This window comes from Cynocephalus volans, chromosome 3, assembly GCF_027409185.1.
Source record: "Cynocephalus volans isolate mCynVol1 chromosome 3, mCynVol1.pri, whole genome shotgun sequence".
Taxonomy (NCBI): Eukaryota; Metazoa; Chordata; class Mammalia; order Dermoptera; family Cynocephalidae; genus Cynocephalus; species Cynocephalus volans.
The window spans coordinates 81,038,847-81,183,025 of NC_084462.1; the positions used below are offsets into that span (position 1 = coordinate 81,038,847).

General features: G+C 38.8%; 1 protein-coding gene across 2 annotated transcripts; it reads left to right on the forward strand.

Moving 5' to 3' along the window:
- Nucleotides 1-25,123: 25,123 nt before the first annotated feature.
- Nucleotides 25,124-116,333, forward strand: ALDH1A2 (aldehyde dehydrogenase 1 family member A2). 2 transcript variants are annotated; one of them, XM_063090491.1, is made up of 13 exons: nucleotides 25,124-25,240; nucleotides 64,643-64,747; nucleotides 64,927-65,067; nucleotides 67,391-67,520; nucleotides 79,828-79,889; nucleotides 81,918-82,046; nucleotides 82,171-82,284; nucleotides 104,780-104,882; nucleotides 105,370-105,554; nucleotides 106,958-107,122; nucleotides 108,148-108,305; nucleotides 108,645-108,719; nucleotides 116,247-116,333. In XM_063090491.1, exons 1-13 carry the CDS (start codon nucleotides 25,124-25,126, stop codon nucleotides 116,317-116,319), a joined length of 1,557 nt encoding a protein of 518 aa, XP_062946561.1. In that variant the 3' UTR covers nucleotides 116,320-116,333. The 2 variants fall into 2 exon arrangements, with proteins under 2 accessions (XP_062946561.1, XP_062946562.1); XM_063090492.1 differs by lacking the exon at nucleotides 82,171-82,284.
- Nucleotides 116,334-144,179: the final 27,846 nt, after the last annotated feature.

Below are 144,179 nucleotides of genomic sequence, written 5' to 3' on the forward strand. Positions count from 1 at the left end.
GAGCTGGTGGACAGGTGAAGAAGATCCTTCCTCAATGTTGGGCACCACCCAATTCACTAGGGCCCCAGATGGAATGAAAAGGCAGAAGGGTAAATTCTCTCTCTCTCTCTTTCAGAGCAAGATTCACTTCTTTTCCTGTCCTTGGACATGAGATCTCTGAGTTCTTTGGCCTTTGAACTCTGGGACTTGTACCAGTGTCCTCCCAGGGATCTCGGGCCTTCAGTCTCAAACTGAAAGTTATACCACAGGTTTCCTTGGTTCTCGGGCCTTCCAATTTGGACTGAGCCACACTACCAGCTTCTCTAGTTCTACAGCTTGCATATGGCCTCTTGTGGAACTTCTCTACCTCCAAAATCATGTGAGCCAATTTGCATAATGAATCCCCTCTCACTATCTATCTGTGTATATTCTATTGGTTTTCTCTCTCTGAAGAACTCTAATACAGTGGTATAGCAGCATTCAGATTTCTATTTCTTGAGTCAGTTTTGTTAAATTATATTTTTCTAGATATTTAGTCACTTTATTTAAATTATCAAATGTACTTCAATAAAGTCATCCATAACATCTTCTTACTCCTTAAAACCTGCAGCAACTAGAGGGATGTAATTTTTTTCACTCCTGATATTTGTTATTTGTGTCTTCTCTCCTCTTTCCTTTGATTAATCTCATCAGTGGTTTGCCAATTTTATTAGATTTTTCAAAAAACCAACTTTTGGATATGTTGACTCTATTGTATGTTTATTTTCTATTTCATTAATTTCTACTCTTATGGTTATTATTTCTTTCCTTCTACTTTATTTGGGTTTATTTTGTGGATGGTTTTAAAATTTCTTAAGAAAAATGCTCTCCATGTAGTCTCAGAGCCCCTACGCCTCCTAATAGCTTCTCTATTATAATAGTTTCTCTATCTCTTCACATGATCTTTCTAGCAGGAGAATTGGACTTCTCACACAGAGTCTCAGGGCTTCCAAAGCTGCAAAAACAGACATTGCCAGGCCTTGTTGAAACTTGGTTTTGGAATTGGTATATCATTACTTTCACTGCATTTTATTGAATATGCAATTGCAAAGCCAGGGCAGATACAAGGGGAAGAGAATAGCTCTACCTCTTCATGAGAAGAGTGACAAATAATTTGGCACTATCTTTAATTCATCACATTTCTTGTGCATGTATTTTGGTACACATGTGCATGCTTTCCTCTTTTGTATATACCTATATATACAAGATGTTCAACGATAAGGTATGTACAAACACTCATCTTACAATGGGGTTACATCCTGATAAAATCATCATAAGTTGAAAACATCATTAAGTTGAAAATGCATTTAAAACACCTAACCTGCTGAACATCATAGTTTAGTGTAGCCTACTTTAAATGTGCTCAGAAGACTTACATTAGTCTCCAGTTGGGCAAAATCATCTAACACAAAGCCTATTTTGTAATAAAGTGTTGAATATCTCATGTAATTTACTGAACATTATACGAAAGGTGAAAAACAGAATGGTTGTATGGATACTCAAAGTATGGTTTCTGCTGAATGCATTTTGCATTTGCATCATCATAGATTTGAAAATTCATTAAGCTGAACCACCGTTAAGTCGGGGACCATCTATATTTCTTTAACTCCATTAAATTAGGCTAAACGATTCTCCAAAGTGTTGTACTAATTTATACCACCATTAATAATGTATCGGAGTTCCCACTGATCTACATCTTTAACAACACTTGGTAGAGTCAGTCTTTTCTCATTTTATCAACTTTGATGAGTATGTAGTAGTGGCTGATTGTAATTTTAGTTTGCATTTCTCTGATTACTAAAGAGGTTGATCCTCTTCCCATATGTTTATTAGTTATTTGAGTTTCCTCTTTTGTAAAATGTAAAACAACTTTTGTTGGGTAGTCTGCCTTTGAAAATTTATTTGTGTAAGTTCTTTATCTATCTGTATATGAGCCTTTATCAGTTACATGTGTCATAAATATCTTCCCTCTGTTTTGTGGTGTGCCAATGCATTTTCTTTGTGGTGTCTCATGGTAAAAAGTTTTTGATGCTAATGAAGTTCCATATCAATCTTTATGAGTAGTGTTTTTTTGCCCTATTTAAATAGTCCTTTCCAACCCTAAAGCATGAAAATATAAATATATTCTTCAATATTATCTTCTGAAATCTTTACTGATTTACTTTGTACATTTAAATCAGTAAATCACCTGTAGTGGTTTAATGTGTAATATGAGTTTTTTTTTTTTTTTTTTTGTCTTATATGGGTATCCATTTGACCAGGGCCACTTATTGAAAAAAGTGTCCTTTCCTTCACTGCTTTGTCATAAACCAAATGTCCATACATACATTGATCTATTTATGGTTAGACCATTGTCTTCCATTGATCTATTTTTCTATCCCTTCACCAAGACCACAATGTCTTTATTACTGTAGTTTAACATAAGTCTTGATAACTAGTAGAATAGGCATTTAATGTCATAAATTTCTTTTTAGGTACAGTGTTAGCTTTGTCCAAAAAGTTTATACAAGGTGTTTTTTTGTTATAGGTTAGTTCGATTAGTTTCTGTTTTGTTTCGATTTTTTTTTTTTTTTTTGATCTATTACTTGTCTACAGGGGTGTTTTAAATGTTGAAATGTAAAGGATTTTTCTACTAATTTTTGTGCTAGTTACAAAAATTAATTACACCGTGGTCAAAAACTTGATCTTCATGATATCTCTCAATTATATTTGTTAAACTTCAATGTGTATTCTTCAAATAGTCTACTGAAATTTTTCTGCTTGATCTATTAATCTGAGAGATTGAGAGCTGTGGTAGAGTCATGTCAAAAATCTTTCTCCATGGTGGTAGATTTGTCTGTTTCTTTTTCTTTTTTTTTTGTCTTTTTCGTGACCGGCACTCAGCCAGTGAGTGCACCGGCCATTCCTATATAGGATCCGAACCCGCGGCGGGAGCGTCGCCCTCTCTCGAGTGCGCCACGGGCTCGGCCCGATTTGTCTGTTTCTTTTAATGGTTTTGTTAATTTTTACTTTACATGCATTAAGGATGTATTAGTGCCTATAATTTGGGAAATGTTATTTTCCTGGTAAAATGAACTGTTTATTGTTATGCTGTTTTACTCAGTAATAATCTTCTTTTTTTTTCTTTTGCCTTAATGTCCATTTTGTGCAATACTAATATCAGATAAATCCAGATTCCCTTTGATATTTGCCTGATCTTTTCTGACAATCTTTCTTTTTCTTTTTTACCATTGTTGATTGTCTTTCAACAATTCTAGGAAAATTCTCAGCCATTATCTCTTCAGATATTGCCTCTTCCAAATTCTTTCTATTATTCCTCTCTGAAATGCCAATTGAACATTTGCTGGTCCTTCATGCTCCAGCCTCCATGTCTCTTTACCTCTTTTACATTTTTTATCTTTTTGACTCTCTGAACTGCATTCTGGAAATATTTTAAAAACCCATCTTCAATTTCATTAATTCTCTTTTGAAGAGTGTCTAATCTATTCTTTAACCAGTGAAATGCCAAATTTTTACTTTCAATTATTGTGTTTTTCTTTTCCAGAATATTTATTTAATTCTTTTTTCAAGTCTGTGTGGTTGTTTTTATAGTTTCCTTTATTCTTCTAAAAATATGTTAAACATTTATTTTATAGTCCATGTTTGGTATTTCCAGTATCTAAAGTCTTTCTAGTTTTAATTCTTCCGTGCAGTTTTTTCCTGCTGGCTCTTCTTCAATGATAATTTGTGTTTTATGATTTCAACTGTGAAGTCATAAGTCAGAATTCTTTGAGACAGGCTAAAGTCGTGTTTCTTCAGAAAGGATTTATGTTTGTGTCTGCAGGTTGCTGGGAGGATTATCTTTCCAGGATCACTTTATTTTTATTTCACATCAATATTTTTATTTTTCGAAATAATCTCAAATTTACAGAAAAGTTGCAAGGAATATAGAAAGAACATTTTTCCTGAACCACTTGAAAGTAACATTCCAAAATGATGCTCTATATTCCCATTTACTTTAGTATTGCCTACACACAAAAACATTCTCATACATACACACTATAACAGTCAAAATCAGGAAATTAACACTGATATATTACTGCTATCTAATCTTCAGGCCCTATTCAAATTTCACCAATTATCTTTAAAAAATCTTTTACAACAAAAGAAGCCAGTCTAGAATCATGCACTACATCTAATTATCATGATTCTTTAGTCTCCTTCAAATTGGAACAGTTCCTCAGTCTTTTCTGGACTGTCTCAATCTTGACACTTTTAAACATTATAGGCCAATTATTTTCTTAAATGTCCATCAAATTTGTGTTTGTCTGCAGTTTCTTCATGATTCAATGCAGAGAGGACACAGTAATTGAGGAAGGATTCTGATGCTAAGGGTGGAAATTAAGCTTAAGCACTTAGGTGGAAAGACAAGCCCTAGTCCAAAAGAATGGTTTTCTTCAGAAATAAAGGCTATAAATAAGATTTTTAAAAAGGAAAATGTTGGGGTTGAATACAGGGAAGTGGAGGAGTTCATGTCCTATGGCCTTATCCTTCATGGACAAACTTCTTGAAAGACAACTGTGCTGCACTTCCTCCTCACCCACTCACCTCTCCCACCACTTTGGAGAAGAAACTCCCCTTTTAAAGGTCACCAGTGAACTTTCAGTCATAAAATTATATATCCCTTTTCTGGAATGCATCTTCATTGACCTTCCTGTAATAACTGCATCTTTTTTTTTCTTAAACAGCTATAGCAAGATAAAATTCATGTACCACATAATTCATCCAGGTAAAGTGTACAATTCAATGTTTTTTAGTATATTCACAGAGTTGTGCATTCATCACCACAATCAATTTTTGAACACCTTATTACCCCCAACAGAAACCCAGCTCTCCATAACTGTCATTCCCCCAATCCACACACCTCCCTCCAACCCTAGCCAGCCACTAATTTACTTTCTGTCTCTATGGATTTGCCTATTCCGGACATTTCATATAAATGTAATCATACAAGATGTGGCATCTTGCATCTGATTTCTTTCACCTATCATAATGTTTTCAAGGTTCATTCATGCTGTGGCATGTATCAATTCCTTATCCTTTTCACAGCTGAATAACATTCCATTGTATGGACATATCACATTTGTTTATCCATTCATCAGTTGACGGACATTTGAGTTATTTTCACTTTTTGGCTATTGTGAATCATGCTGCTTCCCTTCATATTAAAACTCTTCCTTCTTTTGGCTTCAATACCACTACATGTTATCTTACTTTAATAATTTTCTGTTACGTTATGAAAAAAGAAAGAAAGAGAAAGAGAAGGAAAGAAAAGAAGGAAAGAAAGCTGATCCCTCCTGATAGTCAGTAATCTTTATGATGTTACCTTACTTTTCAGTATCTTTTATCTCTGTTACATATCCCCTTAACTAGAAGCAAACAGTATCCAATGATTTCAAGCTTCTGAGTTGAAGCCTTGAAAGACAAGACAGGTGTCTTTGGCAGACCAAAAAATCCTACCAAATCTTCAAGTCTCGTTTCAAGTGCTACCAATAATTTTTCGATAATCCTCCCAAACTAAACTTTTCCTAAACTTTTATGCACTTTGTTTTTGACATTCTTGGGCCACATACTTTACTACCTTCCCTACCAAACTGTTAGTCCCTGAGGGCACTGGTTGTGTCTTCCCTTCCTAAGCCTGTGGCACCTTGCAAAGTGGACATATTCAAAACAGGGGCCCAATAAATATTTATTTCTTAAACTGCTGGAGGGGGGAATCATATAAATTGACTCATTATTTCAAAAGAATATCTAGATAATTAGAGGGAAGCTATTTGGGGATTTTGGATTATCTAGAATCTAAAACTTCAGTTATCTGTCATTTAAGACATGACCACAGAGAAGATGATTCTTGTCTTCTGAATAATTCCATTATATCCCATTTGGGGTAGTGACTCAATGTTTCAAACATACTATGACTCAGCACTAATTCTAAGTCAATATCTATGTATATGAAACAAATGATGAGTGACTTAAAAAAGTAGTTGATTCACTAGACTTAGGGGCATTATAGTTTTCAAAAATAGTACCTATATTAAAATCAAACAAACAAAACAACAAGCCGGTACAGCCACATATAATGGGCAATGTAATCTAAAGGAGTTCTGCAGTCATCTGAATGGAACTAACACCAAAGTCATGATATGCCTGGGCTTGCGGCAGAGAAAGATTTCTACAACTAATTTTAAAATAGTTAAAAATGCGTAATTACTTATTGTCAAAAGATTGAAATCTCTAGCACCACTTATGAAGTATTCTTGCCTATGAAATTTGAGCATGAATCTAATCAGTCCTCTAGACCCAAACACCAGTTTACAGAAAATGCAGAACAAGTTGAACAACACCGTGAGTATAAGTGAATCCAGAATGTAAACCATTGAATAATGCAAATAACGCTTGTTTTTTTAACAAATCAATGGCATAAAGAGACAAAAAATCCAAAGGACTAGGGACTATTTTAAAACAAAGAAACTTGAGAGCTATAACAACAAATGCAACACACAGACCTTGTTTAGATCTTTATTCCAACAAATTGACTATAAAATGACACTTGTAAGACAATCAAGAACATTCGCGTATGGAGTGGATTATATATGATATTAAGGAATCACTCTTAGTTCTGTCAGACATAATAATGTTATGGTGGTAAGCTAGAGATGCATACTGAAGTATTTACATGTTGTCAAAGTATAATGTCTAGGATAATAGTCCAGCCAAAAAATAAAAAAAGTGGAAAGATAGGTAAAATGAGTTTGGCAAAGTGCTGGCAAGTGTTAAAGTTGGGTAACAAGTACATCCGTGTTCATTATAATTCTCACTCTCCTTTGGGTATGTTTGAACTTTTCCATAATAAAAGTTTTCTTAAAAATAAATGATTACTAATAAAAAGACTTGAATTTAAGCAAAATATGCCAGGTACTTACTATAGGTAAGGTCCTGTGCTAGGTGTAACATATTAATAAAAGACACCTTAAATAATATTCAATATAATCCTGGGAAGGAGGTATTCCTTTCCCCATTTTATATACCAGGAAGCAGAGGCTCAGAGAGACAGAAGGATTTATTATTTTTTAAAAATTTATTACTTTATGTCCATAGATTTTTTTGTATATACAATTTTTAAGTTTATTTATTTATTTTTACATTTTATGAATTGTTATGGAGCAGTTGATGAGGGAAGAGGGGAAAGGAAGGAAATAGGGTGGGTGAAAGAGAAAAGAGGAGGGGCAGGGTTGAGGCCTGTGGCACCCCCCTCATTCCTGCAGGGGAGACCAGGGGGCTTCTAGCAGAGGCTTGGTCATTGCTGGGTTGGGTGCAGATGTCAGGGGGATGTGGCTGAAGCTATCACACCCCACTGCCCTAGCTTGGAAGCCTGGGGCACTTCCTGTGGTGGCTTGGTGGTCATCATTGGGCTGGTTGCAGGTGTCGGGGGGGCATGGCTGAGACCTTCACACCCCCACTGCCCTGGCTCAGGAGGGCCTGGGGTGCTTCCTGCAGTAGCTCAATGGTCATTGCTGAGCTGGTTGCAGGTGTCTGGGGGACATGACCGAGGCCCTCAGACCCCCACTGCCCCTGCTTGGGAGAGCCAGGAGTGCTTCCTGTGGTGGCTCAGTGGTCGTCACTAGGCTGGTTGCAGGTGTGGTGGTGTGTGGTGGAGGCTCTCGGCCTCCCACCTTTGGGACTGGTTGAGGATGTCAGGGGACATGGCTGAGGCCCCCAGCCCTACCCACTCCCTGGCTGGGTAGCCAGGAGACTCCCAGTCCTTCTAGGTTCTATAGGTGTTCTTTGGTGATGTGAGACCTTTACTGGTTAATATCAAACTTTGTCTCTGGTCAGTGGTTATTTGGTTTTTCTTCCAGTTCCAGTTATTCCAGGATTATTTGCTGTTCCTACCACTTAAACTCTTCACTGGAACTAATTTGTTGTCCTTTGCTTACTTCTAAAATAGGGGAACATCCTGTGGGGAACAGCACTTGAGCCCTGTGGTTGAGCTAAATTGTTGCTTTGCTGTTGATTCCCTGGGGAAGGCTTTTTGTGCAGCTCAGGTTTTAATGGTAGACTTTAAAGGTGCTTCCAGGACTCGTGAGATCTGGTACACCTGGGTTGTGTAGAAACTCTGGTCTGGGCCTGAGTCTTTTTAGCAAACTGCACCCCTGCAGTTCTATATTCCTGACCAGTCTCCTCTGACTGGTCTTGTGCTGATTGGGGGCAGATCAGCTGTCCTTGCTGTGCCCCAATGTTCTCCCAGTGGGTATATCTGCCCCACCACCCGTGATCCAAACACTTCCCATGGGGCAGGCCATGTGCCGGTCCCTTGCAATGACTCACTGGCCTCTGAGTTGCTCCTTTTCTTCAGTTGTTCTGGCTCCTTGCTCCTATGTGTGCCACGGGAACCCTATTAGTAGTCTTGCTAGCCTGGGGGCCACCATGACCCTCTTCTCCCCACCACCGCTGAGCAAATTCATCAGAAGGGCACAACTGTGGCTTTTGCTGGCTCCTGCTCCGTGCACTCAGCAGCTTTACCCTGGAAGCGCCAGGGCTTCAAACGGTCAGAGCAGTTTTTTCCTTCTCTCATTGTGGCTTCTCCCACCTTCATGCACTATGTAGGTCTCTCCTCCTCTTCCCCTGATATCTAGCAGCCCCAGCTTGGCTGTCGTTGCTTTTTAATAGTTGTAAATTGGTTGATTTGTGGGAGATGATGAATCTAGGAGCCATCTTGACCAGAAGCAAATTACCTTCTTGGTGTTTTTTTGTTTTGTTTTGTGTTTCTGTCAGTTGGCCAGTAGGGGGATCTGAACACATGACCTTGGTGTTAGAAGGGTGCGCTTTAACCAGCTGTGCTAACCGGCCAGCCCAAGACCAATGAATTTAAATTCCACTAATTCCAAGTCAATATCTACATATATGAAACATAGGTTAAAGAATTTATGTGGGCTCACAGAGTTGATGAGCAGTGGAATTAGAATGCAAATCCAGATTCTATGACTTCAAATCCAAATTTTTTTTGCAGCTACATCACAGTTATTTTATTACTTTGTCAATAATTTTAACAAGGTTTTAGCCAGATTAACTAAACTGTTAATTGTCATATCTTATGATGGGGAGACATCAGAAGAGAAGGATATGAGAAAATTAGAAGTTCACTTTTCCTATAAGTTAATAAAAATCTTAGAAAGAAATAAAAGGTAAGGAAGTGTTAGTGTTGAATATTATTGATCAAAAGGTACATCTACTTTAGGAGAGAGAAATGTTTAAGTTAAAATAATAGGACAAGAATCTGTGAAGTCAGTGAATTCTGGGGAAATACAGAGGAAATCAGACAAGGTAATTTTAAAGACTGCTGATACGGAACTGCACAGACTCCACTCCCTGTTGCCCTGGTTGCACAGCCCTCTCCTTACAGTCATGATATGTTAGTGAGAAAAGGCACTTGCAAACACGGTAAAACATTACTAGGAACCAAGCAACGTGTTATCTAGCTACCTCTACCTTGGGGAAGGTCTAGGGAAGGTTTCAGAAGATTTATGCATGGACGAAAGATGAGGTCAAAAGAAGACTGACTGACTTTGTAACTAAAACGAACAATACTACTCAAGCAAGCCAGAAAATGACTTGGGTTCTGCAGTTCTGTTATAATCACTATAAATAAGCTTAATGTTTGTGAATCTACCTTGCCCCTGGGCTAAAAATAGGCCAACAGCTGCATGGGAAAAAATCCAGCCCCGGAGCTCTTTCTCCTGGTGTTAGCACTCTCTGAATTAATTTAGGTTATCAACAACTGATAAAACTTCATTTGTGTTAGCTTAGGTCATTAATAGCTAATGACCAGTGGTGGCCTCCTGCCTTAATTGCTTATCCTGCTATTTGATGCTACCAAGGAGAGTTGAGCCCCCCAAAGGTGTTAGGACAGGCAGAAGGCTGAGTAATGGGATGATTAGAGCTAATTGATTAAGCATATTGCAGGAGCTTATACTGTCACATAATCTTCCTTGTACATCCCAAAGCTGATGGATATACAAGATGTGAACAAAGGCTTTCCTTGCTCTGCCATCGCCTTCTTAGCTGCTCCTTCCAGTCTCCCTCCTTTTCTTTCTGTTCAGATCTTCTAATGATTGCCTTGACAAAGCCAACTTATAGCTATTTTCATGTTAAATGATCATCAGAGCCCTTTGAAGTAAAACTAGAGAAAATATTCCTTGACATTTTCCAGCAGATCCATTTTCTGGGTCCCACCTGATTCTGTGTTTTATATTTTCATGACAGCACCTGGTAGGTCAATGACAGGTTGCACAGGTAGCCCTTAGGGGTGGCTTTACTTCTCACATACTTGCACCTAGAATTCAGCAATCCAGCTGAAAGCCCAAGAGGATTTTACAAGCCATCAACTAAGTGTCTGTGCAAGTCTCCTGCTGCCTGGGACAATATCCTTGGGCGAGTGTGGTGATGTACATAATAGTAGTGAGGGATCATAACTCCCACCCAGTGGACGCATCAGAGATCAAATAATCTAAATAGTCATGTATGAACTGAATTCCGCCCCCTCCCACCCCTGAATTATATATTGAAGTCCTACATACACACCTTCACCTCAGAACGTGTTTGGAGATAAGGCCTTTAAAGCGGTGATTAAGTTAAAATGAGTCCCTTGAGATAGGCCTAATCCAGTATGACTGATGTCCTTATAAGAAGAAATTTGGGCACACAAAGAAGCACCAGGAATGTGCGTGCACAGAGAAAAGACCACGTGAGGAGACAGCAGGAGGGTGGCTGTCTGCAAGCCAGGGAGAGAGGCCTCAAGAAATCAATCCTACCAGCACTTTAATCTCAGACTTCTAGCCTCTAGAATTGTGAGAAAACAAATTCCTGTTGTTTAAGCTGCCCAGATTGTGTAACAAGTGTCAAAGTTAGGATCTGAACCCAAATAATTGGCTCTAGAATCTGGGTTGTTAAGCCCCATGCCAGCCTGCCAAGTTCTCAGAATCTAATAAGGAATGATTGAGATACTTGTGCAGATTCTGACACAGGCCTGGTGAAAGCTTCCACATATTAAAAGGCTTAGCAGCTAAGATCTGAACATTCACCAAACCATTTGAATTGGATCTGTCAGCTTGTCACTCTGTGGGTAAAAACAAATTAAGTGATGATAACTGTGCAGTTTGCCTTCAGTTACTGCTGTTGTAAAGATATGGCTTAAGTCCACCATACTTTCTGGCACACAGTGAAAATAATTCTGAATTTGAAAGGCAAAATACCTAGCCTCAAGGCTCTGCTTTATCATTGCAAGCCTTTTAACCTTGAATATGTCACTTAACTTCGATTCAGAAAGGGTTTGCAAAATGAAGATTAAAAATACTACTTTGTGGACTTGATGTGAGGATTGAGTAAGATAATGAATAAGAGCAATCCTAGTAGAGAGAAACTGCTCAATCAATTCTGAAGAAGTTGAATCAAAAATTCCACTAAAGTGAATAAGAATGCGTGACAGTGCATACATGTAAGATCTTATTACCACCTATTCTTAGATAAATGTAGAGATGAATCTAATATTTTGCAGGAAGAATGAAGCATAAATGAGGTGGATGAAAATTTTTAATTTATTTTCTTTTTGGCTGACATCATTTTCCTAAAATATCCCTTAGGCTTTTGCATTCTATCACATGTACTAGACAACTGGTAGCAATTAAAGAGTCTTGCTCTAAGAGGTGAATACTGTTGTATAATTAACATGACTTTGCACAACTAAATCATTTGCAGAAGTCAACATATTGTTACTCCTTCAGTATTTATAATCACCTTTGTTGTCAAAATAGTATGCAATATCTAAATCATGTAAGTGTCATGATTATCACTATTACAGTCAACTATGTTAGGAAGACCAGATCTACCTCTCCAACAAGTGAGATCCTCTTTCCCCGACAAAACCCCAGGGCTAAGCTTTCATCTGAACCCAGATGCTGATGAGCTAGAGGCAACAGCAACTTTAGGTTATGAGACTGTGACACCATGACCTTTACACTTGGAGAGAAGAGAAGGAGAAAGACACCAGTGAGGAGGATCAGGTTGTTAGCCACTAAATATCAGTAGGAGGGAATGAGGATATCATGGAAACAGACTCGGAAAGTGAGGAAAAGGTTGGGGTGGGGGAAGGTGGGAGAGAAGCAGCTCAAGGATTTTGCTGTCCTTACTGACTCTCACCTTTTGGGTACATAAAAGTAAGAAAGTTCCCAAACAAAACTAAAATTAAGAAAGCTTTCCTTAAAAATCAATCACACCTTCCTGTCCTATCATCCCTCCTGGGTGTCCTGGATAACTGTAACAGCCTCCTGTTTCCCCAGCCTCCAAGCCACCCTTTCCCCACCATCTATTTCCATATTGCCACCAGGGCTACCTTTCATGCCACATCTCTGGTGAAAACATTTTCACTGGTTTCCCGGGGGTTTCAAGACAAAGTGAAAATCCTTGGCATGACTGTATCCATATGAAAAATTACCCCCAAACTTATGGCTTCAAACAACAATAGTCATTTACTCTGTCTCATGGTTACTGGGTCACTGTGGGTAGATGTTCGTGCAGACTTCAGCAGGGATGGTTCGTTACTGCTCTGTGACGTCTGGAGCCCTGCAAGAAGACCTCCCCTCTAGATGGAGGAGGGTAAGAAACTGTGGGATGTGATACATATTGGTGAGGCCATGTTTGGAAAATGCAATTTCCTACGTTATTCACCTGACTCTTTGCCTCTAGTGGACCTTTTCATCATTATTCTACTCCTTCTACACTCTTAGCACATTGATCTTCTGTTTTGTTTTATTTTATTTTTTTCCTTGAACATGACAAAATTTTTCATTTCTCTGTTCTCTTATATATGCGGATCCTTATGCTTGGAATGTCCTTCCTTTTCCCTGTTTATTCCCTAGTGAAAATCTTCTCATGCTTCCAGTCCAGATTCAATTGTAGCATCTCTGTGAAGCCTTGTCCTCCTGAATGCCAAATATTTAACCGGTGATAAACACAAAGCCCCCACTCATTAAATGTGTGTTGAACGGCTGAACAAAACTTTAAGGCAATCTTTAGGAAATTATAATTTCAAGGTCAAGGCGGCTTCTTTGGTCTACTATTACAAATAGTTTGTCCACTGCCACTATTACTGGAAAAACTTTACTTTTTAACCTTTACGTTTACACTATGATGGGGCAGAGGGGTGGGGAGAGGAAGCTGGATAGGACAAATATGCAAAACACTGTTTTCAGTCAAAGTGCTGAGAACAAGGACACGCTGTGTATAAAAAGGGATGAAGACACTAATGAGGGGGGAAAGAAAGCAAAAACGGAAGGTGGAGAACACCAGGGACAAATTCTTCTGGGATCAAATTTTGCCCTTAGACATATTGTAGTTTGGGCAATGAGGCACCATGACTGAGAAGGGTAGCATGATTGTATTTGAGATATTGAAAGGCTACCCTATCAGCAGGGTAAAGAAAGAACCTTAGTAGTTCGAGACCAAAAGCAGTAAGGACAACATTATTGCAACTATCCGGACTGACTCTTCTCCAATCAGTGCATCAGGGGGTTCCTGCTTCCACATCCCACAGGAACTGATCTGGTATCATTTAACTTTAACTGAAATTCATTCTTATGAGTGCATAACTTTGCAGAGCAACAAATACTATTCAAGAGATGCAGAGGACCAGGACCAAAGCAATAGCATTAGAGGTGATAAAAAGGACTGGACAGGGGAAATGATAGTGAAAGGAAAGATGCAGAACTTGGTGAGAAAGGGGTTAACGGAGAGACCAGTTCTGTACCTCGTGTTGTGCCAGTGGAGTGAGAGCAAGTACATTCCTAGCTCTTTCTTAGAGGCACCGTCAGGCTATCTCCAACCTTTCTTTTTATTTTTCTTCCTTCTATGGCTCTAGGAATTTCTCCCACACCTGAGGATCCTTTGATTCCATGCACGGACCTTTTGGACCTTTTTCTGCTTTTGCCTGGGTTTTTACAATGTTGAATGGTAATGACTTACACACCACACTTCTCTAGGACTTTATACCATCTGATCCACAAAATAATACAATGTAAAAAGGTTCTTGAGAGAGGGAGAGAGAAAGAGAGAGAGAGAGGGAGAGAGAGAACTCATTGATTTACTCTAGCTCCCTCTTCTGCTAAACCAGTTTCTTAGCTGATCATCTAGGCTGGCTTACATTCTAGGCTTTCCTCCACAGGTATGTTATACTGTAGCCAAACTTCTCTTTTCCAGAATTTGCCCAAGTCTTTCTGTATGTCTTAGTGTTCTGTTGATGTGCCAGCAATGTTTGGGTGAATAATAAAATAAAGATATACACGATTCATAAATTATATATTTATTCCATTAAATGAAGCTTTTGCCTTTATTTCATCAAAATCACTATATTGCTATAATTGAGATCTTCGTATAATGTAGTGATATTGACAGTGAGGAGTTAAAATTTCTTTAAAAAAATTATATTTGAACTATACAAATATGAATATATTTTTGTTAGAAATGTGAATTAAATAAAAATAGAAACATCAAATTATTTTATAATTTTTTAAAGTTATTTTTTCTAAAATATTTCAAATTTTTATTAAAATTAAAAGGCAAAATAGACATTAAAATTAATGAGTATCAAACTGTTAAGTAAAATTATTGAAATAAGCTATTTACTGTTTTTTAAATGTAATTACATCTTATAAAATATTTTATAAAAATAAAACTATTAGCAATTCTGGAATTTAATGACCATCTAGTTTCCAGTGTAAAGAATCAATATCATGGAAGAGAGACCTATGGTGTGTATGAAGGCGGGAGAAGCAACGATGATGAGAAAAAGAAAGAACTGCTCTAACCATTTCAAGTCCTGGTTACTTCAAGGCTGGCCCTGGTGAGCGCACGGAGCAGGAGCTGGCAAAAGCTGCAGCCATGCCCTTTGGATGAAGTTGCTTGGAAGTGGCAGGGAGAAGAGGGCCTTGGTGGCCCCCAGGCCAGTAAGACCACTAACAGCGTTCCCATGGACCCACACAGGAGCAAGGAGTCACGACAACTGAAAAAAAACGAGCCACTCAGAGGCTGGTGAGTCATCGCAAGAGACAAGTGCATGGCCCGCCCCATGGGAAGTGTTTGGAGCATGGGTGGTAGGGGAGACGGGCCCACTGGGAGGACACTGGGGCATATCAAGGACAGCAGATCTACCCCCAAATCAGTGCAGGAACACTTAGAGGAGACTGGTCAGGAATATAGAATTGCATGGGGTGTAGTTTGATGAAAAGACTCAGGCACAGACCAGAGTTTCTACACAGCCCAGGTGTACCAGATCTCATGAGTCCTGGGAGCACCTTTAAAGTCAACCATTAAACCCTGAGCTGCACTAAAAGCCTTCCCCAGGGAATCAGCAGCAAAACAACAATTTAGCTCAACCACGGGGCTCAAGTGCTGGTCCTCACAGGAAGTTCCCCCATTTTAGAAGTAAGCAAAGGATAACGAATTAGTTCCAGCACAGAATTTAAGCGGTAGGAACACCAAATAATCCAACTGGAACTGCAACTTGAAGAAAAAACAAAACACCCACAGACAGAGACAAAATTTGATATTGACTAGTAAAGGTCTCACATCACTAAAGAACACCTATAACACCTAGAAGGACCAGAAGTCCCCTGGGCTACCAAGCCAGGGAGTAGGTAGGGCTGGGGGCCTCGGCCCCCTGACACCTGCAACCAGTCTGGTGATGACCACCAAGCCACTGCAAGAAGCACCCCAGTCTCCTGAGCTGGGGCATTGGGGGACAAGGACTTCAGCCATATCCCCCTGACATCTGCACCCAGCCCAGCCATGACCAAGCCACCACTGGAAGCCCCCTGGTCTCCCCTGCAGGAATGAGGGGGGTGCCACAGGCCTCAACCCTGCCCCTCCTCCTTCATCCTTCTTCCAGCCTATTTCCTTCATCCTTCCCCTCTCCTCCAACTACTACACAACATCACAGAATGTAAAAAAAATAATATTAATCAATAAATAAACTTAAAAAGTAATTTAAAAAAGAATCAATATCACACATAATGCATGTTATGTCTAGAGCTACATATATACAAATGTAAGTGTATTATATTGTTTAATATTGCAAAATATTCTTCAGTCACCACATAGAACTGTTGGGAACATTGTGTTCATTTGTGACTACCTTAAGAACCATCAAGTGGAAAACAAAGGGAAACAAAAAAACGAACACTTAGCACTCCTGAAAAACAATATTTTTGAAGAATATATTGCATTCATGCTATCTGAGAGGAAGGATGCGATGTTTATTCATTTTTCTTTTCTCTCACCTCCATGCTCACACTGCTCAAATGATGACACTCTGCACTGTAATAATGACAACTGTTTAATGCACTAATCTTCCCAGCATTCACTGCAAAGGATATTGTCTTTCATTTTTCGGAACACAGGGCAAGAGACAAGGAAGAGCATTTCCTTGGCACCTGAATAGTGTTAGTCATGACTGTGGTTGTTTAGGGTTTCAGTTGATGCATACATCTGTAACATCCTGAGTGTCAGATCCCAAGTGAAAGAGGGGCCCTTGTAGTCCTTATCGTATTTGCTTTTGCTGTATTTATAACTGCAGGGCCCTCTATAGCATGAGTACCAGGGCGCACGCCTCTTCTGCAGGTATTATTTATTCTCATTCCAGTCCCCTGAGTACACCAGGTGCCATTTGTTCTCTTTCTCATTTCCTGTGCTCCTTACTTCTACTGAGGGCAGAATAGGAAAGATTTACTCACACTGGCACTGTTTTTTAGATACTGAAGAGGGTAAACCACTGTTGAAACACAATAAATATAATCTTGTGAGCATACGTGCATTTGTAAAGTCAATTATGAAGATTTTTCTTATGAACATCAAATTATTAATTTCTTGATCTATGAGCAGCCCTTATAGTTTTCTTTTTCATATCCCAGGGAATCTAGCCAGTGCTAGGCACATAAGAAGCCATCTATATTAAATACATGACTATTGCTGCAATTCATTTTTAGAATATTTAGTAAATGTACACTTGATACTCTAGAAAGGATATTGGGACCTTGCACCTAATTCAAGATAGAAAGTGTGGTTTTTTAATAATCCAAGTGTAACCTTGAATGTAAAGTGTGTAAAAGTGAAAAAAAAAAAGACTTTTAATGCTTTAGTAGAGTAGCACACACATGTCCTGAAATACTCTTAATTGTCACACTGCAGACATTTGTCCAAAGTTACTTGTTCAACTCTTGCTTAGATGTGGAAGATATCACATGCTTAGGCAGTGACTTCTGATTATTTTTCTCATAGCCTTTCCATGTCTAAAAATAGTTTTTCAAGTGAATTCTAGCTCTCACCCACTTTCCTGAAACTGGTGACTTTTTCATTATTATTAAAAATGACTATTTCTTCATAACCAGAGAAATTAAAAGCCAGAATTTTAACTAAAAATATTGTGGAAATTCATTTTTGATCTCTGAATTATTTAGAGTCCAAATATAACTTACTACAGGAGCATCCAGTTTCCAAAATAATGTCTGGATATATCTTTAAATCTGTAAAATCATACTAGTTTGGAATGATCCTAAAGTATATTATAGTAAGTTAAGATTTTGTTTAATTTTTGATACCAAGTTACTCATTGAGTTTATTTTCTTAAGCATTTCTTATGAAAAACTCAAGTTAAAAAAACTCAGTAATTTGGACTGACAATCTAGACTTGTACATTTTGTACTGAAAAGTATCTCCAGATGCATAGTTCTTTTGCAATCTGATTTCCGTATTCCTCTGAAAAGGCAGCCATCTCTGGACAAGTTATTGTCTTTCCTATGTTAACAGGTCCATAAAACTCCTTAAAAGCAGTATAGTACGCAGAAATGTTAAAACAAAAAGTTCAAGCTGTCTAAGTTATATAGTGGACTATTTCCTTTTTTCATAGCAGAAAAGTTTGAGTCCTTTCAGTTGCAGGCAGATGTTGCCCTAGTGCTGGCTTTATATTCATTAGCCCATAATGAATCTATTTATTGAATATGTAAGTTTGGCTAATTAGATGTAAGACATTTCTTCAGATTTAAAGGGTAATAATAAAAAATTTAAACTGCAACACCAGATCAAGCATTTAAGAGTTGATAAATGTGAACTGGAAAGTGCACAATTCCAATATAAATTACTTAATTGCCTCTGTTAATTTAGGTGAAATACATTAGCAGAAAGGTCAATCCATTGGAGGCTTGATTTTTTTTTCAAATACTAAATTAAAAATAGCAAATCAAAGAGCACTACAAAGTGGGAAGGCATGGAATCCACTTTTCCAATGCAGAGGTTGTGGAGTGGATTCAGGTAACCCTACAGAGTTAACCTTCTGTGGGTTAGCCAGTGGTTCTCAAACCAAGCTGAGCCTTATAGAACCAGGACACTTTGTTAAAAATATCAATGCCTTGAGGCTCATCTTAGACTAATTGAAATTTCTGGATGTGGAATCAGGCATCTGTATTTTTTAAAGATTTCTAAATGATTATGATTGGAACCAGGGTTGAAAACCATTGGACTCTTCCATGAATGTCTGACCTCCTGAGTCAACATGAGTAAGGCTGCAATATCTGTGTGTAGCAGGTATGTGAGCATTAGAAACATGACTTGGTGCCATATGTAATGCTCTCTTTTCTTCTTAAGTGGGGAAAAATGAGCTGCTCTTGGTTTCTCCTCTGTATTCTCTTCTAGCTAGGTCTGTACCAAAGGGTCTTATACTTGAGATCTTATAACTTGGATTTGGGAAGTGGGAGGCAATCTCAGTTCCAAGTGTTTGCTTTTGGAAATTCCAATTTTACAAATAGTTAACCTGCTGGATAACATCAGTTACCTTTACACTAAAAAATGTCAAAGGAGTTCTTCATTGGGCCATGTTTTGAAAAATGTTGTCTTTATCTTTCATGTCTTGTGTTCCTAGGAGCGTGTAAAGACCTCATGGAAGGCCCCTACAAAAATATTTGTGAATGGGTTGCCTCCTTTCTGACACCCTCTTTCACTCTCATTCTGCACTGGATATTCTGACTTCTTTTCTATCTCATATGGCCCTTGAATAGCTTCACATATTCAGTTACTGTTATTACAACCCCCCTGTGAATTTGAGGGAAGGGATGTGCCCACACTGCTTTCGTATTCTTCATAGATTCTGTGTCAATGCTTGGCACGTAGTTCAATGAATAGTTGTGCAATTGAACTCAGGTGATTGATAGAGGGAGGGGAAAAAATAGGTTTAGCAGCAGCAGTCAAGAAATTACAGATACTTTAAAAGGGGGAATACACATCCCTGAAGCAAGACCCCTCTTTGTCGTTTGGTGCTGGATATCCGAATTGGGTGCCTGTGTCTCCTCCTTGAACGCCTCCCATTTTTGCCCTCTGCCCTGCACACAGCAAATTGTGTGGTTGAAAACAAAGAGGCTGGAATTCCTTCTCTGTTTCTTATGATATCTAAAGGATTCCTCATTATCTTTTCAGTGGCCCATTCCAGTGTTCAGAGGGAAATTAACTGCTCATTTATCCTTGTTTTCTAGAGAATATGAATATGGATCCCTGTCCCAAATACTGCCAAAGTTCCTGTGAGAACTCCTATGCCCAAAGATCCTTTGAGTATAAGGGCAGAAGGAGATGGGGAGGAAGCTTACATTTAGGAATGGGAGAGGCCTATGGTAAGTAACAATAGTTAAGAGGGTAGGAGTGAGGGGTTTTAAATGTAAAAAGAAAAGTATAAACTATGGAACATGAAAGGAGAAGGAAAAAAGCAAACAGTTACATGTGAAGCACTTATCTGGGTGAGAAAGGAAATAAATTCTGGAATCTGCCTATGAATAACTCTTCCTCTCCCACTATGATAAAAAGAGCTGCTTCCAATCTGAGACACACCAATGTGACTTGCTCTGTGATACTGAGTGCTCCAAACACAACATGAGAGGGATTTTAGGTGTCTAAGTGTTGCACTTTCTATGGTAAATTTAGCTAATAAACACTGTTGTTCTTTTCCTAAAAATCAAAAATCGTTTCTTATAATGAAAGTCGTTCTCCCAAACTAACTGCAGTCTAAAATTTACTTGAATCTCTGAGACTTTTTTTCCTTCAAACTAATTCAAATCAAATGGTAACATCTCCTAAAGATTTCTCACCAGTATCAGATAAAATATGTTGAATCCAAGCTCCTGTCTTTAAATTGACAATATTCACTTGCACATACACACCATCAGCTGCAGAGGGAGCTAATGCCTTTTTCCTCAGGCCCTTCAGAAAGGCTGTGTAGTTGAACTTGTAATTTCTCCCTGTATCTGTTAAGTGTGATTACTGATAAAGTACTGAGCTTATTCCTGCACCCGGATTATAACCGCTACAACATACATGAAGTGGAAAACTGGGCTTTACAACAAAGGTAAATCTAGTTCCCACTTTTAAAATAGTCTCTTGAGGTCCCCAAAAAGTCGAGGATATAGTTTCAAAGGAAAGAATTGGGTTTCGTATCAAAACATAGTTTTTGGAGCCATAGCCAATTAAGGCTCTACTCTCTGTAACCACAAATACCCCTTGCCATAGAATGTAGTGACCAGAGGCCACATTGAGGCATGAGAGACTTAATATCTAGAGAATTTTTATGGTTAATAAATGCCACAATCTCAGGCTTTTTTCTTCTGGATGTTATAAGGAAAAGGATAATTAAATCAGCCTTTAGATCTCAAATAAAAAGTTAATATTCACATTAAATAAAAAATATAAGTGAATTTATTTTATAGAAGTTTTCATAATGAGTCCAAAATACTTCATTAAGCATTTCTGGATAAAAAAATATGTATGTAAAGCTCTTTATAAGCTTTTGTTAATAAATTAAATACCATTTCTCCATAAATATATCTTACATTAAGCTTTTCTGTTAGAGTTTTCAGGAAACATTTCAAATAAAGTGGCCAGGCATATCCCATTTGACATGAATGAGATCATTAGGAAACACTAATATCTGAAATAAGCACTGAGCTCATTCTGCATACAACCTAAGGACCCTAATTTTTTAAATATTTCAAACAACGTGCTTCTTTCAAATTATTAGACTTAGAGACATTTAAGGAACTGATTCAATTAACCCAGAAGAGGGAAATGTTATAATGTGTGATTTATTTTTGGAGATAAATTAAAATGCAAGTGTATCTGTTAGAAAAGGTGGGCTGTCATCATGGTTAGTAATGGGAACAGGAAGGCAATTAAATAGGGCCACCTGAGGCTGAAATAGCCCCTGAACATTGAAGCTTGACTTTCTAGCTGGACGTTCAGTTACTGTCAAAACCAAAAGTGTATCTTCCTTGAAGCAATCTTTGCAGTCCATTTGGTTTCCCTCAGTGATTTCTGAAGCATGGTTCTCAATTTGACAAATACTTTTCTCCCCTTAACTGCAAGCAAAAGGAAGCCTAACTATTACGGTTTCATATCTTAAAGTCAAACTTCATATAAAGCTGATGCCTTAAAATTACAACTTTGCATTCTGTTATTTAGGTGAGGAAATATGAGGCAAGAATTTATTTTTCTCCACTGCAACTCCAGGATATTGGCTCCACCAGGCCTAATAAATTGCTTTCACAAGGAAATAAATAGAGCATGCTGTAGTTTAGGTTCCCTTGTGTAGGGGATTTCAAACAAGGTGTATCCTAAACAATAAATAATTACAGATACGGTGGGTAGGAGGAGAAACATCATAAGGGTGGGGAAAAAATGTTTCTTTACTAAATCAGGGAAAAGACTGAAGTTCAAAATGTTAGAAAACTGAAGGTAGTGTGGAAAAGACTGTCTCCAAAACTGTTGTGAAATCTGTGGAGGAGAAGAGACTATAATAAAACAAGATAATAGAAGAAAGAGAAGAGGGAGAAAAAACTACAAATGTGAGAAGAGATGTTAAGGCAGCCTTAAAGGTAACAGCAGTGTAAGTCCTATGGTCACAAACCAAGAAGGTGTACACTGAAGACGTAGTTACAATTCACTGTTCTTTTCTGCTAAATCTTGTCCTCACCTTGAATTAAAAAGTTTGGGGAAAAAAGTAGCTACAATCATGAGCTGAATATAGGGGGAAATATTTTTTTTTCAGAGGATGATTATATGAAGAAAAAAGTCAGAAACGTTCATAGTAAAAGATGGGGGAAAGAAAACTTAAGATCAGGAAGATAAGATGGTCTTTAATCAAAGAGTGTAGGGAAGTTACAGCATAAGTGGAAATAGTCAATAGTGCTTCATCTTTTACTCAAATCAATCAACAAATATCCTTATTAAATAGTTACTATGTGTTCCACTCTGTTTTAGGAACTGAGGAAGGTGCAAGGGATATAAAAGACAAAGTCCCTGTGCTGATCACTTTACTGTCTAGTTGGAAAGTAAGTTACACACAAAAGGAGCCGTCAGGGAACAATTCAAACCAGACTGCCATCTGTCACTGTACTAGACCTTCTGGAGATGTTTATGAGAAGAAGCGAAGAGATATTCCCTTTCCTGCCTGGAATAGAAAAAAATTCTCCTTATTTGCTTTACCTTACTATGTAACAAATGATAATAATTCCATCATTTTTGGATACTGTTCCTTCCTCTGGGAGAGATTTTCGAGCCATGGTGATGGAGTTAGAGTAAGCAAGCAAGAGGTGGGTCAAGGATGAATGACCCCATCTTATGCTTTAAGAAGAATATAAGCCAATGGTTTCTATGTTGTGATGGTCTTTCCTGACAATATTCACTTATCAGGTCAATCTATGCAGGTTTCCTTATTCTCTTCCTCAGAATCTTGATGGTTTCTCAGTACCTCAAAGTATCAAGGTCCTGACAACCTGGACATAACTGCCTTGCCAGCCTCATTCGCTGTTCCTCCAACTACATTCGATGTCCCTTAAAAACTACTCTCACATCTCCAGGCCTTTGCTCTTGTAGACTCTTCTGTCTATAGAGTCTTTCCCTCTTATTGAAGCCTCACTTCTCCTTTAAGGCCCAGCTCAAAGGTCAGCTTCCCCAGAGAGTTGGCCTCTTCCTTGGTGGAGCACCCAGATCTCGTTGTTGATGCTCTTTTGTAACTTTTCCCCACGGCCTCTCAAAGCCAGTTATCTCTCTATCTGCCATGAAGGGTCTTGAGCTCACTGATGGCAAGGACTGTTGGTCTAGTTTGTAAGCCAGCCTCTAGCACTGTCCCTTGCATTGGAAGGTGCTTAAAACGTGTGTGCAGAATTATTTCATGAGTATCATTGCTCTCCCTTCCCAGGATCTTCTCTTTCTCCTCAACAAACTCCAAGACCTTACTTCTTTTATTCCTCAGTTGTATCTATATCCCTTTCAGGTTTTAATAAAAGGGCATCTCATGAACATATACTGTTATTAAGCCCTTAGTTTTGGCCATAGAAATCCCCTGTGAATCAAGATCACCTAATTGCCAAAGGTAAGGTCCATAGTTTCTCCATGAACACAATTCACTCACGTCACTTTGTGTAGATACTTTGGGTTCTGAGAGGCTGAAAAGTATTTCTATAAACATAATATTAAAATGAAATATTTTTATTTACTTCTATGATTGCTTAGCATCCTAGCACTGAGCATTAGGCAGTTTTAGTTACTGAAAGTATCTAAAGCAGATGTTTTCTGGCTGACGCTTACCCAAAGAAATGAGATTCTAGGGGCCCTGAAAATGGCATATAAAATGAGAAACAAGGAGTTCATTAGTTCAGCTCCTTCCAATGATACTCACTTTCTATGGAAAAATAGGGTAGAAAGAGTGTTTATCAGTAGGCCCCTGCCAGGCTTACACTGGAAGTGAGGAGGGGAAGGGACCTATAAAAGTCTTTTCCTGGGGGCCCCAGATTTAGCCCACTTGGAGCCCAAAGCCCATTCTGCGGCGGGGTCTCTGGGTTCTTGATTTACACCCACATGCTGAGTCAAACTAGAAGGCGGCTCCCTGGACGAAGGAAACACTTGAATTAGTTGGTATGGACATGGAAGCTGATCCCCAAAGGGGCAGTGAAGTGAAGAGCCCAGGGTCTGGCAGGATGATAGCTGCTGGCGTGAAGGAGATCAGGACAAGTGTGTCTGTGGGTGTGGAGCGAGGAGAGAAAGGACTGGAAGGAGTGATCCCAGAAGAAAGAAAGGAGCAGGGGATGAGAGCCAAGGTCCCTGTCCTCGGGCCACAGCCCAGGTCGCCCGGGGCGGTCCCGGCCGGCAGAGGGCAGCAGCTGGGCGGGAGAAGCCTGGTGAGGGCCGCGCTGCGTGGACCGGCTCGCGGGGCGCCTCACTCTGGGTGTGGGATGAGGGGCTCCACCACCACTCCCTCTCTGCGACCCTCTGGCCGCGGGCACCTCGGGCCACGACGAGGGGAGTAGGTGTGTGTGTCGGGGCTGGGGGCGGTGGATATCGGGGGTCACTGTGGAGAGCCCGGCGCCCCTGCCCGGGCAGGAGAACCGAAGGACGCCCCCGGGGCCCCAGGAGAGAAGGGGAGCTGGGGGTCGGCGGGCCCCGGGACGGGAGGGGATCTCGGCGCCCCGGGCTTCCCCGCCGACACCGCGCGCCGCTCTCCGCGCTGAGGCAGCGCCGGCCGCTCGGGTCCCCCGCCAGCCCCCGCCAGCTCCACTTCCGGGGGCCACGACCCCCGCCCGACTTCGGCCCAGGTGCGCCTCCCGCCGACGCTAGCCGGGCGGGAGGGAGACTGGGTCCGGCTGGCTGAGCCCCGCGGGCCGCCGCGCAGATTCGCGCTGGCGCCGTCGAGGGCAGTGGCCGCGGGGTGGGCGTGGGCCGGTCCGCGCGGACCGGGGGGGCGCCGGGTGGCCTTGACCGTGGGCGCCGAGCGTTCCGGCCGCGCGGCTCAAGCTTTATGTAAATCGGGACCGCGCCGTGGCGTCCTAGGTAGGACGGCCCAGCCCCCCGCGCCTCGGCCCTCACGTCCAATAAGAAGAGCCCCAGCTTGACACCTGCCTATATACAGGCGAGCGCGTCGCCGGCCCGCGGACCCGCGCACGGCCCGCACAGCCCACGCCGCGGGCGAGCGACACCTCGGCCCGCCACCATGACTTCCAGTAAGATCGAGATGCCCGGAGGGGTGAAGGCGGACCCCGCCGCCCTCATGGCGTCCCTGCACCTCCTGCCGTCGCCCACGCCCAACCTCGAAATCAAGTACACCAAGGTAAGTGGCCGGCGGGTGGGCGCCGTCCACGGTGACTTTCTAGAACCTTCCTCCTTCTCCACGATCTCTTTAAGGGGGTGAGGGCGGCGTGAGGGGGCCGGGGGCCGCGGTCGCCGGGGCCAGCCTGTCATCCCGCGCAGCGGAGGGACGCCCCGTTTCTTTTCGGGATCGGGGCTTTTGAAGTCCCGCCGCGGTCTGGGAACGCCTCGGCGACTTGTCCCAAGCTGAAGCGCGGCGCTGAGGGGTCGTCGTCAACGGTTCCTGCCCCGGACCGTGTCTGCGGCTGGTGTCTGGTCCGATTCCCCGGGTCCCGGCTGCCGCGGGGAAGGCGTCGAAACCTCTTCGTCTCCTCAAACGGAGACAAGGGGTTCCCCGCCGGGTTAGCCACGCAGTCTGGCCGTCGCTTCTCGGTCCTCCGCCTTGGGGGCGGGTCGCTGCTCGTCCTGGTCTGGTCCTCGGGAGCCCGGACGGTGCGAGGGTCTTTCCCGTAGGAAATTGTCGGGACACGCGCGCTCTGGCCGGTTTGACAAATCTCAGGGAAACCTGGCTGATAAGTACAGTAGCTCCAATGTCAGCATTTCATTTGAATTTTTTAGCCGGTGACAAGTCCCCTAGACAGTTTGAAAAGTCGTTAAATATGTGCAAATTAGCGGGTTCGCTTTTGAACTGAAAAATTTGTTTTTTTTTATAACGAACTCTGACATCTTGTGCTTGCCACGCAGGAATTATTTTTGTTGCACCACCTAAAAAAATATGCGTCCTCTACCTAATGTAAATTGAATTTACTTTCTACAAATTCGAAATAGGAAAAATTTATCAGTTACATACATGTTGAGGGGGGGAGTTGTAATGTTATAACATTTTTTTCGGTGAGGATATAGATGGAATTTAAAGCCACATATCTTGGATTTCATTTTACAGTTCTCTTGTTTGATTTTCTATTCCTTTCAGTAGATTTCTACCCCAGACGTCTCCCTATTAACTTTAAACACATAGGCTCACACACAGTATGGTTAAAGTTGTATTCCATCATGCTTATTACAAGATAAATTATGTTTTTTAGAAAAATAAATTGTTTGGTTCAGGCTTAATAGTTGAAAGAGAAATACAGAAAACATCAGAATATGGAAAATTTACTTGAATTGAGTTTTAGGATACAAATTAAGGTGATTGTGTTTTGAATGTTAATTTAGATGGATTTGATGTACCTGTTAGTTTTTTTTAGATGGTGTGACAAATTTTTCAAAGCCGTTTTAATGAGAGGTCGTTAACGGTTATAGCCTTTTTGGTATTGTTTGTGTAACAATAGTGCCAATGTGTGGCATATCACCGGGTTTAGGAACTAGCAGGAAAAGCATGCAGCATAAAAGTTTGGTTTTATGAGGGTTCCTAACCTCTTCAGGCTCTTTTTAAAGGTCTTAAGATGCCAGATCTACACATGAGAAAAGACCTGACCCTCAGATTTGGGAAGGTTTGATTTTAGTCTTATTTTTGATCGGATTTTCCTAACAGCCTCTGAAAGAAGTTTTAGGTATGCATTAGGTATCTTTTTCAGAACTTAATTTGGAAGCTCTTCCAGTTCTCTTTTTCCCTAACTACCCCCTCTGTCTTTTCTCTCTTGTTCTCCCCCAGTAGGAAAGACAACTGATTTATAGCTAATTGGAGCCTTTAATGTGGAGTCTTTTAGCTCCGGGAAGACTTTTATCCAGTATCTACTTTCCCACTTATTACAAAGAAAAACAATCAGAAATGAAATAATGGATTGTAACTTGATTCTTTAATTTGTGGGGAGGAGGCGCCTTATTTTTGTCTTGACAAACAACTCTCATAAACACTGAGTAACACTAATCTAAAGGCGAGCTCATTCCACAAAATCTTGTAAAATAGGTATCTGTGAACATTCCCAGAAGCTTCCCTCCTCAGGTCTTTAGTGAGACTTCTAAATTTTCTAAGACAAGCAGTCTTAAAGAAAAAAAAAAAAAAAGAAAGAAAAGAAAAAGAAGAGCAGAAGCTGCTCTTTTGGTAGCCCAAAATGGTAATGGGTAATGATTTCTTTTACTTAAAAGGAAAATAAGATTAATGGAGAATTTTTAAAAATTTCACTTATGATCAGAAGTGAGGGAAGTTATATTAGCAATTTCAACCAGAAGAATGAACAAGGTAGAATGAAAACAAGGTAGAATGGACAGTCCTTTAGAACAGTGATACCACATTCATGAGGAAATTTTAAAGGGATAAGGAGTTAAAAATTATTACGCTTTAGGGCCTGTTGAATAACACCTACGAAACAAACAGTATTTGCATCAGAAAATTGTATTATAAGACAAACATAAATGTATCATTAATTAATTGTTTTTGTCTTGTTAAACAAGTAGTAGAGGCCTTCAGAACATTCATGGCAAGATTTGTATTATCTTTGAATTCCATTTTCCTTGAACTTTTTGAAGTACTCTTACGTTACAATATAATTTTTCCATATGATTTTTTAATGTGATTTTGGGACCAACATAAAGTCATTACTTACAAATAAATGATCAAATTATGAGAATTTCGAGTAGCATCTACTTAGAATACTGTACTTTTCACTTGTGATCTTGTACTTTTCTGTATTTTTTCACCATCTTTCTTCTAAAATTATTTTACATTTTTAATAAAGAGAATGGGGGAGATCATCAGAATTAAAAATTACTGCCTTTACCTGTGAGAAGTCCAGTGGAAATGCTTCAAAATTTAAGTTCAATCCCCAAGGATACCAAAAGGATTAAACTACTGGTTTTGTATTGACTATAAGGCAATTACATTGCATTTAAAAAAATAAGCTTACCACTCTGAAGTTCCAATATGGATTTTAGACTAATGATCAATGGCAATACCGTATTTAGAATATATCTATTTCTCTTTCCCTAATGCAGCAAGCTGGACCCCATGTTTTAAAAATGATTCCTTATTAAGGGATTTTTTTTTATTTGTTTGTTTTAAAAAACTGTGTTAGTTGAAAAACAGTGATAACTGACATGAATTGTCAAGGGGACCAATTGAAAGCCAAGAGAATGTGCACTCTCTTGCTTGTATCTTAAGAAGACTGCTTAAAAGCTAGCATAGGATTCTGATTGCTTTTAGCTATGGGTTTATGAATTAAGGTTTTTCTGAGTTGTTTCTGTTTTATCAGTCTGATTTTTAGAATTTTGTATAGCTGAACATGTAGTGCTCAACATGTAGTGCTCAAGGCTCAATACTTTACTTTTTTGCCCCTGACTGCAAGGCAGGTCTCTTCCAGATTCCCAGGTCTTTGGAAACTTGCTCTCTTTAGCCTACTTCTACCTTCTCTATTGGCTCTATCTTCTCTTCTGGCTCTATTAGTCTCTCCCTTTTTCCCCCACCCCCATAAGCAATGTGCTATCTCTCTGTTGATCACTTCTTCAGTGAGACTTTATGCCCATAACTAACTGTAACATAGAGAGTTATGTTTTCTTCTAGCATCTAATACTGTAGAGAGCTAGAACAGAGGGAGGAGGGAGACATTTATTGAGTAATGGCCTGCTAAACTAGAAGAAGAGAAAAAATAAAAGGTAATCAACTGAAATATCAGAGCTAATGTGCATTGGGTATCTACTATTTATTCTTTTATTTATTCATTTAACAACTTTTTATTGAACTTCTGTTTTCTGGGGTCAATTTCAAGAGTTTTTGAGTGGCTGTGGTCCTAACAACAGGCTTTCCACTATGCTAGTTGAACTGTGGAATACCTGCTGTCTAGGAGATTAGGGGCTTATTAGAAAGGTTGAGTGCCAAATATTGGTTATCAGTCAGCATGGTGGTAGTTAGGTTGATCAATATAATAATAATAGTAATACTTATAATGCTACTTAACATTTTTTTATAGGGCCTACTGGTTTACCTACCATTTTCATATACATCTTATTTGATCCTTGCAAAACCTTTTGAAGGAGAGAGAGTAGAAAGAAATAGGAATAATTGGTAAGGAAGAACTTAGCCTTGACTTTTAAAAAATTGATAGAGCTTTTTTCACCATACACTTTTCTTAACATTCTATGACTCATACTTTTTTTCTGAGTGAAAGTTTAAATCTTTAAACTTTTTTTGTGTTGCTTCTGTTGCAAACAAGGAGAGAATAAGAACTGGTCTGTTCCTCAAAAAAAGGAGCTCCTTTTTTGGCTTTGATTCCCTGACTTTAAATTACTATATTTGATGTTTCTATGGGTTTTTTTTTTTTTTTTTTTTTTTTTTTTTTTTTTAGGTCTGAGTTAAAAATCTTACCTATCCCAGAAATAATTTCTTAAAAGATAGGTGTGGATATACTTCCTTCCAAACCTTTGTTCAAGATTGTTTTGATCATAAATTATCAATTAAGCTACATGTTTATAGAGGACTTCAGTTTTTTAACAAATACTTTTTCATAACTATACGACTTTTTGATGTTTGTATCATCTCCGTTTAACTCAGGGAAGCCAAACAACTTCATCATAGGACTCAAACTAGATAATTCTCCTGTATCCTTCCCCTATGCCCCTACTACACTGGCTTCTGTTACCATATGGAATCATCATTAGCTGAGGCACTCCTGATTCTTTATTTCTATAAAATGATGAATGATGGTTTTTCTATTTCAAGTAGGAGATTCTCTGAGGTGCCTGTTCTGTGAGGTCTGACTTCCTTGTAGCCAGGTTTACAAAATGCCAGACCTGCATGGTTAGTTCACTGTTGCATCAGTGAAGCACAAACCAATAAGCATTGGTCCCAGCACACACAGTTCTCAGTTCTGAGTCTTTCTTGGTTAGATAATAAAATACAACTACTGATGTGTATTTGTTGTCTTTTTAGTTATCTTTGTGATAGTTTGCAGGGTCAACAAACTACAGACTGTCTGCCTGGTTTTGTAAATAAAGTTTTATTATAATATAGTCACAGCCATTCAGTTACCCATTGTCTGTGGCAGCTTTTGGACTACAACGATGGAGTGAGCAGTTGCAACAGAGACTGTGTGGCCCACATTTTAGACAAGATTTATGAGCCCTTGACTTGGAAAAAGAAGGACTCTAAATTAAAATAGGCCTTTGATCAAATCCTGGTCAGGCATGTACTTATTAGCTATGTGGACAGTTAACACTTATTCAACATGTAGTGCTAGGTACATGCCAGGTCCTGAGGATGCAATAGTAAGAAAAATATGTATGGTGTCTTCTCTCAAGGAGTTGCTTTGGTGAATTTCAATTTCTACATGTGTCAAAATTGAGATAATAGTACCTACCTTATGGAGTTGTAATCAGAACTAAATAGAAAGTGTGTAAAAGTAAGTCGTATATAGTAGCAATGAGCCAATGCTAATTCTATTGCATTTTTGCAAAATGATTACATTTGGATTATTGTTGTATTTGTAGTTCTAAATTAATGGAGGTCAGTTTTAAGAAAGATCAGAACTGTATGATCAATAAAGTTTTATAAAACAGACCATTGTTTACTATTTTAATTACTCATAAGAGTTTCATATTCTGAATAGCTATGGAATCCTTTTATGTTTATACCGCGTTTTCACCAAATGGGACTCCTTGGAGGTTTCTCTACCAAGAAACTTGTCTTTACTAAAAAGTCACTAAATCAAACAGTTTCCCAGACAGTACATTAATAATCAAATTAGACATCTGACACCTGGGCCAAAATTTAGCATTAATATGCCTTACTATGCCCAATTGACTGAGTCTAAACACCAAGTGCAAATAGCCATTTCTGGTTATTTTAAGTAGTTTGGACAAAGATGTTGCCAAGTCATTGGTACATAAATCTGGGAAGTATGGCAGCATGTGAGGATAGTCTCACACCTTTTATTAGTGAGAAGATATCTTAGATTATATAATTTAAAACTCAAGAAACTTTTACTGGTCCTGACTGCCCAAGGTGACACATGGAATCTGGGGGGGACTTCCCAGAACAGTCACCTTCCAGAAAGCAAAAGTACCAGGCAGTAACTATTTTGAAAGTCCTCTCAGAATTTTCTTAATTTCTTTATTCGCTGTGACAGGTCATTTCAAAGCCATTCATTTCCCTTCCGACACCAAATCTAATGCATATAGAGGTGAATGCCATAATGTCACCTTGGTTAATTTTTAATTGCCTTTTCAGACGTATCTTTGAGCTCTATTCCATTTAAACTTTCAAATATATGAGATTATCCAAATTGGAAATTTCTGCTCTAATGTTTCTCTATTGCCTATCTGCTTGCCTGTATGATTAAGTTATGTTTAAATGGTTTCTCTTCAAAAATCTTAACTCTTACTTATTTTTTATTTATAGCAAGTCTCTGTTGTGTCACATGATTTGAAAACACTTCCAGGCTTTGAAAATTCCAGTTGGAATAATAATTGGGTGATCTCACCACCTAGACTTCTGCAGGGCTCTCAACAACATTTCCCTGGGGCTACACTTGGGGGTTAATTGACCTCTGTAGAATGTGGTTAAAAATTAGAATGTCTGTGACTGAACATTCTAATTTTTATTACAGAAGGAAACCTTTCTTTACTCCAGCTCTGTTACCTCCAGAAGTAGTTGATCTGCTCTGCTTCCTTTCTTCATCACTATCTAACATTTGTAAAGCCAAACAAGCAGTTTCTTTATCCCTAGATCTCTGGAAAGATAAACCTATTGTCTAGGCAAAACTAGAAACACCTGTCTCTTATCTACAAGAATTTAGGATAACATGAATATGAAAACCCTTTGCAATCTTGATTATGAAAGATAGGAAAAAAATTTCAGAATTAAAAGATTATATTTTTATATATTTTCCCATACATAATATTCATTCACCTAGCCTAAATCTTCTGATTTCAAGTCCAATGACTCAGGTTTTTTTGCCGCACATCATTTCTAGAAATTTCATACAGATTAAACTGAGTCAGAAAGAGGTATAGGTTGTGTGGTTAATCCCACAGGTAGAATGGAATATACCCTCCAGGTAAATTGATCTGGCAAAATATTGTGGGTTTAGCAAACCCATTATAGATAAAAATAACCTATTTCTCTCTTCCCCTAACCCTCACCACCAACACTCACATCCAATCAGCAGGCTGAGGCGTGTGGGAGTTTAGGTGGGAAGGAAGAGGGGAAATAGGCCTTGCCTGAGAAGCGAAATTATGAAATGACTACATGAATTTATGGAGGACGACTTCAAGTCTTATTTCCCTCGGTGTGAAAATTGGACTTCCTCATTGGATCCTTTTTTGGGGAGATCAGGAATGAGAATGAGGCTATTTGGTTAAATTCCCCAGCAAACCTGAAACTAGTGAATTCTACGTCATCTATATTTTAGTCTTGACAGTTAATTTACTAATATAATTTGATTTCCACAGGGAAAGTTATCTCACTATATTATATCAAAGTTGTTTTTATCTTTAGATGCAGCCAGAACTACTCTTTTGCTTCCCTGAATTTATTCATATGTTTATTCATTTAACATTTATTAAATCCTCTTGTGTACAAAGCACTGTTATTCAATGTCTGGCACAAAAATATACATAAATGTAGCCTCGTTCTGGAGAAGCTAAAGATGATTGCCACTTGGGTGTGGGGTGAGGATATGCACACAGTGACTATCGTGTGTGATAGATAGTGCTAAATGCTTGTGATGAATGCAGTTAACATGCCATGAGAATTCGGAAGATAAAGAGATGATTCAGGCTCAGCAGATCAATGGCATACTGTATTGTTAGACATATTTGACAGGAAATGAATTGTTTCAATCATACAGAAAAGTATAGAAAATAATATAACAAACATTTGTACCTTTACTCAGATTTGTTAGTTCTTGACATTTGGCAGTATTTGATTCTAATTTTTTAAAAGAAATATATTGAAGACCCCCCATGAGTCCCTCCCATTCACTTTTCTTCCTCCCCCTTCCTTCCTCAGAGGCATTTGTCTTTCCCACAGGTGTATGTATCCATACAGGTATATGCTATTGTTTTGCTTGCTAAATTTTTTATGTAAACGGTATCATGCTATACATATATCCGTCTGCAATTTGCTTTGTTTGCTTAGCATCATATTTTCAAGATTCATCCATGTTGTTGGATATACCTGCAATTCTTTGTTACTGTAGCAGAGTATTCCATTCTTTGAATATATCCCAATTTTTAAATCATTCTACTATTGACATTTAAGATAGTTCAGTATTTTATTGTTACAGTAATGCTGCATTGAACATTCCTGAACATGTCTCCTTGTACACCTGGGTGAGAGAGCTTCTAGGATATATTCTTAGAAATGATTTTGTTGGCTCATGGAGTATCTACAACTTAATTAGGGTTTGCCAAATTTCTGTCCAACATAGTTATACTACTTTTCACCCCCACCAGCAGTATATCAAAGTCCCCATTACTCTACATCCTTACCTATACTTGGAATTCTCATACCTATTAAATTTCGTCAACCCGATAAGTGTGCAATGGTATCTTATTGCTGTTTTAGTTTGCATTTCCTTGATTTCTTCTGAGATCGACCTTCTTTTCTTATGCTTGTTGGCCATTTGGCTTTCCTCCTTCATAAATTGGCTAGTTTATCATCCGCTTATTTTTCTGTGTGTGTGTTCTGCAGCAGTTTTTATATATTTGGGTTATTATCCTTTGTCAATTATATACTAGGCAAACATTTTCTTTTCCCTTGTGCATTTTCTCCCTCCTCTTTCTTTTTTTGGTATAAATGTCATACAGTTTCAAATGCAAATGAAGAAGAATTCCTTTAGTGTCTTGCTTAAGAAATCCATTTTATTCCAAGTTTTTCAAGATATTTTTATAGTCTTCTGAAAGCATATTGTTTTTATTAAAATATTTACTTTTTGCATTTGTTGTCTTAACACTTGGCATTGGTGTTCATTTATGTTAAATCTTAAAGACAAATGAAGTAATACACAGGAAAGTCAAATGATATTAATGTGTAAATAATTTTTAAAAGTTGAAATTTACACAATTTTGGAATAAGATTAGGAGGTCCAGAATGTGTGGTCTTCTCCAAGCCTGGTCTTCTCCATAATGGGAAAATATGAGAAACGAGTTCTACTTAGGTGGATGATTTTAAATACATGTTAGTTTCCCTAAACAGGTAGTGCATTCCATAAACCTACCTTTAAGAAACCATTGCACAAAACTCTGAGACAGCATGATGATTGTAACTTATTCATGTCAAGACTTAATTTTCCTACCGTTCTTATATTACCTAGAACAGAGTGTGTAAATGTTAGCTACTATTGCACTCTCCTGAGTGTGCATGCTGTCTCTCTTTTTCTCTTTCTCTTACACACACACCACCCATTTTTGAAGAGTCAAGGTAAATAGATTTTTCACTATGTGCTGCTTGTTTATAGGTGTGGAGAAAACATGGATAGGTGACAATTAATTTGAAAAATAATTTCTATAAAAAGACCATTTTCTTAAATAACTAATTCAATACTGTGCTTCATTCTGTTAGTGTAGAGAATTTAAATTATTCCTTAGCATCAGGCTTGAAAATAACATTACTTCTTATTTTGTTAACATTTTAACTTGTGTTTTAAACTCAAAGCTGGTGTTTGACAATTATTTTGTGTTTGGATTTCATAAATGATTTGATTCATGCATGTATGCCTCTAATTGTAAAGAAGCTATTGTAGAAGAGTGAAATTCTTCAATCTTAAAACTTCTGTGTGTATTCCTGCATACAATACCTAACAAAGTTGGCTACACAACTTATTTTTTGATAATGAATTTGTATTCTCTGAGCATCCATATGTCTTCTTTATACTTCTCCTAAATGGTACAACTTTGTCTTGTACTGTATTTTTTTGGTATAACTCTCCGGATTATAAACTCTTATTTATTTTGGTATTTCTGAAGCACCTAGTTCAGTGTCTTATAGTGTAGATGGTTCAGGAATGTTCATTGAATGAATCCTTTTTTTTATTATTATTAATGACAACTAATAGTGACAGCTTTTGTTACTACTACTACTACTAATAAGGCTCAATAGCAATAGTGAGTGGCAATTCCAGGACTCAGTCTTCTTCCTTCTCTACTCATAACAAGAACACACAACAAAGACAATAAAATTTGTACTATTAGCCTAAAATTCTGCTGAGTGTTTTACAGGATAATACCCAATCTAGCTCTCTGACTACAAATCCCAAATTTACTTCCAGTTAGTATTGTCTGTAGCTACCATTAGGGACAATTTTAACCAGACAAAGACATGAGTGTGCATTCAAACAACGACAACAAAAAGGTTGGCGGGAGATTGGTACAACTGACTCCTTAGGTATGATTCACCTGAATATCTTTGCTTCTTTAGGGTAAAGTAAAGAACTGTTTTGGGATTCTCACTGGTTGGGTAGTCACACACTACCCTTAATAACACCTGTTTGGTTTGATTTGTTTGCATTCAGAAAATGTTTTCTTTGTTATGAAGTGTTGAAAGTTAATCATATTTCACATTCTTTTTAATGCTTCCTCTCATTTTGTGTAACTGGACTATAACCTCAGTGAGAGAGACACTTGCCAGAAAGAACTGGGTGGATATATTTCATCTTACCTGTCATGAGCATTCATCTCTCACTAAGGTCTAACTACTTACTGTCAGATCCCTCTATTACATGTAACCTCAGTGAGGATGCAGAATAGAAAAATTCATGTAGTACTCAAACTTTAATAGAGTTTCAGTGATGCAGGGGCTGGTGGTTGGAGTGCATAATTAATGTTCCACTGTAAATGAGTGAAAAATCCTATCTAAGGAAACTGCTGGCAGGTCTTCTCCTTTAAGCCAGATCTTGTGGTCTCCAGATTTCTGTGAGTCTTCACTTTTAGAGAGTATTCTTACCCGCTTGAACTTTTCTTGTGCTTCCCTAAGTGTTTCTCTTAGGACAAGCCCTTGATGACTCTCATTCCCTGGTTTAACTCATTTACCTGTTTTCATAAAATGGTTAGTTGTGCCTGGGAACCTTTGTAGTCGGCTCTCCCAGCTGTTGGCCTAAGTGGTCCTTAGGGAGACCAGAAGCAATGAACCTGGAATAACCACATTTGACTTCTGTGAGCCCTCTTGAGAATTTAGTAATTACTTAATGGATTGAATTGGCAACATACGCTATTCCAGATAACAGCTTGGGTTGCATTAAATTAACCTTCACAAGTGGGTATTTATTGGTGTACTCTTAAAAGACTACATGTGTTGGCTGTAATTGCTCTTCCTTGTTTCTCCATGCTGATAGGTATTTGTACTGAGTGAAAAATTTCTCAGATTAAAGCCTGGGTGGTAGTTCTAGCCATTTAGTGATGTGTGTCATTGTGTTCAGCACATTGAGCATAAATCCTGTCTTGTAAACAGCAGGGAGACTAATGAGGTTTGCCCACATTCTGGTATCATTACCAGGAATTCCAACAGAGAAAAAGAGAAGGCTTAGAAAGGAAGTACACAAAAAAGTGATTTTTGGAACTCTTGATGATCTGAATTAAGGAGAGAGATTGTTAATCTACATTTAGTATAGATGCATATGAACAAATATTGGTATATAAACTACATTTAGCTAAAAAAAAATTTTTTTTTTGGTTTTAATGAACACTTGCAAAGTCACTAGCTTAGTTCTTTGGAGAGATGAGGGTCTTATTTATGAATGTCTCTAATTCTGAGTGGTGGCAAAGGGAATGACTATTGAAATAATGCAGCTGTTGAAATGATAGCATGTTTTTTGCTTTCTTGGAACTCCTCATCATTTCAGCCAACTAAAATTTCACACCATTTTTTAGTCTTGCAGTTTTTGGAGTGTTTCTGCTGTCATTTTTGTAGTGACAAACACACATGACTTTTGAACACACCAAATCTCTTGCAAGAAACCTTTCAAAAGTGATGTTTTAGGTTTATTTCAATCTTCATTTTTATTATTACTGTTAAATAACATGTGTGTGTTTGATAATGTCAGGCCAAGGGAATTTTCTAGACTAATTTTCTTCCTGGACTCAAATTTTGTGAGAGCTGGTATCATGGCTCCCTTGAAAGAGTGTGGTTCATACATCATTGTGTTTGAATGAATGAATAAATGAATACATAACTAGAAAATAAAGATGCTTTTCCCAATTGCAGAGTTATTAGTAGATAAAATGCCAGGACTAGAAAGTGAATTCCAGGGTAAAGCTTTTTGAAACAACTTTTTTCCTTTTATGTACTTCCTTTATAAGGAGTGTACATCCACACACATGCACGTGCAAACACACACTTTAGGGTGGAATACTCCTCTTCTCCACTCTCACCCACTTGCCCCTTCCTTAAAAACAGAAACCCCTCAGGGTGAATTGTGAGCAATGAACAAGGTAGTGGATTTGCCCTTAAAAGGCCTGTGTTCTGGTCCCAGCTTTGCCACTAACGTATGCTTATTTATCAGTTTCTTGTACATGTAGGCACCCAATAAACTTGTATTGAATTAATGAATGAACAAAATCACTTGGTCCCTTATTGTGTATCTCCTCTAAATTAGGCCATAGCGATATGAAAATGCCTTGTCATATTGTGTAAGTCACTTAAATTCCCTGGACATCAGTTTTATTACTTAATAAATGAGAGGGAGGAATGAGATGCTTATTTATTAACCCACATACTTATAAAAATGGCTGGATTAGAAGAGCTGTAATATTTCTTTATTCCACCGTGACTCTTAAGAACTCTTTACTCTCCTGGTCCCAGAACATAGGATTATGAGGATCAGAAGGAAAATACTGAACTTGCTTACATATCTAGTTGTAGTCTTTCTGGGACCCCAAATTTGCACTCAAAAAAACAATTTTTTTATTTTCCCAGGTATGTACTCAGAATTACCAAAGAGTAGTCCATAGAAATCTCTGTTAATTATTCTCCTTTATACAAATGAGTGATTAGTAGTGCCAAAAAGATCCACTGGAAATCAAAATGTTTCATGTTTCCTAAAGATTTATAGTACTAGAAATTACAGCAATGACTCCCAAGAGAAATGCTGCTTTAAGTCATAGGGAAAATTGATTTTAATACTTGGTCATAGTGGTAGAAAGAAAAGATTTGTTGTCATTTCTTCTCCAGACCATTTCAGCAGCTTTTCTGCCAAGCTAAGCTCATGAAAACCACAGAGGGGAGGGAAACTCTGTGGTGAGGGAACTTGTCAGAAGCTTACAGCTTTTCACTTGAGTCTAATAGAGACTTAGCACTTTGCAGGTCAGTGCCACTGCTATTTGTCTCTGACCTAAGAGATCTGGAGTTCTTCACATCAAAACCACATCTTGCTGAGCAGAGATCAAACGTAGGAAGGTAAGGATTCTGCCAGTGATTTATCATGCCAGGGAGAGTGATCAGGCCATATGGGGCCACTGCAAATGAAGTTGACATTCCGACAGTTTCTCATATAAGCCTCTCATGTAGTTATGGCTAGTTTTTCTTGTAGAGGAATTCCGGGTCAAGTGGCAGCTTTCAGTGGTATTTCTTAGCAGGATTCAACCTCCAACATGAGATTTATTTCAAAATCAAGTCCTAGCAAGAGTTTTCTAATATTTTATTTAAATGGCAATAAGGATTTCTTGATCAGATATTTGTTGATTATTTTGAACTTTTCATTTGATGATGTCTCTTTTCTTTCTTTTTCTTTTTCTGGGAAGGTGCCTATTTGAAAAAGAAAGAGAAAGAAAGATAGATAGATTAAGGTGCTTTGAAGTCTACAAAAAAAACCCTTTCTTTCTAAATATTAGATGTGACTTTAAGGTAATGACATTGACTCTATAAACTATACACAATTCGGCTTATTAGTCAGGGGGCTTCAGGAATGAATTCCTACAAATAATATTACAATCCATTTCCCGGGGTAAGAGGAGACATCACACAGACTTTTTTACATATTTGTAATAACCAAGAGCAAAGAGGAAGAGTTTAAGCATTTAAGTATTAAAATAGGTATAATTATGCTTGAAATTACTTACTAAGGTCTGAGTCAAGGGTAAAAATTTTTATTTTCATTGAAAGAAAATATTCAATAATCCCTCTCTTCCTTTAACTATGTCAACAGATAGATGAAAATAATTGTGCTACATAAAATGCAGCTTGCTTTTTGTTTACTGTCACAAGCAAATGTGTAGTCTTCTGTGGAGAAATCACTCATTCATTGCTTCAAAGACCTCTTCAACCTTAGGATATGTGATGGGGTGTTTCAGCCCCTCCTTGCACAGATGTTTGCTTTGCAAATGAAAGATGATATTCACGTTTAAACGTAGTAGTTCAAGACATTAACTTCTAACTCAGCTGAAGGTGCCTGTTGTCCCTTTTGGTTTTACTTTTTTTGTGATGAGAAAAATTTCCATATTGGTAATGGGCTTTAGTGGTTAAAACTAGGTCTTGTCCTGTGGTCAAAATTCATTTGATTTTCCTGAGGTATCACTTTACCTGTTTATAAACTGGATATTATTATTCTGACTGATGAAGTACTCCAACACGTCAGAGAGCAAGTTTAAGTGCAATAATGAAATGGAATTTGTCCTAGTTTTCACATGGTATTCTTAGAATGTGTACATCTGTGAAAACCTGGTAGGATTGCCAGATAAAATATAGTGTGTCTAGTTAAAGTTGAATTTTAGGTAAATAACAAATAATTTTTTAGTGTAGGTATACCCCGTGATTTCCCAGTGCTCTGAGACATACTTAGACTGAAATTTTATTTATTGTGTTTTCTGAAATTCACATTTAACTGGACATCCTGTATTTTTTATTTGCTAAAAATAGCAGCCATAAGCCATTATACAGTTTGTGATTTTTATCTGTGACCAGCAAGTAAAATCATTTTAATGTAAAATTAATTGGCATTAAAATCAAAGAGGCGCTGGTAGCACCGAGGCTGTGGGTTCGGATCCTATATGTGGATGGCCGGTAAGCTCACTGGCTGAGCGTGGTGCAGGCAACACCAGGCCAAGGGTTACGATCCCCTTACCGGTCCAAAAAAAAAAAAAAAAAATGTTGCATTCAATAAAGAGGGCAGTAGACTTTTTTTTAAAAAAAAAACACTAGCAGTGCTGTTGAATAAATAGGGCAACAAGGCCCATTGTAAAGACAGCTTAATCTGCTAAATGAATTGCTTCAACCTTCTAATTCAAAATCATACAAACAAAAACATTGAGATAAGCTGGGTGCTTTTTCAAATGGGGACCCCTGTGGCTTTGAAAATAAACACTTCAGCTCCCATCCCCCCAAAACCCACACCTACAACCACTAGCCTGTCTGATGTTTTCCATTTGCAAATGAACAGGCTGAATTCTGAGAAAGACAGAAGACTAATTAAAGCTAGGGAAGATAGGCAAAGGAACATTTGTTTCCGAGCAGAAGACACACACAAAAAATCATGTTACATTCTGCTTTCCCAAGACTGTCAAGAGCGCATTAAAGCCCTATGCCTGAGTTTTCTCCTCTCAAAGCATATTTCCCACACGACTGCTCAGACCCTCTCAGGGCCAGGCAGCCCTGGCATGTTTGAACCAGCCTGTATTAGCATGTCTTCTTCGACAGAATCAGAAGAGGGTAGCGATCAGGCATTCTGGGAGAGCAGTTAATGTGTTGGATAGCCTTCACTATCTGTACCTTCTTCCTCCATCCTTTTGCATCTCTGATGGTTTGGCAAAGGGGGTCTTAGTTAGTAGCAATAGAGAATCGATGAATATGAATGAATAAGCAAACAAATACAGAACAAGGAGTGACTAGCTTTGTTAAGAGAAGTAATAAATTGCCTTGAATTGATTGTTTACATTTAGAATCAAAATCATTAAAACATCTGAGTGCACACTATGCTAGGCTTTTCAGTAATTCAGTATTTTATTTAATCCTTACAACCACTTGGTAAGGTGGTTTTATTATCTTATTTTATAGATAAGAAAATTGAGCCACAGAAAGTTTAAATGACACACCTAAGTAACACCATCTAGTAATCTTTATACACGTAGGAATTTGACTAATTAAAAATTGTATGAGAGGAATAGAGGCCAAACTGGGTCTTAGGACACCTTCATCCATTTTTGTGGTTAAAGAAGACCAGAAAGACCTTCATGAGAGCGAACCTAGGAGTTAGTCAAACCCAGCATATTACTAAGGGAGGTTAGAAAAATTGCACAGTTTAGGTCTGTTGTAGGGATATCCTTCTGCAACACTTGGAATCCTCAATCAGAAGGTAACACTAGGTTACCCTAAATATGTATCTTGGAATTACTCCAGGGATCTTTAATCTGAATGATCTAAGATAATCTGAATATCTTAAGCAGCCTCATTCTGGGAAAGGGTCAGGACCCCCATACCACCCCTCCAGGTTCATTTGGATCCAGCCTTGTCCCCCTAAGGCTGGCCAGACTGAACTGTCCTCTGGGGAACATGACTAATGACCTTTTGTCTCCGTACTTTCATCAGTGTCCTTTCACTTTTAGAGACAGACCTGGAGGTTAGATGGATATGTGGGAAGCTGGGTGGATCTTTGCTTCTTATCTGCTTGTGTCCTAAATTATTTGTTTACAACATTAACACAATTTGTGTGATCATTGCATGTTACTATAATGTGTTGGGCATACAACATTTATTTTAAAATACCCAGCCCTTTACTCTGGCACAATCACTTTAAACTAATATTTTAAAGCTGTTTTAAAATGTTTCTAGTTTTTCATTTCTTTTGACTTTGTGCTATCTGAATACTTTGAGAGCCTAGTTTGCAGTCTTTTCTAGTGAAGGCTTTTCCTTTTTCTTGCCTTTCAACTTAGGACTTAGCATATGTGGGATTCAGAGCATACAATATTGGTTCCACTATTTAAAACTATTAATTGATTTAAAATTTGAATTGATGAATTAGTCCTTGTCAAAGCAAGCTTTGTAAAACCATGCTTTTTTCTGGTAAGAGATTACACCTATCGAACAAAGGCCATGTCTCTATAATATCAAAACATTGACTTTAAAGTGAAAAATGCAATCAATCATCTAGGTGTTTTTCCTATACAATGCCATTTGGGTGTTTTTTCACTTTTTAGCCAGATGTTTTGGCGTGAAACAAAATGAAGAATGGAAGTCGACAGAACCACTTTTGCTATGTGGATATTTCAAAAGGAAGTGTTATCCTCCTCCTCTGTAAATGATCTGAACACTTGCTTCATCATTGTACTTTATATAGATGGACTCTTAATTAGAAGTCAAATGAAGTAGGGATATTTTTACTCAAAGTTAAAAAATACCTTTTACCTTTGATTGTAATATCCAAAGACCACTAGCCTTACAGAGTGCCATACTGATTTGATCATCAATACAGTTTTTAAAATTTTATATAGTTAAATGATAGTGCTATTTCTTCTTTGTTGTCCATAAATCTCCTTAAAGTACATCGATAGAAACAATGGAGCAATCATGTAAAAGGAGATAACTACAATATGGCAAGTCCTCAAACTACTTCTTTGTACTGGTTAGTTAAAAATAATCGAACTTCTTCATATAAATTTATGACTCTGGCTATTGATTTGCTATCCAGTACTGTGATGAGCCAAAAGCAGTTTAGTGGCAAGCTGAATAAAACTTAACTCCCCAAGGCTTAATCTACTACAGGGTTTCATACAAATCATTTAAGCATTTCCTATTTAAAAAAAAGCAAAACATTTTATTGCTGAAATAAAACAGCTTTATGTCAAAGATTCATTGAGGATAGGAAATTATTTACACCTAACTCCTATTAATGCCTGCTGCTTTGAGAATTCCTGAGTTTAGACTCCTCAATTAGAACATTCATGGCAGCCTCTCTATATAGTCCCAGTCACTTTACTGTTGACTGAGACTGATTTGTCCCTGATTATCTTCCTGCTGCAAAAGCAGCAAAGAGATGCAGTTTGCATGGCTAAGCTTCCCTGTTTTGAATCTTTATCCAAGTAACTGCTGAGGTTTATAAAAACAACTTAAAGCAACTTTCAGGTGAATTTGATCCCTGATTGATAGCCAATCTGAATTCCTTATCCCGTCCTCACTTCTTTCCCTAGGAAGATGGTTTATTATGTCTTTCTAACACTTCTGCATGTTAAGTGCTATATTAGGATGTGGAGGAAACCAAATGAAGCCAGGAGACCTTTCTTCAAGACATTGAGAAGGGAGAATCTTCCATTTTAACCAGCTAAGCCTTAGGCACATTCACATTTTATCTCGTTAATCGTACAACAGCCCTGTAAGGTAGATAGGTCTTATTTCTGTTTTTACAATGAAAGAAACAGAGATCAGAGAGTTCAAATAGCTCACTCAGGATTTACACAAGTGGTAAAATGGAGATCCTTCAACTCTGGTACCTCCGTTCTTGGTTGTTCTATAAAGAAGATGAAGGAATACATGCAAGATTTATCAGCTCAGTACTTAATGAATTTCATTTTTTTACTTTGTTTTACATACATAGACACGACCCTTATAACGCTTAACAATCAAACTTGAATACATTAAGCAACTCTACACTTGTCTTGGGGGAACAGGCTTGTGTGTTACCTTGTTATCCTAATGGTCTCTTGAAAAATAAAGTTGTAGAAAACAGCTCAGTCACCTTTAATTAGTTTTCAGAAAGCCCACCTTTATGATCTTTACTGTTTTAACCCAGAATCTAGGATGACATGAAATATTTACAAAAGGAAATTGTACTTACAGATTTTTTCAAATGTTTGTGTGGAGTGTCTCTAATAAAGTGCCATTGTGAATTTTTATTTGAATTCCCTTAGCTGGGAGAAGAAACCATGAGCCAAACAGCTGTGACTATTTTATAAAGACTTTGGCATTTTATGCCCTTCTGTTACTCAGCCTTGGATACCTAGCTTCTACAGAGAAAGGGACATACAAAAAAGGACTGACTTTGATCCAATGAAATTGAAACCAGCTCCTAAATCAGTTGAGGTCAGCATTCCCTTTTTCCTCTGTTCATCCAAAAACAGCCATCCTGTGGAAAGTCATTAGGATAGGGATTGGTTTTGAAGTTCCTCTTCCTGTTCCCTCAAATATAGTCCTGTGGTTGTAAGAACACAAAACTATTCTTTAAGAAGCTTAGGGAAATAATTTCTTATTTGAGGCTCATGATAGTATGGCTGCTGCCCTGTGTCCACTAGCAGAAGTTCCTGCCTCTGCACCTGGGGAGACAAGAGAAAATGTCCCAGGACCTCATCTCCAAGGAGTGTCACATTAGGAATGTTAATCAACTCTTTCCCTAACACATTTTGCTTTTAAGAAAAGGAATGAAAAATTATTTTACTATCACCTGTGTTGATTGTGCTGACGGAAAAAAGGGATTCAAGCAAAATTCCTTTATTGACTAATTTCTAAGGCACATTGTAATTGGATACAGTGAGTATTGCTCATATTCCCAGTCAGCTATCAAGCCTGCTTTCCAAGTAAATACCAGCAAAAAATATATTTAAAAGAATCACTGGAGTGGGAATGGGAGTTCCAGTCGCTATTCTGCCACTGACTGGGGGTGTATTGCTGTGGACAAATAGATGGACTTCTTTTGACAAGTTTGTTTATATAACACTTTCTATTTGCATAGATTATACATCTAAGGCCCCTTCCAGCTCTGTGAATCTGGCCAAGAAGAAGATATTCATTCATTAGGGCATTTCAAAATAGTGCTTTAATAGGATTTGGCTGTTAAAGTATGATCTTGGTATACTGAATAGTTTTACAGCAGGGAATTAAAGTCAGTTTTGTTGGCCATGGGGTGTTGTTCCTAGCTGTTCTTGGTGATAACTTAGCATAGGTTTTAAAATGTTGTAGGACTCTTTTCCATCTAAATATCACTTTTTCAGATGATGCCTTTCTAGTACATTTGTTGTGTGGTAAAAAAACTAGACATAAATCAGTGGGCAAGGAGATAGTCACTTTTGAGTACAGAGAGTGGACTCTGCAGTGGTCATGAAGATATTCTTATTCGAATTGCTATGAAACTTTAAGGTAGACTTAGAGAAGGAGCAAGACAAACTTACGGTATCCCAAAACTTGTGATAAACTTTCTTATTGAGTGCCTACTGGTGGTCACATATGATGTATACCTAGTACCTCAGATGTACAAGGTATTAGAACACAGAAGTTAGGGATAGCAATAGATTTAATAATAAATGACATTTTCCATTCCATTGGAAGTGCCATGTTGAAAAGTATTTAGAAGTTCAGCTGGAAAAAGTGATCAATTATCAATGTCTGTCAAGGGGCTGGAAGAAGATTTGTAGCACAAGTGCCATAGATTAGCCTTCCTTTGGTAAGCAAGTCTGGTACTCTCATAGACAAAGAAACTGAGGGCTGGGGTAGATGAATGACTTGCCAGTCATTTAGCATGAAACCAGAACTTGAATACAAGCACTTCACCTCCATCTCCTCCTCCTTGTTCTGTAGAAGAAAATAAGACTTATAAAGTGGTATCCTGTTATTAATAAGCTCATAAGGCATAGTCAGCTTAAATAATGAACTATAAAATGGCCACACTGTATATCTGGTAGTGGTCAGATGAGGAGACCGCACTTAATTTGGCCTTTCAGGTTGCAAATCACTCAAGGGAGCTCCAGTTTTATGGTCCAGTGCCCCAGAGAAAAGCAGTTTCTTTTGAACCACCTTCATTCCCAAGGGCTTTAGCAAGATACCGGTGGTACTGCATTCTTTTTGGTAAATAACTCCATTGTCTTGGTGGTCGCAGTGTTTATTCAAAATCATGTTCTGGATGAAAACTGTGTTAACCTCAATTCAGACAAGAACAAAGTAGGAAGCACACAATCTTAGTGAGATTGTATTCAGTGTAGATTGAGGGACAGCTTCTTTGAGCCACGAGATGAAAATGGTTCTAGATTCCAAAAACTTTGACTCCTGGAATTCAAAATATACATTGTTTTGTTTTTTTGTTGGAAGAAAGTACTCGTTTCTTGTGTAATATCAATACACAGCAAACATTTATTGAGCAAGTACTATTTCATGGTTCCTTTTTTAGGTGCTAGAAATACAAAAATAAAGATAACATAGTGACATAGTATTGTCCTTAAGGAGCAATAGTGGGGGACATAGGTAAAGTATTACAGGACAATATGATAGCTAGGTAGATGTCAGAGGACCAGCAGGTAGCTCTGTCTAGAGGGATTTGGGAAGGCTTTACCATAAGGTTGTATTTGAACTGAGTTTTCTAAGATGAATAAGATTTTAATGTTTTGACAGATAAAGAAAGGCGGGAACAGCATATTCAAATATCCTGACTCATAAAAGTTCATGTCATATTTATAAATTGGTGTAGTTTTAGTATAGGATTTAGAGACTATGGTTTGAATGTTTGTGTCTCCCCAGAATTCATATGTTAAAATCCTAATACCAAGGTGATGGTATAGGAGGTGGAAACTTTGGGAGGTGATTAGGTCATAAGAGCTCTGCCTTCATGAATGGGAGTAGCACCCTCATAAAAGAGGCCTGAGAGGGCTGGTTCATCCCTTCCACCATGTGAGGACACAGCGAGAAGGCACCATTTATGCTCCAAAAAGTGAGGCCTCACCAGACACTGAATCTGCTGGTGCCTTGATCTAGGACAGCCCCCAGAATTGTGAGAAATAAATTTGATTTTTACAATCCACCCAGTTTATGGTATTTTGTCGAAACAGCACAAACACACTAAGACAAGGAGGAACTCAGATCCACAGATTTGAAGTTATCATGCTCCTTGATTTATGGCACACTGTATGACATTGGTCTGTGCAAGATCTCTTTGGTTTTCCCCATGGGAACCCACTCCAATCTATATTTAGATATGGACATATTCTTGATGGGAAATATGGTGTTATTTTGACTCTATGTGTTTTTATTTACATAAATGGTATTGTTCTGTAGATGTTATTCTGGTTTAGATACTTGATGAGGAGTGTCCAGAGATGAGACTGGAGAAATTGGTTGGGACCAGATTATGAAGGAACCTGCCCCTTGAGAAGAAACATGTTTAATTAATTTATTTTAGATCACTACAAATGGCTACTTGAAGGATATGTAGCATGAAGGAAATTGTACAAGGGCACTACCCTGTTACAAATGCCAGTATCTAGGACTGAGTTTAAGATGCCAGACTATTTTATGTTTTGAATTCCAACTCCACTATATTCCTAGACATGGGCAACTTTCTTTAAGTCTCTCAGCTCCATCTTTCTCTTTTATAAAACAGGAATCATGAGAATGCCTGCTTCATATGGTAGCTGTAGACATTAAATGAGTCAATACATGTAAAGTGTCTACAACAGTGCCTGGGTTAGTAAGCACGCACATGTTAATTTTTATTATTATTCTCTTGATTGATTTGGTTTTCAGTTCTCACTTTGCAGTAAATGTCCTAATTACATTCTTTCTACTGCCTTTGGCCCAACAGAACATAGATCTTTAATTTAAGGTTACATCTTAGCAAAGAAGAGGAGGAGAAACCTGTAATGTTGAGAGGAATGGAAAGAGCTCTGTAATTAGCACTGAGAGACTTAGGTTCAAGTTTTTGCCCTATGAATTATTTGCAGTGTGAGCTTGGATTTGTAACATAAATCTTAAGTTTATTTCTCTGGAAAGGAAAATAATAACACAGATTTCTTACATAGATTAAATGAAATAGTGAAAATTCTCAGTATATGGTGGACACCTAATAATGTTAGTTGTATCTGAATTATTTATTAAATGTTGTTACCCATGTACTTTGGGTTAAAACAAATTTCTTTCCCTGGATGATCTGTCTACAGGTTGTTTTACTATTCATGGTTCAGTTGGATCTGTGTAGATACACTTTATTAGCATGGATTTTGAAGAGGAATGTGCTCATCAATCTGTCTCTTCCACTGTGGGTTTAGAGAGCTGGTGCTTTCTTTGATGAAGCCTAAGTCCTCTGAAGAAAAGAGGGATGTTCTGTTGGCTTCAGTCTGGCAGGTGTGGTTGCTTTAATTGGATTTCTCTGGGGCACACAAATTGCCTCTCTGGTATTTTATAAAATTAGAACATAAAATACATTATCTTTGGAGCATACTCATAGTAGGTATTCAATAAATACTTTTAAATGTTGTTCCACATCATATTATTGGAACTGTTACTGTGTTAGTCTCCCCCAGCACAGTTCTGAACACTTATTTCAAGGGCAGGGGCTTATTCTTATTTATTTCTTTATCCCCCAGTGCCTAGCACAGTGCCTTATGTATAATAGATGCATAATAAATGATTGTGACTAAAGGAAGAATTAATGACTTCCAGGGACATAGAACAAAGGTGCCAATTGCTGCATCTTTTACATTTAACTCTCCTCCCTTTTTGTTGTCTTCTTTTGCCTCTCTTCAGCTCCTCATGTCCTCCTCCCAAAACCTGTTTTGAGTCACTTAACTAGACTTAACTCACCTTCTTTAAGAAGATAATGTTTCTTTCATTTCCTCTCTTCTCAAAAATGAGAGGTGACATATCTCTGTTATAAAGAAATGGCCTCAACAACTTCTGGAAAACTCTAGTGGTTAATCAGTTACTTTTTACTTAAATATATATGCTTAATGCTGAATTACATTGTAAAACTCCCAGGCTGATTTATGGTCTTGGTCTGCCTTAATTAACATCGATTCCAGGGGAATAGTAAATGGGAATGGCCTTCACAATTGAGGTTGAACAATGAACTCTCTGGGTGTTGTCCAATTTGTAACATGATTTACATGGAAGCAAGCCCTTCCTTTCCTGGGGTTATCCCTTTTTCATCTGGTGTTTAGGACGGGTTATATATAATCCATAGGTAGGAACATTTGCTGTCAAATACTTTTGCTGATTTAGAGCTAGGCCACAAAATGGTCACTATTAATAAAGAAAGAGAAAAAAACCTAATCTGAGACTTTGCAGGGATTCCAGGTTCTTGCTATGTGTCATCACTTATCCAGTCTGTGGTGGTTTTACGAAGTGGCCATAATGAAAATCAGATTAAATGCACAGGATATATACATTTAATCAACAGCTATTGGAGTTTGTGGTGCTGGAAGAGTTATAAGAGCCCCACGAATGCAAATTTATTGCAAAAGAATCCAAGGGGTAGGGAATGAATGTCTGCTGAATGGTACTACCTGATACAGGACACCAAAAAACTTTCCAGAGTGAGTGATTTAAGTGTAAGGTTTGGCTTGTAAAGCTGCCAGCTGCTTGGTTTCAAAACTTGAAACATTTCCAAAACATTGGATGAGGCACTTTATATGTGCACTAGAGTAAATACTCTGGTTTTACTGCCAATTTAAAAGTGCTCAGTTTACAGTAATGAGCTTGTATAGGCATTACCTTGTTTATAGAAAGTGGAACAGGAAGAAATGAACATTAACCATTACCAGTAGCAATTCCCATTGCCTTCCACCACAGTGTTGATGGCGAGTTTAGTTTCTTCCAATTTGGAAATATGTCACAACTGACATTGGTGTGTACTTGACTTTAATGCCATGTTGCTTCAACAGAGTAACAAATAGTGTAATTCAATGTGCCTCTGTCGAGGCTGCTTGGACCAGTTAGCTGTTTCTTACTATTTTTCCTAAAATAGATATTATTAGCACAGATATGGTGATTGTGCAACAGTGGATACCTAAGATACCCTGATTACACATAATTGGGTTTGTTTTAGCCAAGTCTGTTTTCTGCATGTAAGTCAGTCATGGGAGGCATTTATATTCTCTTAAAAATTATTTGGGTTTGTTTTGATGCTGCACATGGAAGCAGTGACCTTTGTTTCTTGGGAATGAGTGGCACAGGAACCTCTTCAGCCCTCTTTTGTTTCTGGGATCATATCTTGGGAATAGGTAGATCTATTTAGACTGAAAGACATAATTTGCTTGGCCTGGAGAAGAGAGAATATAAAAATCTAAGGAGACTCTAGTAAGCACAAGCCTAAAAGAGCGTAGACACTCAGTAAATACCGTTGAAGTAGATAAGAGAAGGAGGAAGGGAGGGAAGAAGGGTGTTAACAGGAAGAGACCATGAAAACCCGTATCTTAAGAGACATATCCTCATGATTTCAGCTATGTTTAGATTTCAAGAGGCAGGAAGACACAGAAAAAAGAGGGGAGAAGCCATATAGGGAAAAACTGAGGTTAATAGACATAAGTGAACAGAAAGAGATATCGATATCAAGGGAGATACAGAGATTAGTACACACAATGTAAGAAAGACAAAGTGTGTCTTTTTGAGTTCCATTGATCGCAGAGTCCTTTTTATACATTCTCTATGTAGGCCAAAGACTGCTGATTACCTTTACCTTTTTTTCTGCTTTTCTTTGCATGGCTACTGAAAACCTTTGGCTCTTGTACACATGCTTATAAATATCACGATGATGCTACCCAAGGGATACCACACTTCCCCTGCAGTATAATTCCTTCTTCATTGTGTGGGATACTAACAAAACACAGAAAGTGAACAAAACCAAGAGCATGACATGTGTCTGCAAATAGCGAGAGTGTGATGACACAAGTATGTGGCTATTAGATTCTTTTCATGCCACAGTCTATGTTTTCTGGCTCGTCTTGCTTTAATGCTTTTTCTAACAGTATTTCCATGGCGAAGAAAAGAAAAGAAAGCTAGTTGTGTTCAGTACTGAATAGATCAAAATATTGAATGCCTAAATTTTGAACTTTCCTGAAAGATGAGTTCCACTTCTTTCTCTTTTCCCTGTCACACTCTCTCCTTTTCCCTCTATGCCTCTCCCCCTCTCCCAACCTTCCTTCATCCTTGGTTCCCTTCTCAATTTATTGTTTCTCCATATGAAATATATAAGGCTTATTTTTTAAGTCTCTTCTATTTTAATGGAACTATAATTTTTTAAAAAATATTTATTTTCTAACTATTTTTCAACATTCATATTCCTTATCTTTTAAGTTTCCTCTTCTGTTTCCTTCACAGTATTTTTCACTCCAATTATCACTGCTCTTCCTAAGTTTGTGCTTAGTTTATAGCATACATTAACACTATTTTTTTTTTCTCTCTTTTTTCATGTCTTCTTTTTTCTATGACTCTGTTTGGGGCCTAGCTTGTCTGAATGGACCCTGCTCACTCTGAGGACAGTGCTGTGGTAGAGGCTGGTGCTGAGAATCCAGGGGCAGCTCAATCATTTGAGCTTTTGGTAGTGTCAGGGGACTTGTAAAAGAGAAGGAGAGAGGCTAAACTTCCATTTCTTTCTTCTCTGTCACACTTCTTAAACCAAGGTATCAGATAATCTTCAGAGAAGAGCTAAAGTCAAGGAAGAGAGGCTGATCAGTCCAGCTGGATACTTTTATTAGGGATAGAGTTTCTTTCTTCTACCTTCCCCGTTCTTTATTCCAGGTCATACTATCTCATTATTTCTTGTTTCCCTGAAGTGTTCTTCTAACATGTCAGCCACACCGATCTCTTTCTTCTCTGAAGCGAACTCCTGGATTGCTTATCTCTACCATTCATCTTGGCACTAAATCACAGGGTGTCTACATTATTTAACTTTCCTGAAAGTAATCTTGTCTTTGAAACATTATTATAAGTTCCAGTACAGCAGAGTACATGTCTTCTGTGGATTTTCAGTAGTACCTACAAACATTTCTGTTCTTAGAAGAGACAAATTTCTGCACCTTTTCCACTTAGATCCAACTCACACTATTTATGTTTTATCAAATTGTTTCACACAAGGGAGGATGTGGAAGGAAGTTTTGCAGGTCCCTTACTCTTATGAAGTGGTTGCATTGCAACTAAAAGCTGTAACTCTTCTTTAGACTATTATTTTAAAATCTATATGTTTTTAAATGTTAATAGTTGCTGCCCAGGATTTTCAGTTCTGGCAATAAGTAAGCTCTGTACTTTAAAGGGTCCTTCTGTTACAATGCAACTATATCTTGGATGAATATGTATATGAGCATGAGTGTGTGTGTGTGTGTGTGTGTGTGTATAAATATATAAGTATTTAAATTTTATTTTCCAATGATTTGTTGGAAGTATATTGATTTTATACTAATCTTGTATCCTTGGGCTTTGCTAAACTTATACTCCTAGTAATTTTTTTTTACCGTTTCTTAGAAATTTCTATACAGACAGTAATGTCATCTGAAAATAAAGACAATATTACTTCCTTTGTTTCCAGCCTCTTTGTCTTTTCTTTCTTTTTTACATGTTGTAATCAAATATTATTACAATATTAAATAGAAATAGTGAGACCAGCTATCCTTGCATACATTATCTTAATTTATGGATTAATTGAAAGAACAATGGTCTAAAAATGGATAGGGAGCTGAAGGAAGAAGCAAAAGATAGATTTTTGCTAGAGGCAAATGCCATTATCAGTTCTAGGAATAGTAAAGTAAATCTTCATCCAACATCAGCAGAATACACATTCTTCTCAAGCTCATATGAAGCATTTACCAAGATGGACCACATTCTGGGCTGTAAAACACATCTTCACAAATTTAAAGGAGTAGAAATCATGCAAAAATCATCCTCTCAGACCACAATGGAATTAAACTAGAACAGAAAGATAGCTGGAAAAACCTGATTTATTCGAAGATTAAACAACATACTACTAAATAACACATGAGTCAAGTGTAAGTCTCAAGAGAGATTAAAGGTTTTTTGAATTAAATGAAAATGCAACTTATCAAAATTTGTGGGATGCAGTTAGAGAGAAATTTACAGCATAGAATGCATATATTAGAAAAGAAGAAATAGTCTTAAACTTCTCCTTTAGGAAACTAGAAAAAGAAGAGCAATATAAACCTAAAGCAAAAAGAAGAAAAAATAATAAAAATTATAGCAGAAATTAATTAAATTGAAAACAGGAAAACAATAAAGAAAATCAGTAAGACCATAGGCTGGTTCTTTGAAAAAGATCAATAAAATTGCTAAGCATCTAGCCTGGCTAACCAAAAAAAAAAAAAAAAAAAAATACACCGATTACTAATATGAAAACTGAAAGCAAGACCATCCCTACTACTACCATGGATAGCAAAAGGATAATAAGGGAATGTTATGAACAACTCTCTGTGCCCACAAATTTGATAATTTAGGTGAAATGGGCCAATTCCTTGAAACATACGGTCTACCAAAACCTAAACAAGGAGAAAGATATAATCTAAATAGGCCTGTATCTATTCAAGAAATTGAATAAATAGTGAATAATGTTCCAAAAAAGAAAGCACCAGGTCCAGATGGCTTTACTGGTGACTTCTACCAAACTACCAATTATCTACAAACTCTTCTGGAAGATAGAAGTAGAGAGAACACTAACACATTTTATGAAGCCATCATTACCTTAATGCAAAAACTAGATAAGACATTACAAGAAGGGAAAACTACAGAACAGTATCACTTATTAACATAGATGCAACAATCCTCAACAAAATATCAACAAATTGAATCCAACAATGTATAAAAAGAATTATAATTATGAAAGTGGAATTTATTCCAGATATGCAAGGCTGATTTGACATTCAAAATTTAATAAACATAATATGTCTTATTTATGGGCAAACAAAAAAAATCATATGTCGTGTCTACATGTGCAGAAAAAGCATCTGAGAAAGTCCAATACCCACTCATGATTAAAAAAACCAAAACAAAACAAAGCAAAAAACCCTCTCAGCAAACTAGGAATAGAGTGGAATTTTCTGAACTTGATGAAGAACATCTACATAAAACCTATAGCTAACATCATACTTAATGGTGAGAAACTAGATGCTTTTCCACATGATCAGGAACAGGGCAAAATGTCTCCTCTTGCCACTCCTATTTAACATTGTACTGGAAGTCCTAGCTAGTGCAATAACATAAGAAAAAGAAATAAAAGATACAGACTGGGAAGGAAGAAATAAAATTATCATTGTAGATGACATGATTATCTGTGTAGAAAATCCTTAAGAACTGACTGTAAAAGCAAAACAAAGCAAAAACCTCCTAAAACTAGTGAGACTATAGCAAGATTGTGAGATACAAGTTTAATATACAAAGCCATTTGCTTTCCTATAAACCAGCAATGAACAATTGGAATCTAAAGTTAAAAACATAAAACCCTTTACATTACTACCTCCCCCAAAGACTTAGTATAAATCTAATGAAATATGTACAAGATCTTCATGAGGAAAACTATAAAACTCTGATGAAAGAAATCAAAGGAGATCTGAATAAATGGAGAGATATTTCATGGATAGGAAGACTCAACATTGTTAAGATGTCAGTTCTTCCCAACTTGATCTATAGATTCAGTGCAATCAAAATCAAAATCTTGGTTGGTGAGTTATTTTGTAGATATCAACAAACTGATTCTAAAGTTTATATGGAAAGGCAAAAGACCTAGAATAGCTGACATAATATTGAAGAAGAACAAAGTTGGAGGACTGATATTACCTAACTTCAAGACTACTCTAAGCTACAGTAATCAAGACAGAATGATATCAGCAAAAGTATAGACAGATCACTGGAATAGGGTGGAGAGCCCAGAAATAGACCACACAAATATAGTCAGCTGATCTTTGACAAAGGAGTAAAGGCAATAATGGAGAAAAGATAGTCTTTTCAACTAATGGTGTTAAAACAACTAGACACCCACATGCAAAAAAGAAAAGAAAAGAAAAATGAGTCTAGACAATGACCTTACATCTTTCACAAAACTTACCTGCAAATGAAGGCTTTATGACATTGGTCTGGGCAGTAATTTGGGGGGTATTACCTCAAGAGCACAGGCAACAAAAGCAAAAATAGACAAATGGTATTATCAAACTAAACCGCTTCTGCACAGCAAAAGAAACGCTCAACAGAGTAAAGAGACAACCTACAGATGGTAGAAAATATTTATAAGCTATATATCTGATAAGGGGTTAATATCCAAAGTATATAAGGAACTCAAACAACTCAATAGCAAGAAAGGAAATAACACAATTTAAATATGGGCAAAAGACCCAAATACACATTTCTCAAAAGAATACATGCAAATGGACAACAGGTATATAAAAAACTGCTCAACATCAAAAAGACAAAAGATAAGAAGTATCGGCAAGGATGTAGAGATAAAGGAACCCTTGCACACTTTTCGTAGGACTGTAAATTAGTACAGCTATTATGGAAAACAGTGTGGAGGTTCCTTAAAAAATTACAATTTGTAATAATGAACATGCTAATAATCTTGATTTGCTCACCACAGATATTGACAGTCAACTATGTACCCCATAAGTATGTATAATCAGTAAAAAAGAAAATAAAAATAAAAATTAAAAGTGGCATAAGTTAAAAAATAAAATTTAAATTTCAGCAATAAAAATAAAAATAGAGCTACTCTATGATCCGGCAGTCCCACTACTGGCCTGGGTATATATCTAAGGGAAATGAACTCAGAGCTATCTGTACTCCCATGTTCATTGTAGCATTATTCAGAATAGCCAAGATATGGAATCAAGCTAAGTGTGTATTAATGTATGAATGGATAAAGAAAATGTGGTATACATACACAATGGAATCCTATTCATTCATAAAAAAGAAGGAAATTTTGTCATCTATGACAACATGGATGAACCTGGAAGACATTATGTTAAGTGAAATAAGCCAAACACAGAAAGACAAATACTGCATGATCTCACTCATATGTGAAATCTAAAAAAGTTGATCTCGTAGAATTAGAGAGTAGAATGATGATTTACCAGGGCCTGGGGTGGTTAGCGGGGAAGGGGGATTGGGGAGGTGTTGGTGAAAGGAAGCATAATGACAGTAAGATAGGAGGAATAAATCTGAGAGATCTATGAGGGTACTTCAGAAAGTTTGTGGGAAAATAGAATTAAAAGATAATATGAATCTTTCTGTGAACTTTTTGAAGTACTCATATTGTACAGCATGGTGGCTATAGTTAATGATGGTATATTGTATTCTTGAAAAATGCAAAGAGAATGAATGCTGTGTTCTCACCACAAAAACTATAACCATGAGAAGTAATACATTTGCTAATTAGCTAGATTTAATCATGCCACAATGTATATATACTTGAAAACATCATATTGTATACAATAAATGCATACAAATTTTTCTGTCCGTAAAACACACACACACACACAAAGAGACACAAGGGAACTGTTGTCAGTAATAGATATGTTTATTACCTTGATTGTGGTGAAAGTAACATGAATGTAGGCATATGTACAAACTCACCAAATTGTATATAATAATTATATTTAGTTCTTTATACATCAATTATTTCTCAATAAAGCTGGAAAAGAAAAAAACTAACTCAAAATGGATCCTAGACCTAAATGTAAAATGCAAAACTATAAAACTTTTAGAAGATAACATAAGAGAAAATCTAGGTGATGTGTTTTTAGATGATGACACCATAAGCACGATCCATGAAATAAAAATGCTAAGTTGGACTTCCTAAAATTAAAAATTTTTGATCTGCAAAAGGCACTGTTTAGAGAATGAAAAGACAAGCCACAAACTGAGAAAATATTTGCAAAGCACATATCTGATAAAAGACTTTTATCCAAAATATACAGAGGTCTCCTAAAACTCAACAATCAGAAAACAACCCAATTAAACAATGGGCAAAAAATACAGACACCTTACAAAAGAAGATATCTAGACAGCAAATAAGCATACAGAAAGATGTTCAACATTATTTGTCATTAGGGAATTGCAAACTAAAACAATGAGATACCACTACACACCTATTAGAGTGGCTGAAATCCAAAAAGCTGACAATACCTAAAGCTGACAAGGATGTGAAGCAAAAGAAGCTCTGATTCATTGCTAGTGAGAATGTAAAATGGTACAGTCACTTTGAAAACCAATTTGGCAGTTTCTTACAGAGCTAGGAAGAGTCTTACGGTATGATCCAGCCATTATGGTCCTAGGCATTTACCAAAATGAGTTGAGAACTCTTATTCACACGGAAACCTCACATCAATGTTAATAACAGCTTTATTCATAATTGCCCAAAACTAGAAGCAACTAAGATCTCCTTCAAAAAGTGAATGGATAAACAAATTTTGGTACATCCATACAATGGAATATTGTTAAGTATAAAAAACATGAGCTATCAAGCCACACAAAAAAAAACATAGAGGGACCTTAAATGCGTATTACTAAGTGAAAGCAGCCAGTCTGAAGAGCCTGCCTACTGTATGATTACAATTAAATGACATTCTGGAAAAGGCAAAACTATGGAAACAGTAAAAAGATCAGTGTTTGTCAGTAGTTCAGGAGGAGGGTGGAGGGATGAGTAGGTGCAGCACAGGGGATTTTTAGGGCCGTTAAACTCTATTCTTTATTATACAGTAATGATGGATACATGACACTGCATTTTTCAAAACCCATTGAACTGTGCAACACAAAGAGTGAAGCCTAATGTAAACCATGGGCTTTTGTTAGTAGTAGTATATGAATGAAGGTTCATCAGGTATAACGAATTACCACACTAATGCAAGATATTAACAGTAGAGCAAACTGAGGGATGGGAAGATAAGGAGATGTGTGGGAACTCTATACTATCTGATCAGTTTTCTATAAGTCTAAATTGTTCTAAAAAATAAAGTGTATTAATTTTTAAAAAACGAAAACAAAACAAACAAACAAAAAATGACCAGGCAGATTTAGAAAGAAACCAAGTAGGACTTTTAGAAATAAAAATATAAACACTTGGACTGGCTGGTTAGCTCAGTTGTTTAGAGCATGATGCTGATAACACCAAGGTCCAGGGTTCCATCCCTGTACTAGCCAGCTGCCCCCACCCCCCAAAAAAAGAAAGAAAAGAAAAAACCCTCACATTTATTTATGTATAAATATGAATATATAAATACACACATACTGAAATTAGCACATTAGATGCAGGTAAAGTAAGAACTGGTGAAGCAGAAGAAACTGTTTAACTGCAGCATGAAATGAAGAAAAGAAGAGATGGAAAATATGAGTGGTTAAAGGGCATTGAGGATGGATTAAAAATGTGTAACATTTGGAGTTATAAAAGAGAATAGAGAGAATTATATTCAAAGAAATGATGATAAAGATTAAGAATATTCCAGAATTTAGACAAAAATATATAGACTGTAAGCATAATGCATAGCTATAAGACAAATAAAACAGAAATTGATACTTGGACATACTGTGATGAAATTTGAAAACACCAAAGAAAAAGACAAAATCTAAAAAGCAACCAGATAGAAAAGGCAAGTCACCAACAAAGAAATAATAAAATACTTTCAGTAGACTTCTTATAAGCATCACTGCAAGATAAAAAAATATTGGAATAATATCTATGAAGTATGAGAAAATAATTGTCTACCTAAAATTGTGTAACTTTCTAGGCTATCTTTTGAGAATTATGGTGCAATAAATACATGTTCAGAAAAACAAGAATTGAGATTACTCCAGATAAATCTTTACTAAATGAAATTCTAAGGAATAGTGAGAATAAAAATCATAAAACCTTCTTAAGAATAAGAAATTATTTTCTGTATAAAATAATAATTTTATGACAATCTTCTGGAGAAGAGTGATTATATTTAGTGTTCTAAGGCCACTGTATTGTTTGGGACGAGGGCTAAGATATTGATAAACTTTAGACTTCAAGTTGTTAAATGTGCCTAATAAAATATCATGGATAACCAGTTAAAAAATAGAAATATAGTGTACAACTTCCAAACCAGTAGAAGGGGACAATTGAATTATAAAACAAATAACAGTAACAACATACTTAATCAACTAAAAACAAAGAGGCAAGAAAGGAGAAAAGAAACTAAAATAAAGCAAAACAAATAGAAATCAAGTCCAAATCTAATACAATATACAATATATAATATAAATATATAATCATAATAAATACATAATAATTAAACCTGGTAGTTAAAATTAGACAGATTTTCATATTGAATAAAATAAAATCTAGACATATGTCATTTATAGAGACACATCAAAATAATAAAGACATTGTTGAGAGGAAAAGGATGGAAAAAAGGTATATGAGGCAAATACTAAAGAATGGCTTAGGTAGCTATACTAATACTGAACAAAATAGGCTTTAAGACACAAACCTTTATTAGTATTAAAGAACATCACTTCATATTGATAAATGGTTTACCAGAGAGATCTAATAGTTACAAACATATTCGCTGATAAAATAACCTCAAATTTATAAATATAAAAATGATGGAGCTAAGGGATATATTGACAAGTCCAACACCAAGGTGAGAAATTTCACCATGGCTTTCTCAATTATCATAGGACAAACAGAAAAAAATGTTAATTAAAGATCAAGATAATCTGAAAAATGCATTTCACAAGATCTACATGATAGACGTATGTAAAAACCTGTATCCAATAATTAGTACATTAGGACAAGAATAAGAAAGAAAATACATAAGAATAAATAAATCAGTTCAGGATAGTGGTTACCTGTAGTGACAGGGTGGGTCGAGCTGGAGAATGGGATCAGGGAGAAACACAGAAGTAGCTTCAGCAATACCGATAACATTCTGCTGCTTGAATGATGTGTTCATGGTGTATTTTAATATGATGGATCTTAACTCACATTTATGTTACATATATTCGTTTGTATATATTAAATACAACATAATTTTATATAAAAATTTATTGCCCAAGTGCACTCTTCAGTGTGTTTCAGATTTTATCTTGGTGTGGGAGGTATTGTATTTCTAATCTTATCAGGAAAGATGTTAGACAGTGATTCATGTCCTTTCCCAGCAGACATTCCATTCCAGTTAACATTAACTAAGTGCCTACACATCCATTATGTCTTTTAATACTAACAGCAACCCATAAAATGTCAATGGACACTTTTTCACAACCATGGAAAATAAAGTTAGGTTTATGAGCTAATCCATCCTGTCCTCTTAGAAACCTAGAGTAGACAGGTACCTTCTTTCATAGGCCATCTGTTTCTTTTGCCTTTAATTACAGCATCACAGAATTATATAATGTTGTAAGTCAGTATGTGTATATTTTACAAATGAAGAAACTGAGTATCAGTCAAGTCACTTAGAGTCAGATGTCTTTTCTACTTTCAAAGAGCTCGAGTAGAAAAGTTCACATCTTTCCTTATACCTATTCTGAAATTCAATAAACTGCAAAGCAGAATTTTCTGGTTTCTCATACTGACATTAACAAGCCTTTAAGTTGAAATAATTTGTAAACTTTCAAATGAATAATTTTTGACAGTATTGGGCCATATTTTAAGGCAGAGCTTGAATTCTTTATTTCATTTTTCACAAACTCATATTTAAAGGAAATTTTGTGTAGAAAATGATGTTGAATCCTCATTTCTTCATTTAACAAATTTGTTTGGGACATTTATAATATGAAAGGTAGGCACCAAAAGACAACACTAACTTTTAAACTTTTTAAAGTTTCCACTTTGAAATAATTTCATATTTACAGAAAAGTTCCAAAAAGTAGTGCAAGCTGGGGGCCGAGCCCGTGGCGCATTTGGTAGAGTGCTGCGCTGGGAGCGCCGCGACGCTCCCGCCGCCGGTTCGGATCCTATATAGGAATGACCAGTGCACTCACTGGCTGAGTGCCGGTCACGAAAAAAATAAATAAATAAATAAATAAAGTAGTGCAAGTAGTTCCCATATACCCTTTACCAGATTCTTCAAATTTACCAAAGTAAAATTGTAAAAATCAGGAAGTTAACATTCATATGATATTATCATCTAACCAAAAGATCATACTCAAATTTCTGGGAGCCAATTCATGGTTACATTATGCACTTAAGTTTTATATCTCATTAGTATCCTTTAATTTGAAACAGTTTTTTAAAGTCTTTCATTATCCTTCATGATCTTGGCATTTTAAAAAAGTATGGGCCAGTTATTTTGTAGGATGTTCTTTACTTTGGATTTGCCTGATGTTTCCTCATGATTAAATTCAAGTTGGGTAACAATAACACAGAAGTGATCTTATGTCTTTCTCATTCATCATATCAGGAGCACACGATATCAAATTGTTCCATTACTGGTAATGTCAACTTTGATCATTTGATTAAGGTGGTGTCTGCCAAGTTTCTCTAATGTAAAGTTACTATTTTCCCTTTGTAATTAATGAGTATCTTGAGAAGAGATACTCTGAGACAACTTGAAAACCCAGTTGTTTATTATATTTTGCCCACTAATTTTACTGTCCATTGGTGATTTTTGCCTGAAATAATTATTACTGTGGTATTTGAAAAGTGGTGATCATCTAATTTCATTATTCCTTCATATCTTGGCTGGAATTCTGTTGTGAAGAAGAGCCTTTCTTTATCCCCCATTTATTTATTCATTTAAAAATTTTGTCATTATGTACTCTTGGATGCCTTTTTCATTCTATGGTTAACAATCCATTACTATCATTATTTATTTTGTTGTTTAGATTATCTCAGTATTGGCCATTGGGAGCCACTTCATGTTTGCTCCTGTGTCCTTTTATTATGTCTGCATTAATTTTTGAGCATCTACTTAATTTCTGACACCACAGTGTTTCAAGATTATCTTGTACTTTCCGTGCTACAGCACTGAAGTAAACCATTTCTCGAAGGAGCCTTGGTGAGAGAACACTGTAGACTGAATTCAAAACTTTTGGTATTGCCCAGAGAAGCTAATATCATTCAAGTACTGTGGAGGTATTTGTTGTTCCATGAACCAAAAAAGTTGTCAGTACAATTTTTTAGAATATTGTAATATAAGGCTGGGTCTACAAAAGTAATGATGTGGTTGAAAAAAAAACCCCAACTTTTGGCATATCAGGAAAAATAGCCATCTGGTTCCAGTGAATCCTTTTTATTTACAGAAGTAAGAATAAAGAGATAGTGAAAAATAACAAAATAAGAATTTAAAACGTAGCAATCAAAATTTTTGTTTTGTATTTTCCTGGTTTTGGAGGTATATGTAACCTGAAGTGGGCGATGCCTTTGAATGCAATTAATTGTTCATCACTTATCATATATGAACCTGGAACATATTCATGTCATAAATGTTGATTCCATATACTAATTATCCAGATTTGAGTATCACATATTGCAGACAGGTATTGATATTCATCTCTGTACCCCACAGATATGTACAATCAACTATGTTCCAATAAAAATAATAATAGATGCTGATTCCAGATTTTGAACACATCTCTAATAGGTTACAGCTTATTATCACTTCTGGTTCTTCTAGCATGTGCATTATTATCACAGTGTAATATTTTTGAAAAGTATGAAGGCTCATAATTTTGTAGAAAAGAAGATGGCCATTTTTTGTTTTGTAATTACAAAAAATATTTTCATTTTTAGTTATATAAATGTAAATTTGATCAACCCAATGAATTTTTTTTATTTCTACATAATTTAGTCCTTCCATTAACCTTTATTTATATATACCTACCTTCAGCATTTGCCCACTTATAAGGGTACTTCAAAAAGCTTGTGGAAAAAATGGAGTTAAAAGATGACACAAATCTTTCCATGAGCTTTTTGAAAATCCCTTACATGAAGAATATCAAGTAAATTTTTAACCACAAATACCCTAAAAGATAAAGAATGGTCACACGTCCTTTTACAGGATGGTGCAGATTCTTGTTGCAAAATATTAAATAACGAAGTCCTTCCTGTTGAATGACTAATGGGTTAGAATATTGTATTTACATTTTGTCTTTATAAATATACTTGTTTACTCTTCAATTCTTGATGATATACCAAAGGTTAAGAAGTTTGATTTGGGCATATAGTAAGTAGAAGAAATAAGGAATATTGGTAACACCTCTTTTTCCTTAAACCTGGTAAAACCCCAGAAGTGAATCCTTAATGAAACTAATCCTCTTAATTTTCTCCTTTTGTTTCCTGGAGATTATCTTGTGTTTCAAAGGAGTATGCAGATATGATGAGCTATGGGCTGTGAGAAAATTTGTTAAATGGAATAAAAAGAAAACTACAGCAGGAGTCCAAGAACTATAAACTTTAGCTCAGGCTTGGATATTAACTAGTTCTATTTCTTTGAGCCGAGTAATCCTGGAAACGATGTATAGTGGAAAGAACAGTAGCCTTTAAATCAGAGCCAAAATTAGAACCTGCTTCTTTGTACTCAACCTGCCTGCTTCTGAAGTTTCTCATCCTTAATAGAGATAATAAAATCCTGCCTCACAGGGTTGTTGTATTGAGTGAACTGCTAGAGACTATAAGGCACTCAAGGGCTGGAACTCTCTTAATCATCTTTTCCTTTCCTATGTCTAGAAGGATCTGAGTATTTATTTGGTAAATAAATACATTATATTAAGCATGTTTATAAACTGCATATTATAAACTGGAAAATGTTATACAACTTCAGGGTCATTGTGTTTGTGCTCAGTACATTTGTATTAAGTGCTATACAAATTTAATGTTTTTTCTTTCTGTACATTTTAAAAAACCTTTAGGAAAAGAAGACTAGTTTAGTGCCTCCTTCCACATAGGCTCATTGTTTTATCAAATCAAGGAAAAAATATGAAAGGAAAGCTTTGGGACATTTTCTCATATTTGGTATTTAAAAGTGCAGATTTATACTTATTTAACCACTGGTTTGTTAGTTCAGAAATTTTCATTGTGTGCCATAAATTTTATAGAGTAAAACATGTTTGTGTGTTGTTTGTGTTTTCATAGTCCAAAAATATTAGTTTGGGCTTCTTTCTCAATTTCAGTAAAATTTTTAAAAATCTCTTTGTGTCTTTTCCCTTCTCCTTTAACTCATTTATTACAAATAAATATTATGAGAAATTCATTTGAATAATTTCTTAAATAATTAGTCTCTTTGCAATTTTAGTATAATCTTCATGCCATATAAGGAAACCAAGGCTCTTAAGAAATCCTAGAAAGACCAATTTGAAAGTTATAGCCCTTTTTCTTTTGCTAAGTCACTTAGCCTACCCAGAAAAGGGAAAGAAATCTAACTTGGATTTTCACATGTAACTTTTTAAAGTTACTAGTTAATTTGATCAGACTCATTGCTCAGGTCAGGATCTGACTTGAATGCTTATTCCAACTCCATTCAAGTTTCCTTGAGAAGACACTTAGGCCTCTAATGAATATTGGCCAGAACTTGAACTATCAAGAACTATTTTCTTAGCTTCAGTGTGTGGTTTGTATGTATGTTAGACTCTCTGTCCTCCCATCCTTATTTGTCTCTCTAATTAGATGACAGGTTCACTAAATGTAAGAACTATATTTAGTCTTTGGATGACATTGAAGCAAAAATATACTAGAGGAAATTCCTGAATTAGCTGGACTATATACTGTTTAAAGTCTCTTGCAACACTTCAAATTCTGTACTTTTATTATATTGCAGCAAGCATACAGAACAAATATTATTACTATGGTTCTTCCATAACACTTGATCATTGACTAGTTTCTTATCCCCTGTGTCACAGATCTCATTCTGTTGTCTACTCCCTTAGATCTTTATTAACAATGAGTGGCAGAACTCAGAGAGCGAGAAAGTGTTCCCTGTCTATAATCCAGCCACAGGAGAACAAGTTTGTGAAGTTCAAGAAGCAGACAAGGTACGTCTTTCTTAGAAAAAGATTCCCTGTGAAATAACTACCTTCAAACAGCAGAGCAGTAAACAAATGCTCTCCAGGCACCATCACTTTGTATTTCACAAAGTGAAATTTCATATTCATGCATCACTCTGTATTTGGTATGTTTCTCTCTCTTCAGTGTGCTTCTTCCTCTCTAACAGGCAGATGTAGACAAAGCAGTACAGGCAGCCCGCCTGGCTTTCTCTCTTGGTTCAGTATGGAGAAGGATGGATGCTTCAGAAAGAGGACGTCTGTTGGATAAGCTTGCAGACTTGGTGGAACGAGACAGGACAGTTCTTGCAGTAAGTAACCTAAGAACACATTAAGTCTTTACCCCAAATTTACCATCCCACTGAAATTTAGATTCTTCAGTCTTTTTGAAAGTATGCTGTGAAGCACATCTGGGGAAAAAACTAAGGAATGCATAATACACATGAAAAATGAGAGATGTTTGGATATTGGAATCAGGTAGGGAAGTAGAAGATCAGCTGAGTGTCTCTTCTCACTGAAATTTGAAGGAAAAAATCATAGCCCTTCCTCAGTTTCCCTTCTACCATCCACTTTAGGAATCTGTTCACAGTATGGAAACAAAAATGATTCCTTTATGGAGATGGTTTGAAACTCTCCCTTTATATAATATTTATTTATCTGTAAAAGCATTTTCTAATCTGGCATTCAGGGGAATACTGTTCCAACAAAGTATTTATGGATATTGTAAAAAAGGTGAGATAGTTCCTTCTTGGAGATTCACAAGTTGCTAAGCATATTAAAGGCCCTGAAAAGGCCTATTCAGTGTTTTATAATCTTATTTGAGCCTCAACACTATTTTTTTGGCTAACCTACCACCATCATGCAATACTGAGTTCTTTGGAGAATGCTAGTCTATATGTTTGTCTCTTCACTGGATTATAATTTCCTTGAAAACAAAATTATCTTTTACTTCTTTTTTTTGTAATCCTAGCACATTTTGTGGCACATAGATGGTAAATGAGGGCATGTACAAGGGTATTTCAAAAAGTTTATGGAAAAATAGAACGAGAAGGTAATACAAATATTTCCATGAACTTATTGAAGTACCCTTGTAGATGATCAATAAATGTCTGTTTGAGTTAAATACATATAATATTTACAATATTGGAATAGCAATATGTACTAGATGATACAGTTCATTTCTGCAGTTATATTTTCATATTGTAAAACTCAAATGCCTTATTTTTTCTGCTGTATGTCTCACTGTGATCAAGTCTGTTTTCCTACCAGACCTAAATGAGATTCCTACTTTTAAATTCCCAAGCAATGAGAGAAGAGAGGTAAGAGGTAGCCTTTGGAATAAAGGGGAGCTTCTGACAAGAAAACTGAAGTTAATACTTCATCCAAACTAAGCACAATTGAAAATAAACCTAGGAATGGCAATTTTCAGGTTTATTTGACTGGTGTCGACAACTCATAGGAACCATTTAAGGTGTCCTAGATTCTGGTTATTGATTCTACTTCACTCTACACTGTGTAGACCTTGGCTCTATGATAGCTGCATAGAGAATGTAATGCTCATCTTATGAGCATATTAATGTTCTAAAAAGTGTTGGGAAATTATTTAATTCCTTTTAATAAATGTGAGCCAATATATCATAAGTAATATAACATGTTAAAATGAGTTTCACTTTGTACACATAGTAAGTAGATAAATTGCACTGTAAGTAAGAGAATTTTTATCTCATTGAATGGACAATATTTTAATTTTAGCTTTGTCAGCTAAAAATAATTTTCATGCCAATATGTTATAAAATGTCCTTATAGGAAAAAAATGAAATTACAAGCATATATTTTTATTTCATTTGTTAAACTTTTAACACCTTTAGTATTTCTCAAGTCAATATACTTTTTTCTCATTTCAGTGTGTTCATTTTTCATTGTTTTTGTTACACTTAACCAGTTTAGAAACATGTCATTAAAATAATAATGTTTGTAATGTAAAACTGCTTAATATCGCTATTTTTATTAAATGAACCAGATACTTCACTCTTAATAGATAATGGTTGTTAACATAAATGTTTTTAAAAAACCAGCCTTCAAGTTGTTAATGTCTGGGCTTCCCTAGAGTAGATCTTGTTTATTTGATGGTAATAAATAAACTCGCCTTGCATCGTGGATATTCCATTTCTCAGCAGGAGTTTTGGCAGCTGTAGAGAACGTTTTATATTCTCATCAGTTGCATAAAGAGCTCATGTCTTCAGTCTTCTTTATGGATTCAGAGTATTCGTGTAGACTTCAAAAAATCCTCATTCAGCTCTAATCATTAATATAACAGAACCTGGTTTGACAAGCAGGACATTTCCTTATCGTCAGTTGAAGAAATGTTGTGTATTTGGATAGTGGTTACCAGAAACACACTGGCACAAGAACGTGCCCAAATATTCTCAATGTGGTTTTTACTAGAAACTAAACCAAACTGGCAGTACTAGAAATCTTTTTATTTGGGAAATCATAGTTGGCCAGGTATGTATCACCGCTCGTATTTATTTGTATTCTCTCTCTTCCTTTTTTCTTCTGCTCCAGAAATTATTTAGTGTATCACTAGAAAGTTCTGGGGACTTAATTAATTCCTCTCCATTTATTTTCCTACAGACCATGGAATCCCTAAATGGTGGCAAACCATTCCTGCAAGCTTTTTATGTGGATTTGCAGGGCGTCATCAAAACCCTTCGGTATTACGCAGGCTGGGCTGATAAAATTCACGGGATGACCATTCCTGTAGGTATGTGAAATCTGAATATGTCGAAAAGGGAAACATGAGGCTCCACTAGGAACACACGTTTACCACCAAACAAACAGTAGTCACCTAGAATACAGATAAGAGAACATTTATAGCAACTTGAACTAAGCAAAGAACTAAACAAATTATGTCACTAACTCTGACAATGTTCCTTTTTCTATATGTAGGATTTTCCACATACGAGTCCACATATAAGTGTAGGGACAAGTCACTTAAATCAATACATCATTCAACTAAGAAACATGTACTTATTTGTCAGTTACTAAGTGCTCAGCACTGTGCTAGGCTAGGTGCTGGAGTTATGGAGGGCACTGGGTAGGGTGAAGTCGGGGAAAATTGCCAAGATTAAGACTTGATCCTTGCCCTACTGAAACATGAGATCTAGCCTTTAGAAGGAAATAGTCTGAAATAATAACAGGTATCATCTGTGAGTGGTGAGATTATGGATAATTTTTAGCTTCTCTTTTATATTTCCTATAATGACAATGAAATGCTTTCACAATCTGCAAAAACAACAATAACCCTGACCCTTTTATTTTTTATTATTAAGACCCAGGTCAGAAGACAAAACAAACAACACAAAACAATTAAAGTTCTCTACAGGAGAGTTATAATTAGACGCTAAGTTGTGTGGCTTGGCCTGTCGGTGTTGTAGCCCTTTAAAGGAGAGGGAAAATATCCCCAACTAAAGTAGTTGGTAGAGCGGTCTTGATCTGAGCTTGAATACTAGTGATAGCTAATAGCAGTTGAGTGCTTTCATAGCAACCCCAAGAGGAAAGCATTATTAACATCCTTAGTTAACAGAGGAGGAAACTGAAGCCTAGAGAAGTTAAATATTTTCCTAAATCATACAGCAAATAAGTTTTAGAGCTAAAATTTTGACATTAGAGCCTCGGCTCTTAATCACTTCACTAGAAGATCCAAATTAGATACTGAGAGGAAGAGAAATCATTACAGGAAAGGGACAGACTGAAAGGGATATGAGGATGTAGGGAACAGTGAGTAGACATAAGGAAAGAAAATCATGTTTATTGAGTGGATATTGGATGCTGCTAAGTCCTACGCCAGGTACTTTACCAGGTACTTTCTCATGGAGAGTGCATACTAGCAAGAGTGGAAAGTAATGCTGGATGCTTTGATGTGCCCCTGGTAGGCCCTTCCTAGCCAGGCTAAGTAGTGTGAATTTATCAGAAAAGGGAGTGGTTTGGCTGATAGTGTGGGTGGCTTAGAGCGTGTATCTCAAACTTTAATGTGCATATGAACCACCAGAATCTTCTTCAAGTGCAGTTTCTGATTGAATAGGTCTGGGGTGGAGCCTGAGATTCTGCATTCCTGACCAGCTGCTATATGATGCTTATTCTGTGGTCCTCTGCATTGAGTAGCAAGGAGAGGATACAGAGAACAGCACTAAGCCAAGTGGCTGTCTTGATACCTCATCTACACATGGGGTAAGAAGGGAAGAAGTCATAGTGAGAGTGGAGAAGAGATAGAGACAAGACTTCAAAGGACTATTGATGATGACGTGTGGAATGCTAGTCTTTCGAAAATGGGTTTCTGATTATAAGCACTCTTCCCCACCATGCAGAGGTTTCCATTCTTCAACAGACTCAGAAGAATGGAACATTGCTCTTGGGGAGTGTCAGAATCTTAGTTCAGTCCTGGCTTTAAGGTTATTACAGAACTACTGTTTTGCAGCATCATTTGCTGGATTTGAGGATGGCCTAAGTGAGGCAGGGTCACTATTTGTTATAGGCATATCTGTTGGAGGATCTGAGAATTAAAACCTTTATCTAAACAGGACATGTGTTGGCCTTTTTAAATTGGCTTTTCCTATTTCTTTTTTTTTTTTTTTTTAAATTTTATTTTGTCGATATACATTGTGGCTGATTATTGCTCCCCATCACCAAAACCTCCCTCCCTTCTCCCTCCCCCCCTCCCCCCCAACAATGTCTTTTCTGTTTGCTTGTCGTATCAACTTCAAATAATTGTGGTTGTTATATCTTCTTCCCCCCCCCCCCCGTTTGTGTGTGGCTTTTCCTATTTCAATACAGAAGGGTAAATTAACAAGATCAAAGGCCCTAGTTTTTTTGGCGCCCCCCCCCCCCCCCGGCCATTTCACTGCTAAAACAACAAATATGGTTCAGGCATTTAAATACCTTTTCAAATTATTCACAAATATCTTAAGAATCAGGTGAAACAGAAGGCTATACACATAGATCTCTATTTGGCCTAGCAGTGTTATGGGTTTTTTTTTACTTCCTCAGGAGGGAAGACTGATGAGATAAAGATTTATTGGAGTCTCTGATAATGTTTGATGCTTTAATGTGACTTTATCTGGCAATAGAGATGGTTGGTCCATAAACCTCACTGTTTTTATCTGATGCTGTTTGGAGATCCTGAGGATGCTGACATAGGAGTTAGAAATATAGAATTTAGAAAGGCTGTCACAATAGTCTTTCCCACCTTTACTCATTAAAGTGAAGGGGAAAAAATAATACATTCTCTTAAACATGAAGTGATTTTTTGTTTCCCCAGGTTTTTTTAAAGTGCATTTGGAGAGATGCTGGGATGAGGGACTCTCCCAAGGGTCAGGTCCATAGGCAGAGCTCTTAGGAGGCTGGGGTTTGGGTTATAAGAGCTCTCACCATGTTCCTCAGACAGTTGAGGGAAGGATGGAGGCAAAGGTGAACTTGGCAGATTTCCTCTCTGTTCAGTTTTCGATACCTTTGGGCTTCTTGCCTAGAGGCTACTGAGAATTCAGCCAACAGTGCCCTTGGCTAGTCTAGTACTTAGTGAATCTAGCTGCATTAAACTAGGGGGTTCATAGGAGAAGATCAGGGGGAGGGGGCAGTGTCATAATTATTCACTTATTTATTCTCAGACTACTTGTTCAGTCATTCAATCCATTTATGTTTATTTGTCATTTGTAACTCCAGTATTTAACATCAGCTTGATTTTGTCTCTGTATACTTGGCTTTGTCCCACAAAATCTTTGTCCCACAGATTACCACAGTGAAATCTGGAATATAGAAAGGTTATTAGCCTTTAACCATGAGGTCTTTATTGTGTTAATTGCATTTCCCTGCAAAACATCCTAATTTTATGTTTGGATTTATAACATAAAGGAATAATGTAGTTTATATTTGCATAGTACTTGAGAGTGTAAAATGTTCTTTCACATACAGGATCTAAGTGACTCTGTGTGTGATACAGTGAGAAGGGCTGGCTGGTTAGGTCAGTTGGTTAGAGCACAGCCTTATAATAACACCAAAGTTAAGAACTTAGATTCCCATACTGGCCAGCTGCAAAAAAAGATACAGTGAGATAGCCTGGATTTTAAAAATGTATTATACTCATTTTACAGGTAAGAACATGAGAAAGTAAGGGTTTAGTGTCTCAAATCAAGACATGTGGCTAGTAAATGGCAGGCCTGAAATTCAAACTCAAGTCTCTTTCTGCCTGAGCCACTGTAAACCCTCTTCTCATGGAGACTGGTTCAGCAGGGCGGGAAAGTAAAGAGGCCAGTTGCCCTGGTGAAATCTTAATCCTTTGAAGATTTTCAGATTAAAATACAGTTGATTCTTATTTTCATGTATTTATGTTCTGTAAAGTTGTCATGGACACTGAATTAGTGAATACTGAACTATTGCTCCCAGAGAAACTACAAGGTTAGGTTCCTGTGAGCATCTGGTCACATTTTTGTCAACCAATCAGAATATGACCTCATTATATGTGTGTTTCTGTTGAAAGACCGTTGGTTTAACATGTATTGTTGATTTATGAACATGGAACTCATGGCCAACCAACCAACAGCACTATAACTCATGCCTGAACGAAACTTGTCTAACATACATATTTTCTCTGTAAGGCCTTCTTTTGCTTAGGAACACCAGACAGCACTTTAGCACTAAGCATAAGAGCCATTTTAAACAGTGAAATCATAAACAAAAGGAACAGAAAACATGAAAAATGTGACAGCAAATAGACCACAAAAAGTACATCTTTTTAATAGTATGAGGGCTATAACAAGAAGGCAGAGTGTCACCTTGTTCAACATCAGCTGAGAACGTGTGCCTTGGGCGAGCATCAGCCGAGAATCTGCGCCTAGGACAAGTATCAGCTGAGAACATGTGCCTCGGGCGAGCATCAGTTGAGAACGTGTGCCTTGGGTAACTCAAATTTTTCCCTGTTCTGCATGTACATGCCTGTAAATGACTGTGAAAGTGCTGTGCATATTGATTTTAGGATTACAAATAAATTTCAGTGAGTAGGCAAATTCTCAAGTACAAAATCCACACATAACGAAGATTGTGTCTAGCACCTAGTTTTCTCAACATAGCATTTATGAATCTTGACTGTTCTGGGACACTTAAGGTTGTAGACCTCCCTGCCTAGATCATATGGGCGAAGGAGGCTTTTGTAGTGAGTGTCAAGAGTGAAAGCTCACAGGTCTGTCTGGTAGTCCATAAAAAATAACCTGAAAGGTTTTTGTTTCTTTTTAAATTTTAAGATATAATACTACTTTGCTTTGCTACATTGAATCATACTCTATGGTTCATCCAGCTTAGCATCTCTGACAGGAAAGGATAAGAACCAAAAAGAGTTGGATGAATTATGCTATTGTCTCTGTCACTCCCTCCCACTTAGCAAGGCTTGGGCTAGGTACCATGTAATGGGAAGAGCTCTTCCTTTACCTCCTTTACCAGGTATCAACTTTACCCTTTCGTTCATTCACTCATTAGTTCATACATTATCATTCAACAGCTTTTTTTTGAGCACCTCTTATGTTTCCAGTCCTATGTTAGGCACTGGGGATACAAAGGTGGATAACTAAGATGTTCATAGAATAGTAAGAAAAACAAACAAGTAGACAAGTGATTACAATACAGTGTGGTCTATTCTAGTATGGAAGCATGAAGTTCAAGGGAACTCCTTAGGAGAGACATCTCACACAGTATTAAGGCTTCCTGGAGTGGAAAGTGAGATGTACAAGATGCTATCTGAAGGGCAAAGATGGAGATAGGAGCATCACAGGCAGTGGTAATGGCCTGTGCAAAGCATGGAGGGAGGAGAGTACAGTGTGTTAGTGGATCTGAAAGTATAGTCAGATATAGAAGACAATGATGCTCTGGGCCTGGCTCAGCCATGCTACAAGTTGTATTCCATAGGCAATGGTGAATTACTGAATTATTTTAAATAGATGAGTGCCTGGATCAAAATTGCATTTGAGAAAGAGCACTTTGACTACAATGGATAACCAGTTGGAGAGAGCAAGTTTCTGCTTTATTTATCCTCCTGAAGGGTAGCCTCCCACTAGGATGTTTGGGAAGAGAAAAAGGGATTATCTCATGACCACTTTTGAGTGGTTAACTGGACAGCTATTTCTCCCTCTGAATAGGGAGTTTCTCCCACAACTCTTCATTTCATTCCACGCTAGGCCCACAGTTGGATGTTATTGCAGAATTATGCAGTCCATACCAGTTTGATTCACAAAGGTCTTGATGTTTTTCCCTTTACAACACCATCCATTATTTCCTGCCGTGGAACCCTGTGGAGCCATTCCCTCTGACCATAAATCCCATGCTTTGACCTTTCTACTATGGCTACTCCTAATTATGATGATAAATAATAATAATTACTATGATACATTGAATACTTTCTTTGTATTAGTTTTATTATCTCTAATCTCATAGCAGCCCTGAAGAGAAGTATTATTTTCTGCAGTTTGATTATTTTCAACCTATGTCAGAATCCTCTGCTCTTATGCCCGTTAGCCTCCTCATGATAGAGCAAGGATCAAGGTTTGTTTTCAGGTTACTGAGGGAGAAATAGAAGTTAATTTATTTGTGTTACCTTAGATTTTTCTCTATAATAAAATAGTGTTGATTTTATTGATTTTGTGGTATCTAAGCAAGGAAAATGTAGCCCATGCTTTAAGCTGAATTCTGATATAAAAATGACCTTATGATATATTAGCATATAGAAAAGGTTAAAAACTTCCCAGGTCATGTGTAATTATTTATCTGATTCACGCTCTTCCAGTTTTACCTGTTAAACTAAAGAAGAGGCTAAAAATGCACAAAGATATTGACTCAGATTAAGGTTTTGCCTTCAATCATCCCAATCTGGTTTAACGTTGTCAACAGCAAATGCATAGGGTAAAATTGGAAGTCTTGTTCACTCAGAATGACAGTGAGGGGCTATTTGCTCTGCCCACCTAAGAAATACTGGGGGCAGTTAATGGGACCTGACTGGTGATGACAGGAGGTCGTGAAGTCAACTTCACAAGGGGCCTCTTTGAGAGGATGAGGCTGAAAAGGATCTGAGGGATCTGTAAGGCCAGTCTCCTCTTTTTACAGACAAAGAAACCAAGGTCCAGAGAAGTAAACTAATTTTTGCAAGACCATGCAATGGAGTGGTAGTGGAGATATCTTCATGACAGTTTCAGGAACATATAATCTGACTTCTTAGGAGCTACTAGTAAACTCCTTGGAAGAAAAGAGTTAGTACTACTTTATATTAGTGTAAAGTTTCTGTGTCTGTATAGGCATTTATGGAGTTTATCATTATAACTGTAAAATGTTCAGTGAGGTCTGTTCAATGTCATTTATGCATAGGAATCTGCTAGGGTGCAAAATGGAATAGCTGGATGCTGTTGGTCTAATTGTTTAATACTGGTGTCATCAAAAGGGTTGCCAGCTCCTTGAAAGGTAATTCTGTACACTGATTAGAGATCAGAAGATGATCTTCCATTCACTGAATTATGTTGCAGATTTTTATGCTATTGAATAAACTCATTTTTATTGTTACTAGGTATATAAAATTTGCTACAGTTCTTGAAGTGCTGTTAGTGTTATAATTGGGAGCTATTTCTTGAGGTCCATATTTGATAAATTTCTCCTTAATTTCTGGTGTATTTCAGATTTTTCTTATTTTATTGACTATGTAGATTGCCTAATGATACTCTTTGCAGTTTAGGTATAGAATGTGCCAATGCCAGGTATTCTTATGAAAATAAAATTTCTGTCAAACATTTTTTTCAAGCAATGATAAAATCTGCTTTAAGAATTAATGTTTTCCTGAAGGAATTATTCAAGTAATTAAATTGTTCTAATTAACTAAATATTGCTATTTCTCCTATGTAATTTGATAAACCCCATCAAAAAACATAGAACAGTAGCTCAATATTTCACAAATACAGAAGAGGTTTATTCCATTACCTATTATTCTGCTGTGAAGCTATCTTAGCTCTACTACTGTTCCATCTCTAGGGACAAAGGCTTTTCTTACTACAATTATAGAAATGGCTCAATGCACACATATTCGGTAAAATTTAATTCACAGTTTGATCAAATTTATATACAATGAAGTATTTCATTGTAACATTTTTATATTCTTTATGAGTTGTAAACTACTCTTTGGTCATTGAAAACGCTCAGGTATAAAAACACATCAGAAAAATTGTCTCTGGCTGTGTGTCTTAAAATAAACCCCTTTAAAGAGCGATATCTATTACTGCAATTTTTACTTTCCTGAGTGAAAGAGAAAAAAGACAGAGATAAAGAGTCCTACATGTGGTATTTAGTATTTCTGTTTTGGTATCTCATCTCATCTTTAGTTTTCTCCACCACGATTATGTTTTAAACTGTTGACTCAGAATGTGGTATTCAGAACATTTTTCTGGTATCCATGCCAAATGCCGTCTCTTGCTGAGTCTAGGCCTTCTCTGCAATCTCTGATATTTGGTAAGAAGATCAAAAATCATCATAACCTAAAATAGAGTATCTGAGTTTGGGTGGATGCTTTCTATATCAAGCTGTTGAATTTATAGTACAAAGCTAAAGAACTGAAGGAAACAACCTTTTAAGTCATCCTGCCATATTTTGAGAGCATTATTAACATAAAAGATAGAAAAAAGGAGTGTAATTTTTCTTCTAGACAGAGAAGAGTACTCATGTATCATCTTAGACAAAAGAGACAGAATTAACACTCCATCTCCCCTCCAAGTAGACTCTGCCTACATGACAGGGAGAGAGGCAGACACTCAGTCCTGGGGTCCCCTATCCAAGGGGATATTACTCTGTACTGTCCCCTTTATAAATTAAGATACTAGAGTTTATGTGAATTCACTGTGTCCAAATTTTCAAAAAAATCATCTTCACCCTTCTTCACAAAAGGATTATCATTGGTTTGTTTTGGTTTGTTTTTCACTCCATTTTTACTCCTTGCCATTACACTCTAATTCTATGATTTGTGATTATCCACCTAAATCTAACACCTTTCTCACAAAAGGGTATGTTTTTATGGACAAAGAATGTGAAGTCTGAAGAGTCAGATTCAAGTTCATGAGCCATAACATAACCAGTTCTATCACCTTGGACGTAAGCTATCTGTGCCATGTTTTCTCCATTTATAAAATGCTGATAATGATAGTTGCTTTATTTTTTCATAGAGTTGTTTTGAGTGTGAAATGAGATAAGGATATGAAAATAATTTATAAAGTTCTATAGAAATATGTAGTGTTTTGTTCTTAATCTATTATTTTAAAAGTATTAAAAACACTGAGTAGATTTTCCTATACTTTATGCTTCTTTCAGGCAAATTAGTAGAGTTATCAGACAGGCAAAAATAAATAAAAATGATGTCAGACCACTTGAGGCAACCATAGGTCATCATGATACTTGTGGACTGCCCTTTACCCTCTTGGTTCCTCTGGATCTTGCTACTTGGACTGTGGTTTACAGATCAGAAGCACCAGCACCACCTGGGAGCATGTAGAAATGCAGATTCTCAGATCTTATCCTACACCTGTTGACTCAGAATCTACATTTTATTTTGGCAAGATCTCCAGGTACTTTGTGGGCACATTTAAGTTCAATACCATATAGCATACCATATAGCACTGGCAGCATGCATGATGATTCCATAAACTGGTGAGCATTTTTTATTTTAATTATTAGTTTTGAAGAATATTAGAAGAAAATATTACTAGCCCATAAAACGTGTTATTTCACAGATTTTCACTAAGGTGAGTCTAACAAGTAGCTTGTTATATATTTTTTAAAGATGGGTTGATTTAACAGAAATTATTAAATGATACAGCAGTTGATACTTGGATATGGCAAAAATTATGAATGTGGCTCTTAAAGGACTAGTCTCAGGGTGGTAAACCTGATCTAGTAGCTTGGTGGGATTCAGAGCAGGATTGTGGCAGCTGTGAAGGACTTCTGGGGTGCCTCCCTTAGCCCTACCGAGGGTGCATATAGAAGACTAGCTCGCATGTTTGCCAGGCAGACCAGATCAGACCAGGGGTGTCATCTTTCACTGTCCAGATGGGCATATGGACTGAGCTCCCAAGAGCTAGTGTCCTTTCTTCATCCCTTCCACTCAGTGCTTGTTTGGGAAGAGTTCAGGCACCAAAATACACTTTATTTCTTTATTTACTATTTAGAGGAAGTTTAGGGACTGGAAGATTCATTCCCCATGTTTGTGCCAGCCTTTGGCTCAATGTTTGTCAGATCTGAGAACAGTATATCCAAGAAAGTTTTCATTCCCCATAACTCAGTTTCTCTTGGGACAAATTATAAAGTCAAGTTCAATTCCGTATGAGGCCAGCTTTTGTCTACATATTTTTCTTTTCACTTTCATTTTTTCAGTAACTTTCAGCATTATATAAGTAATACAACTAGGCATTTAGAATGTAGAGGGGGAAATTCTGTATGCATTGTCATGCTGTGCTTACGTAGGAGCCTTGTGAGTTTTCTCTGAACCGTTCCAGTTTCCTACATATGCTGCTGAAATAAACACCTGTGCTCTTATTCAGTTCATTTTCCCCATTTTTCCCTCTGTTTGCACTCCATCTTGACATTACACTCTGATTCCGCACTCTGTGATTATCCACCTGAAGCCATCACATTAGCCAAGTTACAGAACTTAGTTGGGGAAGATTTCCTTGCAAATGAAGCTCTCTAGCCTGTTGATCAGTGTTGTTGCTCCTTATGAAAAACCTGTCCAGAAATTTATAAATTGAAGAAGGGTGGTAGTTTGTAGTATTATGAAGAATGGTATCTATCCAGAAGATTTTTGAATTATCTGCATACAGAGCTAAAATAGTTAATTTGTTTTTAAAAATATTACATAGACTTTTTATTGACATCCTATGGACAGTTTCCACATACTGGCTATTTTTTTGTTGTGATGGAGTTTACAAGGGTACTTCAACAGTTTGTGGAAAAATAAAATTAAATGGGAATACTAATCTTTCCACGAACTTTTTGAAGTACCCTCGTATTCTGGAATAACTATTTGCAGTTGCAGAACCCTGCCTTCTTAATTTGTTCCGTTTAAAATAATAAACATAAAACAAAGTCGAGAAACAAGTAGCAGATTGGGGAAAAACTTTGCAGTAATATGATAGAGGCCAAATTTCCTTAATATTCATAGAGCTCTTCAAATGACTAAGATGATGAATAACCTGATCGAAAAATGGCAAGGGATAAAAACCTGGAGGAAAAAATTGACATGACCAGTAAACATGAAAATATGCTCACCCTCATATATCATTAAACACAAATCAAAACAAGTTGCTGTTTTCCAGCTGTCAGATTGGCTGAAATTAAAATATTTGAAAAACTGCAGTGTTAAAGAGTAGAATAATAGCATGTTGTTGGAATTATGAATTGTTTAACTTTTCCAAAGGGTGTTTTGGCAATATTTATGAAAATGTGAAATACACATACACTTTGATCAAGAAATTCAACAAATATGCAGATGTATATAAAATGATAGCCTTTGCAACATTATTTATAGTAGCCTGCACTGAAAGCAACCTCTATGTCCCTCAGGAGAGCTTATAGTAGTACTATTATTTGTTAAGCCAATGGAATAACATGTAGACATTAAAAAGATGTGTTAAGTTTATATGAACAAAAAAGGGGGAACAAAATATTAAAAACTATAAATAATATGATCCCATTTGTTTGAAAAAGGGGGGGATTAAAGAATGCTGCACGTACTTCTGTGTGAATAAAAGTTCTTTGAAAAGGTGCGCCAGCAACAGATAGCATTTAAGTCTGGGAAGAGGGACTAGAGATTAGAGGTTTTTTTGTAGGGGAGGGAGAGACTTTTAATTTAATTATTTAGAAATGTATAATTTTGAATTTAGTTAAAATAATTTTGTTTGACATATGTTAGTGATTTAGATGTGTTCAGAGATAATGATATACAATCTAATCCACATAATTTCTTTTCCCCAAACCCATATATTCCTCCTCTCTGCACCTTTTCCTCAGCCATGACTATTAGCTGAGTGCCTTCACTTTGGGTGAAGTGACTACTTCTGAGAGAGACTACTTTTGAGAGAGAAGACACTATCAGTGAAGTAGCCAAAGCGGTGGCAATTAAAGGAAAAATAAAGACTTTGCCCTGTACTGGAAAGGAAAAGCCATATGCTAAAAACGAGCCATTCTTTGGTTATTCAAATTAGCCATTTAAAATAAAATAAATCAGATAAAAGCAATGACAGTTTCCCAAAAGAGAATTTGGTTTAGACTTCCTGGGTAATTATTACAATTGCCTATTGCTCCTATAAGGAAAACAAGGTTATTAAGTATCTCTCAGTTCTTTTTCTTTTAGATCCTAGGGATATAAGGATGTCCTCATTTCCATGCCTAGTTTGGGGATGGAGGCTTTGGGTTATTGATGGCGTTCTTTGAAGTGGACTTTTGCCTTCTTTAAATAATCCTGAACATGCCTAAGTTCCACCAGTACCCAGGAAGTGAATTTTGACACCTGGATTGAGTTATGAGATATAGGTTACCTTTACTCCTCACTTTTTCCAGTTATCCAGCATTTAAAATTTGTCCAATAGCATTTTATTTAGTTATTTTTTTAATACTTTAGAAAGTTATTTAAAAGTTTGAGGTACCTCATGTTTAAATCAAATAACTGTTTTACTTATCTTATTTTGATATTTAATATAAAATTTAGTTTTTAATATTTTCCAGTTTCAGTTTTCTCCCTCCCAACTCTTCCCCCCCGCAACAGGACTTCTACTGTCACAAATTTATCCTTCATTTTACCTTAAAGGGTCTCTTCTCAATACTCTGGGTGTCTGGGAGTGGTATCTGGAGGTACCCATGCCAGGTAATAGCTCCTCTACCATTTTCACGCACAGTTGAGTGGATGTTTCTTCAATTGATTTCTGCTTTTTGCTGCCACCAAGGTTCTCTCTTCGCATTTTTCTTTCTAATCCAAACTTTCTGGGAGTTACTATGTTTATTTCTTTCAGATGGAGATTATTTTACCTTTACAAGACATGAACCCATTGGAGTGTGCGGACAGATCATCCCAGTGAGTGTATCTCCTCGCACCTCGTATTTATTTTCATTTGACGCAGTTCTCTTAAAGACGCATAAAACATGGTCCTCAGTGATGTGTTTTCCATTACTGGGGAAAGAAAACTGAGCTCATGTTGTTGACATATCTTTAACAGCCTCCCTGCAAATGCTTATTTGAACAGGTTAATAGGGTTCCAGCTCTGTTACCGGGAGTTGAGTTCTCAAGTCATGGAATTCTCATGATTAAAATAAGCAAAGCAAAGCACAGTGTATTAATGACCTGCCCTTGATTATGGATGTCCATTCTGCTTATGGAAAATTAAAGCTTTGTTATATTTGCTTGTTTATTTTTTAGAACTGTGACTCACCATCTTTCCAAGCATATTATTTTATATGGTCTTTTAATCCCGTTCTTTTCCTGGTTTCTTTGTTTCTTTTCACAAGAATCTAGATAGAAGATGCTCCAGAAGACACAGCAATACAATTAATGTCACGGTCATAATTGAAACCATGCTGGGCTGTTGTATGTCTTGTAAAGGGAAATAGATGTAGTGCTTAGTGTTTGGATTGGAACATTAAACATTGTCCTTTTCTTTTTTCTTTCTCTCATACACGTCATTGACACAATACAAAACATCACCAAATCTTCTAATAGTACAAGCTAATAGTTCTGGCAGGGATTTCAAGGGGAGGCTCAAATTAAACTCTTACAGTATAGACAAAATTTTTCTCTTTTCAAAATATAGGAGAATAACTCAAGATCATTTTTGGCTTTGGGAGCCAAAGATTTTGGGGAGGTATTAATATGTGTTCAAATGGTCAATGAGTCCTGGATTACTGTGAAATTTAGTAAAGAATGAAAAAGGAAAATGACATGTTTGGTTTAAGTTCTTGTGCTCCTAAACTCCCCAGGGATATCCTCCTTGTGCAGTGCAGGGGTGAGGTCTATCACCTTCATTGTAGGACTCAGTCCTGCTCTTCTTGCCCTTCCCCAGACTGCCAAAGCTGCAGCTTCACTGGCAGGACAAGAGCTGCTTGTCAGCCAGCCCCAGCTCCATTACTGCACGCCAAGATTTATATACTGTAGATGGAATTAAAACATCACTGTGGACTCCCAAGTTTATAAACAACTAAGGGGAAAAGAAATTGGGTGTTTGGTGAAGGCACGACACTTGTATATTTTTGCAAGCTTGCCAGAGCCAGTGAGAAGCCTTCAAGGATGGCAGCTGAGATGCTTTAGGCAGAAACACATTGTGGTCAGGGGCTAAAGCCAGGAGATCAGGATTTCTGTTTTCTTTCTTAATGAAATTATCAATGACACCTGATAGTAACGAGGATCATGCCTGATCTTATGACAATACAAGCTTAATATCCTTTTAAAATCTGTCTAAAGTATTTTAGGCCCCCAATTCATATAGTCATATAATTATATTTTAGTCTCCAATAGCTTATTTTGCATGGGAAAGGAGACAAATGGAAATGTTTGCATACTCATCAGTAGGTGCACTTTATTTTTTGTAATCTTGTGGTTTTTGACAATACATGTATTTAAAGAAAAAGTGCTACCTTGAAATATACATTGACTTAAATATAATTCACAGCTAGAATTTTCTTTTCTAGTTCTTCCATGTTGAAGAGCTTTCACATCAATATGAAAATACTGGTGTAAAAATCATAAATACAAAAAGACTTTGCATACACAGGAACTTATTGGAACCAAAGCCTAATTTTAAAAATATATAAAACAACAATGAAAAAACAAAACAAAACAAAGAAAAAACTAAAGCTCCTTTTTTACCATAAGATTTCTTATAGTGGGTAGTTGGAATATAGTAATTCATTGAACAGAGATAAAAGGAGAGATTTTCAACGTAAGTACTATTCTATTCTTAAAGAAGTAATTAAAAATCCAAACATCTATGCTTTGTGGTTGACAAGATTTATGTTGAAGACTAGTTTGAGAAATCTGAGAAGTCACAGCTTGAAAACAAAGTAGTGGAGGAATATTTTTCATCTATCAACCTTGAGTTTTTCCTTTCAGTGGAACTTCCCCCTGCTGATGTTTGCCTGGAAAATTGCTCCAGCTCTGTGCTGTGGTAATACAGTAGTTATTAAGCCCGCAGAGCAGACACCACTCAGTGCACTCTACATGGGAGCCCTCATCAAGGAGGTAAGAGAGACTGACTTCAGGAGTGGTTCCATCTTCCTTTCCAGTTGGAGCCTGCTAGAGCGTATCCCATTTAACATGATGTGTTAGCTTTCATAAGCCACATTTCCTCCAATTGTTTTCTTAGGCTGGCTTTCCACCTGGAGTCATCAATATTTTGCCAGGATATGGGCCAACGACTGGGGCAGCAATAGCATCTCACATTGGCATCGACAAGATTGCGTTCACAGGGTCTACTGAGGTAGGTACCTGAGAAACCATGGGGCAAGGAACAGTCCTGAGAATGAGTAGAGGAGTTAAAAGAACAGTCTGGACAGCAAAAGGACACTGAGATGAGTGTACCCAAGCCTGCAACGCATACCATTGGTATCACAGGCAGAGCACTGGCAGGTACAAAAGCAAAGGCATGCATTGGCCACTTTATGCCACAGGTCTCTGAATGTTTTTGTGATGCCATCTGTGTAAAAACTGTCCCAGAAACTGGAGTTCCAGATGGTTTTTTGAGCCAATAACAATAATGGCAGAAGCAAGTTAAGAAGCTGGAAATCTAAACTAGTCTGTGACAGAGATGAGAATGGAGATACAGCTTTCCCTTCTCATTGTTTCACCAGGCCCTATAGATGCAATTGGCAGCTAACTATGCCCCACGAGCCGTAAAGGATGACATAGAGCAGGGGTAGCAAACTTTTTCTATAAAGGGCTAGATAGTAAATGTCGTAGAGTTTAATGTGTGAACTAATGAGCGTTGCTATGTGCTAATAAACATGTATTTATAGAAACTGAGATTCGAATTTCATATAATTTTCACAAATCACAAAATATTAATCTTTTAATTTTTTTCCAGACATTTAAAAATGCAAAAATTACTTTTAGCTTGTAGGCCATACCAAAACAGGTAGCAGGCCAAATTTGGCCCATGGGCTGAAGTTTACAGATTCCTAATATAGAGTCACAGGTTTGTTTAGGAAGATTTATAAATGTTTCTCCAATATGTCTTTGATTTAGGTGACAGATGATAAAAGAGAGATTCTGAGTTATTGTTTCAAATAGAACCTCATTGGTGACACCATCATTGGACAAAGAATGGCTGCAGGTCACTACCTATAGAAATAAAATGAGAGCAACATTTGCCATTTAACACTGGCTAGTAGGCAGGTTAAGATAATTTTTTAAAAGTGAAATTAATTTTAATAACATTTTATTTAATCCAGTATTTTCAAAATATTATCACTTCAACATATAATCAATATAAAAATTAATTCAATGTTTTGCATTCTTTTTTTCATATAAAGCCTTTGAAATTTGGTATGTGTTCTACATTTACAGCGTATCTCAGTTCAGACTAACCACATTTCAAGTGCCCCATAGCCACATGTGACTAGTAGCCACCATATTGGACAATGCAGGTCTATAAACTTGATTATATCAGGTGATACAGAGTTAATGATACTTGGTTATCATGTTAATAAATTTCACAAAATATTGATCAATAAACTTGAATGTTAATTAATTAACTTACAGTTACAGATTATTGAGTTTTATGTTTGTCAAGAGTTAATCTTATTGATTTCCAAACCTTGTACTTCCAAATTTTGCAGTTTAATGAAATGTATAAACCAAAATGTAAGGAAATTATTGTTCCTGTATAAACTAAGTCTAATGTTTTGAAAATATTTGCTAAGGGCTAGATGCTAAGAAAAACTAATCAGTTAGGAGTGGGCAAGACAATTATAAAAGATTGGGGAAAACTATAAATGTAGACAGAGTGTGCACCTGGATTGCTTTGCAACTGTTTTTAAGCCCCCACTCCACTTTAAAGAAACTGAAACCAGAAATCTTAAACAATATTTTAAGGATGTGGCTTAATCAGAAAGGTCAGATGGATCCATAATCAAAGTCCGTGGTCCTATATCAAAAGACTGGGGAATGAATGTATGTATGTTTAAAACTAAAATGAAATATTTAAAGTTTCTTTTCTGGCTTTAACCTTCTTTTCTTGTTAACCACTCACTAGTCCTGACTGAATCAGTTAAGAGGCTCCTGGTATATAACTTTTTTTAATAAAAATTTTTAATAAAAATGAGAGCTCAATATATAAAATGAGATATATTATATAACTCCTTGTCATGTCAGTGCCTATAGATCTCCTTTATTCTTTTTAATAGCAGTATGGAATAGCTTTTGCATCAGTATATTATAATTTTAATGTACACTTCAGATTGGTTTTTTTCCCACTTTTTTTCCTATTTTACTGAAATAAATACCTTCAGAGATTCAAGAATTGTGTGTGTGTGTGTGTGTGTGTGTGTGTACAAAGGTACATCAGAAAGTTCAAGGAAATATTGTATAATCTCTCAATTAAATTTTTCACGAATTTTTTTGAAGTACTCTCATATATGTATTAGATATGCTGTTGGATATGTTTCTAGAAGTGGAATTGCAAAATGAAAGGATATTTATGTTTTAACTTTCTTACCAAAAATGCATTGGAGTGATGGTTTCATTTATAAGATCTTTTTATATATTAAGTATGTTAATCTTCCGTTGTTGTAGAATTTGTAAATATGATTTCCAGTTTTCCTTTCCTTTTTAATTTTTTTAAAAATAGAGTTGTTTGCCATGCACAAGTTTTAAATTTTAAGTTTTAAATTTGTATGCAGTCATATCTTTCAGTCTTTTTCTTAATGGCTTCTGGGTTTCTTATAAACTTTGACGAAATTTCTTCGAGATTATACAAACGATCCTTAACACTATCTATCAGTACTTTTATGGTTTTGTTTTTGTTTATATCTTTAATCTGGTTGGAATTTTCATGTTTAAAGGTGAAGGCTAAGTTTTTTTGTTTTACGAATGCATGTTCAGGTATTTCAACATCATTTATTAAACGATCTATTCCTTTGCAACTCATTCGAATACAACATAACATTATGTAATAAATTTCCATATATATGAGGGTACTTCAAAAGTCCATGGATAGATTCATGTTATGTTTTAATTCTATTTTTCCACAAACTGTTTGAAGTATGCTTGTACATATTTTTGTTGTAGGGCTCATAATTTTATTTATCTATTGTTCCACCAGTACCAGACTGCTTTAACTGCTAGGTTGTATGAGATATGCTGCGGTATACCCTCTTACTTGGTTTTTCAAAACCCTGCTGCTATTCTTGCCCCCTTATTCTTTCAAATGAAATTTCAAATTGATTTTCTAAGCACCTAGTCTTCCCAAAAATTCTCATTGAAATTTTGATTAGCATTACATTACATGCCTATATTATATTGAGGGTAAGTTCTGTCTTTACCGTATTGATTTCTGGAGCATGATATGAATCTCTTCAGTTATTTGTTGTATAGCGTTCTTCACTGGTATCATATAGGTCTTAGGCAATTCTTGGTAAGTTAATTTCTTCGCATTTAATGTTTTTTTCCAAGATATTTCAGTGCAAAACCTGAGCACCTTTTTTTTTGTAAGTCACAAGATCATGCAATGGAAAGTTATATTGAATAGATGGAACCTCATCTTTTAGGCCAGACAAGAAGTCGCATAGTGAGTCAGTAAGAATGTAAATGCCTGCTGCCAGGCTGTTTGGGCTCAAAACTCAGTTTTGCCACTAAACATCTTTTTTCATAAATTTTTAAATGACTTTATTGAAGTATAATTCACATACAATATAATGCACCCTTTAAGTATCAATTATACACACCCATATAACCACAACCCAAATCCAAGTATAGAATATTTCTATACCCTAAAAAGATTTCTCTTGCCTCTTTGCGGCTAACACCCTTGGCTCCAGACAACCATTTATCCTTTTTTTAAATGTTGCCTATTCTAGAATTTCATATAAATGGAGTAATACAACATGTGCTCTCATGTGTCCATTTCTGTTATGTGTGCATGTGTTTTTGTTTTTGTTGATGTTCAACATTTAATGATTATTGATAGATGGGTTTTAATCCCCCATCTTGATTTCTGTTTTCTCTATCCCATCTGGATTTTGTCTATTTTTTTTCTCTTTTTCTGCCTTCTTTTGGATGAATTGAATAATTTTAGTACTCCATTTTATCTTCTATTTTTGATTATTAGCTATACCTCTGGATTAAGTAGTTGATTTAGTGTTTGCACTGTGCATCTTAATCACAGTCTACCATTAAATGTTATTATGTAACTTCATATTTAATGTGATAACCATACAACAGTATTTTTCCATTCCTTGTTGGATACTTTGTGCTATTATTTTTCTATAATTTACTTCTACATATGTCATATGCTCCACAATATATCACTACTGTTTTTTTGTTTTAAAAATTCAATTATCTTTTTAAAAAAGTTTTTAAATGAGAAAACAAAATTTTTTACATTTACTCACATACTTGCCATTCCCTGCCCTCCTCTTTTATTTATTTATTTTTTGTGTATGTAGGCCCAAGTTTCCTTCTGGTATCATTTTCCTTATCTGTAAAAATCTTTCTTAAACTTTTTTTGTAGTGCAGATCTACTGGTGATGAAGTCTCTCAGCTTTTGTTTGTCTGAAAATGGCTTTATTATCTGTTCATTCTCTTAATGAATTTTTTTTCTAGATATGGAATTCTAGTTTTACAGTTTTTGCTTTGTTTTATTTTACTTTGAAGACTTTGAAGATGTCATTCTGGTTTTTTCTGACTTGCACTGTTCCTGATGAGACATCAGCAGTCATTCTTATCTTTATTTTACTATAATGTTTCTTTTTTCTCTGACTGCTTTTAAGGTATACTCTTTTTACTGGTTTTTAGCAATTTGACTGTATTGTTTTTGTGTAGTTTTATTTGTTTTTGTCCTTATTAAGATTCATTTTGGATCAATTATCAAATTATTGGATCTATGAGTTTATAGTTTTTATTAAATTCAGAAACATTTTTACCATGATTTCTTTAAATATATTTTTGCCTCCCACTTCCCACTTCTAATTACATATATGTTAGATCATTTGACATCATCCCACAGGTCACTGAGGCCCTTTACATTAATTTCAGACTTTTTTCTCTTTGTGCTTCAGTCTTCCGTCTAGATAACTTTTGTCATCTTTAAGTTCAAGAAGTGCTTAATCTGCTTCAGATATTATATTTTTAAACACTAGAAATTCCATGGGTTCTTTTTTGTATCTTATGTGTTCATCCTCATTATATGCCTGTTTTCCTTTAAATTTGTGGGCATATTTCTAATACTTGTTTTAAAGTCCTTGTCTATTAATTTAACATCTCTGTCATTTCTGGATCTATTTATGCTGACTGGTGTTGTTCTTGGTTATGGATGATTAGTTGCTTTTTTATTTTTATTTTTTGCTTCTTTTCATTTATGTTAATTTTTGAGAGGATGTTGGACATTATTAAACAGGTGGATTTTACTGTCTTTCTTTAGAGAGCGATGGGCTTTTTTTTCCTGACAGTTGGTTAAGTCACTCAAGGTTCAACTTGACTCTTTTGGGACTTATTTTTAAGCTTTGTTAGGACTAGTTATCCTTATTAATAAGGTCAGATCCTTCTGGGGTTCCTACTGAATGCCCCCAGTGTTCAACAATGTCTTTCTACTCTGTCTGGTCAGAACTCAAATGTCCGTGGTGCTGATAACACCAAGGTCCAGGATTCCATCCCTGTACCAGCCAGTTGCCAAAAGAAAGAAAAAAAAAGAACTCAGATGTCTCCCAGCCCTGTATGAGTTTTGGGAGTTATCCAGCATACAGTCTTACTTGATATTTGTTCTTTTTCCAGTCTCATGGAGCCTACCCTATGCATTCCCAGCTCAGCATTCAGCCAAAGACTCAAAGGAACCCAGACAGATTTCTGAACCTCGTTCTCTCTTTCTGGCACTCAGCCCTTAACATTTTAGCCACTCCAGCCTCTATGGGTGCTGATCTATGTTTTATCAACTCAGTGTGACCATCACGTTGGCTTTCGTCTCCCTAGCTCATACTGCAATTTTTTGGCAAAAAGGGCTTCCCTTGTTTTTCCTGTCTCTAGAGTCACAGTTCCATACTGCCTGATGTCCAGTGTTTGAAGAAAGCAATTTCATATACTTTTCCAGTTGTTTGCAGTGGTAAGTCAAGTTCAGTGTCAGTTACTCCATTGTGACTAGAAGCAAAAGTCTCTTTGGCACCTTTTGGTTAATTTTGATATTTTTCTTTGATTTTCTCTCTTTAGGTTTCATGCAGATTACCCTCATCGTCATAGTTTATCATTGCCTAAAATTGGGTATATTATAGTCAATGAGATTACAACTTTTATTTACTTCAGTCTATATAACTAAAGTTAAGAGTACAACCCTAAGGACATTTGGATTCAGAAAAGCCCTTAGTTGATTTGGTATAGAATATTCAAGATGTACTTAGTCTCGTAAATAAATTCTCTTTAATCTTTTGGGTGAGCTGGTTTGCTTATCAGTTTAGTTTTGATTTTATAAGCTTTAGTTTCAGAAGATGGCTGTTTCTGGTCATATGTGCAGATTTTGGGAGAAGGCATTCTCTTTAAAGTCTATTCCTTAGGCATTCTCCCCAGTACCTCAAGTAGTATCTGATATATAGTGAGCATGCATTATAAATGTTTAATCTCATGTGTAATCTCAGAGCTAGAAGGTGATATATCAATGGAACACTTCTCTTCTTTAAAATGCTACCATAAGTGTAGGGTTTACTATGTTTTACTTTGTAGCTAGCTACATAATTATAGACCAGCCACTTAGTTCTATACAAAATTGCCTTAATAATGGTCAGTATACCTGTTTCTCAGGGTCTCAAGAATCAAATACAAGATGAGTTTGGGAAATTGTAAGCAGTAAACAAATATTAGTTTGTAATATTACATAGGCATCTCAGGAATGGAGAAATCTCTAGAGGTTGGGTAGTCTGTCAGGGCTTCAAGAGAAACAGACTGGATATAGGTCTTGTAGGATATAGATAAGTAGAGTGAATTGGGAAGAAGGAGCAGTACTGGTCAACAACTAGAAGCAGGAGAATTCAAAAAGTCTTAGTGGAGTAGAGTGGGGATTAGGAAGGGATTGGGAAGAAAGGTTGGGAGACAGATGAACTAGAAAATTATATGTGCAAATAAAGTCATTGGAAAGGATTCTGCATTAAAGAATTGGGGCTAAAATGTAGAAGATCTTCCAGACAAAGGCATCACAAGAAAACTATACACCATTATCCCCTATGAATATACATGCAAAAATCCTCAACAAAATACTAGCAAACAGAATTCAGCAATGTATAAAAAGAATTGTACATCATAACCAAATGGAATACATCCCAGGATGCAAGATTATTTTATTACCCCCCAAAATCAATGTAATATTCCATATTAATAGGATAAAGGATAAATACCATATGATCATCTCAATAGACATAGAAAAAGCATTTGACAAAATCTAACACCACATAGAAACTTGTAAACAAATGTTCATACAAGCATTATTTTTAATTGCCAAAAAGAGGAAACAACCCAATTTCCATCAAATGATGAGTTGATAAACAAAATGCGGTATATCCATACAATGGAATATTATTCAGCCATAAAAAAAAATGAAGTATTGATATGAGCTACAACATGAATGAACCTTGAAAACATTATGCTAAGTGACAGAAGCTGCTTACTAAAAGCCACATATTGTATGATTCTATTTATATGAAATGTTCAGATTAGGCAAAAAGTAGATTAGTGGTTGCCAGGGGCTGGGGAGTGACTGCTAATGGATTTGAAGTTTATTTGGGAGATGATGAAATGTCTTAGAATTAAGTAGTAGTAATGGTTGTGATGGTTGCACAGCTCTGTTAATGTACTGAAAACCACTGAATTGTACACATAAAAAGGGTGGATTTTATGGAATGTGAATTATATCTCAATAAAGCTGTTAAAATTGATGATTTTTTAAAAAGTGTTTAAGGATTTAAATTTTAGATATTAGTTGCCAACACTGATTGAGCACTACTTTGTGCCTGGTCCCTGCTAAGTGTTTTGCACACATTATTTCACTACATCTTTACAACTGTAGGAGGTACATGGGTAAGCAAAGTGTGGCTGGGAGGGGTTAAATTTCCTGACCATGGTCAGATGCTAGTAAGTTGCAAGGCTGAGAGTCCTACTCATAGTCTGTCCTCCACGTAAGGGTGCTGCTCTGCCTCTCTGGCTGAGGGGCTGTGTGCCATCCAATGCGGGGAGGATGCCATGAAAATCAGAAGTGTTATATCGAAGTGGGCTCTTAGGAAGGATATCTTCTCAATGGAACATGTTTTGTTGAAAGAATCGTCAGAAGTATGTAATTCTGAAAGGTCGTTGACAGGTTCTAACTCAGTTTGTTACCCTTTTTTCTAAAATTCGCTTTTAAAATTGCATCCTTAGCCTCTTTAAATCTCATTTGATACATTACAGGGCTTCCACCTGACATCATTTGACATAGGACTCAAAGCTTTCCTCCCCAGTTAACTCAAGTCAGTTCACAAACATTTACTGAGGACTTACTGTCAAACACTATGCTAGACCTTGGAGATACAGAGATGAGATCTTGTTTGGTTCAGTCTAGCCCAAGCGATATTCTGTGAATATCTAACTATTACAGTGTGCTGAGTATGGGAACATGGAGGAAAAGAAGAAAAATTCTGCACCATTTTACTTAAAATTTTTCTGATTTTAAGGATGCTTTCTAAGATCAAAACCAGAACTAAAATTTTCTTGTTTGACATGGTTTTTAAATGTATCTGTACATCTAGGAGAAGTATTATTAGTTCAAGATATTTACATTTGAATGAAAAGCTACTTTATTCAAAAATAACAATACTTTAAGAGAAAGATAATTGTATATCTTAATTCCACAATTCTTAATATTTACAACTGGGAAGAATTTGGTCTGTCTTCCTTTTCTCTTTTCACTGATCTCTTGGGGAAAATGAAATTGTGGTGGTATGGGAACCAAAGTACAAAAAGAACTTGGAAGAAAGGAATGCCAGCTTTGGGGACCCTTGTGAGTAATGTGTTGCTTGCCATTGGCAGATAATCAACAAATGGTGGTATCATTCAATTCTCAAAATCATTTCCCATGCCAGAGATTAAGGAACAGTACTTTCAAAAAGCTTGACACATTTTGCTGGAAGGTAGGATTGGAGATTAGTTTTCACTGTTCTCTCTCAGTAGCAAATACGGTTTTTGGTTTTTGGCATTCCAGCAGTTCTACTTTTAACAGGCATTTGAACACCAGAGCTGCAGATTTTATACTAATTCAGTGTCTGTCCTTATAAGTATTTTTAATAGAATGTGAAAAGCCTTGTAGAGATGGGTGAAAAAGAAAAACACAACCCAGCCCTAAGCACCTAAATCATACCAGATGCGACATGTTGAGGAATTAGTATGTGTCTGATTTCCTAGGGTTCTCAACACTTGGTAGGATAGGCCAACACTGTTCACAACATAATGACTGCTAAATATGTAACTTCAGTGTTCTAATGAAAGTAGCTAATATTTAAGGAACACCAAAGTGTGTAAGATATAAAATACTAGGTTTTCCTCTACAGCTATTTCCCATAAATAATCTTTCTGCTCCTCAGATTATATTACTCTTAACTGCATGTAGGCCAAGTTCATTTCCATCTACAAAACTATGCCAGTGGCTTATCATAAGTCAAGATAATTCCTGAGCTGAATAGTTAATGATCAATCTGATCAACTTAATGATCAACAAAGACTGCCTCATAGAATTTCACATTAGCTTAGGAAGTTTTGAGCTTTAATGTAGTTCAGCTTAAGTTAATTTATCTTCCTCCTTTATTTAGAGTCTCTTCAAAGAAAATGAAGCACTTTGCTAAATTGAATGCTTCAAAGAATGCTGCATCACAACACTATACTTTGCCTTTCTCTCACAGAACTACAGGAAGTCATTATTGTTTCAGTAAGAAGTTCCAAACAGTCTTCAAATCATACTAAAAGCAATTAAGATTAAGTATGTCACAATGATATCGGAAAACTAGACTTAATTTAAGCATCTATTATGGTTGTATGGATTTGTTCACACTACACGTTATTATCTAATCTTTCCAGGACTCAGATTTCCTGTCTGTAGATTTGAGATGATCGTACCTACTTCATGGATTGTGAGGATGAAATAAGCTGGTATATATCAAGTGTTTAGTGCAGGGCCTGGTTCTCCATAAAGTATCAATAAATATTAACTGTCATTGTTTGCTGCTTATTTTTAAGTGAAGTTTATAGAAGAATTTATGCTTGGGGAAGTGTAGTATAATAGAAGGGGCACTGTATTCAACAAGCCATGGATCAAATCCCAGCTCTTCTGCTGTGTGACCTTTGACAAATTATTTCATCTCTCTGGTCTTTGAATTTTTTCATCTATTAAGAGAGCCTATGAATAATTCCCCTCAGGCTTATTTGTGGATTGAGATAATGTGTTTGAAAGTTCCAATTGTATTGCCTGACATATTTTAAGAACTCAGTAAATGTTAATTGAATCTGAAACTTCCATTTGCAAATAATATGTCTGTCAGAAACTAATTCTTGCTCCCCTTAGGCAGCCTTTACTCTCATTTTGTTTATTTTGTGGCTTTTATAAATATTTCTGAAATATTTTAGTCTTCTAATAAGTATTTTGTGTGTGTGTGTTTGCTCTTCTATTTCACTTTTTGGAAGATCATCTGGGTGCTTGCTTGGATAAACTGCTTTTGAATCCTTTTTCTTTTTAGGTGGAATAGTGTGCTAGATTTAGAGCGTAGTGCTGGAAGAGGATGCTTGGGACCTATTATGGACCTCGCTCACGATTCCTTGATGTGGCCTCAAGTGGGGGCCACTCCTTCAACTTGAGTTTTCCAGAGCTGAATTGTGGCATAGGGAGAAATTTCTTCACAGAAAAATGTAATGTAGTTAATGTTTCTTAGTAGTTGTTCGAGGACCACTTCACTTACAGTGGTGGGGGTGGGGTACTTGTTAAAGTGTGGATTCCTGAGCACCACCTAAGATCTTATAAATTAGAACTTTGGGAAATGGGTCCAGGAATTCTCATTTTAATAAGCTTTTCTAGTGATTCTTAATGTTCATTGATGTTCAAGACTTGCTATTTATACAGCATTTGAATGGTTGGGTCATACTCCAGAATGTGTTCCCATGTTCCAAGGCCCATTTAAGAAAAAAAACTCTACAGGTCTGAGTTCATTAATCTTTGCTATAATAAAACATTTTTGTAAACTGAAAGGTACCACTCACATTGTCTGCTATGTCTATGGTTTCATTCAAGCAATTATATCTCTCCTAGGCACCTTAAGGGCAAAAAATGATTTCAAAATCAGTTTAGCAAAGCAGGGACATGGTCCAAAGCATTCTGTGTGCCCATGAATCTTTCACTGAACAAACAAAGAAATGAAAATTTTGGGTTGGAGTGTGGTGCTGATAACACCAAGGTCAAGGTCAAAGGATCCCCTTACAGGCCAATGCAAAAAAAAAAAAAAAAAATTGCCAGTATTGTATTAAAAGTTTGCAAACATTTCTAAAAGTTCATACATATACAAAACTAAACAGTATAGGTGTTATGATAAAATATCTGACTGAAGGTGGGGGAAGTAATTGGCATGTGAGCAGAGTTCTACTTTGATTATATTTCTCCGAAAGAAGCTGTAACTCATACAGTGCAGCTGTAAGGTAGTAGACTTATTCCATAAGCTACACCTCATAAACAAGTAACATGGCTACTCCTATGCCACTTTTCAATCTGTTTGTAGTTAATTACATTTTCCCTTATTCCTGTTCTTCATACACTAGAGCAGCCCTTGAGCCCAGAAAGACACTGAGGAGCTTTCTAGCTGCAGAAGAGAAATGACTTTGACAGTCTTAGAACTAAGATTCCGCTTTCATTCAGTAAGCATTTTGCCTGTGTGCCAAGCATTGGTGTATAAAGATGCCCTTAAGTCGCTCCATATTTTATGAATGAGTGAGCCAAGTCTCACCCAGCATACAGAGCACAGAGTTGATTGTTGGTAAAATCACCCAATTTCTTCATGAACTTATTCTTCCATCTGTTCTCTAGTTCTTCTGTGCTCCAACCCTGTTCCCCAATTTTGTAGGGTTAGCACAGTTCCAGTGCCATCTCACCATGCAATTATGCCCCAGAACCATTAGGTCCCCTCTGGGCAGGTTGTTCAAGGGAGTCCAGATGATCAGCTGATGAATTAGTAGGAAATTTTACCCTCCAGGTGTAGTTGGTCAGATTTTCTTCTCAAGCAGTTTTTGTTGATTTAGCCCTTATCTGCTTAAAGCAGTATTCCTTAGAGAAGGTCCAAGGTTCGTATGAGTCATAACTACTGTATTGCTTTCTGAACATGGAAATTAACCACCATTTCCCATTCCAGCTCCCTTCTCCATAAGACCATCAGTATAAAAGTTTTTCACCTGTAGTTAAACAATCTAATTGATCCATTTAATTTTTTATTTACCAATACAAAAGTAATCAAATGATTGAAACAACACATATTTCATTTAGGAGATTTCCTTTAAATAGCTCACTTATCATTTTTAACCTCTCTTTTGAGCTCTAGACTTCTAATTGCAGAGTGGCCATCTCTACCTGGACATCCGTTACCTACTAGATAAAGTTCAGTTCCTTAGGGTAACAGATACACTGATTTGTGACCTGGCCCCTGCTTTTCTCTCACCCCCATCTCCTGCACCTGCCATGCACAGTAGCCTTACCAGACAATGTGCTAACCCCTAAATGTGACATCCCTTTCACAGTTCTGTGACTTTGCACATGCCATTTGTTTTCCCTGATATGAACTCTCTTCCCTATCTACCCAGGAAGTCCTCAGTTCAATGATTTGTTCTACCTTCTGTGTAGATAAATGAGAATGGATCAACTTCTATAATAAGTATGATGCTTTATTCTTTTTTAGATTTATAGTCTCAAATGTTGCCTCCTTTTCGTTCCAATCATCATCATTTATTTTATTGGCCTCTGATCTGTTCTTCGTTTTCACCACCTTTTGCTTTCCCTAATTTTTTTTTCTCTTCACTTATTCTGTCTCTTTCAGGCTCTATTTATTTTAAAATTTAACTAATTATTCCGAATGCATTTGACTTTAATTAAAACAATTAAATCATATTTTAAGTAAGGTAGATTCAATATAATTTCCCTGCCAATAGTCCACAAAACACAACAAAGAAATATATGGCATATTTTCTCTAATAAAGTAACATTTTTATTGTTTAATGTATCTTTATTAACAGCTTTATTGAGGTATAATTGATATACTACAGATCTCACATATTTAAAGTGTACCACTTGATAAGTCTTGACATATGTACCCATTCACCTGTGAAACCATCAACACAGTTCATAATGAATACCGCCATCATTCTCAGAAGTTTCCTAGTGCCCCTTTACAATCTCTCTCCCATCTGCCCCTCCACCCTCTCCTCCACATTCCCTGATCTGCTTTCTGGCACTGTAGATTATTTGCATGTTCTAGAATTTTATAAAAACAGAAGCATAAAGTATATACTCTTTTGTCTGGCTACTGTTACTCAGCACAATTATTTTGAGACCCATCCATATTACTGTGTATAGCAATAATTCATTCCTTTTTATTGCTAAGTAGTATTCCATTTTATGTATATATTACAATTTGTTTATCCATTCAGCTGTTGATGGACATCTAACTGCATAGTGGCCATTCTACTTTTGGGACTACTACAAATAAAAGCTTCTATGGCCATTTGTGTACAAATCTTTGTATGGCTGTATATGTCCTTTTCTCTTGGATAAATAACTAGAAATGGAATGGCTGGATCATATGGTAGGTTATGAAATTACTAAACTGTTTTCCAAAGTGGTTGTTCCATTTTACATTCCTACCAACAATGTATAAGACTTCCAACTCCTCCACATCCTTGCCAACATTTCGTAGGGTCAGTCTTTTTAATTTTAGCTATTCAAATAGGTATAAAGTGTTATTTCAATGTTGTTTTAATTTCCAGCTCTCTATTGTTGAGGGTCTTTTCATTTGCATATTTGCCACTGTGTATCTTCTTTGGTGAAGTGTCTTTAAATCTTAGGCCATTTGGGACCAGGGTTGTTCATTTTCTTATTGCTGAATTTTGAAAGTTCTTTGCATATTCTGGCACAAGTCCTTTGTGCTTTGCAAATATTTTCTTCCACCCTTTTCTTTTCATTCACTTAACATCTTTTGAAGAACAGAAGTTCTTAATTTTGATGATGTCCAGTTTACTAATATTTTCTTTTAAGCATCAGGCTTTTGGTGTCATATTTAAGAAGTCTTTGTCTAACTTAAGACCACAAAGATTTTCTCCTGTTTCCTTCTAAAAATTTTATAGTTTTGTGTTATACATTTAGGCCTATGATCTATTTTGAGTCAATTTTTCTGTATGTTGTGAGGTAAAGATCGAAATTCTTTTTTTTCTATATGGATGACAATAGTTTTAGTACCATTTCTTGAAATGACTGTCCATCTCCATTGAATTACCTTTGTGCCTTTTTGAAGCATCAATTGTCCATATTTATGTGAGTATATTTCTAGACACTTCTGTTTTGCTGATCTATGTGTCCGTCACTTCACCCAATACCACACTATTTTGATTACTGTAGCTTTATAATTATCTAGGAAATTCTTTATCTTCACAGAAATAACATTAACAACTAAATATGTAATCTTTAAGAATGGGATATTCAATGAGGAACTGAGAGAGGGGGAGCGAGAGAGAGAAGAGAATTTGGGAAAGAAAATGGAGTGGAAGGCGGCCCTGTGAAGTGTTTTACTGTTAAGAATACTCACAACAGTTAGGTAGCTTATTGCAGTGTACATAGAGCAGGTTTCAGCTAAATTTTTCTGATGGAGTCTACATTTGATACATCTTTCTTATAGAGATGCACACATGCATTTGGAGAGGAACCAGTTCTCAGGCTTCTGGGGCATCTCCCAATTTCTTCTTTAGAATAATATCATTGGAAGACACTAGAAGACCGTTTGTTTAGAATATGAAAGCTACCTTGTGATTATCCACATTAATAATGGTGGGTGGGGAATTTTCACAGGAGAATCAAATGACCAAGTAAACCCCAAACCCCTTTTCAGTTTGTAGTTATTTACTTCTTCATCCATCTCTCCTTTCCTAACTTTGTAGGCTACTTGGGAAATTATATAGATTCTTCCAGAGTGAACATGTCACTTAAGTATGGATTTGAGCATGGCTTCTGTTATGATTACCTGAGGGAGATGGGACCTATTAGTACATCACAAAATGTATGCAGTAGTCAGAAACAAGAAGCTTATTTGAAGTGGCTCCTTTCCATTTTACTTTAATAAAAGGCCTTTAAGAAGCAAACAACTCTGATAAAAGCTAGGATTAATTTCCTTATGCAGCTAAGTACAAAAACAACACATGTAAATATTTAATAAGTGAATATTAAAGGGCTTTTATAAACACAAGTCAATAAACTCAAAAAGTACAGGAAAACAGTTTGCATTTTGCTTGGTATCGTGTTTTCTTTATTCAGTTAGATTAACAAACCATGATTTCATCATTAGTCAACAAGACAGTAGAGAGATCATCAAAGCAAACTACATGAGAGTCCAGATTGATTCGTGCCAAACAAATGTTTGTAGCTAACAGCTGTATTATCACTCATTCTGATTTACGCAGCTGGGGATCTCCTTTCATTTCCTAAGTGAGATGAATGTCATGTTGCATGATGCAGACATCATCTCTGAGCTTGAGTAATGAATCGGGCCAGCTCTCTCCTCTGTTTAGCCTCACCCCTCTTTGTAGGTGGGGAAGTTGCCTGTTACAGTTTTAGTTATTTTTTAAAACCTTTTTCTAAGGTTGTGTGAGTCCAGTGAATCAGCATTTAAATAAAAAAATACCAGTTTGATGTAACAAAACCTTTGGACGTACAGATTTTAAATTATTAGTTCAATTCCTCATTTTTTTTTAATACTTAAAACTTGAGTACTGAACAATAAGAAAAAGTATGCTATAGTCTCTACCTGCTGGATGACATTCCATTTTTTACTCTCTAACTATGCTAAATCAAAGATTCTGCAGTAGGTCTCTCTCCTCAGAGCTCGGGCTGAGTATAAACAGGTCCTATAATGTCCATCCCTTGAGCTAACCTAGTTAGTGGAACATATAGTACCCTTGGCTTGAGTGTTCCAGGCTTCTTCCTATCAGAGCAGACCAAAAAGTCAAAACCTTTATTGTTTTATTTATCTGAATGAAATAGAAAGAGAGAGTCTTATGTAACAAAAGTATGCCTAAGTGTACAGGGCAGGTAATCTAGAATATGGAAGTCACAGATAGTATGTTTAATTTTCAGAATCCTACTCATAGCAGAGAGGACCTAATCCTCAGGAGAAGGTCTAGAGAAGAGGAGGGACCACGGAAAGAAGCTGTGGTGGGAGGAAGAGAGCCCAAGGCTGGGTGTAGGCATTCTGGGTCTAGTCCTGGCTTTGCCACTCAGTGGGTGCCTGTCAGCAAGACATTTCTTGACCTGACAGGCACTCAATTCTTGTTTTTTCCAGTTATAAAATAGGGCAATAATTCTTACCTCCCAAGATTGTCATGAAGATTAAATAAAATGATGTTTTTGAAAACGTAGCACAGATTAGGTGCTCAATCAACAGTAACATTCAGCTATTGAAGAATAGAACCAATGATGAAAGGTTAAAGAGACAAGTATGAGAGAAAATGCCTTTAAACATTTTTTAATCCCATGGTTCTTGACCCTAGAAGCACATTAGAGTGTTCTTGGGCACTTTTGAAAAATACCTATGCCTGTTTGCTCCATTCCAGACTAAGATGATCAGACTCTCTGGAGATAGTGTCCAGACTTACAAAAAGATTTTTAAGTGCCTTGGGAATATCGTTGTGCAGCCAGTGTTGGAACCATGGAGCCATTCATGTGTTAGACATAAGAAGATTAAAGCCAAAGATGAGTAAGAGGAAAACTCCAGATCCTCCCGGTAGTTGTGGCAAAACTAAGCCTTGGCCATGGTTCTCCTGTGTTCTCTCATCTATTTCCCTAAGATCTGATCTGATCTGATCTTATTTCCAGAGATCTCAAGAGTAGTTGTCATATTCTGGCTTATTGACTCAGCAAATGTTATTGAAAGTCATCTGTGGGTGTCAGTGGATAGAGTGCCTCCACTGACAAATTCAGTCTAGTGGGGGAGACTGCTGTGAAGCAAGCACAAAGCAAGAATTATGTACAAAGCACTGGTAGGATCAGAGCAGAAAGAAGACTAAACCCTGTGAGGAGGGTAGGGAGGGAAAGTTAACTTCTCAGAGGAGGTAGCAGAGGGATAGGTCTGGAAAAATCAGTTTATCAAGTAAGCAAGGGGAGAAAAGACACTTCAGGCAGCTAATACAAAGACACAGAGGCATGTTCCAGGAAGGGCAAATGGTTTTGTGTGGCTGGAGTGATGGATGTGTGGTGGTGGGCACAGTAGGAAAGAAGGCTAGAAATGTAGATAGGAGTTATATTGGTTTTTATAAGCTGAATTTCGCTGATGAAATTTTGAAATTGCTGTTACCATTTAATTTAAAGGAACTGCTTAGATGCCTTGGCCCTGTTACTTTCTATTGGGAATCTGAACAGATTTAACTTGACCTGTTATTTCTGGATATTTCTGAGAGACAAGAAATACCCTAACTCACATATTTTTGGTATTTCTGTTTCCATCACAGTTGGAACCAGGAGGTATAGCAATGAAAATTAAGAAAGGAGAGGAGGGAAGAAGCCTAGAGTCAATCCATTTGGGGTTTAAGAAATGAGAGTATATTGCAGAAAGCAGGCATCTTCAACCAGTTTACTGAGATCTTGAGTAGAGATTTATTTTTCTCTTTTAAAAAACGTGTCATATCTTTGAGAAGAAATACACACTAATATGTGCAATTAACTAATTAATAAATGAAATATCTCTGAGAAGGAACTCAACCTAATATGAATAATTAACTAATTAATAAAAAGAAAAAACTTACTCAACTTTAGAAACTCTTTTCAGGGAGCAACTGCCTTGAATAAAGAGGGCATGAGAAAAAGACTTTTGTGTTCTTTTTTGTCCTGTATAACAAATTATTTTCCTTGCAAAGTGCCAAATTGCATTCCCCTACACGGCTATATTACCACGAACATGATTTTGGTACATAGTGGCTGTTCCAGGGATACTCCTGATATCAATCTTGAAGTCTATTCAAACAAGGATGGGAGTCAGAGTTGATCTGTGCCAACATTCCTGCTGAGAATTAGCCCAGTTTCATTATGTATGGGGGAGCCCCCAGTTCACTGTCCTGCCTGTTTGGGGTACAGAGATACAGCTGAGAGGCTCTGCAGGAAGTAAAAAGTTAAAAAACCATATGATAGGAATACTATCACTTGCTCTTTCTTAATGGGCTCTGTGTGGGGAACTAAAAAGGGTCAGGTTTTTCTACCATTCAGTGCAGCAGCGGTGCTCTTGTGAAAAGCTACTTCTGCCCCATAAGGCAGTAAAAACACAGAGGAATTGCTGGCAGACTCTCAGAATGTGCAGGGCCCCTCGGAGTCCTATCTGTCTTTTTTAGCTCCTCCATTTAACTGGAGTACTAAGGAACAGATTTGCTGCTTCGCCTGTGCCTTCATTCTGCAGATGAAGAAACTGAGAGCCAAGGGGAACTGAAGAGGCTTTTCCTCCACTATGAGTTCGTGAGGAACCAAAGCAGAGTTTGTACTACATAGGTCTTCTGATTCCTATGGGCCAAACTGTAACCCATAAACCTAAATATGATTATAATTAGCCAGGGTGTCAGCGGTGGGGTGGGAGGTACATTGTGAAATCTTTTGTGATTAGAAAGAAAGATGATGATGAACTCAGAATTTGGTCTCTGTGCCTTATCAAACTGTATGTTTACCTGTTTTACCTTACAGATTGCCTGTTTCGTCAGAATAGGGCTTGGCTTCATGAAATTCATTCCTGCCGACTTAAGTACTTAGAAGGCCTGTGCGTGCTTGCAGCCTCCTTCATCTCACCATGCACTCCCACCTTCTGGTCCTGTCAGAAGGGGTTAAGTGTGACCAGTGGAGCACATGTCCCTGAGGACCCTTACTTACACTTTCCCATCTAAGAAGAGTTGGGCAATCCCAGGCCTTTATTTCATGTCTGTAGTTAATTCTTTCTTAGACTTTTCAATCCTATAGATTTTGGCTTTGGAGAACTTTGTATGGGATTTGTATAAGTAATATTTTAGCTTGGTATGCATAGGACCTACTATATTTTGTAAGCAGACCTGAGCCAGTTCTCTCTGAACTCTTTTTTTAAAACATATTACTTTTTCCTATTAAGAATCCCCTGCTTTGGAGTTACATCTGTTTTTTCTGTTACCTCTTCCCCCCTCATGGTAATGATAATGAGGAGTGTTTTCCATTTGGGGTCACTTAACCTCGCTCCACTCACAGGGAGAATTCATGAGTGATAATATATTTTCCAAAGAGAGTTTGACCTGAAAACTGTATCACAGGAAGGCATATAATGCCTGGTCACATAATTAATGAAGGTTGTTGCATCCTAGCCCAATTCTACGGATAAGGACCAGAATGGTTTGACCCTGGGTTATAACAAAGTACTGCAGAACTATAATTAGTCTGCTCAGATCTAACATTAAATTAGACCCAGGTTTTTTTTTTCTAAGTGCACTATAAACCACACTTATTGTGCACCTGCTAGGTTTACAAAGGAGTCCTTTTACTTGTGAGTTGCTTGTCAGTAAGGGACTTTGCTTGGCACATAGTAGGAGAACTATGAATATGTGTTGAATGAAGGAGAAGGGTGAAAACTGGACGTTTTAGGAGCGTCCTGTCCTGACGCCACTCCAGATGGAAGTGGTTTGCCCGTGGCCCAACATATCCAGTTCTTTCTTGAGGCTGGTCTGCAAGTTGAGCTTCTTCGAAAGATGAAGAGGAAAAGTGTTATTCATTTGCGATTTACCTTGAAGCGTTTAACACAAATTTGATTTCTAAGGAAAGGCTAGCAAAGCCTTGATGCAGGAAAAATTATTCTCAGGCATTCTTCTCTGATGACCATAGACCAAGTGAGACTTTAGTATAGTTACTGTAGCCATGAAAGTAATCACTGGACAACACTCCTAGTGGCAAAAACTATCAACCCGTAGAGTGGTCTGATGATTGTCAGAAAGCAGGGCTAAAAGAAATGTGATGCCAGCTGGACCGGCACTCTCTTTACTGACCCCAAATATTTATTCAGCATCTTACTATGTGTAAAACCCATGATTTTTCCTTGCTTTTGCTTGTTTCTTCAATGTAAATATGAAGACAGAATATAGATTTTTTAACTGAAGATCTGTGAACTTTATTTGTTTCTACAAGAGGTGATATTTCTACTCACTTTGAAATCAGTTTGGAGTGCAGGGATAAGATTCTGCTGGTGTGTAGCACACAGCAGGTGCTCAGTAAATCTAGAAAGCAGAAAGAAGAACAGAATGCTGTGAGGCAGTTAGGAAAGGAGAGGGAGTGACCACAGGCTTGGGTCCTGGAGTCAGCCTGCATAGAGTCCAGCAGGTTCTGCCATTAACCAGCTAGGTAATCTGGTAACTTCTAATTCTTAAATTTGTTCATTTTTAAATGAGAGAACATCTTTGCCTGAGATTTGAGCCTTTACTGAGCCCAAGTCCTCCTCAGGAGTTTACCTGGAGGTAGAAGAGACACACACTGATTGCCCCTTCCCTACCCTTATCAATCTTGTTGGTGCGCCAAAGTCTGCCCATGAATCTTTAGGGCCAGATGCTAGCATTTCCTAACACCTTGGTAAGTAACATTTTTCTGCAAAATAAGGAACTCTAACTCTACCTCTTTCAGAGTCATCACTCCCTCCCACCCCCAAGGTTAGTGTCCTCAGAATGAGGGTATGTTTACTAAAATTTTTTATAATGAGGCAAAGTTATATTGAAAACTCAAAAGCATGTAATCCAGCTAATGACTAATATTGGAGACTGGGAGGTGAATGGGGGAGTCAGACAACTTACCCATTGCTTTCCTGAAGCAATGAATATGCATAGCCAGCTTTGGAAATCTGGAGAAGACCTGCTTGGGAAGGTCTAGCAGTATTTCTCCTTACCATCACCTCTTTTTCTCTCCATTGGGCATGAAAGAAGAGGGGCACCTGGTTTCTCACACCTGCTCATGCTTGGCACATGCACGTGCTCACTGTGGGCCAGCCTGGCTTCTAAGTGCGGTATGTGTTAAATCACTTAATCCTTAGGACAGCTCAATTCTGAGGTACATACTATTTTTATCCCCATTTACAGAGGAGGAAACCAGGGCTCAGAGAAATTAAATAAATTTCCCAAGGCCAAATAGTTGGGAAGCGATAGGACCAGTAAAAAATCTGGGCAGTATGGCTCCAGAGTCTTTTCTCTTAACCACTACTCTCCAGTGGCTGAGAAGTAATTAGTTCCACTGGAGGATCTCAACAAGAGGCTGGAGGAGTCCAACATAAATTTAGCATTTCTCTTCTCCAGTCTTTTTAAATGTTTAATTTTCAAATAGAATCTAGGCACAGATAACATTTTCCATCGCAACTAGACCAAATTGCCAATCTGGGCTCTATGGTAGTTCATTGTTTCCCGTAAAGTGACCTCTGCGGCACCCTTTTACAGGTCCAGTTCTCTGAGATGGAGTTTGGCATGCAGGATATTTATTAGGGATCCCCGCTCAAGGGGAGTAGTCACAAAGGAAGCTGAACTGTAAGGCAGGCCTGGCACAGCCTGGGCCAGCCACATGGGGCGTGGTAGAGCATGTACGGTCTCTCACAGCTGTCCTGTGATGGGCCGAAAGGGCAGGGCTTTATACCCCTGCCACCATCAGTGGGTGGATATGGGCCACATGGAGGAGGGCATCCCCTTGGGCAATGGACCCTTTTTAGATGAGGCAGACCCTGAAGGATCTGATGGTTCCAGCTCTCTCCTGCCAGCACCTCCCACCACTGAGGAAATGAGTTCTTCCTTGAGTGGGGGCTCTAGGTGGTGCAGCCCTGTTCCCATTTGACACTTTTGATTTTATTGCAAATATAAGTCTACTCAATGGCAAATGCTTTCTCCAAACTCAGCCTCTTGCTTGCTTGGATTCTAGATAAATAGGTATTTACAATATTGCACTAGTACAGACAGATCCTCAGCTATCTGGAATCCTTTTACCATAGCCCTAGGCAGAGGCAAAGTTTAATATCAATAGTTTCTTTGGGCCATGTGATAAAAATCATACCTGATATTTTTTAGAGATACATGAATAATTTGTTTTACTCTCATCATGTCTTTCAAACAGAGCAGTTGGCTTTTTTCTGGAGGCCAGAGTCCAATGCTAAAAGCCACAATGCAGTGATGGAAATCTCCAGTCACATTTTGTTTGTCAGTTGTCTTAAGAGAAATCTTTCAGTGATTAAGATTCCAGATTTAATTCCCTTTTTCTTCCTTCTTCCATTATGAAACTAAAGCAATCTTCCATATCTCTTCAGCATGAACATTAAACGGCATTCCAACTGATTTATATCTTGTCCACCCAAGTTTACCACAAGAACTGTCCCTTTGTCATTCAATGGGCTAGTTTGCTTTTTAGGACCAGTTACTGCTGCATCCCATTGTTGCCCAGAGCTGGCTTTGGCCACTGTCTGTCTCAGATGCAGGGTGTGCATAATCTCTCTCCATTTCTTTTCTTCCAGGTTGGAAAGCTTATTCAAGAAGCAGCTGGAAGAAGTAACTTGAAGAGAGTAACTCTGGAACTTGGAGGGAAAAGTCCTAATATTATTTTTGCTGATGCTGATTGTAAGCCCTCCCCTGCCCCCATCCCCAATCTCATACATGTCCCAGCACACTTCCGTGTCTCCACTTTTGATAGCATACTAAGAGAAAAATCTTTGAAGCTAAGGGCAATCAAGAAGATCTCCTTCTGAAGAGAAAATAGTTCAATATTAGGGAAAGAGCACTTGTCAATTGACAACTGAACAGAGTTCGTTTTCTAGACACTAAGGAACCATTTTGACTCTATGGTGTTCTAGGATAGGGTAGAAGAGGTGAAGGCTTGGTCAGTGGTGCATAGTGGAAAGAGCAATGTTCTAAGCCTCCAAACACCCTAAGTATAGTCTGCCTAGATTCAACAAACCTAAAATTCTCAAATATGCCTAGTTAGCTGATAGATCATTAAAAATATATCCTACTTCACTGGGCTTTGGAGAGAGGAGGGAGGTGGTTCCATAGACAGGCTCCTCCAAAGGCAAAGCAGTGTGGAGACCATAGCTCTTTCCTCTTGTAGTGGACTACGCCGTGGAGCAGGCTCACCAAGGTGTGTTCTTCAACCAAGGCCAGTGCTGCACCGCAGGGTCTCGCATCTTTGTGGAGGAGTCCATCTATGAGGAGTTTGTGAGAAGAAGCGTTGAGCGGGCCAAGAGACGCATTGTGGGGAGTCCCTTTGACCCTAGCACTGAGCAGGGTCCTCAGGTAGAAAAATCATAGATATCCCTTTTGTTTATGTAGTCCCTGGCTGGCACACAAACTGGACACTCTAATGGGATTGAACAGAGCAACAGCTACCCTTTTCTGCTGCCTCCTTACTCTTCTATCTCATCTTCATGGCTGGAAATGTAGCCAGTGAGGGATTGTTTGTTTCTTATACCTCTCTTTCCCTTTCAAAATTCTATCTCTGAAAAGCCATGCTATTGGGGTTGCCTTAAGGGTATTTTGAACTTTGGGGGTAAATTTGAATCTCTCAGCTCTAAAGAAATTGCTGGGCATGACATAATGGATCTTGACACTAGAACCCAGTCCCAGTCCTTTTAACCACTGAACTGTAAGACATCCCCACAGATACCCCAATCAACAAGGGTGGTTATCTCTACTTCCCAGAGCCATTTTTCCTTTCCCCAGATGCCAGGTCTGGAGAGATTACTTGTAGCTTGTGAATGTGTAGGAAATGAAGGGCTGGCTTATTTTTCCTTTGCTGTATGTTTTTTTCTTCCTCTAAGTGCTCCACACACTGTGGTGGGGTGGGGAGGGCCACAAAAATCCCTCCTGAGTGGCCAGGCTGCAGTCTTTAGCTCTGCAGGTTCACCATAATCATCAAGGCATATTTCCAAATGGAATTCTGGTTTTAATCTATAGACAGGGTCTGAGAATTTTTAGAGGTATATCTGGACCAGCTCTCATCTGGGTCACTAGAGCATGGGGTTTTCTGGTAAGGGACAACATCTCTTCGGTTTTGGGACTATTTGCGAGAAAACTGATGCTCTAGCTAAGGAATTCAAATCATCATGTGGATGTAGATTTTTTATATTATTTACCATAATAATTGAATGATAACTTCGTCAGGTTTAGGGGGGCAAAACTGACCTTATTTTTTGAACTAAGAACCTAACCCTCACTCTTTACGCTTAATTAATTCCTCTAAAGTTGTGATAGGAATTTCTTTAAAAATAAATCTCAACAGGATTTAGTGTATAGCTGTGTTGACTTATCTACTGTTTTCATCTTTTTAATATCAGTACAACCCGCTAAATTACTCATTTGGTTATAGAAGTCAATTTTTCCTCATATAAACAATTAATAATAAATTAGCCAGGGTCTCCATCATTTTGAAACATTTTCTATATCTTCAACTGGTAGTTCTGATTGGGCAGTATCATTAGAGCAGTGCCTTTGTTGGAACCCTCCATATATTAGGTTGAACTGTACAAAACTGCAATTTTTTTGGTAGGTCAACATTGGTAAATAACAGCAGTTTCATATGATTTGATTGGATATAATGAAACTTTTAAAAAATCATAAATGAGAGATTCTCGAGAACACATTTATTTCCATTTTCATAGAAGGTTTTACCTGGAGTCATTAGGTAATTTCTCTTGTAGATTGATAAGAAACAGTACAACAAGATCCTGGAGCTCATCCAGAGTGGTGTGGCCGAGGGCGCCAAGCTGGAATGTGGAGGCAAAGGACTGGGCCGAAAGGGGTTTTTCATTGAGCCCACAGTGTTCTCCAACGTCACTGATGACATGCGTATTGCCAAGGAGGAGGTATCAAATACAGTGTTCCTACAAAAGCCATACCTTTCTTGGGATGGCTTCCAGAGCATTTCTAGTGGATGATATTAGAGTTTTAGCTCTTTATATTTTATGTACAAGGTACTTCAAAAAGCTCACAAAAAATGGAATTAAATATGATAATATGAATCTTTCCATGAACTTTTTGAAGACCCCTTGTACAGTTGATCCTTGAATAGCACAGGTTTGAACTTTGTGGGTCCACCTACATGTGGATTTTTTTAAACCGATAGCTATTGAAAACACAGTATTCACAGTTCCATATTCACAACATGGAACCCATGTATTTGGAGGGCCAACTTTTCATGTATGTGGGTTCTTCAGGGCCAACTATGAGACTTGAGTATCTGCAGATTTTGGTATATGTGGGGGGGGGTCTTAGAATCAATCCCCCACAAATACTAAGGAATAGCTTGTACATTAATTTTGCAATGGCAATAAATATAACTGAAAATCCTAAAAAGGCAAGCAAGTTAGACGGAGGCCAGGTGACATGCTATATGATTGTGATTATTATTATTATTAGCCAAAAGAACAGTCATAATAGCCGATCATGGTCTCAGTAATACACTGGCAACAGTTCAGTTCCTCTAAATGTTCACTAGGCTGTTAACTAGGAAAGAGAAAACATCCAAGCATTCTCATGGCTATGCAGGAGAAGGGACCAGGAGCAGGCCAGCCAGCAACCCAGAGCTGTAGTTCTCAATTCTGAAGCAGTGTTTCTGGGAACATGGGGAATGCCACTTCCTCTTCTGTACCTGAAAAACATACCCCTAGTACCCACAGTGGAATTAAGTGATGACGGGGGGATGGGGGGTGGGGGCATTAAACAAACTCTAAATTTAGTCTCATATAATCTTATTCTGGGAAAGTTTAGGATATTTTGTGCTGCTAAAGTGTCATTTAAATAATCAATGCTGAGTAAACTTGCTTTGAAATGTGAAAGCAGACGAAGGAATAGCAAAACAGCCATGTTGAATCAAACTACTTTGTTGCAGATCTTTGGCCCCGTTCAGGAAATTCTGAGGTTTAAGACTATGGATGAAGTTATCGAAAGAGCCAATAACTCGGACTTTGGACTCGTAGCAGCTGTCTTTACTAATGACATCAACAAGGCCCTCACAGTGTCTTCTGCAATGCAAGCTGGGACTGTTTGGTAAGATCAGAGCCAGTCTCATCGTTCACATTCCACTCACATAACACATTCCACTGGTGGTAGAGAGGCCTTATAACTCAGGAGCCAGTGTGAAATAAACACGTATCCTCTGGAAGGATGGAGAAGATCAAAGGCAACCAGACTTCACCCTGAGAAAGGACACACCCCTTACTGGCTAGGTCACGAAATCAAAGTAAATTTTAAATTACTATTTTTTAATCTGGACCAGAAGGAATCAGAAAATAAAACTTTAAAAAAACCATATCACACCAGTTGGGTTATTTCTGTGCAGGTAGAATTCACACTACTAACTCACAATATTATGTTTTCTTCTTTCAGGATCAATTGTTACAATGCCTTAAATGCCCAGAGCCCCTTTGGGGGATTCAAGATGTCTGGAAATGGGAGAGAAATGTAAGTGTCAAAGTTGTTGATGCCTGCAGAGAAATAGGGATTGCAAACATCAGCACAGAGGAATACTCACCAAATAGTTTAATTCTCTTACCCTCATCAACTCATTACACAAACATTTTGTTGAGCATGTACTACATAAGCAATGTACTACACATTACAAAGATGAATGAGACAGTTCCCTTACCCTAGTCAGAAAAGAGAAAGATTAATGTACCACTTATTCCATGTAAGAAGGGGTATTATAGAAGTGAGTCAAACATCTTGTAAGTACAAAGAAAAAATCAATTAATTTTGCCTGGTGGGGTCAGAGAAGACGTCACAGAAGAAATAACATTTCATTTTTTAGTAGCAGGCATTCCAGGCTGAGGAAATAGCAGAAACAAGGGCATGAAGGCAAACAAATATAAAACACAGAACGGAGCAGAGATTGGTGTGCTTAAAGTGAAGGTTGCCGATGACCAGCCCTAGGGCCACATCTGGCCAGTGGAAGTGTTTTGTTTTGCCTTCATGGTGTTTGAAAATTTTTAACTGACATTCAAAAGATGAGGAGGCTTTACGTAAGGTCTAGATTTCTTGGTAATTTTCGTTCATAACAGAATTGCTGAAGCTGTGAACTCTGCAGTTTGCCATCTTCTCCACCACTGCTCTTGCTCCCGAGGACTGGACATGGGTTGTCATTTATTGCACATCCAACCCAGTTCACTCACTCATGTCATCTGCTCAGCCCCTATAGGTTCTCTGAGTTTAGAAGCACAGGGTTAGGGCATAGGATCAATGGAGGGGACTTGGTGAAGATACAAGTGGAAAAGTTGGTTTAAACCACATCGTGAAAGATATTAAAGGAAATTCTTTAGGAACTGAGGAGATACCAGAGTTTGTAAGGCCAAGCTTCCCGGCTTATAGAGGATATCTTGGCAGAGACTAGAGGAGGAAGACCTGTGTGAAGGATTTTAAAGTAACAATAATAGGTATAATCTTAGTCAGTTCGGGGTGCTATAACAAAATGCCTTAGACTGGGTAATTTATAAACAATAGAAATTTATTGATTATAGTTCTGGAGTCTGAGAAGTCCAAGATCAAGGTGTCAGCAGATCTGGTGCCTGGTGAGGACCCATTCCTCATAGATGGCACCTTCTGTGTCCTCACATGCTGGGAAGGGCAAGGGAGCTCACTCAAGCCTCTTTATGAGGACACTTATCTCACTTATGAGGGTGAAGCCCCCGTGACTTAATCACTTCCCAAATGCCCCACCTCCATACTATTGCATTGGGCATTAGGTTCCAATATATGAGTTGAGGGGAGGGAGGAGTGGGACACAGTTAACATTCATAGCGTTTGTCATTAATTAAATGCCTGCAGTTTATCTGGCTGTGTGCTAACTTCTTTCCTAATATTAACTCATCTGGTTTTCACAATGATTCTATGCATTAGATATAATTATTTTTACACTACAGATGGCCCAGATAAGGAACTAAGGGTTAGGAGGGTTAGGTAAGTTAACTAAGGTTGACTTGCCCAAGTCACACAGCCAGCCAGTAAGTGGCAGAGCTAAGATTTGGACTTAGGTCTCAGTGGCTCTGAATGAATACTTCCATGATATCCAGCCAAGGAGGCATCGGGGCCAGCCAGGCACAAGGGCTCTTCAGGAACAAGAGCACAGCTGGACAGAGTCCTCCTGAGATGCTAAAGACCTGGAAAATAGGACTGTAGCTGACGTAAACTAGACTTAGGAGGGATTTTACTTGCAGGCTTCAGCATAAATGGATTTTTTGAGTGACATTCAGCTCAGGCATCCAGGGTCTTCCGTGCTGACATGCACCCCCATCTAGAAAATAAACCACTTTCCACCATTTTGAAAGGAGCTGATCCATATTTTCTAAATCCTGTGACTCACAACAGAAAACATGCTCCCTGTCCATTCCCTCTGCCATTACCGAATGCATATTTTTTTGAATAAATGTTTATTAGTTCACAGTCAGTCTACTACCAAGTATTGATAATAAACTATTACAAAGCACTGTGCTTGGTCTGTGGGGGAAGATGCAGGTCATTAAGGCACGTAAAATGTTGTTGGATAAATGAAATATATAACATGGAAAGAATCAGAAGAATCCTAGTAAAGACTGTAAAGTGATAGAAGAGTTCAGGGGGAGATCATTGTGAGCTAGAGAAGCCTGGGAAACCTTTAGATATGATCTAGTAGGATTTAAATTGGCTTTTCAAGGAGAGGAACACTTGGGTAAATGAAGAAAGGGGAATATTTTTTTCTAGGTTGGAGGGCAGGCAAGGTAGCAGTGGAGGGAGTGAGCAAAGGCAGTGTGGGAAGACAAGTATGGTGTTTGGGCAGCATGGTGTGCCCCTAGGACCAGAACAGAGGACTTACATGCTTCAGATAGTTTTGTTGGTAATTTTGAGCCCCTAATCATTAAACCATATGGTGAATATAGCTTTGTGGCTAAGAGCAGTTTCTAGAATCACACTGCTCAGATTTGAATGCTCCTTCTACCACGTATTACCTGTGCAACCTTGGACAAATTACTTGATCTCACTAAGTCTCAATTTCCTTGTCTATAAAATGGGAATAATTATAACCCTCAGAGGGTTGTTCTGAGGATTAAGCGTTATGATTAAGTATGCAGAGTATCCAACAGAGTGTCTGGCAAGCATTCAGAAAATGTTAGCTGCTGTCATCGTTATTGATCAAGTAGATGAGTGTTATACAGGTGAGCCTTCTCTTTCTTAACAAACTTACTATTTTGGAAGTGTGGCAGAAGTTTTTCTAAGTTCCAGCTGGTATTACCAACTTATGTTCTGTCTCTGGTAATGCCAGGGAGAAACTGTTCGTGCTTGGAACCTTTGCTTCTGGCCTCCAGTACCCCTCACTTGCTTCACAGCTAGAATCTGTATCCCATTCATTTAGTTATTAGTATTCCTTTAGCTTTTAGAAAGTCTGCATGCACTGCAGGTATCTCTTTTTCACTTGCATGTGGCCTTAACTTTCTGCTTCCACTTTTCAAGATGCATTTGCTTGTTGTTTCATTTCCTGCCTCTGTGTCCTGTGCTCTCCTGGTGTCTGAAATGTTGGGGCAGTCACTGGCTCTGGGAATGCTGCTCTCATTGACTCTTTTGTTACAGATCATTAACAGGGTGAATCACCAGCATAAAACTTGTAATAAATGATTGCTGGTTGATGGAACCTAATCCCAGTCTAGCCCTGGACCCTCATCATGGGCAGGCCTCCTGCCAGGTTTCAGGCTGTGACATTATCCAGGTCCAGTCTGTTGCCATCAGAAATGTTCCCCTTGCCTAGAAAGACGGTCCAGGCGACAGTTTGGCTATGTCAGAGCCACACGCAACGGTGGCCTAAGAGACTAAAGAATAGCTTCTCTCCACTTGTCTCGAAGGCACTATAATGATTTGGCCTTCCCAGTGCAGTTAAAAAATAATTAGGAAATGGTGCTCTTTGATGAGACCCACTTCATCTTGTCTAAATTACGTGGTTCTTTGTCTCTACTTATCCCCAAAACATGTTTTTTCTTCCTTTAATGACCCAGAGTGGTACGACACGCTTTAAATAAAAGGACGTGCTCTGTCCTGGTCCCCAACTCTTCTATCTCTTTTGATTCATCCCCAGAGACTCTATTTAAGCCTCCATCTGTACAGAATTGTTTATCTCAGGGCCTACAAACTCCGTGCAGGAGTCCCTGACACCTCCCTGCCCACCTCTAAGAGGAGCAGAGAAGGGAAATAGCACTTCCAGAAACAAGCTCCATGGAGGGCTGAGCAAGCCTGGGGGTTGTCCCCACAGAGAGATGCACTCTACAGGTATGTGATGGGCTGGCCTCTAATTCCCAGGTGCAGAGGCTTTTCTCCGAAGAGTTTCTCTCAGTTCTTCCTATCCAGCTAATTTCCTCTATTTCACTCCTCCCAGCCTTTTTCTTACCTCCTCACTTAAGCTCCCTCTGAGATGAGGGGTGGTAAAGCACAAGCTATAAAATATGTCACAAACTGAGGGGATGAAAAGAAAACTGTGAGCATCAGCATTTTAAAAACTAAGGACACACGCTTTGAGAATGGGGAGCATAATTAGGATCCTGTACATCAGGCTTCTGAAGGTGGGGTTGGGGGGACGGCACACATGCACACACATGCACATGCACAGAAAGAAGTCACCTGCAGGCTGTGTGATGGGGTTGCTAAGCACGCCTATCTGGGGACACGCTCTCAGAGATTCTGATTTAGTAGATCTGGGCCAGGGCCCAGAATCTGCATTTTTAATAAGCTTCTGGAATGATTCTGATGCAGGTGGTCTGGGGACCTTACTCTGAGAACTGCTGCAAGCCAAATAAAGGGGCAAGGACGTATATATCCTAAACAGAAATCCTTATTTGTTTTATGGGTGAGTTTGAGTGATTCCTAAAATGGTTGGCTGACAGCCACCTAAACTAAGTGTTACTTTACCTGTAGGTATGCCAAGGTTGGTTTATCTTGGGAATATAACCTAGTCTGTGGAGAAGCAGCAATGCAGGCTTCTGAATGTGTCTGTGTCCTGATGCATTGCCCAGCTCTGAAGGTGACCATACAAAGAGATTGGGGGGCATCAATAATGAAATGTCTGCCTTTAGTGCAGCAGCAGGGTGCTTCCTTGTTAACTGTGGAACTGTGTATGCCAGAGAATTTAACTGGAGTAAATAGATTTGAGAGAAAGACTCAAATGAGATGGGGAAATTGCTAAAGAATCCAAACAGTCAGGGATTTTCGAGCCTGTGAGCAAAGTGTGGGCCAAATGACCACCTGTATCACAGTCCCCTGGGTCCCTCCCCAGACATACTAAAACAGAATCTTAGGCCAGGGAGTGGGGAGGAGTGGGGGAGAGGGGAGGGGAGTACCAAGAATCCACAGGAGCCTAAGCAAGCTCCTGGGTGATATTTATGTATGCTGAAGTTCAGGCACTGCTGCTTGAGGGATGACTGGGCACCAGAGGGTGGGGGAGACTCCACTGCAGTCGTCCAGCCAGTTAAAGGCAGAGTCTGTCTGCTGACCCCAGCTCCAGTGTGCTTTCCCCTCCACGCTGCCTTGCCCCCACTGCTCTGAGACCTTTCACTGGCTTTCCTTGATGCCCTGGGACCATGGGCAGTCCTTTTATGGGAGGTTTGAGTCCACTAAGGCTGGTGCATAGAAGATTGCCTGGGATCCAGGAGAGGGGTATCCCTTGTCCATTAGGGTTTTCCATTGCATCACACAACTAAAGACTGTGGGATCTGACAGTCACACTTGCAAGTAGCCGTACCATGAGCTTTCTGACTTCGCAAACTTCCTTACATTTCTCACCACCTGGTTAGAGATCCGAGTGGGAGGAAAGTGTGGTTCTGGGTCTGCCCCAAGTGCGTGCACAAGCCAGGAAACAAGAAGGGAGTAACCTCACTTCAAACCAGAGGCACATGATGTCCGTGATGAAGAGACACATTCAGAACTGCCCAAGGGCAGGAAAAAGGCCTGAGAGAGCCAGTGCTGGGCTGGTAATAAAGACACTCAGAGCCTGGATGGCATTGATGAGAGAAGCACATAATCAGTGGGGCCATCCCAGTTTATTCTTCCCATTCATCTAAGTAAAATGCCCTATACAGACAAGAGAACAACATGCTTGCCCCAGTCTCTCCCTGGCTGCCCTCTGATATCCCAGGGGTCCCTGTTAACTTGGGTGATCCTGATGCTCAGAGGAGCTGCTGGTGAAGCAGGTGGAGCCTTGTGTAATGCAATGGGGATTCCTGAAAGGAACCAAAATGAATTATTTACAGCAAAGCCCAGTTACAGTAACTCTGTACGTTTAACTCTGTACTGGCCGTTTTAAGATATAGCCTTTCTTAATCCTTTACTGTATAAATACATCTCAAAATGTTCTTTTGCTTTTTCCTGGTAGAGACGGTGTGGTAAGGAAGGATAGGAAGAAGACCTCCCTCCCTCCCTTCTCCCTCCCTCCTTCCCTCCCTCCTTCCCTCCCTTCCACCCATCCTTCCATCCGTCCTTCCTTCCTCCTTCCCTCCCCTTTCCTCCCTGCCACAGTCATCACGTGCCTTCTGTGTGCCTGATACTGTAGGCTGTACACTTTTTTTGGTGGAGGCCAAAAAGCAAAATTAGTAAGATGCAACTCAGTAGGGGAGACAGAGACACTCATGCCACTTCTCCCCGTGTGGTGAATGCTGTGGTCGAGGTGTGGACAAGGGGCTCTGTAAACACAGAGGAGAGGGAGGCACTGCTTCTCCTGAGGCTGTCTGGAGAAATCTCACCAAGGAATGACTTTAAAGAGAATAAAAGAAGAACAGTTCTGTTATTTTAAGAAAAAAAAATAGGAGAAAATGTTTGATTTTACAATGAAATAGAAAAAAGGAAAAAAAGACAACTAAATTGAGGTGAAAATGAGAAGGGAACAGAGAGGAGAGGTGGAAGGAAAGGAGCATTGTAGCAAGCAGGCTTTGCCATGCCAGCATCCTTGCTTCTGGAGAGTGTCCAGAGGGCTGGGAAGGGCATGTCTCCTGTCACAACCCAGACAGGTGACCTGCTCCCACCGCTCCCATTCAGTCCCAACCACCTGCAAGCTCTTCAGAGGCTGGGACCAATTCTTTTTACCTGAGCCCAGCACAGTGCTGCCCCATAGTAACAGCTCAGTAAGTGTTTGTTGACTGAATGAATGACAATGCTGATCCATGACCAAGATCCCAAAGGGGAAATGGCCAAAGGACAATCTTGTGGGGAAGCTTGCTAACACTTCCCAATTTTTTTAGTCATTTTTATTTCCTAAATCTTTACCCTGACTCTGTGGAAGCTGTGGGCCGTACTTATCAGGATTGTGTTTTTAAGGCATTGCAGATGATTTCTGCTTTTCCATGGTAAGCCTTTATTTAAGTATTTGTCCGTTTTTTAAATCTAAGGAACAATGAAAAGGAATCTGGAATACTAAACAGAGAGGATCTGAGCCTGGGAAGCTCAATCTTTTCATTTAGTTAAAGTGGACTAGCTCTCTAGGCAAGCAACCAGACCAGAGACATCCAGAGGGTATCTGTTGGCAGGAATGGGATTCTAGAGGAGGAAAGCACACCATCGTCCTGAAGAATTCATGCTGCCTTGTGAGTAGAAACATGGCCAAGGCATTCAGAGACCTGGGGCCTGGTTCTGCTGCTGCTCATGGTGCTTAGTCCAGCAGCATAGCCCAGGTCACCTGTGTGCCTTCTGACCAAGGCTAACCCCCAGACCTGGTTCTGTCAGTAGTAGGGAGTCATTGCCTTTCTGTGCAATATTTTGAGGACAAATCATCCCTTACTCTGACAAATGGTTACTGCCCATGAGATGACAGCTTTCTCTGCCCCTTAGAAGAAAGCTGGGCTGTCCCTCTGTTAGGAATTTTTATGTCAAAATCTCAGGACCTGCTGTTAGCAGGTGATAAACTGCACCTTCCCAGGACTCCCACTGTCACTCAGGTGTGGCTGCCTGGGCCTCTGGTATCTCATACTGCCCATTTCTGTGTTTCAGGGGAGAATTCGGTTTGCGGGAGTACTCAGAAGTTAAGACTGTGACAGTAAAGATCCCCCAGAAGAATTCCTAAGAAGGTCAAGAAGGAAGGTGGAGGCCAGTCTGCACAACTCTCCCTCTCTGCTTTCTCTATAGGGCCCAGCTCTCAGGAATATGAAGTTGAGCCACGGTCCTTATTTAAAGATTGAAATGATGATGTGTAGGTCAGGCAGGTAGCTGCACAACTGAAGCAAAACAGGGGGGCATGGTGTTTTGGCACTCTGTAAGGGATCACCTTAATGATACCAAATATTGAGGAAAGTGGTATAAAGGTAAGCGGAGGACACATCCAGTATCTCTCTCTCTGGAGCAACGGATGGAATAAGGGAGCTGCATTAGCTGATGCCTTTGTCATAGACAACTTTCCTCTTGAGGAAAGATGGCCTTGCCACTGTCTTCACTTTCCTCCTTCCAGGTTTCCCTGCTCACCACCCCTCCCTCTCTTCCAAGGACATCTCAGATGAGCTCATTTGGGGGCAGATGTTTGGGCTGGGAATTATTTTCCAAGGTTTTGCAGCCAAATTACCGTTTCATGTTATCCATTTCTTCAAAGCAAAACATGAAATGGTTTTAGTTAGAGCCAGACCAGACTGAAAATGCCGGGAGCTGGTGCACTACAGATGTACTAAGAAGTAAGAACTTGGAACATTCCTGGTTTTCTTATATCCATAAATAATAAGAGTTATTAGAAAAAAGATCAGGATGATGGAGATCGGAGGCCATCGTGTATAGTTCACAGCTTGAGCTTGCGGCATGGTTTGGTCGTGTGTGTATGTGTTTAATTCCTTCTTGGTTATTATGGGATAAGGCAGGCGGTGGATTGTCTTCCATAGATGGATAAGATCTTTCCAAAGCTTATCTTAAAACCAACCAAAAAAACAATCCAAGTAGGACTGAGAATTTGGTAATGCTGGATGCCGTACAGAAATAATTCAGTTTCTAATACTGAGTGAGGATTCTTATTAAATGAATTATTTCTGTAAGTTGGAATCTATAGCTTTTTCTGCCCCCCAACCCCCACTGTACCAGCAACTGGTACTCCCAGGGCCCCAGGTGTTACTTTGGCCTGTCATGCCCTAATAATATACCCTAAATCCATTGGCAGTAACCTTGGAAAATCTGGCCAAGCCAGGAGGTTTCCTTTTCCATTTGCAGAGTTGCAGTGTGCCATGACTGCCATCTTCCACCAGACCTCTCTGTCATGCCCAGTGGCTTGTCCACACACCATTCTTGCCTCTCACCAAGCAAGTGTCATCCACCTGCAGAGGGGGTGGCATGAAGCAGGCCTGTCTCCCTTTCCTCCCAACCATGCACTCCTCTTCTGCTTTCCAGTAAATCCACCATTTTGATGTGGGAAGTGTTAGCTTCCTTTCCTTCCTCCCTCTTTCCAGCTGCCAATCCAATCCAGTCTCTAACCTAGATGAAGTCATTTATTTAAAAGTACCAAACATAACCTAGAGTATGTGGAACATGGGCAAGATATATATAGCCTTCTGTATTTAACAGTTTTCTGTTTTCTAGTCATACTGGTTTTCTATTTGTAACTCTTGTCTATCCATGATGTTTTTAAAAAACTCTACTTGCTGTTATTTACATATGACAGTGCATTCAGCAGCCTGACGGCAGACAGATGTCCTCTTTCTGAGTTCTTCCATGTGAATGCCATGCTCTTTTCCGGTAGTGTCTGTCCAAGTGCACATATCCATTAACCAGCTAGTTACCTTTGAACTGCAATATAGAATGTGAAAATGAAGATTTATTTCTTTTAATTTACTTAAAAAGAAACTTCTGTGCTAGCAATAAAGCATTTATATTGTGTACTCCTTGGGATTATTTGGCTGTGTTTGTAAGTCTTTGTGTCACACTAAGTATATTTGGATCCTTCCCTCAGCTGTTTTTCACCTGTGTTGCTCTCTTGGGTTACTAAGCAGAAGTCTTGTAGGTATTTTTACAGAATGCATTAAGATAAACAAAAACCTTATTCTCTGACACTATTTAAAATCTGTGTGCACATTCAGTTTTGTGTGGCATTTAAGTATAACTATGTATGAAATACATGAAATGATAAGTTTCATTCAAAACAGCCTCCATGCAGGCTGACATGTACAGGAGTTCGTGGGGCCTGTTCTCATAAACATGGACAACACAGCAAGAGCTCACATCGCTGATGGCATTTTGTAGTAGCATTATTGTTATTTACCAAGGTGAAATGAAGTCACAGGCTGACAACCTGATGAAATATTTTTGCAGCTGTAAAAAGAAAGCTGTAACTGGTGACTGCACTACTAAACAAGCCAGAGCTTGTTGGCTCTCTCTGTGTTCTCAGAGTTGGGCTTTTAGGGAGTGGTTCCCACCACTCAGAACTGCACATCCCCCACTTTCAGCCCTTGGAATCTCCACCCAAATCCTGGTCAAGTGAGACAAAGACTAAACCTGATGACTTAGGTCCAGAGTAAATCCGACTTAGGGAAAGAGATGCATTGCTCTGGACTGGAGCTCATGACTCTGCTGGTATCTTGTCCCTCAGAGGAACAAATGGAGCATGGGAGAATGTGGCCCCTGGGGCTTGGGGTAGAACTTTAAATGTGACATATGGGGCTCGTTGTGAACCTACCTCCTGCACAGTACACTGAGCCATCAGGAAGAAAGTTAGAAAGAGATGGGCATGGAGTAATCATTTAAAAATCCTTTGGAAAGGTGCCATTAGTGTATATGGACAGCAGGAATCCAGAATGAGATAGACATAAGAAAGCATTCCTGGTAAAAGGAATAACCTACACAGTCACAGAGGTGGGGCCATGCTTGGCATACATGTGTGATAGTGAGGAGGTGGGCTGGCAAGAGCAGACACTGCATGCCGGCAACTGCAGAGGGCCTTGGGGGTCAGCGTGGAGTGTGGTAGAGCAGTGGTCAGAGCATGCTGGTCTGGAGCAAAGCAGATAGAAAGAGAAAGAGACGGATTACAAGGTCTGTTTGGCGTAATACTAGCTTGGGCCCTGGGGATGGAGAGGAAGGAAACAGACCAATGGAGACATCCCCAGAACTTGATGAATGAATATGAAAGGAAGAAAAGATAAGAGTAAGTTTTCAAGCCCGGATGAGTAGGGAAATGGCAGTGCCACAGCCACAGAAGCTGAAACGTAGAACAGAGTTTTGGGGAGTGATCCTGACTTTAAGCTTTGGATATGTAAATTGTGAGATGATGAAGAGACCTCCAGATGAAAATATCCAGCTGACAATTGGAAGTAGGGGATTGGAACTGGCTCAAGATGACTATAGTATGGCATGAACATAAAAGTGACGGCTCTAGGTACAGAGAGAGAATAAAAGCAAAACCAGGGCCAGGGAGAAAGAGCCCAGCAGAAGAAATGAAGGCTGTAGTCAGAGAACTAGGAGGAAAGCCATCGTCAGGTGTAACACCGCAGAAACCCAAGGAGAAAGGTCCGGGAGCACAGGCGTACAGAGGTGGCAAGGGCGAGGACGGTGTGAGCAGCCCATGCATTAGGGCCTTGGAATTGATCTCTTCCCTGTACAAAGCGGAGACCAAGGGCATCTGTTGGCTGAGGGAGCTGAGAGGCAGCTGTGAGCCACGCGGCCCCTCGCAGAGCTCCACCACACTCAAGGATGGCAATGGTGCCTATGCCTTCATGCAGACTCATCCGTCCACCAGCATGTGCAGAGCACCTGCTCTGTTCTGCTCTGTGCCCTGTGCTCTTGCCCACCTCAGGACCCACAGAGACAGAAGACAGGAGCTCACAGTTGATAAATTGGAAGAAATTAGAGGCTGGATTAGCTGGCCGAGGTGGGGTAAAAGGAAACTGGCCTTGGAACAGGTGTGAAAGATCAAGTAGAATTTAGAAAGGTATAAAGAGGAACAGTAAGACTGCTGGGAAAAAATCTCCACGCAGAATTTGTTAGTTCTGTGTTGGCAACATTCTTGGCAGGGAGAGGGGTGTAGGTGCAGCCAGAACAGAAATGCATGTTGCCAGTTATATGTATTTATAACTCATTTATTAGTTTTTAGGGGGTTTTTTTGATTGACTAATATTTCAGAAATATTAAGTCAGTCACAAGAATGCTTAAAATGTACAACAAAAATAAAATCACGTGAATTAAAATTGGGAGTAAAAAAAGAAAATGAAGATGAGAACCTATGGAATCAGAATGCGGCTAGAAAATACACATTACACAGACTTACCACCCTTCTTATAGGTCCCTGCTATCTGATGAGAGAAGAGCTGACACTGCATACCCAGTGACCCTAAGAAACTAACCTCCCTCCCCGCTCCCTCTCTTCTTTCCCTTCCCTCCCTCCACAAATGTTTATTACCCTAGGCACTGGCGCAAGTGCTGGGGACACAAAGTGAACCAGTCATGGCTGCTACCCTTGGAAAGCTCACAGTCTAGGGTAACTCAGAGCCATAGTCCATGGCTTCCTTTGCTATCGCACCCAATTTATGGAAGGGTCACATAGCACCTTTCCCAGGTCTGCTTAGTGAGTAATTCAGAGTGGCGACTTTGCACGTGGTGGTTGCTGACTAGCAACGTAGCCAAGCGAAAGGCACATTGCATCAGAGCATCAGCAATGTGATCAGAAGTCCTCGCTCAGAGTCTCTTATCTACCACTCACAAGGTGTCTTCAGGCAAATCACTTAACTTCTGCGGGCCTCCACTTCCTCCGCTGTAGGATCGAGGTGATCATTCCTGCCCTACCCACTTCACAGAGGTGTGTGAGGATTCAGCAACATCATGAATGATGTATTTCTTCAGTTGGTCTGAGACGTGCTGCCACATGCAACCGTAAATAACTATAAAAAATAAAAGCTAAATGATCTTTGCTGCTTTCTGATCAGGCTGTAGGACGTCAGAATACATCATTTCTCAGCCCACTTGAGGCTATTATGTAGACGCTGATCTCTAGGATAGTTTCCTGTAGGTTTCCAGGGGGGCTTTCTTATCTGGAGGCTGACTTTCCCCCAAGTTTTGGTCCCATATATTCAAATCTCTGTAGAGTGATTTCAAGACCCGCAGGTCCTAGCCAGGCTGTCTGTGCCACCCTGAATGTCTGATGCAACAACTGCTCATGAGTGGAGACAGGCTGGGAATGAGAGCATGGGAAAATCCACTCTGGAACGGCATGAAGCCCTCTTCCTAAACATGTACATTGTCTAGTTCTCACTTGGTTATTGGCCAGATTAAAAGGAAGATCAGCTTGCCATTTAGCCTTTGATGTGAAACTGCTTGGATAATGTTTCCTTTGGCCATTTATCTATGTAGCAAGGAGGAACCTGAAACCAGCATGGTCTGGCCCCCTTTGCTGCTGGAGCGTGAGCACCTCTTAATGGTTTCAAGGTCTTTTGGCCTTGCTTTTGTTGTTTTTCAAGAGCAGTCCCTGCTCTTTTTCTCCTCATGAAATAGATGTTATTTATCAAGTGAGGTTGAGTTGCCTAATTTCTTTTACAACATGGTTTCCCCAGTCTGTTTTCAGAAGTGTACATCTGGTCTCATATTCTATGTTCTGGGCAGGATAAAAAGTACACAAACTTAGGCACTCCTGAATTGGAAAGAATAGAGACCCTTCCAGTCTCTGTCCCACGTGCAGCCAAACAGGAGGATTCTAGGACCTTGGGAGGAACCCTCTCTCCCGATTCCAGGCAGATACATTCAATTTATGGACCGATAATGTATTACCTTTCCCCAGTTCCTCCTGGTTGGTAACTTAGAGTGACAGCTCTCAAGACTCCCGTGGGGGTAGCTGAGTAGCAGTGAACAAGAACCCATAGTGTTCTCCGACAGGCCAGAGCTTGGCAAACCCTAGGGGAAGTTCTGTTGGTTAAACAGTTGAGACTCCGGTCTCCATTTCCCAAGTTAGGTTCATTCATAAACAACTCAGGACTCGTGTAAAATTGAATAAAATCCAGATGCCACTTGTTAATACAATTAGCTCATGCTCCCTGGTGGCCCTGAGGGAGGTGTGATGCTCACAAACACTCAGAGCCTGCAGTGGCATTCACTCCCAGCCCTGAGTTGTGTGTCGCAAGGGGAGGTGGGAGCAAGAGCTTGTCAGACAAAGGCTGGGGAATGGGTGCATGTGTGCATGAAGGAGGTCATATACCCATCACATATCTAGTCTTCTAAGTTCAGATCTGACACACTCTGATTCCAGAGAGGAAAGCTTGTCAGTAACAGCTCTCCAGTGGGCAAGGGAACAGAATTCTGAAGTGCTCCACCACTTACTAGCTGCGTGCCCTTGGAAAATTAGTTAGCCATCCAAACCCTCAGTTTCCTCACCTGTACAACGGGGCAATAGAATTACCTTCCTAACACGGGTGTCATGAGGGTCAAACAAGAACATGCGTGTAAAGTACTTAGCCCCCATTATAAGAACTCAAACAGATGGCAGCAATTAATAAAAATGAATGAATAAATCAGTATTCCCTAAAGTTGTAGTCCCAAAGAGGTTGTAAGTGTCACCTTCCCTTGGGGTCTGATGATATGTAGAAGCTAGGCAGGAGGACACCTGTGTTAAGGTGGCCTTAGATGGTGGAAATGGAACCAGTGATTGGGCGAATACTAGGAGGTTGGAAGGATAATGACCATTTAGAAATTCCCTGTCTGTGCCCAGTCGGTTCTGTTCTACCTGCCGAGTCACTGAGATCCAGAGCTATCTAATCACAGAAGATGTTGCCCTAGCTCTCATATGTCTAAGAGAATAGCAAGAAGGGTCAAAGGTTAAATTGGTGAGGGAGGCAAATGGTAACTCAGAGGAGGGTTTGAACCTTGTGCCGAATGAATGTTAGCTGTGCTGCCATTATTATTATATTATTATGCTTGTTATCGTGGTCATCAAGCTCAAGGAACAAGTGGCTTTTTGCCTAGGGAGGGGAGGACGATTTCTCTGGTTTGAATATTTAAATAAAACCACAGCAGTTCTCAGGCAGGTGATGGTGACTCCTCCGGAAGAGTGACATTCTGAAAAGGTATCTCCCCTCTGCAGAGCTGCAAAGTGTGACTGCAAGAGGAGCGGGAGCTGCTCTGGCCAGATGTTGCAAATAGGAACCCTTTCCCAAGCAGGGGCTGAAGTAAAATCAGCTGAGCCTAAAGGACAGCAGAGAGCAAAAAGGAAAAATGCCCGGAACAATTCCTCTGTTGCTTGTTTGTTCTGTTTCATTCCCACAAGAAACTGTTATTCTTGCAAACTAGATACAAGGCTTGCCCACAAGACGAATTGATAACCTTAAAAAAAAAAACCTAGGAAAAATAAACCTACGCTGGAAACCCACTCAGTCCTGAGGGCTCTGCTCAGAGCGTGATGACCCAGGATTCTTATTCGGCCTTTTTTTCTTCTTTTCCCTCTCAAAGATAACAAATAAATTAATGCGCAAAGCCACATACATATTAGAAACACTTGTCATTTTTTTCCACTTACCCTCAGCGATATCAAGGGCTTTGTAATAAATAAGCTTGTCAGGAATTCTTTTCAGGAAACTAAACCACAGTTTCAGTCTTGTCTATTCAACACATTGTTCAGAAATGTTTTGGTAACCTTTAAAGCCGTACTTCAGGAGAGAGGTTCCCATAGCCTCCAATTAAATTCTTTCCTATTTTGAAGGTCACCAAGACTTTGGGATATGTGCTTATTTACATGGGTTTGAGTCACGCATCCATGTTCTCAGCTGAGGAGCAGGAAGGTACAGCACTTGCGAGGAAAAGTGTTCCACAGAGCCATCAAACTGTTCTGGGCGCAGCCCTCCCTGCGAGCCACCAAACTGTGCTGGGAGGAAATGAGAGTCTGTGGGGGTCTGGCCACTGCTGCCACCAGGCAGGGCTCGCCGGCTGGTGGGGTTCTACTTACTGAGGTGGATGCCTGGGTGAGGGCAGGGGTGACCAGCCTTCATACTGAAGTAGGTGAATGTGTCCTCAGTGCCACAACTCCAGATATGGTCCCCCCACCCCTATTCAAACCTGCTCATAGCAGGGATCCGAACAGATATTAGTACACCCATGTTCATAGCAGCCTTATTCACAATAGCCAAAAGATGGAACCAACCCAAGTGTCCATCAGCAGATGAATAGATAAAGTGTAGTGTGTGCATGTATATGTGTGTGTATATATACATATACGTATATGTTACATATTTCTTTTATATTTCTTTTCTTTTAGTGAACCCAAAGGTACTCTTCTTTCTTCTGATCAAAACTGAAATTGCACAGAATAGTCCCCTCGGCCACCTATCTAATCCTGAAATGGCTAAAACAATGTTGCTTAGTGCTGCACACACATACAATAATATGTATTATATATGATTAATATATAAGAATATATAATATATTAATATATAATAATATATATAATATTCAGTCTTAAAAAGGAAGTAAATTTTGACATATCCTAAAACATGAATGAACCTTGAAGGTATTACATAAAGTAAAATAAGCCAGTCACAAAAAGACAAATACTGTATGAGTCCACTTACAGGAGGTACCTACAGTAGTCAAATTTTTGTAGACAGAAAGTGGAATGGTGGTTGCCAGAGGTGAGGAGGAGGCGGGGAATGGGTGTTAGTGTTGAATGGGTACATAGTTTCACGTGGGGAAGACGAAAAAGTTCTGGAGAGGGTTGATGGTGGTGATTGCACAACAATGAGAATGTACTAAATGCCACAAAACTTTGCACCTTCAAAGTGGTTAAAATGGTAAATTTTATGTTATGTATATTTTACCACCATAAAACAATTTTTTTTAAACCTGCTCATAAAAATATTTGATAAATTCCACCAAGGTCAAGTGTTCAGTTCCCCATTTCAGCCAACCGCCAAAAAAAAAAAAAAAAAAAAATTCACATACGTTCAGGGTATATGGCTAAAACAAAGTATTGCCTCTCTCACGAACACTTGGATTTTAGCAGGAGAGAAGCCCTACATCAAGGTTCTTTGTCCCAGCTGGCACCATGAGATCTGCAAGAGAATGAAAAACAGAGAATCTCTTCTGGACCGTCCTATCTCTGACACATACCTCACTTTACTCCCTCTGCAGGAGCAGAAATCACTAGAGATCAGGCATGTTCTTGCCAAAATACAGATTTCTGTGCTGGGTCCTCTCCAGTTCTAACAGGCTATTTGCTCAACTTTAATTTTTGTTTGGTTGCTACTCTTCAAAACTGAAATTTCTCTGAACAGTCGGTTCCTTTGCTGTCCGCCCAATCCTAAAATGGCTAAAGCCATGGTTCTGGTGCTCAGAGCTACAAAAATTTCAGTTACCAGGAACTGTTTTCCAAAACAACAATTATATCTTCGAGTGCCTATTCTTTAAAATATAGATTTAAACAGAAAAGAAAGATTTAGGCAGGGATTATATAATAGAATTTTAAGAGGTAAAGCAGACCTTTGAGATTATTCAGTCTAATGCCCTCATTTTACGGATGTAGAAAATGCTCCCAAAAGAGAATGACTTTCACAGGGTAAACCTGTACACCCAAATCTTGGGGCTTAAGTCCAATGCTTTTTCTTCTCTGCCCTGTGGGATAGAGTTTTGAGAAAACTGCTATTCTGCTGAATCCCCTGTATAACTTCTGTGAAGTAAAACACAATTGTTCATTGCATTGTTTCCAGAAAGCTTCACGAAGCATCTTTTAATAGAGCACATTAGCTGGTTAGTACCCACTATACACATCATCACTGTTTACCAGATTAGCTTGAAGAAAGCAGAGTTTGAAGGACAAGGGACCTGGGACAAGAAGTCTTCCTTGGGTAGAAAAGTAGAATTAAGAGGAAAAAGATGATGGGGGCTGCAGTGAGGTGAGGGTGAGGGTTTTCATGGTTTGGAAGTCTGGGCACTGGAAACCCAGACTGCATTGGCTGTTCTGTTTCTAAGTAACTACGTGACTTGGCCCAGTCAGCACCCCTCTTGGCGCTCAGTTTTCTTATCTGTAAAATAGGGGTCCTGGGTGGGGAGGGAGTAGTTGTCCTTGAAGACAGTGGCTCTTAAACCTGGCATCAGAATCACTGTAGAGAATTGGTTAAAAACAGCTGCCCTGTTTCCTCTTTGGATATTCTGTTTCCACTGGACTGGGGTAGGGCCCAGAAATCTATATTTGTTGTTGATCTTATTTTAAATGTGAATTATTTTAGTTATTTTTGAAGAGTTAATTGCAAGCAGTACGTTCAAAAAAAAAAAATTATATTGGAAGATTGCCTTCCCATGTCTTGTCCTCCTCCCTCAGTCCTCCTTCCAGAAGCAACCCCTGTATCTGTTTCTTGGTGTGTTTCCAAAGATGTCATCTACATTTGTAATGTAGAGCCCAAGTGCTCAAGACAGGCATGTGGGGCCTGCGCTAGGCTATCCTTATCTCACAGAAGAGGGAGCTGAGCTTCCAGTGCTGGGGGATGTAGCGCTCTGAGTTCTGTGCTTGCAGTGTCCTTGCTTGGCTGCTGTTGTCTTGCCCAAGGCCAGTGCTGTTCTGGGAGGGAGGGTGAGGGCTGTGTTCACCCCCAGAGCCTCTCTGCTCTGGCGTGAAGGCTGAATGCTCCCTCTGGCATGGAACCATGCCAGGAAGGGCTTCTCCCAAGCTCAGAGCCGGCTGCAGAGGCTCAGTTGCTGGATGAAGGGCTGTGGGGATCTGCAGGTGTCGCCTCAGAAGGAAACTTGAAGCAGTAGAAAGTGCCCTCCCCAGGACCCTCTGCAAGCTCCAAATGTGCACTGCCTCCTCCTCTCTTCCCTTCGTCCTTTGCAGCATTGGAAATGTAAAATGAAGAGATGGTTTCCCAAAGCTGATGGATTTCATTTCTGAAAAACTGCCCCAGAAAAGGAGCTGGAAATTCTAGAGAGTAAAGACCCCTTCATTCCAGGTACTCGAGTCAGTAATGGCCTTGAAGATCTTCTGTGAATGGTCCCAGCAACCCCTCATTTCCACATACTCCTACCCTTAGCTAATAAATAACACAATGAAGCTTCACCAGGGATCTGTTTCTGGACAAATTATCTTTTCAACACTTGGATCGATTTACTTCATTGCCTGGTTGTTTCCTGTTTCTCAGCATCCAATTGGCTCGCCTTGGAGCTGGACCTGAGGATGGGCTTTGTGTGCAGGCGGATGGAGAATTCCTTCCCATTGCTTAAAATCCCACAGTCCTCGCTGCAGAACTCCCCTGGGGAGGGACCCTTGACCAGGAGCCCAGGCACCTGGGTTCTGGTCCCAGCTGTGCGCAGGCTCCACGTCCTTGGGCAAGCGACTTAAGCCTTGGGGCAGCTTCCTCTTCTCTCGTGCATCCCGTTCATTCATGGCTTTTTCTACCTTATGTTGTTCTACTACAAATCTCACCCCTACCCTGGACGAGAGGTGTCATTAACCCCATTTATTGATAGCAAATGAGATTTGAGAGGATATCACATGTGGCAGTGCAGAAACTAGAATTCAGGCTTCTTCTGGGCCTGGGTTGGAGCATCAATAGAGGTGATGGAGCCCCCAACTCCCAGCCTCTGCCAAACAGCTCCCCACTTTCCAACCATCTCTTCCAACCCCATGGGGTATCATTCCCACTGCCCACCCTCTGGCATCTACTCCCTTTCCCCAACCCCTCCCCACTTCCCCACCTCTCCTTCCGTTTCACCATTCTTCCATTCATACCTTCAGCAGGGATGAATCTCCCCTTGCCAGGTGTCCAGCACCATGCTGGGTGCTAGGACTACCTGGTGAACAAGAAGTATTGTCCCTCACTAGCTCCCAGTCTAACATGGGAGAAAGAGAAATAAATCACTATAATATCCTGTGATCGGCGTTATACAGGAAGAAGAAAACCTGCAGCAGAAGGCAGAGGAAGACCGTGATCGATTTTCATAGGGAATAGGGAATGGGGTTGTTTTAGGGGAAATTTTAAAGAGAAGGCAACATTTTAATGCCTCTCTGCTTCCAAAAAGTATTTTAGAAGGGTGAATGGAGAGCGTAGGTCAGAGGACAAGAATATTATGATTTATTATATAGCCAACTACATAGCAGGCATTTTTTTTGTTTTGTTTTGTTTTGTTTTTTGGGACCAGTAAGGGGATCGCAACCCTTGGCTTGGTGTCGTCTGCACCGCGCTCAGCCAGTGAGCGCACCGGCCATCCCTTTATAGGATCCAAACCCGCGGCCTTGGCGCTCCCGGCACTGCTGCTCTCCCAGTGCCGCACTCTCCTGAGTCAGCCATGGGGTCGGCCCATAGCAGGCATTTTTTTATTTGCCCAGTGGCACACAACTAGAAGATTCAAAGGCATGTCCAAAGCCCAGACTGGGTTCAGAGTCAGACCTTTTAACCACACTCCGTGCTGAGATAAATTATTATATATACTTTAAATTTTTATTCATTTAACTTACCCATTAAACTAAGTTATGAACATTCTTATAAGAAATCGAAGCATTCCTGATAAAGCTAAAGGGCCCTTTGAGAACCTCACTCTCATGCCAGGTCTTCCCCAGAAGTAACCACTGATACCCTGTACTGACTCCCTCTGGAACGGTAGCATCTAAAAAAAAATAGGCAAATATGAGCAACAAAAGAAGACCAAAAGTATATGAATCAACTTCAAGGGGAAAATATCCATCCATCAGCCAAGGGCAGATCCATAAGTGTGCACAGGAAAAATGGTGAAGAGCTGCGAGGCCTTGAAGACCACTTCAGAAAGAGAGGGAAGGTGACCAGGAATCTCTCATGGCAGTACAGGGAAGTGATGACTGTACTGCCCCCTCTGCACTTTGAGTGGCCTTTGAGGAAGCAGGGCTCTCAAAGAAAAGCTTGATACCAGAGTCTACTTCTTTGCTCTGTGACCTTAAGACTCTGATTTCTATCAAGGCTTCTCTAGTGTGGCAGGCTGGCCAGTGGACTGAAAGCTGCTCTGCTAGCATCTAGTAGGAGCAGTGCATAGTGGGAAAGAGGGAACCCACTACAGGGGAGGGTGGGTTTACAAGATCTAGTCACATAGCTCTCAACCCAGGGTCAGGGTGGGGGAGTGTAATGGTGGAAAGACATCACCAAGGACACTGAAGAAGACAGATCTTTCCATGGGTGTCAACACCAGGCAAATTGAGTCAGGACTTTTCATCTCATTGATTCCTAGCACCTCCAGGTGCCTGGCACTGCAGTGGGCTCTGATATAGCACTGTAAACAGCCCCTCCAAGGGGCTGGTGGTTTGATTTATACTTTTTTGGTCCTGCTTGCACATTGTCACACCAAATGACACTAAGGAAAAATAGAAAAGAACTCCCTGGTTGACTTAAAGAGTTTATTTGCATTATAAAGTGACCTGAGGCTTAAAACATAAGCACATGCATTTGGCCAAGTGGGATCATTAGAATAGACAAAGGTCAAGAGTGATCGCAAGACTGACTGTGGAGTCAGACAGGCAGGCTTCAAATTCTGGCTCTGCCATTTATGTGGGACTTGGGGAAAGGTGCCTATCCTTTGGTTCTCATGTTCCTCTCCTATAAACTGAAGGAACGAGTAATACATAGTTTGCAGTGCTATGAGAATTGCTGACAGTGCATGCCAAGGCCTAGAGCATAGTAAGCATTCAATAAATCGTCTTTTTTAAAAAAGTATATATACAACAGAATAGGAGAAAATATTTGTGATATGTGTAACAGACAAATTATTAGAATCCAGAATATTTAAAGAGCGCTTAGAAATCAATAGGAAAAAGACAAACCAAAAGAAAACTGGACCAAGAATATGAATAGGTAATACACAGAATAAATATGAGGCCTGTTAACATAAGAAAAGACACTTATCCTTACTAGTAATCACGGTGGTGCAGATTCACAATGATGAGATGTGACCAATACTGTTTAAATATATTATTGTGTAGCTCTACCATAGAATAAGTTACCTTTAATAGCTCCTTTCCATGTACCAGGAAGAGGAGAACTGTAAGTTTTTATACTGATAAGTGAAAAAAACTTGTTGCAGAAAAATACACAAAGCATTATATGATGTAGGTTAAAAATGCACACAAACATGCTAGATGTATCTATAATGTACATGCATTATTGTAAATGTATAGAGAAAGACTTGGAAAGTTTCACACCAAAGAGGTATCAGTGGTTACCTCTGGGTAAGGCCTGGCATGGGAGTGGGGTTCTCAAAGGGCTCTTTAGCTTTATGAGGAATGCTTCAATTTCTTACAAGAATGTGTTCATACCTTATTTTAATGGGTAAGTTAAATGAATAAAAATTTAAAGTATATATAATAATTTATCTCAGCGTGGAGTGTGGTTAAAAGGCCTGACTCTGAACCCAGACTGCATGGGTGCATCCCCCAGCTCCACCACTTACTCTCTGTATGAGTTTAACCAAGTCACCTACCCTCTCTTTGCCTTAGTTTCCTTAATATGAACATACTAGTAGTACTTGCCGAAGGGACTTGTTATGAGAATAGATGAGTCAATACATGAACATGGCTTAATTCCTGGTGTGTGAAAAGGCCTCAGTAATGTCAGTTTTACTATCACTGCCCTCCTTCCTACTGTAGGTCAGCAAAAACTATCCGATAGTAGAGTTGGAAAGGTCTCCATTTAACCCAATATCATTCTGCTGATAAAGACACAGATCAGAGAGATTCAATGGCTTGTCCAAAGGACACAGTTAGACCCCAAGTCCAGATCAGGTTGCCAAGTCTTAGCTCTCTAATAGTACAAAATCAAGTTTTTCGATGCGTAAAAATGCCCAGACTGGGCTTCATTTCTGTAAAAAGTTAATGGCTCTTTCTTTACACATATCTCACCAGACTTCCTTAGGAGAAGTGAAACTCTAATAAAAGCCTGACTCATGGCTTGAATATTTTGCTTGAGGGCAGAGGGAAAATCAGTCTGGTTGTGGTGATTCTCTTGTTCCCAATTAGTGCTCCAAGGAAATAAATCACTAACAACTACATTTGTATTTCAAAGTACTTTCACTTATTATCTCATTTTATCCCAAGACCTAATGAGGCTCATCATTATCCCAAATTACGGAGAAGGAAACTGAGACTCAAAGAATTTAAGTCGTTTGCCCTACCCAAGAGTTTTTAGATCTAGCTTTCTACTGATTTAAGTGACAACTCTAATATTAAAAAACAAGCAGCTAAAAAAGTTTGGAATACAATCAGGTGCCATACAATGATGTTTTAGTTAATGACAAGCCACACATATGACAGTGATCTCATAAGATTATAATGGAGCTGAAAAATTCCTATCACCTGAGTGACACTGTAGCCATCATAACATCATAGCACAATTACTTAATTTTAAAAATAAATTTAGTGCAGTCTAAGTGTACAGTGTTATAAAGTCAACAGTGTGCACAGTAATGTCCTAGGCCTTCCCCTTCTCTCATCACTCACTCACTGACTCGCCAGAGCGACTTCCAGTCCTGCAAGCTCCAGTCATGGTAAGTGCCCTATATAGACGAACCATTTTTTATCTTTTAGTATATATATATATATATTTTTAAATTTATATATATAAATATATATTATATATATTTTTATATATATAATATTTTTTTGTGGGGTACAGTGTGTTGTTTACATGCACAGTGATTCACTTAGGGTAAATAGCATAGTTTTGTACCCATTAGTTCACCCTTAATCTTTCCCATTGCCACCACCCTCCCAGCCTCTGGTAACCATTATTCTACTCTCTACTTATTTTTTTTTTAAACACACAAAGATTAGCATACTTATTATAAAAAGAACTCTTAAAAATGAATTAGAAAAATCTAAGCAGAAATTTGGTGAAGGACATGAGCAGACAAGTCACACACCCAAAGAAACACACGTGGTTAATAAGTACATCTAGGGTCTGGTTGGGGGGGGGCGGGGCTGGCTCCCATCTCAGGACCCTGGGTGGGCTGGCTCATTGCTGGTTTGGATGGGCAGCAGGGGTGGGGCTAAGCCCATGGCCCCCATCTCAGGACCCCCGGGCATCGGGCTGTCTCTGTTGTTGGCCTGGATGTGCAGCAGGGGCCCATTTTTTATATTTATACTGTATTTTTTACTGTGCCTTTTCTGTATTTAGATATGTGTAGATACAGAAATACGATCGTGTTACAGTTGCTTACAGTATTCAGTACATTAACAGGTTTGTGGCCCAGGTGTGTAGCAGGCTATACCATCTAGGTTTGTGTAAGCACACTCTATGATGTTCACACAACAGCAAAACCGCCTAATGACACATTTCTCAGAACATCTCCCCGTCGTTAAGTAACACATGACTGTACCATTTTTGTTGTTTTGGGGGTTGGGCTAGAGGCAAGTTCAAACATGCTTTATGAAAACATTTATCTGTATAGTAACCACACACCTCAGATATTCTCTAACAGAACCATTTTCATATTTTGCCTTATTGACCTATCGAGTATACATCCTGTTTGTTTCATAAAATATAGTTACTATTCCTATGTAAAAATGTTTCACTTAAGATATATTAAAGGTCAAAAGTATGATTATGAGAGAGTGATTATAATTTCTAACTGTAATAATTTTATACTAGTTTGGGATGGCAAATAAATATAACTTGATAAATATAGCTAAGTCCCCTCTTAAGAAAAGTTTCTAAAACTCATCTAACCATGCTGAGAACTCTGTGAGGGGCCTCCCTTCACAGGGTGCCCAGCTGTAGATAAGTCCAGAAGTAGCTGGAGATGACATCGAAATATTAAAGAAAAATACTCCTCTCTGTGGGAGTCAGCGCTCATTCTTTCTAGAAAGTAGCCTTTGGGAACAAAACTGCTCAGCTCTCAAACGATGGGCATGCATCTGCATAGATGGGATGGTTTAGCACACCCCATCAGAGCAGACCCACTGTCCATCTGCAAGTCTGTGAACAGAGTCAAGCGCTTAACTCTCTCTGAACCACAGAGTTAAATCAAGGGAGGCTTATTAGAGTGGGATAGGAGTGTTCAAGGAGTCATAAACTATTGGATACAAATGAGAAGAGGAAGGGGCTCTAAAAATAATGGAGAAGGAACGTTCCTATGTCCTGAATAAAAAGTTCTGCCTTCAGCATCCCCCAAGCAAGGCCTGGGCCCAGGAGGGGGGTCACATGGGAAAAGGGAGCCTCTGAAGGTGACTGTCATAGCTGGAGAATATTTTAATGAACTTCTACCTCTGGGTTCAGAGGCAAGTGGTAAAGTGCAAAATGCAAACAGTGCAACAAAGAAATGCAAACGGGATGCCTGTTTGCCCAGTACGTCCCCCCCCCCAACCCCCCGGAAATGCCCAGCTCAGGACGCTGCTATCAAGGTGATGGATGGAGTGGGCTCATGGCTCAGCCAGCTTTCAGACTCCAACAGCCTCCTGGAGGATGCTAGGTGATCGAATTCTCACAATGGCATCTGAGCATTCTTGTTATTCTGGCACAGACCTGTCATCTTCTGCATGCAGCTGGGAGAGTGTTTGTGGCAGGTCTTCCTTTCGCAGTGTGAGGGGTCTGTAGCCATGGTGGGACACACTCACCGGGACACAGGACTTACATTCAACACCTCCTCCCTAACTTCAGAGCTCTTTATTGTTGAGATCAGCAGATGTCGAGGAATAGCTCTCTGCATGCCAAAAGATTTTTTAAAAATCTCCATCATAAGAAATACGTGGATAAACGGAAAAATAACCATTAAGTGCCCCCAGCAAGAATTAATATTTTAAAAGCTTGTTTATAAAATGAATTCCCTTTGGGGCTGTTGGAGAACCCCCACCTTACTGTCATGGCGTGGACCCCAATACTAGGATAACGTTTGCCCATCTGAGCAGGCATCACAGATACATTCCTAAGAAAGAAAAGGAAAGAATATGGTACAAATGTCCTGGAGGGAAAATTGTGCTTATGCTTATCCCCTGAGGGAATCTCAATTCTTTTAGGAAATAGGAAATACACTGTTAGCAGAATGCTTACAAAGTTAGCAGTGATCGCTGCAAGGTCCCTAGCAAAGAAACTCAGGGTCTCCTGTTGGTGGCCGATTGCAGAGCAACTGTGCCCGGCGTGAGGGAAAGTGGAGGGAATGTGAGGCGAGCCTCAGCTAACATCCCATAAACCTTGGGCTTCAGCCACCTGGGAATGACATACAAAAAGGAAAAAAAAGAATGGAAGGGAGAACGATGGACAGAAGGAAGGGAAGAGGGAGTGAGGGAGGCAGTCATGGGGTCTCCTCAGAGCTAAGCAAGAGAACCGCGAAGCATTTTCCGCTGCAAAAAGAACTGGCCTGATCTGATGGGCAGGCTGAGTGCAGAGTGGTGACCAGACAGACGGAATGAATTCACAGACGCTGCTCTTGACATCTGCCAAAGTGAAAGGTGGGACCTGAGCTGGCCTTGAGCATGCTACAGGGAAAGTGCTTCTTTTAAAATCGCTGAATTTTTGATATAGGGGAGAAACTGGAAACGTACAAGAGAAATACACAGTGACAGTGTTCATTGTCAGAATTAAGGAAACACATGTGAGATGTACAATCGTTTCCTTTGGTCAGGGGTTTTAATCTTTCGTTCCAGGTTTACCCATCCACACTGGAAAAAGGGAAGGCCACAGCATAGGTGTGTTATCACCATCTCAGGCTTCAGAGCCAGCGCCACCACTAACATCTCTATGGCATGAGACAGGACACAACCCGCTCTGGGATTTGGTGCCTCATCTGTAAACACAGGATTGGATGAAGGGCTTGCTAAGGTTAGTTTTCACCTTGAAGAACCATTTTTATTTAGCCCATGGCTGTCACCATAGAACACCAGCAGGCAGGGCATTGCCACATGCATTTTAGTTCCCTGGACAGAGCTGCCACTTAGAGATTTACAAAGGTGCTACCCTAAATTACACTAGTGCAAGGTGAGGGATGGGGTGTGGGTGGACTCCAAACCCTTCTGTGCATCAGGATCACTTGCAGTGCCACAAGGATTGTCGACAACGCGTGCCAAGGCCTAAAGCATAGTCAGCATTCAAGTACACACACAGCAGACTAGGAGAAAATATTTGCAACACATGTAACAGATCCAGAATATATAAAGAGCTCCTAAGATTCATTTCTACATAATTTTAGATACAGTAAATATCTGGGTTAAGAGTAAAACACTTAAGATTTGTTGAGGTTTTGAAATGATCCCACAACTAGTGCTAATCTCTTAGTACTCCATCTCTCAATAGCAGCAGTTTTGTCTGCTTTTACATAGTTAGTTGTTTTTCCTTTGGAGGGATTCATCTTAAAACAAAAAGTCAAGTGACTAAAAAAGGCAGAAATACAAATTGCTATCTCTCTATCTATTCCAACTTTAAAAGAAAGATGAAGATGAAAATTCAGGTAATTTTTCCAAACTTAAATAACTTTCCTTACCTAGATGGAAACCATACATTCAGTTTCGGTGATTTTTTAAAATGTTTTTTCCCATTTTTGAGGATGAAATAATTTAAATATTGGAAATATTCATAAAAATCTATTATATATCTGATGACAAAGAAGGAAGCCCCAAATGCTTAATGATTCATATTAAAGGAAACAATTGCTGTCCAGTGGTCACCTGCTGCCTTGGACACGAACCATCCCCCAAAACCCGATACATTCCTGCTTGATCCAGCTTTTAAAATAAAGGGTCCCTGGGTGTTCTAAGGTAATTGCACCCGCATTCACCCTCATGGAGCTTTCCCCTGTGACTTTATCCATCAGGCCTCTGACCTACAGCTCGGAGACCAGGCTGAGGTATCTAGTTTCTGCTGAATTTACAGAAAAGGGCCTTCCACTGGGATGCACAGGGCTGGATCTGTACCAGGCGACAAGGACGGTCTAGCTTGAAAGCTTGGGTCCTTCCCGCCCTGGTTTGAGAAAAGCTTCAGGATTCGTGAGAACAGAGCCTGCCGGGGAGTGGTTTCACTTAGGCCATTCCTCTTCTCTTGCACAACAGAATAACTCCAGAGTAATCTGTGACAAATCACTTACATATGAAGAGGCCGTTGACTACCCGCAAATACCAAACTCGGTTCTCTGAGTGGCAAACACGTATTTATTTAGCCTGTAGTTGTCTCCATAGCACTCCAGCGGGCAGGGCACCGCCACACTCATTTTAGATCCCTGGACAGAGCTGCCACTTAAAGAATTGAAAATATGAAGGTGCTACCTTAAATTACACGAGTGCAAGGTGAGGGATGGGATGGGGGTGACTCCAAAGCCATCTGAGCATCCAAATCACTTGGAGCTTTGCAAAAGTGCAGGTTTCCAGTTTCCTTTCAGTCACACCAAATCAGCTTATCTTATCTGGGCCAGGGTCTGGAGGTAGCACTTTTGAAAAATCTCCTTTTGAGATCTATATGCCACCTGCCCTACACTAATCCTTGGGTTAGTATTTGGGAACCACTGACCAAATGACTATTCCCAATATAATAACATCCCAGAAAATAAGTTGGTTTTATTCAGAACTCTAGCTAAGCCCAAGAAATATTTCTAAGGAGAAGCTTTCTGTGGAAGTTATTCATTTTAACTTGGCTGAAGCTGTTGCTGCTGCTTTTAATCACACACAATTTAATCATATGTAATCAAACCAGTAAAAATTAAAAGTTAAATCTGTTTCTGTCTTTAGGTTATTATATATGCTGGTTGATGGGGAAAATTCAGAACAGAATACATATATGAATGAATATTAGTCAGCCGGAACAATTAAAATGTCTATGACATTTTCGCTTTGGAGTCTGTACACCTAATACAGTGTATCTTCAAAATAGCTGTGGTTGACCCACTGAACTGGAGTAGGTTTTCATGAAGAAATAATGGAAACATGCCTGTGCTTGCAGAGTTTATGTTGTTTCTTTCTGATAGAAAGAATAGCTCCAAATCTTGCTCCTTTGGATAATACAGTGTTGTCAACCACATTCCAATCCTTTTCGTTAAACCAATGAGAAGAGCAGAATAAAGGAGGTGTGGAGGTTCATTCCCCTGCATTAATTTGCTGGCAGAGATTTCGTTCAAACCTTGCACTGAATCAAAATCTGTTCCAAGGTACTTAGGGTTCAGTAAAAATGTTTGTTTGAATAAAAACCTCAACTAAAAAAAAAGTGTGTTGTTTTCTTGCTTTAGGATACTTTACATACCACCCACTTCCCCAACTCAGGAAGAATCAGAAGCAGGCGTACCACATCTTGAGGCAAAGATTACCGTCTCTGCAGTTGTTGGAAAACTCATGAAAATATGGGGGAGAACACAGCCAGTGAACTGAATAAAGAAAAGAGGAAGAGTTATTTTGCATGCAAGCCCAATTCTAAACTTAGAGATCAGTTCATCCTTCAGACAATCCCTACCAAGTGTCTTCTATGCACTAGACACCGAGACCAGGGATTTATAGATGACTAACACACATAGAAACCCTGAGGGAAAATGACAGCTAATAAGTAATTGCAATACTACTGGGTGATTCAAATACAGTGCAATCGGAATGTAGAGGAGGATGGGTGAGGCATGATTTGGACTTCGCAGGATGCGCAGGAGTTCACTAGTTAAGGAAGGGCAGAACATTCTCTCTACCTCTCAAATATTAAAAGCACAGACGTGAGAGAGGAAATGTCCTGTGTGGACAATGGCTATGGTTCAGTGTGGCTGGAATACAGGATTGTGATATGCTGTTCACCTGTGAGTGAAGGTCTTAGCAGGATCCAGGTCAAGAAGGGTAGTTACTCAAGCTTAGAAATTAGATGCTTTCCTGCAAGGGATGGGGTAGGTTTTGAAGAATAAGATTTCTGATAGCAGGATGAAGGGTGGCTGGAAGAAGATGGCACTGGAGGCATCTATGATCAAGACATCTAGGATAAAGCCCAAGTGAGGGGTGATGGCTCCTGAACTAAGACAGCATGGAGAAGAAGAGAAGTCAGGTGTGACAGCTATTTGGGGGATGCACTCGACAGAATTTGACTAGATGGGGATGATGAAATGGATACAGGGAAAATGACTAAGCCGAGGGTTGATACTTTGACGTCTAGTTTTTATTCCTCTCTCCTTGCCACCACGTGCCTTTGTTTTCTCAGATCGCTTTCCTGTTCTCTTGATCCTAATTCTTTTTACGCTTCATCCACTGAGAACTGGAACATCACCACCAACATCCCCATGGGCCCCCCATCGCCTCTAACTAGCCTGTGAATTGCAAGAGCTGAGGCCGCAAACAGAAGAGTGAGAGGCAGTGTGTCCCTGCAGCGCATCATTTTGAATACTGCTCCACAGTGCCCACTCTTTTTTCTTTTTCTTTCTTTTTTTTTTTACATCTGTGCCTGTCTTGGCTCTTACAACCACTCTTATTTGTGGGAAAGAGATTTCACTCGTCCCATTTCAGGGAGGAAGAAACAGACTGGGTCCGTAGCCCACTCTTGGGGAGCAGTATGGAGCAGCCTAGCAAGACTGTCCCAACAATCTCGTTCTGGTGTCCTACCTTCAGGCTGATACCCAGGCTCTCAAAGTATCTATTTCCTTCCCTAAAAATGGGGACAATAAAAGTATCTGCCTCCTGGGATCACTGCACATGCTCAGAGAAATAATGTACATAAAGTGCTTAGTGTAGACTTGGCAAAGCCTCAATAAATGTTTACCATTGCTTTTACAATCTTCTTGCTCTAAAGTCCCCACTCATTCTACTGTATTACAATGTCCCTTGCTCCTAGGAGAGGAGACCTTTTTCATAAGGCTATAATTTCCTTACTGAATGAATGAATTTCTGCTTACTGACAAAAGAAAATGCCAGAAATGAAACATGAATATCTCACTGGGCCTGGTATTTCATTCAATAGCCACAACTCATGCCCTGAAGTTATTTAAATGTAAAGTAGATCGTGTCAATGGACAGATGTTAATTTTTAAAGATCAACTCATAGGCCCCAATGGAGCCTCCTGTACTTGGAGGAAGTGTAAGTTTGATACAGTGAAATGTTGACATGACTATGTGTCTTACAAGAGGGCCAGCTACTGAGCCTGGGCAGGGTTTTTGGCTTGCATCGCTTGGCAGTTTCAAGCAGAAACAACAGTCAGAGCCACCACGGTGTTCCTGAGATCCTGGCAGTACCAGGCATCTGCATTGGCAATGGGGCCAAGGGGACGAGCAGCATGTCCTTCAAGCAGCTACTTGGTGGATGGAAGTCTTTCTCAAGAAAGACATGTTTCCAGTTCCATGTCAGGGTCTATTTCTACCTCCCATCACTTCTCCACACACTTCTCCCAGTGTTAACGATCCATAATGAACACGGTGAAGACGGGGGCAGGGCAGGCGCACTGGCACATTATTTGGGGCATGATGGGGAAGTTTATCTTAAGGAAAATAATTCGAGAAGAATGGAAAAGACCTACCATTCTGCCTGGCTGGATGGAATAAATGTTTGAGCAACATTCTGTCCAGCTGGGGAAAGGCCAAGACTAATTTAACCTTTGGTCAAATGGTTGGGAGTTAGCTAGTTTCCTTTTTCCTCTTACATCACTCCCAGAGATTCAGACAAAAATAACATGGTCCCGATTACATGACATTATGGGCTCTGAAAAATACACCAGGGAGGATAGTGTTGAAACCCCTCAGAGACAAATTAATCCTAGCAAAGCAACAGCTGTAAGATTGAAACAAACAGGAGAAACAACAGCATATGAGTTCCAGGCTTATTTAAAAGTTGATTTTAATTCAAGCAATTAAAAAAAGCGTTAAAAGCATTCAGTTGGGAGTGTTTCTGTTAATTTAAGATAGTGCTTTATGAAATACTCATCAGCCCTATATGTGCTGTGGTCTGCTGTTTGGCACACTTTTGGATTTATTCCTAAATTCTATGTTTCGTCGTTATTGTTTAAGTTGAAATAAATGCAATGGTGAGAAAGAGCTTACCTCTGCTGAATCAGAGCTTCAGCATCAGGTCTCTATCAGGGAAGCCAAGATGTGGGAGCCACCTCTGCCCTGGGCTGCTTGCCCAAAGCTGCCAGTCAGGAGCTGGGCGCCTGCCCCTCCTCCCTGGGCCGATCCTGTCCAGAGCAGACACTTGAGCATTTCCTGAAAGCACAGCCTGCAGCCCCTGGAGGACAATCTGCAGAACTTGTATGCACCATTTACACTCGAAAATCAAAATATTTCCTCTCCCTGGGACACAGCAGCCCTCTCCACACCCGCCTGCTTTGCAATTGGGCATTACTTGGAGACCCAATATGAACCCTGGAATAGAAATCTCACAGCTGGGGTGAACTTAACCGAAAGGAACACACTTTGAGGACAAAAGGAAATCTATGATAATGGTTACAGGCATGGTCTCTGTACTCAGACTGCCTAGATCCAAATCCAGCTCAGCTCATTGCTGTTTGTGTGATGTTGGGCAAATCCCCCTCTGTGCTTCAGTGCCCTCATTTGGGAAATAGAGGTAAGAATTGCATCTACATAACAGGGTGGTGGAGAGGATGAATGATTTGTTTGGGAAGTGCACAGGCCTGACAAATAATAAGAACAAAATAACAAATCTGCTGTCATTTCAGAATCATAGTGGTCTTGGAGGTCTTAATGAATTTACTCCAGAGATTGGGTGATAGCTGGTGCCCCAATGTAATCTTCAGGACTGGGCTAATTTCTAACCCTTCTCATCATAAAAGCAAAGACTATTAGGACAGCAGTCATGTAATCAGTAAGAGTCCCAACGCTGAATCTGGCAAGCAACCAGAAGAGATCCCTGTCTTTCCCTTGGGAACGGGGAAAGAGGTTTGGGCTGTGCTAGGATTGGGGGTTGGAGTAGTTTTGGGGGAAGAGGGAGCAAACTCATCAAAAAATAGAAGGTAGGTGGCCCATGATGAAGCTTGAGACCTGTTGCTTCCACCCACCCATTCATTCATTCAACAGATCTCCATTTAATCTGTGCCTTGTAGGCACTGTACTAAGTTCTGTTCATAGAGAATGGACATTTGATACAGCTTACAACCTAGTAGCAGAGACACATGTTCAAAATGTTATCACACAAATAAATATTTAATTTAAAATTGTGCTGTTTTTGTGGGTTATTTCAAAAATAGGGTGCTATAATAAGAAATAATGGGGGACCTACTTCAGTTTGGGGTTCAGGGGGTGACTTATTTGATGAAAGGACAGAAATGACCACAGGGAATTGAACAGCTTGAGATTGGAACTTGTGCTTCCTAGTGTCTCCAGAACAAGTCACCAGCCTCATCCCGCCAGCTTCACTTCGGCCTTGTAAGCTACAACCCCTTCTGACCCTGCAATGACATAGTTCCACACTGGGAATACGGAGTATATCAGTGCAAACCTTTATTCTCTACATGCAGAAGCTCAGGCCTGGGCTGGGAAGGGGCTGTTGCTTGTGCGTGGTCACATGGCAGCCTGGGACTAGGACCAGGACTCCTGAGTCTGGGTCGGTGCTCGTCCCTACACCCTGTGACTCAGGGCTCATGCCCTAACCCCTCTGACTCTGAGTTCTTCCCAAAGAAATAATGATAAGAGGCAAGTGTCTCTTAGAGAAATGTCTACTAGAGACATTCCTTTTGGGACAGTTCTACTGTTTGGGGAAAATTTAGTCCTTTCTTGGAGACCCCTCATCTGCTCTGAGGTTTCTCTAGGATCCCACCATTAACAAATGATAAAAATGAAATAAAATGAAATGAAATTAGCCATCATATGGCATGCTAAAGATAACACCTGCAGAATGATCATTACCATGGCTCGGTGAGCTGCATTTGTACCTGACTGACTTGGATCCAGGTTGTCCTACCACAGAGGGAATATATCCACAAATATTTCTGACTCATCTATTGACATTTTGCTAGCACAGCACATAACTAGTGGGACTTCAACCCAGATCTTTTGACTCCATGCCCAGTGCTTTTCAACTCCAGGATGTGAAGTTAGTAACAAATTCTGTTTGGGATGCATGGAGGTTACAGAAATGGCGTATGTTTCAAATGGCGATTTCCCAAGGGCAGACGGAGCGAGGCAGATGGCCACTAATTTATTCAACAAACATTTGCTGAATGCCAACAGTCAGGCCTTGCAGATTTCCTAGTGAATAAGACAAATTCAAGTCCCACCCTTATGGAGCTAATAATTGCCCAGGAAATTCATACAATAAACACACATGTACCCAGCTAATGATTAATTACAACAGTGCTGAGTGCTGGGTGGCTGCTACAAGGAGGCCTGGCCTAGACGAGGAGGAGGGTATAATAGAACTCACAATCTGCCTCCCAAACCAGGTCCTATTTCAGTCCTACCCATCTCAGAGAACAGCACCCTCGCCCCCACCAGTGTGGACACCAACAACCAGGGAATCTTCACACCTTCATTCTCTAGTGCCAACACCTCACCAAATCCCCTTGATTTTGCTCCTAAGTATCTTCCAGAATGTTGCACTCTTTTCCATCCTCACTGCCACTGTCTCCACTAACACCATCGTCTTCTCACTGGCCTGCTGTAGCTCTACTCCCCGCCACCTCAGGCCACTGCAATCCATTCCATGCAGTGCAGCCACAGTGCTATTCTGAAAGAAACCCCGATGGTGCCACCTCCACCCCTCACCCTCTCCTCCCCTACCCTTTGACTTTCCATCCCACACTTACAATCTTGGTGGCTTCTCTTTGCTTTTAGAATCAAGACACACTCCGGAGCACACCCGACAAAGTCCAGGGCATTCTGCCTTTCCCTCTCTCTCCAAATTCAATCTGAAACACTGCCTGCACTGTCGCTGCTCCTGCCCCCCAGCCCTCCGTCAGGCTCTAATATGTGCTTTGTGACCTTTCCACAGCTGTTCCTCTGTTTGGAACACACATATGTCTCCCTCGCTGCCCAAAGCAGCTTTCCTGACCTCCCCAACTAGGTCCAATTTACCCAGTTACAGTTCTTTTACAGCACGTGCACCTTGCAGACCTGGAGCTTATCACAATTGCACTCTTAGGCTTATCAATTGTATTGTCTGCCCCAGACCCAGACTAAAAGCTCCATAAGGAGAGGGACATGTTTGTTGTGACTCATCAATATGTCAACCCAAATCTGGCCCAAGGCCTGGTATAAAGGAGAGAGAGAGAGACAGAGAGAGAAACTCCCTGAGAAAGCTCAAGCTGAGAAGCGAAAGACAAGCGGCATCCAGTTAGATAAAGGGTCTGGGGAGGAACGAATATTCCAGTCTGAAGGAAAAGCATGCCTATGGAGAGAGGAACTGACAGGAACCCTCCCTCACTTTCCAGGGAGAAATGGGAGAAACATCGGAGAGAAACTATATGAAGATGGTGCCCTCCATCCTGAGTGGATCAGACAGATGAAGTTTCAGCTAATGTGGGGATGGGGACTGAGGCAAGGGGCTCTTTGTAATTGTATTAGTTCGTTTTTGTGTTGCTATAACAGAAATACCTGAGACTGGGTAATTTATAAAGGAAAGAGGTTTATTTGGCTTACAATTCTGTGACAGCTGCATCTGGTGTGGGCCTCGGGCTGCTTCTACTCATGGCAGAAAGCAGCAGGCAGCCGGCAGGTCCAAGCAGATCACATGGTGAGAGGAAGCAAAGAGAGAGGGGAGGTGCCAGGGTCTTTTAAACAACCAGCTCTTGTGGGAACTAACAGAGCGAGAACTCACTCATGAGCCCCCTGCCCCCCAGGGTGAACGTTAATCCACTCATGAGGATTCTTCCTCCATGACCCAAACTGCGCCCAATATTGCCAAGTTGGGGGGCAGATTTTGAGATGAGTTTTGGGGGGACAACACACCCAAACTCTATCAGTCATGAATATTGTTTGGGAAGGAGGTATACATATACATATACATACACACACACACATACATACACACACGGCATAAAAAGGCCAGAGTTATTTCACAAGGTCAGAGTCATGTAAATAGGAAAACAACAGCATTCTTCATAGACTAGACTGTGGCATCCTCAGAAAAAAAGTTAAATTTGCACAGAGGCATATGC

Bases quoted from the DNA above. Each gene is read 5' to 3' on its own strand.
- ALDH1A2 (XM_063090491.1), top strand. From the start codon at position 25,124: ATGACTTCCAGTAAGATCGAGATGCCCGGAGGGGTGAAGGCGGACCCC. The intron at 65,068-67,390 runs GTAAGTAACCTA...ATTTTCCTACAG, and splicing joins GAGACAGGACAGTTCTTGCA to ACCATGGAATCCCTAAATGG. The intron at 79,890-81,917 runs GTGAGTGTATCT...TTTTCCTTTCAG, and splicing joins TGTGCGGACAGATCATCCCA to TGGAACTTCCCCCTGCTGAT.